The following is a 144179-nucleotide window of genomic DNA, read 5'->3' on the forward strand; positions in this document are numbered from 1 at the left end:
TGTTGCATACCTTGTTGATGTTTTAGTTAAGGATATGCTTCCTTCACCTTAATTTAACAAAACTCATGGTACTCAGGTGTGCGATACCATTTCCTAGCATACATAATACTTTCCAGGAAATGTGACTTTCAGGCATAAAAACGTTCTGACCACAAAGGTTATGCTATCCAATTATTCACTGTACTGGGAAACTACAGAGGATTCATTGGTATTACTATCAGGTTTTCAGCAAGCAATATACTGTTGTAGTACACACCACCTAATCATATTCTTTGATAGCTAATGAGGGGTGACTAGCACTTTAGAAATGCTGAAAAAGCTACTAAAATGATCTTTTATTTTGGAAATTGAGTCCTTGCACATATTGCAGTTGAAAACCTTGTGACATTCTTACAGGACTGTTACTCCAGTTATGCCAGTGACTGACTAGACTCTGCCTGTGGCTGTGATTTCACTAAATCAGGGTAACAACTCTGAGAATAAATTTGTTAGAAAACATGAATGCAAGTAGCAAAATCTAGACAAAAACTTTGGATACTGTCACCAATAAAATGTAAAAATTCTGACAAACCACTGTCCAATGGGTAACTATGACCTAAATTCCTCTAGCTGAGCACTTTCTGCCATCCAAACAAGGAAGAATTTAATCAGTATAAACCATATTCTCTCTCAAACCCATTGTCTTTCTAGCACTTCATTGTCTTATCCAGAAAGTTTTGCATCCTGCTTGAAATTACTTTAATGAATAGTGTGTGTCTGGTACCCTCAGTAAGCTGGTTCTGCTGCCATTTCCACTGCTCCTGTTTTTTCCGTCTTGTGTAACAGAACAATCACTGCTTGTTCCCAATTCTGTGCTACTTTCTCTGTTTTTCAGCCTCCTCCAAATACTTGATGCAGGTCTTTATTGCCTCTGATTCACCACCTTTTCATACCTCATGTATGACTACATAGTTTCCTCATCTTATTTCCGTATTTATTTCTTTCACCAGCCTCTCCTTACCTCCCAGTGCCATTTCTTTCTCCATGAACATTTCCAGAAACATGCACCCTACAACTGTTTAATAAGTATATTTAATAACTGTAACTATGTTTTGCCTCTACTTAAGCTTTATCTATTTTTAAGTATGCTGTCACATAGCCCTTCTACAACGTTGCTGACTGTAGTTTTCAAGTAAAATTCAGTTTCACTAATGAATAATTAGCCATAAATAATCAAGCTTTTTTGTTGCTGTTCCTGTTTGATGCTTCCATTCAATTACTTACTCCTGAATAAAAGTTTTCTCTGAAAGTTAGCCTATGTCTTAATTCCTTCAGCTGTTGTCTTCCCTTCCTCTTTTCTGTCATCATCAGTCATCTCCCAGATGTAAGACAACATTAGGGAAGAGAAAAGAAAACAAAGAGGGGTGTAGGATAGCGCAGTAAAGTGAACAGAGCACAAAAAAAAGGGAAAAGACAGACTGAAGGATACGGGGAGAAAATTGGGGAAGGGGGAGGACCACCAAAGGAAAACAGGGGTAAATCAGTGGGGAAAAAATAAGAGCTGACCATGAAAGGGGAAAAGAAGGAAAAGGAAAGAAAGACTTGGGAAAAATACCATAGCTATAGATAGCATAAAGAGTTGACAATAAGAAAGAACAGACAAATAGAAGACAAAAAACAAAAGAGATTAATCAAGACCAAAAAATAGCCCCGGAGAGATGATCTGTATCAGAAATAAGGGGTGTTTTTAACCAAAATTGGAGATGCACAGTATAATGGGGAACACTACAGACCAGAGTAGAGGGCCTAGGACAACAAACAGAAGAAATATTTTAAAATAAATGAGCACAGAGTGAATAGAGCAGTTGTGCTGCTGTACACTCTAAACAGGAAAGGGGTTGTAAGTTATGAACATTAATCTGGTGTTTCTCTACAATTTCAAAGGTAAGCAGGATGCTAAAAGACATTAGCATAACACTAAGATGTACTATGGTGCGTTTTTTCTACTATATGCTCTTTGATAACTCTATGTGCTACAGTATATTGTATAAGGATACTAAAACTAGCAGAGCTCTGCTGTCATCACACAATAGTATATGGTAACAGTAAATGTACATTTGGGTATATTGCTCCTGATTGCTTATTTCAGCCTTCTGCCAAGCTGTAGTCTGCCCCATTCCTGCTAAACATTATAAATATTTTTATGGAAATGGAATACACACTAGAAGATGTGATATTATTGTTTTATGAGGCACTGGTTAGACCTTGGTTATTATCATTATGCTCATCTTGCGTAAGGGAAAAAGATATAGTGACTTGACAGGGGGCACTTATGAAAGTCAGACGCAAAGCTAGCAATGATACCGTGAATTAATAACATCAGCTTTCCTGAAGCTGATATTAAAATTCTAATAAGCTCCAACTGTCCTGGGGCTTTAGCACAGTTTTCCTGTCACTCTATTAATCTATCAGTCCAACCAGGAAAAACAACAGTGGCCTAGCTTTTTTAGGGACAGGTGCTAGCTTCCACTTGTAGCATCCTCTTTGAAGATTGTTTTGAAAGGATAGCTAGCCCCTCTAGACACCTGGCTGTGCTCGGGAAAAGGGATGTCTAGTGCCAATCTTTTTTCTGGGTGGACATGGCACAACAGTTGGGCTTTAAGCATGGTTATGTATCTGAGCAATAGGTAACATTTGCTTGTGAGGGCAGTGCATGCCCTTACAGGCATTTCCTAGCTCCTCCTTGGCAAATGCAGCAGGCCAGATGGAACTGTTCCTTGGGCTGCCAGTTGGACCACCCTGGTTTGTACCAAACAGGATTTTAAAAAACCCAAGGGGATGGAAAAAGTCTGAAAATTAGCAACTAAAAATAAACAGGAAATGAAGGCAGAACTGTTTCACATGAAGTGCCGTAAGTACATGAAATAGAATTGTCCAGTTAAAATTATCAAAATGATGAATTTAAGTAAAAACACTGGAAACAGTGAAAATAATGCCCAGGCAGAAGGGAAAGGAAGAGTTATATTTAAACAAAAAAAACCTAAACAACCACAGCTACAACAATACTATCACTAGAACCACACATGGATATCTTTGATGTGAGGTAAAGGAATGTGTCCAGAAGTATGGGATTTTGAAGGTCTGAAACATGTTAACTTTAACAAGATTCCTGTAACCTCCTTTGGAATTCCTTATTTGTCACAGAAACTATGGTCTCTAGCCTGAATTTTTTTTTCCTTTAAGTAATAGCTTTGAGATATTAAGACTCAGGCCAAGTACATAATGGAAGTTTGTATTCTACCATTTGTAGTGCATAAGCGTGACAGAGAAGAAAGTTACTGCATAATAACAACAACAACAACAACAATACTTTACTAGTTATCCAGGATCTTAAGATTTAATGCAAATTTTTTTTCCAGATGGATATAAGATGCTGTTGGTCCGTGAGGACACATTATTTTCAATACACATTATTTAATGGAAACATAATGCCAAAGGTAAATAGCACAACCTGCAATTTGATAGTATTGTTCAAAGCTGGAAGTCAGAAGAATCTCTCAAAAAATACAGGGCACAATCCTCTATTGCCAAGATAAAACCTAGATGATCTACACATGACCTTTTCCTTCTGCACGTTCTGTTACTACAAAGAGCTCTGAAACTGCTTTCTGACCATTCAACACTCACACCAACAAAACGTAATACAGAAAATAAAGTATAAACAGACATTATTTACACAATGTATTGTGTATGCTAATGTTGAGATATTGAGTAAAATACTGCCATATGCAATTCCTTTCGGTATTTCACTCATCTGAGACCGTGAGACACTAAAGGCTATGTTTTCTAATTCTGGAGTTTTACACAAATGCGGGCACTGGAGCACTTTTGTTATCTAAACAGTTCCCTAAAAAATTTAAACATAGTGAAGCACAATCAAGCCTTATCAGATAGATTATTAAGTAGGACTTGCTAGGATACTTGAACTGCTAACCAAAACAACATCTGCAGCACATGTCTGTGCAGCAGACTGGGAGCCTTAAAAAGTCTTCCTGTTCTGCAAGGTGAATTCCACTGAGTAACACTTGGTTCTGGGGAGGAGGGGCAGGGGAGGGAAACAACAACAACAACAACAACAAAACAGAGATATTCCTTTCCTGCAGGACATATGGAATGCGAAGCATCCAGGACAGCAAACTGGAGAAGTATCAATTCAGAGTTCTTTGGATTTGGTGAACTCTCCCTACAGTTAAGGCCCGCAACACAGTAAGAATCTTAGGTATTTCCATAGCATCTCAAAGTCAGCACTTTTTTAGGCACCTGTGTCTGAAGTGGCACCATATAAACGATCTCTCAGTGATTGTGCTTGTCTACCAAAGCTTTTAAGTTTGCAGGTGAAACAGCACTAGGTTTTGGTGTTTGGGTTTTTTTGTTTTTTACGTCCCAGTGCTACAAGTATAATCTGAAAATGATACTGTATTTTTCTGGTTCACTCTGCCTTACTAGTACTAACAATATCTCTATATTTGGAGTTTAAAGTAATGAGGAGAAGACAGTAATTCAATACAAGAGAGGCTGGTTAGCAAAGAGGACATCATAAGACCATCTAAGATGGTGGGTAGAAACTGCATCCTGCTTTAGTTTGCAGGCCACCGTCCTTTCTTTTGCTACTAAAGTGCCACTACACTTTAATATTCTAAAACGATAATGCACAAGATAGAGCACAAGGCATTTGGTTGTTTTGTGGGTATGTTTTTTTGCCTTTCAAAGGCACAGAAGGGTCTTTACAGAAAGACCTCAGGGCAGATTCTTAGGTAGTAGAAATTATCATAACTGAAGTCAACAGACATATGACAGTTTCAAACAGCTGATGAGCCTCCTCTTCTCTTTTAGGAGTGGATCTTGAACGTGGCCAGAAAAGGATCACAGAAAGTCCCATCACAGAATTTCCGTGCCTCAGACATCAAGGACAAAAATCTGTCCCTGCTACAGGTTTTAGCAAATATGCTACTGGTTTTAATGAAGCTCAGCAATTTTTACTTCTTTAATTGTTAGAGCATGGACACTTCAAAAGCTTAGAATTTTTCAATTTTTCTGTAACTTAGAAATTTTCAATCTGTTAGGGAAGAAATGGGCTATGTTTTCCTTTCCCAAATTTAAAATTTACATTAAGACCTAGACAACCAATAAGTAAATGAATCAACCTATTAATTTAACATTTCCCTTTTTTTTTTTTTTAATAACATGCACTCTTTACTCATTTACTTAGAATTATTCATAGGACAAAACCAGGAAATCACCATTCTGAATATTATATATAGCTCAGAGTTCACACCAGAGTTCACCAAGTCTCAATTACTACCTACAGATATTTAATAATAGAAGGAAGTATGCGTTTTGTCCATATACAACACTACTCTAATAAATGTTCCTTCTACAATCTCTATACTTCCATAGTTTAAAATTTACTCTAATATTACTCTATAGACTACTGTAATATAAATTAGATTACAAAATCAGACGTAGATTGCCACTGTGCAGGGCAACATATAAATACACATAAAATACACGTGGAAAATCAACTCCAAAGGGGCTTAAAACAGAAGACTAGAGATAGATTAAACTAACTTAAATAATAAAGGTTCTTAAAAGAATTGTATTCAGCTTTCTATTTCATTATGTGCCTCATTCCAGTATCACTGTAGTCAGTAAATTTCCAAAAGCTAGGTGATTCAGGCACTGTTTCATCTCTGCCACCGTGTGAAAATAAAATTAATTTTGATGCACATTGTACCACAAACTCAATATAGGTCCTGCAAATAGTGTTCTGTAGCAATACCTGTATTTTTTAGTGTCAACTAAAGTTTTTTAGTGAAAACTAATTACCCATTCTCAGTATGAAACATCGATGGAGTTGGCGGTAGAATCATACTTGGGTTGCAGCACTCGTCACCATCTCAGCCAAAATTCACACAGCCAAGGGTGTTGGCTACCTGTAAAACAGTGATATCATCATTTCCAATTGTCTCCTTTCTAAAGATATGTCAACAAAATCATAGTATCAACCAATACGGCTCTTTGCAAAGCTGTATTTCCATGAGCAAAGCAAATTCAAGAAATTGCAACTCCAGAGTACTTTACATGTTTTGAAAATGTAGAACTATAACCATGAAAAAGAAGGAATTTTATCATTCACTTGAACAGGAATATTTGGGTATTCACACGCTTCTGACATGTATTGATCCAACAGAACCTCAGTTCTTTTCCATCACGTCAATAATAAATATTCCACAATGTTTATGAATATGCAGACTCATAAAGCATTAAACCTATACGACAAAGCATAAGATCTTTCCATTTTTGTTTTATGTTAAAACAATTATTCAGAGCACTTGATACCAATGAAAAATGCATGTTTATCAGATATAATACTTTAATAATGTAAACTGCAGTGCTACAGTTTTCTTCTAGTTTGTGGATTGCCATACACAATGACTATATCTTACATGCCAAATGAAGCAATGAAACATTATTCTCATTTAAACACTGTAGAAAGCTCCAGCAAAGCCTGGTTAAATAATTTGCCGAGAAGACCTTAGGTAGTTTGGGAATGCAAGGAAAATTTCCTATTATAAACAGTACTTAGACTTATGAAGTGCTTTGCATTTTCACAATACTCCTCAAACAAGCATTAAGTATTGTGCGCATTGTACAAGTAAGGTCACTGAAATGGACGTCTTTCTCTAAGAAAGATTTACAAATAAAGGTTTTCTCAAATCAGAATACTTTGCAATGGTTTCTGTTTCAGAGCTAACCAGAAATCATGGCTTCCTCGACTGTTTAAAAGTTCAGTGGTATGTGAACCAATTTTATTGTCCTATCAATGCATGACTGAAAACATCCTATATCAATAACATAACTATAAAAATACATGCAAGTATGTAAGTGAACAGATATTGTATACATAGCTAATTAACATCTTTGCACTCATAAGAAATAAAGTATCAAGGTGTTGTAATGCTGAAGTTCAGGCCCAGGCTGAAGGATGTACATAATAAGGGGACAATCAAGACGGAACTGATAAATTTATGGGAACCTGTTGAATGGGCTCTAGATCAAGCCACAACGGAGAGAATAAAGTGTATCTGAAAGAACCTTGATTTCATTATTCACTCTTCCTTCTCTATTTTATCATTAATTGTTATCCATTTTTCCCTGTTTTTCAGTGCCAGCCCCATTTGCCTTTTATTCATAAATTTTTATTTTCTTTAAATAAAAGGATCTTTACTTAGCTCTGCCCATCAAGGGGTGAATTTCTGCCTACTTTGAGAAAGGATGTAAAAAATCATAATTAACCAATTTACATGTTACATCTTTTCAGAATTCCACCTCATCCTAATGGCTGTAGGTAGGTGGATCTCAAGATACAGTGTGGAATCCTATTTGAGAAATCTCTAAATTAAGGTTCTGTAAGAAAGAAGAGAAGCACAGGACTGTTTCTGCATCAAGTTCTTCTTGTAGGAGTGTCCTATTTGTGTCCTATACGACTGCCTCCCTGTAGGAAACCAGAAAGATAAATAACTCATAATTTCTATGTTATCTGCTTGAAATTACATTTGTAACATCATAGTAAAAATGATTATTAAAACTTTTAAAAATCTCTGCCTCCTTCCCAAAAATACTGGAAACTTGAGAATTATTACCTGTCCACTCAGCTCTGTCAAAACAATTTAATTCTGCAGACTTCCAGACTAGTTCATTGATTTCTTGGTACAACAGCACTCTCAGGGAACATACAGCTGTCACTTAGAAGCGTTTCCCGAAGTTTTGTCTGTACAGATTACCTACTCCTGAGACATACAAGTGCCCTTGATGTTAAGGTTCAAACCCTTTGGAAAGCCATGCTTGGTGGAGCGATACACAAGCCTCCCAGAAGAACTGAACATTCGGTGTGAGGTTATATAGAAAAACATGGGTCCAGAGAGAACAGCCCACACAGTCCCTCTGCTCCTTCAAGCAGCCAGAGGCACAAGATTTGAATGTCCTCAGGGCCTTCCTCCATTACATATATTCAGGTAAGTTTATCATAAACAGTTCCACTGAAAGTTACGTGCTAGCATCTCAGACTTTATATTAGAAAAAAATGACTGCTGGAACAAAGTATTCCCTCGTGAACAACCGACCCTTGCGTTCCCAAAAAATGTTGAATGGCAGTAGAAACTCATTTGACTCCCACCCATATTTGACTGATTCGCTAACAAAATTCAACAACTAGTCTATGATATACACATTGCCCTGCAAACAATGTATTTCCATATTAAAAATCATTAAATATCATTATTCCAGTGGATGGGTCTGAAAAATTGATCCTGATTATCATCCTTTATGGAAGTCAACACTTAATCCATTGATCGCTATATCATATCTGGTGCCATCAGTGGAATTTTGGTTTTTTCGATCATGGGGAGGTTTACATGGCACCGGGCCTGCTGGCGGCTGATGGAGATCAGCTGTCTCCAAAGGGGAAAAGGATTCTTGCCCATGAGTTGGCGGAGCTCATCGAGAGGGCTTTAAACTGGGTTCGAAGGGGGAAGGAGATATACCCAGGCTCACTAGAGAGGAGCCCAGGGGCGGCATGGCAACACTGGGGGCGAAATCGATACCCCGGCTCAAGTGCATCTACACCAATGCACGCAGCATTCCAGGAGGAGCTGGAAGCCCTTGTGCAGCAGGATAGCTATGACATAGTCGTCATCACAGAAACATGGTGGGACGACTGTCATGACTGGAATGCTGCACTAGATGGCTATAAGCTCTTCAGAAGGGATAGGCAAGGAAGGAGATGCAGTGGGGTGGCTCTGTATGTTAAAGAGTGTTCTGACTATAGAGCTCGACAGTGGTGATGATAAGATCGAGTGCTTATGGGTAAGGATGAGGGGGAAGGCCAACAAGGCGGATGTCCTGTTGGGAGTCTGCTATAGACCACCCAACCAGGATGTAGAGATAAGATGAAGCGTTCTATAAGCGGCTGGCAGAAGTCTCACAATCACTAGCCCTTGTTCTTGTGGGAGACTTCAACTTGCCGGACATCTGCTGGAAATACAACACAGCAGAGAGGAAACAGTCTCGGAAGTTCCTAGAGTGTGTGGAGGATAACTTTCTGACGCAGCTGGTAAGTGAGCCTACCAGGGGAGGTGCCTCGCTTGACCTGCTGTTTACTAACAGAGAAGGGCTTGTGGGAGATGTCGTGGTTGGAGGCCGTCTTGGGCTTAGCGACCACGATATCACAGAGTTCTCTATTCTGGGCAATGTAAATAAAGAGGAGGGGCAGCAAAACTGTTACCATGGACTTCCGGAGGGCAGACTTTGGCCTGTTCAGGATGCTGGTTGGGAAAGTCCCTTAGGAGAAAGTCCTGAAGGGCAAAGGGGTCCAGGAAGGCTGGGCCTTCTTCAAGAAGGCAGTCTTAAGGGCGCAGGAGTGGGCTGTCCCCATGTGCTGTAAGACAAATCGGCGGGGAAGATGATCGGCCTGGCTGAACAGGGAGCTTTTGCTGGGACTCAGGGAAAAAAGGAGAGTCTACCACCTTTGGAAGAAAGGACAGGCAACTCAGGAAGAGTACAGGGATCTTGTTAGGTCATGCAGGGAGGAAATTAGAAAGGCAAAAGCCCAGCTAGAACTCAATCTGGTCACTGTTGTAAGAGATAATAAAAAAATGTTTTTACAAGTACATCAACAATAAAAAGAGAGCCATGGAGAATCTCCATCCTTTGTTGGATGCAGGGGGGAACATTGTCACCAAGGATGAGGAAAAGGCTGAGGTACTTAATGCCTTCTTTGCCTCTGTCTTTTAATAGCCAGACCAGTTATCCCCAGGGTTTTCAGCCCCCTGAGCTGGAAGACAGGGACGGAGAGCAGAATGGAGCCCACATAGTCCAGGAGGAAGCAGTTAATGACCTGCTACGACACCTGGACACTCACAAATCTATGGGGCCAGATGCAATCCACCTAAGAGTACGGAGGGAGCTTGTGGAGGAGCTTACCAAGCCACTTTCCATCATCTATCAGCAGTCCTGGTTAACAGGGGAGGTCCCTGATAACTGGAGGCTTGCCAATGTGACGCCCATCTACAAGAAGGGCCGGAAGGACGACCCGGGGAACTACAGGCCTGTCAGCCTGACCTCAGTGCCGGGAAAGATTATGGGGCGGTTCATATTGAGTGCGCTCAACAGGCATGTGCAGGCCAACCAGGGGATCAGGCCCAGCCAGCATAGGTTCATGACAGGCAGGTCCTGCTTGACCAACCTGATCTCCTTTTATGACCAGGTGACCTGCCTGGTGGATGAAGGAAAGACTGTGGACATCACCTTCCCGGACTTCAGCAAAGCCTTTGACACCGTCTCCCCCAGCATTCTCCTTAGAAAGCTGGCAGCTCATGGCTTGGATGGGCATACTCTTTGCTGGGTAAAATACTGGCTGGGTGGCCGAGCCCAGAGAGCTGTGGTGAAAGGAGTTAAGACCAGTTGGCAACCGGTCATGAGCAGTGTTCCCCAGGGCTCTGTTTTGGGGCCAGTCTTGTTCAATATCTTTATCAACGATCTGGATGAGGGGACTGAGTGTGCCCTCAGTAAGTTTGCAGATGACACCAAACTGGGCGGGAGTGTTGATCTGCTCAAGGGTAGGAAGGCCCTGCAGAGGGACCTGGACAGGCTGGACTGATGGGCCGAGGCCAACTGTATGAGGTTTAACAAGGCCAAGTGCTGGGTCCTGCACTTGGGTCACAACAACCCCATGCAATGCTACAGGCTTGGGGAAGAGTGGCTGGAAAGCTGCCTGGCCGAAAAGGACCTGGGGGTGTTGGTTGACAGCTGGCTGAACATGAGCCAGCAGTGTGCCCAGGTGGCCAAGAAGGCCGACAGCATCCTGGCTTGTATCAGGAATAGTGTGGCCAGCAGGAGCAAGGAGGTGATTGTCCCCCTGTACTCGGCACTGGTGAGGCCGCACCTGGAATACTGTGTCCAGTTTTGGGCCCCTCAATACAAGAAAGACATTGAGGTGCTGGAGCGTGTCCAGAGAAGGGCAACAAAGCTGGTGAAGGGTCTAGAGAGCAAGTCTTATGAGGAGCGGCTGAGGGAACTGTTGTTTAGTCTGGAGAAGAGGAAGCTGAGGGGAGACCTTATCACTCTCTACAACTACCCAAAAGGAGGTTGTAGTGAGGTGGGTGTTGGGCTCTTCTCACAAGTAGTTAGCGATACGACGAGAGGAAATGGGCTCAAGCTGCGCCAGGGGAGGTTTAGATTGGATATTAGGAAAAATTTCTTCACGGAAAGAGTGGTCAAGCATTGGAACAGGCTGCCCAGAGAGGTGGTGGAGTCACCATCCCTGGAAGTGTTCAAAAAACAGGTAGACATGGCACTCTGGGACATGGTTAGTAGGCATGGGGGTGTTGGGTTGATGATTGGACTGATGATCTTAGAGGTCCTTTCCAATCTTAATGATTCCTAGTTTTTACTTTCATTATAAATAATCCAGCCACCAAGCCAGGAAACATGAAATTGCTAGTCTACCCTTAATTGGTTTAGTGGTGGACTTGGTAATGTTAGGTTACTGGTTGGACTGGATGATCTTAAAGGTCTTTTCCAACCTAAACGGTTCTATGATTCTATGATTCTACATCTGAGTGGTGACCTATACCTACTAATCTTGTCCCAGACATAGAAACTAGTCTGTCACTTTGTTCCATCTCTGGAATGCCGATTCCTGTTTTAAATAATCATTTAGGCCCTAATCTAAAAAATGATATGGGGAGTAGGAAAGGTTAAATTGCTGGAATCATGACCACTCTAAATCATGTTTTTGCCAGAATCAGAACTGAACCTCTGCAGTAAGGGTTAAGTGCAGTCTGTTTACCTCATTCAAACAACATCTAGGCTGCAGTGATCATTCCTTGGGAAATTAGGGATTCCCTCACATCTGTAACAAATTACGTGGAGCAGTACAGCTCATCCTTAAAGTTCATTTGATAGTGATTGTAATACATGCCTTAAGGTTAGGATGGAGCGCCTAACTCAATCACTTGATTATACACAAAATTTCAAATGCTGTAGAAGCCAGGCTGCATATAAAAGTTCTGAGATTGAGGACAACTCACCTGGAGATCAGAGCCATTATCATTCATATCTCACCACAGGCAGACCACATTCATACAGAGAATACTACTACCTAACAGGGAAACATGCAATAGACTAGAAGAAGTTTTCTATTAGAGCTGTCCAGGAACAGATGGTTCCAGCATCTGCTATTGTATCTCCTTATCCTGGGTTATTTATTTATTTTTTAAAATATGGTTCGGCATTAAGTTCAGTCAAAGTTCATCTGGCATCCACATCAGTTTCCATCTTTATCCAAGGATCTTCTTTGTTCATACATCTTTCAGTCAAATGAAAGAAATGATTCACACATTGCCACCTGTGTGTGAACCTACCACCTACTTAGATTTATTTCTCACCAAAGTTAATGGACTCTTCAACTCAAGGTTTAGAAGAACGTACACGGTCCAATCTGCCTTTGAAGACCACATTCCTGGCAAAATAGTATCAGCCTGCAGAACCAGGGAGTCCCAAAACCTGATGGTTCGACAGTGCTCCATGTGGGTAAAGTAGCTTTATGACCACATCCTAAACTCCTAGCCAAACCGGTGTCTACATTCCATTTTAATTACAGCGAAGTTGAACACCATTTTTTAGTTAAAGGTTGACTATTGTAAATAATCTAAGATCCACATGCTTGAAATTTGCCGTGCATCATGGGAGTGTGAGGGAGGGCGAGCGGGCCAAACTCAGGCACTTCAATGATGGGTTCCCAAAGAACAGCCTCTGTAAGAATTAGCTGTTTACAAAATCACCTGCTTCTTCCAACTTTTTCTTTGCATGACTGGGACTCAGACTGTAGCTTTAATCCTCTCCAGACTGAACTCATTCGGTCAGGATTTAGGCTGCTAACACAATGCTCCCAATGCCCCTTCAGGGAAGCAAGATAGAAAAAGTTACTAAGGCTAAAACCGCGGGTCAGTGGAGGCTAAATGGACACTTCAAAAAGATGGCGCTACGTATGTATTACACTGGCACAGAGAAGACCGTCTAGAAATGCACATGAGCCTGCAGAAGCATGTGTGATGCCAGAAACGTGAGGCAGCTTTCGGCAGCATTCTGAAGTCATTTAACACCATCCAAAACGACTGATTTTGAGCATGGTGTTAGCATGTGTCCGAGAATGACTGTTAGGTACACTGGTACTTTCCTCCATATGGCAGGGCACTTGGTAGTTCTGAGAACGATGTGTTGAGGAGCATATATATTTGAAATTAACTCCCCACTTTCTGAAAGATAAATTATGCTACTAAATTAGATACATCTTTCTGAAAGCTATATTACGCATATGAATTAGACACGTGCTGTTCTAGGAAAATATATGACAACGGTTGCTGACTGCATCGTTATTTTCCACCTGCGGGAGAAAAGTTTTTTTACTCTTTGGAACGTAGCCTCGAATAGCACAGTTAAGATAGCATATATGCCCTATATGCAGCAACGCTGTACATGGTGCCTTAGCATGTATTACATGAAAGCAACTATGAAGAATTTCCAAAAGCTCCCATATCAAATATGAATTGACTCACGCTGATTTAGGTAGCAGAGTGAAATGCACATGCACTGCGTCAACACAGAGAAAATCTCTGGAATCCTATCTGACATCCCAGTCATTGAGCAGCTCAGAGCAGAGCTTCATGACCGCTTCATTTTAACATTGCCGAGCTACAATTTCTGTCCCCACACTGAGCAGGCAACAAAGACTACTAGGCACAAATATTTAGGCCCATTATTTAGTTCTGGCATGCACGATATCACTTATTCAGAAAGACCTTTATTCCTCTGATAACTATTACAAGCATTTCAGAGTTTCCTTGATGACATCTTATACAAATTGTTCCTACAGCAAGTTAAGGATACTTCAAACACTGCAGCAAGGGATAGCATACACGTGGCTGGTAAACTGCAGTAGGCAGTGGGATTACTACAGTCCCTGGTAGGAAAGATTTTCCCACAGCAGCTTCCTTTGTCTCTTTGTAACACACATAAATAGAGACCCGCTGCTGAGGTGAATTACAGCAGGTAGTGAAAGTATGCAGACCATAGGGAAGAGGGCCTCTTGAGTCTTCAGTCCCTCACAAAATGGTTTGCTTTATCTGCCTTGTAGTTAGTCCAGCCTATGTTGCAAAACTGAACACACGTAATTGAAGGTTTGTGCTAGCAGCTGACGTGATGTGCTAAAATAATCTGTAGTTCATATTCCCTGCTGGGCCAATCAAGTGGAGTTAACATCAGCCCAATACTGCTTTTGTACCCAGACGGGACTCAGGGTTTTTTGAAGTCATGTTTAGAGAGTAGATGCATTTGTTTACAGTCCCAAATGGTCCAGGTGGCTTCAGCTGATTTAGAGGATTTCTAAGAGCCATGGGGAACTCTGTGGTAAAGACATACCCTAAAAACCTGTCTGTGACTGTCTGGGCACCTATTTTCCCATAAAAAATATCCTAACAAGTCCTGTTCATTCATGTTATACCAGCTTTCACACCTCGTATTTGTGGTATGCAAAGACAAGCAACATGTTATTCTCAACCCCATGAAATGATGTGGGCTATAGTATATGGTGGCTAGAACCAACCAGAAATGTTCTGACCAAATTGAAAAAATTCTGTTACATCACAAACAGAAATATAAGTGAAAATATAATGGTTTTAAAAATTTCTGGCTAACCACAAGATGCTTTAATGAAACCATTCCAGCAGTTTTCCTTCTTCATTACCAGAGGAGCCGCTACAACGAATGGACTTGCAGAGTTCACAGCTGTGGGGAACTCCTGTCATAAAGGCTGTCCTGGAGTCAGGGTTTCCTGATATTCCAGTTCTCTGCCTTCAAGCCACAGGAACCCTAGCCCCAGTGATGCAGCAGAGAGCCAGAAAAAACTCTCAACTTCAACTTCTAATGGGACTCTCAGGACAGTCGGGCTTTCACCCAAAAAAAGCCCAGACTGCCAAACCTTGAGATTCCTGCCCAAGTCCTCATTCCAAATTTCCAGATTTCTGGGTCTCTGTCCATCTAGCTGACAGAAAACACAGAGATGGGACCTTTAAGTTTCAGGGGCCACAGCTGAGGCAGAAGCCTCAGAGCTTGGACTCTCCAGCTCAGTTTTGTTTCAAAGTAATTTAAATGAACTATCTGACTACTTTAGAAAGATTTTTCTCCTCTCCTTTCTCAATAAAGCACACAAAACTCAAAATTAAAGGCTCTTTTTCAGAATTGGAGCTAGAAATGGAACTCTAATTTTGAGCATCTACAGTGGAGAATCCATGATTGAGCGTTTCTCGCTGGTCTATGACACACAGTGACCCCAAAAAGAACACAGAATCATAGAATATCTCAAGTTGGAAGGGACCCATAAGGATCATCGAGTCCAACTCCTTGCTCCTCGCAGGACTACCTAAAACTAAGAAATGAAGAAGAATCATTGGCTTTGCAGCACATCTCACAGTTTAGGGAGACTGCTCGAAGTAACAAGTATAATGTTACAATGGACTCAGTGAAAAGTGTAATGGTGATGAGATATGGAAAGACTCCACCCTCATTTCACCTGACAAGGAAGCAGTTCTGGGGAAAAAAAAAAAAAAAAAAAGCCTTTTTTCTCTTAACAAAATAAATGGCAAGACAAAAGCATGTTTAAGAAGTTCAACAAAAATGCCAGCTAAAACAAAAGCAGAGCCGCTCTCCAAGAGCTGAAGTCCACCTGCTTCACCTAGTGAAGTGTCCCTGATAAAGAGAGGTGCTCTTCCTGTACTAGTACCTTAAATAGCACAATTTCTCAGATGCAGACCAAAGTGAGCGTTGGTTTGTCTCCTAGCCTGCTGCAGCACTGCAACTTTCTTCCTCATGGCATGCCAGGTATTTGCCACCAGTGTGGAAGGATGGAATTTAGCCCTGATATCACTGCTGAGAAGACACATCTCATACTGCATGGGCTTAGCTATAAAGGTGAGGTGACCGCATGTGAAGTTCTTCTGTGAATCGCAAGAATATGTAAAGGTGTGCCGTCAGACAACATCTGTTGGGAGTTTAGGAATAATTCGATGCTACTGTTTGTTTCCATCAAACGCGATGCCATGAGATCACTTTGCCCAGCTTCTGCTCCTATCTGCAAACTCATATGATAACTACATTTTCCAAAACTGACACTAGCTGCTACACATAACTATACATTTCCTCTTCTGTTCAAACTACCAAGGAATTCACTAACTTTAAACCTTAAAGCAGGTTTCTTGGTTCAATTCCCTTGCAAAATAGGTATGACTGTCTGAGAACAAACATAAAATAATCTGAGAACCAATAAGTTCAAGCGCATGCCACAATCAGCCTTACAGTCTTTGAAGTATTCCGTCACATTTAAGTCACACGACACAAGTACCATGATGTATCATGATATAGATAATAATATAGATAATGAAAGTAATGGCATAAATAAGCATGGTCTGCTCATCTCCTAGGCAAAACTAGAAGAAAATCTAGCTACACTCAAACACTGTAGCAGCAATAGCTTCCTTTTTTAAAACCTTCTAACCTTTTCACACGTACTTGCATTGTAACCCAAGGATTCTCATCTGCATCCTACATACACTAACCAAATTACAGAATTTATTCAGCTCACTGACAGCATTACCATGTTTAATAATTTTTAGTAATGAGCTTCATGTTACAGAATCCAGGTTGCCTTAAAAAACTCATGTGCTTATTAACCGTATTTCCTATGTATATGTTTTTACTTCGTAAGTATTTCCTTAACTTTGTTTATCAGAGGCTGGAAGTCACCTGAAGTTGACACTCTCAACTGGCATATATTAATACTGACCTTAACTTTGCGTTATTAAAAGGGTTTATAAATAAAATCCTGTATCAACCAGCTTGAAAAAAAAACTTCATTAAAGAAGCCATCATGTACTTTTAAAGTGTGGAAAGGAACATAAGATTAAATCAGGTCTTCTTGCACAAAACCCCAAGAATCAGCAATTTCTATTCAGAGGTTTTAAAGAACATTCACCCTTCTTCAAGTCTTGCTTATACATCTTTGTATCACTCTATCACTACAGAGCTTGAAGTTTTGAGCTCTTTATATTATACAAGGTCAACAGTACATTCCACAGAATTTCTGGGAAATGTCTCCATCATAGATCTGTGTAAAATTTCCATGTAGAAACTGACCTTCACAAACTGTCAGCTCTTTCTTAGTCTGGTAACTTGATCTAAATCCCATTTCAGGAAATCATTCTCTATTTAATTAATACACCTCAAACTCACCTCCTCTGAGAACTGGTACAGGTATACATAGAAACGGATATTTACGCAGGCAGGACTTGAAGGAGGAAGAAAGGTTATTTACTAATAGCTGTGTTACTTTGATCATACAGATTTATATTCCTCACTTCCTCTCTCCTTCAGCAAGACAGGAACTGTGAGGACCGGGCCACAACTGCTCGACAGAAATTTTCACTGCACATTTGTTTTTTCAAGGGGGCATCTGCCCCACGGTCACTTCTTTCCACCGAGTTCCAGTTTCGCACTCCAGTAAGACGCAGGGCAGAAGTATGCAATCTACTTTAAAGGTATGAGCACCTGCCTACACAGGGAAAGAGGCATACAGACCTGCAGCTGTGTCCTCTTGCCACTACAGTTCAGCCAGCGTAACCCTCTCTAAGGAGTCTGCTTGGGAATAAAAGCGACTTTATTCTGGCACTGTTATTCTGCTTTGTACCAGAATCACTTTTATTTCAGAATAATCTACGTAATAATCTATATATAATCCAACAGCATAGCCATTGTAGTATAACTACATTGCTACAGTTCTGCCAGTCAGGTTGCTCATGGAACAAGTTCACGTATTGCAAAGCAGTACTTTTTCCTACAACTACAAAGCAAGGTGCTGTGTCACCAGTGCTGTTGATATCCTAAGGGTGCCATCCTTACTTCACTCCTCATCATGAGTGCAGGGGCCCATGCTGTACCAGAGGCCTCCCTCATTCACACTGATGTAGCTCAAGCCTTGGTTGGGAACGTTTTCAGCCAAATGAGAGTCAGTGGCAAGACAGGTGGTGGTCATGAGTTTAGGAACCACTAGCCTTCAAGAAATGCACTTAAAGAGAGAGGAAACAGCCTTTACTCAATGATTTATCTGATGTACTATTTGCCCGTGCCAAATTTCTATTTAGTTCAGCGCGGACTGTTTAAGGATAAGAGTTCAAAAGTAAATCTGAAGAGGCTCGTTTTCTTTGGTTAAAAATAAACACGAGGAGAACAGTAACAGGCCCTAGTTGCTTTAGAAACAACGCTACTGCACATCAGGAACTCCACGCCACAGTTCTTCCCCTTTCTCCCTCCTAAGGGGGCTCTTTGGGTGCAAGCCATTTTCTCCTCTATTTCAGGGATTAGCAGCAGGTCCCTGGTAAACAGAACTCGGGGCTCTTTTGTCCAGCTGCCCTTCACCCCCAAGTCCGTGGCTGCAGCTGCACCCGCACTACAGCTGCCTCTGCGGAATTCCACTCCCCCCTCTCCCCCAGAGGGAGGAAGCCAGCAGCTCCTGCTATGCCCTAGCTCCCTCTTGACACCTGCGAGGCTCTGTGCCACCTCCTCCCCACGGACCTCGGCCTCTGTCCTGGGCCGCCGTTCTCTGGGCTTGCGTCTTTCTCCTTCGCAAATTCACTTCACCCCTGTTCACACTGGGCTGGCCTTTCCCTTTCCGTCTGGCTCCTGGTCTCCCAGGTGCCTTCTTGCCACCCAGCGCCAGCCACCGGCTTCATCCCGCTCTTCCCAGGTACAGGCCTGCTGCTCTCAGCACAGCAGGAGGACGCTCGGCCCTCTCTACACCCCGCTCCCGCCCACCACCAGCAACGCCCGCCATGTCGAGTGCGGCAGCTGCCAACGGGTCGCACCCTGAGCTCGGTTAGCACGGCCCGAGCGAAGGTGCGAGCGTCACCGCGCTGGCAGGCACCCAAGGAGTCCGGCCCGCTGCACCTTCGGTGGGGGGAACGATGCCGGAGCTGCGCTACAAAACCACCGGGAGCTGACGGCACCTCCTGCCGCTCTCCCCTCTGGCCGTCGATGCCGGCCCCGCGCGTCTGGAACCTTCCCTGGCATTTGGGGATGAGTCGGGGGGAGCAAGAGGCGGGCGCGGCCCGGGGCAGCACCCCTGCCAGGCCGGCCAAACGGTGGCTGCGCCGCGCCGAGGGGCTCCTCCGCCGGGCCCCGCGGGCCGGGCCCCTCGGCCGTCAGGGGAGCAGGACCCACCTACAGCGCTCGCCTTCCGCCGGGCACCGACGCGGCTCCACCGGTTCCCGCCGAGGCAGGGCCGGCCGGGAGAGGGAAGGCAGGCGCCCGCCCCCCTCCGCCGGCCCTCGGGGAGCACCGGCTCCCGTCTCACCGGGGACGGGACGGGGGCGGAATGGGGGTGGGGGGGGGGGGGGCGCGGCGACCCCCCGTGCCGCCGCCGGGAGAGACCGCCGCAGGGCGGGGCGCCGCGGCGTGCCCCGCGCCTCGCCGCGCTCCTGCGGCTCGCGCCGGGCGCGGCCCCGCGCCGCTCCCGCCCGGCCGCTCGCGCGCGGACCGGGCTTGGCGGGGGTTGAGGCGGAGGGGAGGCGGAGGGGGGGGGGGGGGGCGCGAGGCCGTGCGCGGCGCCGCCGCCGCTTCCCGCCGGGCCCCCGCGGCGGCGCGGGCGGCGCGCGCGGCCGGTGCCGCCGGGTGACGTGCAGGGCGCGCGGTGGCAGCACCTCCCCGCGCGCGGCTTAAAAAGAAGAAGAAAAGAGGGAGCGAAACATGAGAGCCCTGGTGAGCCGCAGCCGCCGCCGGCAGCAGCGGAGGGGGCATCGCCCGGCCCGGCCGCCGCCGCCGCCGCCGTCCCACCTCGGGGACACCCTTCCTATGGGACGACAAGTGAAGGGCTGCCGCCGCCCGCTGCCCGGCCCGCCCCGAGCCTCGGCGCCTCGGCGCGGCAGCGGCAGCTGCTAAACCTGTGCCGCTTGCACGGCTCGGCCGGCTCCGAGCATCCTCCCGCCGCGCCGGGGCTCGGGGGGCTCCTTCCCCCGCTCCTGCCTTTTCGCGCCCGCCTTTTTGGAAGCGGGGGTGACCGAAGTGCTTCTCCTCCCCCGGCTTTTTAATTGCTACCGTTATTATTCTCCTCCAGACTTTCCCCTTCTGGGGGAGGGAGGTGGTTTCCTGAAGTGCAAAGAAAAGTCAGTGGGATTCCCCTCCTTCTCCCCCCCCCCCCCCCAACCCCCCCTTTTTTGGGTGCTTTTCACACGCTCCCTCAGGCATGATGCTCAAGATGCTGCCGTTTAAGCTGCTGCTGGTGGCCGTGGTCCTGTGCTTCTTCGAGGGGGATGCCAAGTTTGGGGAGAGCGGCGCCCGGAGGAGAAGGTGCCTCAACGGGACGCCGCCGAGGCGGCTGAAGAAGCGCGACCGGCGGGTGCTGTCCCCGGAGGCGCCGGCCGGCGGGGAGGCGATGTGCCGCGGCCTCTACCCGCGCCTCTCCTGCTGCTCCCGCACGGACGCGCAGGGGCTGCTGCACGCCGAGGCGAAGGTAGGCACCACCCCGGGCTGCTCGCGGGGTTGGGGGCAGGTTTGGGGCTTTTTTTTGGGTTTGTTTTTTTTTTTTTGCGCGGAGCCCGCGCACCAGCCGCTAACCTGCCGCCTTGCCCCGCGGGGGGACGCGGCGGCGGGGGGCGATCGTTTCTGCCCGGGAGGGGAGGGCGAAGCCGGAACGGGACGCTGGTGCTGATTTATTTGCTCGGGACTCGCGGGGAGCCCGGCTGCAGACCCGCCGCCCTGGAGGGGACGGGCGCTCCGCGGGGAGAGCCTGGAAGTTACTTTTTGGGCGCAGCGGCGGAGCTTGTGGCGGTGGCTGCGGCCCCGGGGCGGCCCGCAGGTACCCCGGCTCCGGGGGAAGGTGGAGGACCTGGAGGGGCTTCGGCTGCCGTCCGGGCGCTGGCGGCGGGGGGGGGGGCGGTGCAGGCGCTCGGCGCTGGTTTCCGGCTGATTTTTGTGGGGTTGAAAAATCTTGTCCCGTTTGCTCCACGTGTTTCGTCGGGACGGGTTTTGGATAGTGGATGGTGCCGGGGTACCGGAACTCCGCGATCTGCAGCCTGCTCGGGGCCCCCGTATTAGTGGCGGTTACGTGTCCCGGCTGCGAAGGACCCCCGAAATTCCCCTCCGGGACCCTGCTCCGGCAGCGCTGGCTCACCACCGCTTACGCACAGGAGGTGCCGTGAGGCGCAGGCTTCCCTTCCCCATTACCTGGCAGCCTCTCTGCCCAATTTCAAGCTGCGGTCATGTGAAGGGAAGCACCTCCTCTGCTCACCGGTTTCTTAAAATTGTCACTTCTCTGCATCCTTTAGCAAAGTTAAATTCTGCTTATCAGCCTGGGGCTTAGCTTCCCAAAGGCGCTAGGTACCTAACCCTGCGGGACCGCCTTCGGTAAGCTGGGCTGCGATGACCAGGGTTGCAGCCAGGGGTACGCACAGGGAGGGAAGTTGCTGAATAATGTCATTAAGAATCACTGCACGTGAAATAAACAATCAGGTGTCTTTTTATTTTTTCTTCTTTTTTTTTTTTTTTTTTTTTTATCCTGGTTTAGGTTTAATTAAGAATTCCTCAGTTACAACTCTGTAGTTGTCAAGGTCTGAGAGACTCTTGGAAAACTTGTGTTTCAGTCTTGCTGGCCCAAGCATAATAAAAAAAAAAATACCCAGCCTGAATCGAATTTTTATGCTCAGTTCACGGTAGATTTCACTCCATTCTCATGTAAACAGCTTCTACGAATCAACATATGTGTCTGGGTGGTATCTCTCACTTTGTTTTGTAACAAAAAGCCATATTGCATCATTTAATTTGCTCAAGTCATGCAAATAGGAAAAAATCAATAGGACAAAAAGGGGTCGACTTATCCTCCTCCCCACTAAACTGCTGCCCACACACAGAGTCCTGTTGCTTATGGCAAAAGAATAACAACAACACCATTGTGTTTGTTAGTTGGTTCACTAATGGGTGAAACTGGAGAACATCATTCTCCTTCAGTCCCCAGCTCTGTCCAAATGTTCATGCCTTTTGAGGGAGCATTTGTCCTACCCCCTCTATTCCCAGATGAGTGAGAACTGTCTTACTGCAGGTTTTCAGCTGCAGATCTCTCTTTATTCATACCATATGCAGCAGCAGTTTGAGATTCAAGGCAGATATATTTCTTCATGTTGTCTAGAGACAGTGTCATTAAGCTCCTGTGTGATAATTGAATTAAACTATAAACTAACCACACACAGATAACCTGAAAGATCTAGCTGGGAAAAAGAAAAAGAATAAGGACTGGAAAATATGTCCTTAATTCACCCAGTTTGCAATGTCTCAGTGGCATATATGCTACCGAGATTATTCAATGCTTGGAGACCCTTGTAGTAATTGGCTGAATGCAGTAAATTGGAAGTTAAATTTTGGTTAGTTTTCAATCTCCAGGCAGTTGAAGGCTTTATTCTCTTCTTACTATTCCTTGAAAATATCTTTTAATTCCCTTTGGGTGTGGTGTGGTTTTGTTTTTTTTTTTTTTACTAATGGTACTAAAAACCTGATATAAATGTGAGGAATTGACCATATATGCCACAGTAGCTATTTCTGAGCTGTTGAACCTGGTTTTTTTAAATATAAATTACACTTTTTAAGGAATATTATTTTACAGGAGTTTTAAAATCAGACTTTTTCATCAAAGATTAACATTTATGAAACTCACAAATCTGCTTTATCATATCAATATATGTTTAGAAAAAATGTCAAAATACATATCATTTATACTTGACAGAATGAGGTGGTCATTCTATAAAGGACAGGGCAAACTATTATGGAATACATTTGAACGGAACTTTTCTAAAAGTACATTTTTTAAACTGTTATACTACAGTTCCAAACCCATCTTTTTTAAACTCCGTCATATATCTACACGATGGAGTGGCTATGACATGAACAGAAATCTGAATGCCAGCTTCTTTAAAAAAAAAACCAAACCCAAAGAATTGAGCATGCTCAGTAGACATTTTCATAAGAGCTTCTTGGTTAAGATGCAGGCTCTTTGATCATTTTTGACCAAAACTATTGATCTGTGTTTATAATGAAAACACTACCATTGCCTGCTGTTTGGGGAGCAAAAATGGAGCTACCATATTGAGCAGATACAACATTGCACTGGCTCAAGTAAGATTTTTGCATCCTGTTGTTGACATTTAACTCTTTGTCTTCTAGTTTTCTGCCATAGCCCCTTGTTCATGAAGGGCTACTACGTCCCAGTCAAACATTGTAATATCAGTTTTTCTAAAAGTTTGCTTACAGCCCGACAGGCAAAGAAGTCCTCTCTACCTTGGATGGTTTCACAGCCAAGGCTGTCAAGGAATGGGTGAAAAGTAATTGTTTTCAAGTGTGCCCTTTTACAATCATTTGTTTGCTCTGGCTCTTTCACGAACAAAGGCTATTGTTGAACACATCCAACTAAACAAATAACTCATCTTGGGGTCCCTTTAACAGCTGCCTTAGTACAATGATCTATTTACATATTACCCTAAAATTGAAACCGAACTCTTTAATGACATAATCCAGCACTATAATACAGAAGAAGCATATGTTCAACCCAACAGCTGAACAATCTCGTAAGCATATGATTTTTAGACATAAATGCTTGTATATCAAACACGGCTTAATGCAATGACTTATTTCACTGTTTGGTTTTTTTTTCCTGTTAACATCAAAATTATACTGCCTTTCTCAAACTAGATATGACAGAGTACACAAAACAGATGACAATATTCAACATAAAGAATTTTTGTCTATTGTGTCGTCTTCTGTTTCTTCTTCTTTGCACTACTCTTTTTGTTGATAAACCAATTTAGTATGCTATGCTTTCCTGCGCATTCCAGGATTTATCTTACCTTTAGCCTACCCGTTCTACTTTCATGTGGCTAGAGATTAAAGGATGATCTTACAGATGTTGTAAATTAGTCAGCAGCAGGCATAATCATTATTAGGCATGTTGCAATAAATGTTTGGAAGTTTTACATATTTTCCAGAGCACAGTTAGTTTAAACCACTGCAGTCTGATGGTTTCACATACGACTTTAAAAATTGAAGCAGGAAATCAGTTTACATTTCTTCAAAAGACCAAAGCCATTGTCAACTTTAAGGTCATTTTCAAAGTAGAAATCCAACAGAAAAAGCTTCATTCAAATAAGTGTTTCAGCTTTTGCTTAAAAGCGGTTTAATATACTCCAGGATAAATACATTATCGATTTACTGAAATTCAGAATAGAATGGTTGTCCTATCTCCCAGGCAGGACAGAGAGTTATACATCAGACCTCACACAGAGCAAATGTTACCACCCTATTTTGCTTGAGTATTCTAAAAGTTAAATAACATTGTACTTGATTTTCAGATAATTGATCGACTCTCATTCCTTAATCTTCCGATTAGCTATTATATGACCAAGATTCATTCCAGAAATGACATGAGGGGGTGAATTCCTGTGGTTAATTCCTGGATAGCAGCTGCTCAGGGGGATTAGGATCCTTTTGTCTTAACTTTGAGGACTGAAATGTTGGCAAGCATTACTTCTCCTGTATCACCAGGCAACGTCAATTATGCTTTCCACAAGAAACAGTAAATTAGCTTTGCTATCCTGTAATTTTTTTTTTTTTTCCCCTGTTCCCAATGCATTCTGGAGTTTTCCAGTAAAAGTACAGTTTTCTATCTGCATCACTGTGGAGTTAATTCAATAAACACACTGAATATTTACCTAGTAATACCTCGTGTTGTACTTCTAAACACACCATCATACTGCTACCACAAGAAAGCCTACTGCCTGAGATCAACTCCCTGATGAAAACATCGGAGACTTTTGCAAAGCAGGTGATACTACCGAAAGTAGGCAAATACTTTGAGGAGTCTGTAGTCATGGTGCACTTTCCTTTGGTGATAACACCAAAATAGGTCATTTCATCCTTACATTAGGAGAGCTCCCAGCTTCTTGGTGACATGATACTCTTCAAAAGTAACATTTATGGATAGTGCTTTCGATCATCCCCTATTGGCTTCAGACTTTGCTCTATTTGGCAGACAAGGACTTGACTGAATTATACAGGCCACTTCCCATCAGAACCACAGCAATGCAAAGTACCAAGGTCAGGATGCCATCGTCCCTAAAAGTCCAGCTAATGCAGAAGATTGCCTCAGCAGTGTGGATTACTGCAAGCATATAAAGTCTGTTCTCTACTACCTGGATTGCAAACCTAGGCAGTATTAAGTCAAGTTCAAAGTTTTAGTTGTTATGTATTTTGGTTATAGTTTATTGTAGTTATCATTATATTTTTAGTTCTCGTCTTCAAGGCATTTTTCCCCAGATCTGCCATATCAAGAACAACATCTGAAACTCAAGAAAGAAGACTAAGGTTAACAGTTCTGCTGCTATGGCCCAGATGAGCAATCTAGTGAAAAGAATCTAAACTTTTTCAGGAGGGAAGGGGCTGAGGCTGTGGAAAGAATTCCCCAAAGAATTCAGGGCCAATGCAAACCTTCTGCCATACATGCAACATGCAATTAATTGATTACTGTCATCAAGGGTTTTTTTAAAAAAAAAAAAGACAGACAAACCCTTTCCAAAAGAAGATATGAGACAATTATATTTGCAAGAAGGGTCTGAAGAGAGATAATAAACCATATGTGGCAGATGTTAGTCACATTACTTAACTGCAGGTGCTATGAAGCCGAGGATAGTCTGAGAACAGATAGTCTAAGGAACAGAACATTACATGCATTTAACGATCCTGGAAAATCTGGAGGAATTCTTTTTGAGGCCAATGGCAGCTCTGCCAGAATAAGGGTAGAAGCCAAATGGTGTTCTTCTAATCAGTGGTCCAACTTACGCCACTAAACTTTAGTACACATTTCAGATGGCCTTTTGACAATATATGTATGGTAAGACTAAACTTTCCTGGAAAGAGTTTGCCTTTGAAATTAAGGTTCCTTTAAATAGGATTTTGTGTAACTGTACAGGCCATATATTGTGTAATATTTTGAATACGTATCTGTTTAAAACAAGGGAGAGTGCATTTCTCTCAAGCATTTGAAGTTTATGTAATTATGATCTGTAAATAAAATGCCGAGTTCAGAACTGTGTTATCAAAGTACTGGATCCTAGAAGAGAGCCAACCTATGAGACAGCATACTCAAACATATCAAGAGTCTTCATGCATTGAATAACTTATTTTATCAAAAGTAATTTAGATAATTCCCTTCAATGTTATGTTGCAAGGGAATGACATTGGAAAGTCCTACAAATCAACTCAGAGGTATGAACTATAGCAAAACTGTGTCAACAGTTTCAAATGCGCTATTTACAAATTTTACAGAATACAAATATTTACCACATTAATATTTCTTAATATAAGTGTCTTACAGTCTTTGTTTATAACTGCATTAAACAAATAGCCAAAAGAACCTGTGCTTTGGTTATGCATTGGATCAGATTCAGTCCCTCCCAACTGAGAACACATTTCCCGCTACCCACCATTGGGATGAATGATCAAAAAACAATCTATGTGGTTAACAATAGCTTAACAAAGTGCACTGCATTCAAAGACAAATAAAGACGACTATGCTGTTTTCCATTATTTTTCATGATTTGATGACACTGTGCTCCTTAGCCTCCTGTGTTTACTTAAACACATCATCAATCGTGGTTTTGTGCTTCTTCAAGTACTATGCATAATATATGCTCTTTTTTCAGGACAAAGTTACAGTCTGAATAGTGAGACAAACAAGATGTTACGAACAAATTCTACTTTTTCACTTATAGAAAGAGATGTCTGAAAACATAGAGCTTTTCCCACCTCCAAGTAGCTTGCATTAGAGGGAGCAAAAAGCAGAGCAGCATCTAAAGCATGAAAAATCCAAGGCACCTGCTGAACTCCACAGCAGTCCTTTCAGTAGCTGGACTGCGGTATTGTTCAAGATACACCTATTTAACAAATACCTAGATATGGTTTTCCTGATGTGTTTTGATGGTAGAATTTTAATTTTTAATCTCTAAATACCTGAATAGGTCACCCTACAAGTTAGGTTTTTAAGTATTTCTCATAAGAGAAGTGGGTAGAAGGCCTGCCGCTGTAGCTCCTCCGTATATAAATGTTCCCTCTAATTCAGAGATTGCCTATGTGATTAAGGGATTGCGGGCATGAGTCCATAAAATAACTTGAGTCCTATTATTCTTATCTGAGAAAGAGAAGCAACCACTTAAAATCTCACTATAGTAATGACATATTGCACATTTGCAATTTTTGCACTTTGGGAACGGTGACATGAAACATGATGCATTTATACTAACTGTATTGGTTCTGCTAGCATTATTTATTACATTAGATCATGCAAACTTCTTTTGTGTAAGATGGGGAAACGGGTCGTATGTTTATTTGTCTCTGGTTTGTGGCTTGCAGATACTTTCTGTTACCAACAACACAGAATGTGCGAAGCTACTGGAGGAAATCAAATGTGCGCACTGCTCACCTCACGCTCAGAACCTATTCCACTCACCTGAGAAAGGGGAAACACCTGAAAGAGAACTAACTCTTCCCTACCTGTGCAAAGACTATTGTAAAGAACTCTATTATACTTGCAGAGGTCACATACCAGGTAAAACCTATAACAAGTATGGGGCTAAAGGATGTCTGTTTTGAAATGTTGATATTGCCTGAGCGGTTATAGATCCAGCTCTTCACTAGGTAAAATCCTCACTGATATCCAGCGGATTTTGCCCAAGCAAAGACAGGGTATCTCAGGGTCCTCACAGCGGATCTTATGTAGTGAGGTAAATATTTTGAGTGCTTTCTTGCCACCCTGCTATTAAACTCTCCATGAAACACAGGACTGTTTGTTGTCAAAGGCACCTGAAACTACTACCTTTGTTGAAATATTAGCGTGTCCATTCAAATCATGTAAACAAGCAGCTGGCCGTCCAAAAGGCTATTCTAAATGATAGATAGCTTTAAAATGCAAGAAATAAAGGATGCTGGCTGTTTGCTGTAGACTCTGAAAGCTGATGAGTAAAGTGTTTTTTCTGGTTTTGTTACCCTAGAAACTGATGCTTTTTTCCACAGGGTTTAAAGCCCATTGAAATCAAAGGGAGCTATTCGATAGACTTCTGTGATCTTTGAATCACTTCCAACATGCTGTTAACAACCAAATTCCGAACTAACCTAACACTTCCTCACTGTAGTCAGTAGAGTCAGCTGGACATAACCAAAACCAGAATTTGACCCGTGTTGTCTAAGGCAGTCACCAAATGTGTGCTATCACTTGTAATTATATCAACAAAATAACCACAAGAAGATGGTTCTTTTAGAAATACTGTCTTAATACACTATTATTCTAAATAACATCTTTGGTATTCTCAGTAGTAAATTATTTATATGTTTAAGACTGTCATTTTTAAACTATGCTTTTTTCCTTGTCCAAACACTACTTACAAATAATGCCACACAGGAGAAAATAATTAAACCGGTTAAGATTTTTTTTTTACTAGCGACACAGACTGGAAAAAAGAGTTGATAACGATATGAAGAATGAATTTGTGAATAGTCATTTTTGACATATGAGCACAACTTTGTAACATAATATAAACATATTTGAGTAAAGGGGCTAGTTTAAGTGGGTGATGTCTGGAGGAGGGCTTTTTAATTGCGTGTGTACAGTGTGTACTTGTTTTCTCTGAAATCCCAAGAGTGCAGGGATTTTTTGCAGCGTTGTTTTATTGACTTAAGCAAACATTTTGAATTGACTTACTTTTTCCCTTTTCTGTGGTTTTACATGTATCTCAACCCATTCAAATATGAAAATATTATTATTGTCTTTATAAACTAAGAGATGTTTCTAAGGCTTTCTTAAACCAGCTGTTTCTTGCTCTTTATCACATTCCCCAAAGCAAAGCAGAATAGATCACAGTTGCCAAGACTGCCTGCTGAACAGCGATAACAGATAAGATATTCTAAACGTTTGGCCCATATAAGAAGTCAGCACAAAGACTTTTTTTGACATGAGTTTGTAGCTAGCGCAAATGATTAGCATATTCTGCAGAGCAAGTTGTTTTGTGAAATTCTGTGTTTCTGAGGAAACAATTTGTTTAATTGGTAAAAGTGAAAGGGGGAAAAGGGAGAAAGAAGGAGGAGGTGGAGGGAGGGAGACAGAATGAGAAAGGGCTGAGCAGCACAGGAGCTATAGCCACAGGAACCTCACTCCTCAGATCAACATATGTGGTGACGAATGACAAATTATTTTTCTACAAAGTTTGTGTATATGTAAAACTGTTGAAGTGCACCAAGATGTCAAGTGCTTTTTGTGACCACCCAGGTTGCCTTGAAAGATAACCAGATGAAAGCATAACTTTAGCACTGGACAGAGCACTGTGCTTTGCAGGAAAAGAGCTTACATACTTTAGCGTCAGTTAAAATAGGATTTTTCCTACATCAATCAGATGCTAATAATCATTCTAAATACTTGTTCTGAAAGTGGGTTGTATTAACAAAAAGTTGTTGCATACTTACATCCACCAACAGGGTTAATTTGGTGACTTGACTGGTACATATGGTTGTTGATACCTATACTAGGATTTCCTGAAGGTATTAATTAAGATTCAGGTTCATCTTTTTGAGAAGATGGCCTACAGGATTTTCATATGGTTTAATAGTCTTATACATTCTAAAATATAAACAATTAAAATGACAACTGATTTGGCTTTTCTATTTTACTTGTGAGACCTGTACATCCATAATAATATTTATTGCAAAAGAAAGAAAAAAAATAGAAAATGTGGAAGCTATGTTTTCAGCTTAGCCTGGAGGATTAAACAAAGAGTTGGAAATTAACAGGCCCCCAAATCCAAGTTCTCTGGCAATGATTCACTGTGCATTTGTTAAAAAGTCAAATAATTACTCTTCCTCCATTAGGGAGTGCTAATTGTTTCTGAACACCAATACAAAGGAGTTTAAGGAAATTGCTGACTACAAAAATAATTTTATCCCTTCAGTCCTGCACAAATGAGAAATACTATTAGCAATTTAAGACAGTAAGCATCTTTTCTGGAACTGAAGTTTTAGTGGTACATACTAACCAAGAAGACTGAGAAATTATACATCAGTTTTTTTCACGAGTTAGCTCCAGAAATTCATTTATTGTTCTGTCTCTTTTTGCAAAGATGAAAACTCTAGCAGATCCTTCGTTAACTCTTTTGAAGACGGCAGTTTGCCCACCAGTTATGACTGTGTCAGAACTTCCATTGACTTCTTTAGGAATATCCAAAGAAAAAGTGGACCCGATTCTTTATTCAAACAGAGTAATAACAACAGCTGTTAGGATTATATGGATATGTTAACGCAGGAGGGTGTAATGTTTCACAGAGTCTATGAGATCAGAACTTCCCTGCTTCATCCCAGGTGACTGTTCTCATTATTTCTCATCTGATCTTTACTGTAAGACTCAGTTTAAGTGATTACTGATGGAGACACTGGAGTTAAGTGACTTAATGAAGTCTCTTCAATCAATATGAATTTTAAGTTTTCCAAGGTTGTAAGAGCGTCTAATACTTATTATTAATATAGCTAGTAAAGAAAAGCATGGCTGATTCTCCCTTTAGGCATGAGCAGAAACTTGATCCATGCCAGTGGAAGTGACATATTCTAAGGAACGAACCTGTGCCACAGCCTTGGCGCGTTCTGCCATCCAAAGACATTGGACAGATTTTGAACTATGTGCTCTCCATTATTGTCATTTGAAGAAATGGGTTTCAGATGATTGTGGGTGAATTCAGATCCAGGCCCAGATCTGAATCCAGGCATTACCAGAACAGGTGCTTGATTGATAGGAATTTTTTAACTCCAAGCAGGGGCACCCCAGCCCAAAATGCTGGAAATCTAAGAAATTCTGCAACCCACATAACACTTCCAGAAGTTCTAACATAGTTGACTAAGAGTCACAGTCAACATAATCAACCTGCAGAAAAATAGTAGTGGTTCATAATGTTGCTACTGCTAACAGCAGCATCAAGTGGATTAACCCTGGCACTGCCTGTGTGCAGGTACGTGCAATGTGTGAGTATGAGAAGAGAGCCGCTAGTCACTTGAAAACCAGTAGGAAATGATGTGAGCTACCACTGAACTTGCTACATTTTGAAACAATTGGTCTGGAATCACCTCTTCAACTTAGTTTTCACTGAAAGTTTAGAAGAGACAGGAGAATGTGGTGTTTGTGAACAAATTCACATCTAGCTGTCAAAAGTGCAAATCAGAAAAAAAAAAACAAAACCCCAAAACAAACCAGGAAGATGCTTCTTTTACACAATAGTGAACTGTATGCTCAAGGTCATAGCAGGAATAAAGCAGGTGAGCCTGATTTCCAGATGCTTTCTAAGCCAGTGTAGGTCTACTCAGATGAGTGGATGATATTCAATCCTGTGTGCAGTGCAAACAAGGAAGGGAGTGAATAGGAACTTGACTTGCTGTAAAGACAGGGACAAATGCTACCACAACATTTGAGTTGTACATCAAAGAGAAGAGGCAGGGGGATGGGTAAGCAGGGAATCCAGTGAAGTGAAATTTGGTGAAGGTAGGACAGGAAGGAAGACACAGTGTGAGGAATAACTGACTGCATATACGAGTGGAGAGAGGAGGTGAGGATCACCTGAGAGCAGAAGTTTTCCTTTGAAAAGGCTTAAAATCATGCAACTTATTCCCACAGTTTTTTATAAAGGCGAACATAGAAAGCCTTCACTGTAACTGTCTTAACTGAAGTGTCTATAGTTTGATTCTTGTTTGCAAGACGGAAAGTTTTAAAAGCATAGAAATGCAAGCTTGTGCAAAATCTGACATGTACAACACTTAAACAGTATGTTTAATCTTCCTTTGTGATTTCCGTTTTCTTTGTTAATACGGGCACTGCTCTGTCAACATATACACAGCTGGTAGGAAATTTGTAATGATATGCATGAGTCTTTTAAAATAAAGTGGTAAGTACAGAAATTCACACAGGACCAAATGCTGCAGTCCTTATTAGGCATAGTTCTCATAGAGGACAGTGGCAGAGATATATTTGAATAAACTCAGACTGAGCAAAATGATTTTGTTTTTTTTTCTCCAAACAATTCTAGTGCTTAGGGGCACTTGTCAGGGACCATTCTTCTGGACACTGTACAAACACTGAACAAAATGGCAAACTCTACACTAAAGACCTTACAGTCTAAGTATGATAAAGAAAACATTAAATGGCTACAAGCAGATAGGAGAGTAGAAGCAAATGTTTTTCTGTCTTTAGTGAAGCTGTTAGTATGTTGAATCTAGCATATATAACACAAGCAGATTTTTTTTTGTAAATTACCGTGCCTTTTATAGAACAAAATTCCATCCCTAATACACAGGTGAAACTGTATTTACAGAGGTTACATTCCTTCCAGTAATGCAACATTTTAGCAATTTACTGACTGATTTTCATAGTTTAATTCAAACCCCATTTTTTACGAGCATTTCTAAGGAAAATGGAACATAAGCCTTATCCTTTGTTGGAACCAGCTGATGGGTTTGCTGAATAGCAAAAGGCAACTGCAGTGCAACATGTACTTAAGTGCAAGATAAAAGATTTCATAAGGAAAAGGGATTAGTCTTGCATATAAGAAAAGGCATTACATAAGGCATTAGTCAAGTGAGTTTGCATCTGATTGTTATTTGAAATCAACATGTACCGAGTAAACAATATGATCATAATATGCTCTCGGTTTTTCTGACTGAAGATAACATTCAAGCCAAGGGTAGTTTATCTTTAGTAAATAGTAGGTGGTATACTTGGAAATTTCTAGAAATTCTTAGAAATTGTACACCTCTAACTTGGTGTTTCATTTTCTTGAATGACCCACTGTGCCTAGAGAAATAAATTATTAAAGACGAAACTGCGTATTCTTAAGTCAGATAATTCAACAGCAAGATTTTAGATTACCTTTGATTTTGGCATTATATCTACAAGCCTTGGAATAGTACTCCGTGATTATATCAGAGTTCCTCTTCAGTTGTTCCACTTGAAATTATATCTCCCATTTTCTCCAAATAACTTACTATAAATCAAAACCAGCTCCTCAGAGATTATATTTACTGAAGCTCCAAATCATGGTAATTAAACTTTTACACCACAACATACTACCATGTGTTTCCAGATATTATTTTATAGAAACCAAAGGCAGGCTTTGTCGTGTTATTTTTCCAATATTTTTAAAGGAAGATACATATGAAAAGAAGTATAGTTGGGTGGGAAAGGCTTTCCACTCCACAAAAATTCTGGGATCTAAAAAATTTTCCTATTCCACATAAGGAAGAAATTGAACTCTTTCGAAATTTTCCATGAAGAAAGCCACAGAGAGACCACCCCAGGATAGCTAATAAAGTCGTTGTTAGGACATTTACTTGGGAAATGGGAGACTTAGGGTCAAACTCTTGCCTGACAGATGAGGGGCATTGACCTGAATATTCCTCTTCCTAATGAAACACCCCAATTACAAAACATTGGAGTATAGTGATACGAGGTTTGCTGTCTGTTGCTTTCTTTTTCATTTAGACCAGAGGTTTGAGTTTGGACCAGAAACATCATGTTAACTAAAATTTTGTCAAAACTGATAATGTTTCTGAAACAGTTTTGCTTTTAAGAAATTGGCATTTTCCAATGCAACACAGCTGTCCCTGATCAGCTCTTATTGTACATTGTAAGCCAGAGGTTTTATGGCCAAGATCTATGGATTACTGCATTATTCACAAGTGGTAAAGCCGTGCATAAATTAGGCCTCTAATTCCAATTAAGTGCAAATTCTGTGTATCCTATGAGTTATGTCCTGCACCATAGTACATCCTAACACTGTATGCCAATAATGCAAAGAGGAATGAAGGTAACTGAAGTTATATTACCTTAACGACTTTTTAGTAAAACAGTGCATGTATAAGTAGCCAAATTCTACCTTTTTAGATTTAATACTAATGATTAAAAACTGGATAGAAATGCCTGGAAATAGGTTTGTGGACAGAAGTAGGTATTTTTGCTGTCATTAAACATAGTGTAATATCAGTAGCGGCAGGGTTTTTCCTCAAAGGCTCTCATTTTACCAACTTCTTGTTTCCCTGGGTCTTCGAACTCCTTCCCATTTTAACCTAAAACCTAAAGACCACCTTTCATCCAATCCAGCTTAAAGCCAGCTCCAATGCAGCATGAGACATATCCCCCTTTTCAGGGGATGGGGGCTGAGGAAGTGGACCTCGCGATGGGACACTGTGTTCACCCACTCTGATGCTGGGAGTCAGCCAGAGGCCAGCTGCATGTCAGCACAGGGCAGTTTTCAGCAGTACTTCTCGCTTTCTGAGGCAACTAATTATTCACCTCTCCGACTGATGTCCTTTGCTGCCAGCATTCCACAAAGTCTGCACGTCTTTTACCAACGTCTTTACTGAAATTTCTCCTACAACAAGCCACTTAAAAAAAAAAAAAAAAAAGCTAAATGAAAGCTGCTCAACCTATTTTACAGCAGATACTACACTTGATTAATAGGGTTAAAATCAGGGAAAACTGTATCACAGCCTCACCTCTGAACTTTGTCTCTTAATTTTTCAATGAGTGAACTGTAGTGTCACTTTGAATGAACTGGTATTTTTATTTAAGCACACTGAAAATAAGGTTTAATACAAATACAACTGAATAAACTATAAAAGGTAATACTCAGTTTGTATTTATTCAGAGCGGGCCTTTTTTTTGCAGATAGCACTTTGTTTAAAATTACTTTTTTTTCCACTCAATATACAATCTATTTAAAGATTAGTTTGACAGCACAAAACTGCAGACATGACAACACACTAAATATTTGTATGCTCTTTTGCATTTTTAAGGTTTTCTCCAAACTACAGCTGATGAGTTTTGCTTTTACTATGCAAGAAAAGATGGTGGTGTATGCTTTCCAGATTTTCCAAGAAAACAAGTGCGAGGGCCAGCTTCTAACTCCCTGGACCACATGGAAGAATATGACAAAGAGGAAGAGATCAGCAGGTTCATAACGATAAATGCTGTTTAATCTGAAAAAAAACCCCTAGCAAAGCCTGTGGTTTTCACAGTGAAACAGCTCAGTGTGTGCTTATGCTCAGCAGCTGTGTTTTCCAGATGTTACTTTCTTTTGCTGCTGCTAGTGTACGTCAAAAGAGAAAGTTACATTAGCTTCAATATTTCAGTACCATTTGATATTTGCGTTGCTGAAAAGGTGTCAGAATCCTGGTTTGATCCACCCTGTGGATCTTGGTTATGGTCCAACCTGTGGATCATAGTTCTAGGAAGTCATTTCTATCTGAATTAAATATTATTAAACAACTACAATAAGTTTATTAGTAAAGTATTTATTTCAATTTATTTCATTCATGTATTTTTCTTCGTGAAAATAATTAGATTAGATTGTCCCATCATAAGTCATTATTTTTAAACAGGGTTTAGAAGCCAAATTTTGTCAAATTGCTGGAATTTACTGCGTTTATTGTATGGTAGAAATTCTGTATCTATAAATTGTTCTCTTTTGTTCTCATTTGTTCTCTTTTGTTCTCAATTGTTCTCATTTTTTTCTCTCCTATTCCTCTACATTTCAGATCTAAGATTAATTAATTTTCTCTTTCTTGTATATAAACCAAATTTTTATCAAGTGAAGTTCAAATTGATTTTCAGTATTATCTGCTTGCATACATTCAAGGAAATAATTTATTCTGGATTGTATAACTGTGGTTTTAATATCACTGCAGAACAATCATTTTATCTTTTAGGGACATTGTTGTGTCATGGTTACAAGAAAGAAGAAATTTCTCACTATTTTTTAAAATTTTTTTAGGAAACACAAGCACAACTGCTTCTGTATTCAGGAGGTTGTGAGTGGACTAAGGCAGCCTGTTGGAGCAGTACATTGTGGGGATGGATCCCATCGCCTCTTTATTCTTGAGAAAGAAGGATATGTGAAGATTTTCAGTCCTGAAGGAGACATACTCAAGGAACCTTTTTTGGATATACACAAGCTTGTTCAAAGTGGAATAAAGGTTGGATTTTATACTTATCTCTACCTGTTTATATTTTAGCCTGTATATGGGGAAAAAGGGAAGAAATGTTCTTCAGAAATTATTTTAATTTAAATAATAAAAAAGAAGAGTAATGACAACAGACACGACAGTTCTGTCTGGCAAAGCAGTGAAAACTTTGTTGTTTCGGTAGGGAAAACATAGCATCTCATAACTTTCATCACACTTTTCTCTTTCCCTTCATTTTTTCATCGCTTTAAATTCAGAAGAAACTATCCAACACCAGCACCCCACAGCATTATCTTTGTATTTTCATTCTTTGGGCTCATTTCCATCCCACTGAATTCAGCCGAGTTTTGCGCTGTGATTCCAGTGGGAGCAAGTTTGGCTCAGGGCCTCCCCTGACCTGCGGGTGCTCAGCGATGCCCCGGGAGCCAGACACAGGAGGGGGCCTGGGAGTGCTCGGGGGTCCCCGGGAGAGGGGCAGCGGTGCTCGCTTCCTCTTGGCTCAACCTCAAATGTGGCACACGCTGCCCTTGGTGGGAGGCTGCTTTAAAACAGCGTGTATTTGAGATGCATGTAAAAAGTGACTGCCTCTCTAGATTCAGACGCGCGGGCAGGTTGGTGCAACAGCTTTCATCGTGTTTAATGGGAAGACTTTCGTGGTCAGGGGAGTGAATGGTGAATGGGTGCCAATGGGAATACAGTGGAGGGGAGAAGTAAGAAATTACATGTAGGTATGGCATAAGTACTAATGGAGAACTCCTAAGTCTATTGGGGGATATTTTTACTTTGGAAATGTCATTAGTGTTGTTCCATGTTGATTTCTTGTCAAATTTTAGAGTGGTAAGGCAAAAATCCAGATAAATAAAGCAAATTTAAGTTGTAATCAGCTTTTGCCTAGAACGGTCAGGACTATATATTATAAAGCCTTCATGGATGAAAGATATATTGACATACTCTTGACAGAGTAATCTTTAAGAATAATTGTGACAAACTATATCGATTTAAAATGCATAGCATATGCTAACTAATCATTTTGTGTTTCAGCTATAAGGGCAATAAGCCAATTAAGATAGTCTTTTCTGAGAGGAATTCTCAGAGGTTTTTGGTTTGTGTTGAAAAAGAGAGAGAAATGAAATATATTACACTTTTTTCAGGAAAAGAACCAATTTATATGATTCTGTGATTTCCTGAACACTTCCCTTTCTGCCTCTGCAGGTAACCATTATGTTCAAGTTACCAAAACAGAAGGGACTTATCAGGGGTATTTTTGAACATCAGTCTAAGGCTGTTTCATATTTCTTAACTGAAAATTCTGATAGTTTGCACTTGTGAAAAGCTGACACTGAAACTTTCCACAGAACTGCTATGGGTCCCAAACAAACCTTCCTCGAGGAAACTTTTACAGCTGAAACGTGGAGGCAAGCCTAAATAGAAAACTGATTTTCCATGCTTCTGAATAGTTAATAGCGTACTTGATAAGACTCTCAACAGCTACCCTCAGATTCAGATTCAACTTTTAGTTCTGTTTTAAATCAGTGACCTAATCTTTTTAGTCTTTACTACCCTAACCATCACATAATATTCTAAACTGGATCTGTTTCAACTACAACATTTTGTGTAAATAATTTGATGTTCTGTAAGCTAGAAAGTCTTAATTCAATTCCCTGGGATAACAGTCCAGTGACTGAGGATAATTGTATTGCAGTGTTTAATGCAGGCTGGCAAGAACAGAGGCTTTATGTACTTCACAGGTAAGGAGAAAGGGAATGTGCCTAGAAGCAATACTCCAGCTCTTAAATAGAAAGGGGAAAGAATTTGAGAAATGAGTACATTACATAAAATAATAAATAAATAGAATAAAACAAAACCCACATAATCCAAATGGTAGTTTTAAAACAGGGGTTCTTAAACATTTTTATGTTTATTCCCTGCAGTCTGATTCCTGTAATCATTGTCCATGGTCCTTTACCTATACCTACAAGGATGCAAGATCACTGTGACAACAGTAGCAATTATTCCATCAAAATAGACTGCTTGAAGGGTACTTGATTTTACTTACCTGTTATACACTTTAAAACTAGAAGTCAGTAATGGAGAATACTGTGTGGCTAGACAATTTTCCAGCAGGCAGTGTAGAGAGTGTGCAGCCAGCAATTAAAAAACCCCCACTACCTAAAACACTGCATCCACACGCAAAGTTCGAGAATCGCTGAATGTGTTCTCTGTGCTTACTCAAGAAATACTCGTAGTGTCAGGTAGATGAATTTGTATGTATACATTTTGCTCAATGCGCCTGATTCTTCTCATATAGTGGTATAAATGAAAAAGTAAAATGAAATCAATGAAGTTTTAGTTGTCACTGATCAAACTTAGGCCCATATGTTCCAGTGAAGTGTTTTGCCAAGGTAACACGCTGCCTTTTTTGGGTCCTCTGTTCATTTATGCAGATTCATAGATGTTGACCCAAATATGCAGTCAACTCCTGTATAACATCATCCATATAATGTTATTCTTGAATTAACATAGAGACTCTTCATTGAAGTAAACAAAAACTGTTCACCTCTTTTCCAACCTTGGAGCAATGGTAGCAAGAAAAGGCAAGCAATTCTTTTTCCCTAAAAATAAGTGTAAAAATTTCCTCTCTTATACCCAAGTGTCTGAAAATAGCAGTTTCTGTTAACTTTTTGTCTGTATCTGAAATATGAACAAATACTTAACTCTGGTGACAATACTAAAAATATTTTTTCAAACTTTTATAGATATGTTGTATCTAGTAAATAATAATAATAACAACAACAATAATGCAGCTGTGGTTGAATGAAAGGTAATTTAAATCGATGCCTCTGAAAAGCATTTTTGGACAGCTATCCCAATAAGATATTTTTCTTGTTGATAGATGGAGTAAATTAGTGGTGGTTGATTTTCTCTTCTTTTTCTAATGTAAAGAGGAAATTCAGGAGTGATAAAACTGTTATATTGTCACAAAGCAGCAAATCTGTTGCATGATGTTTTTCCAAAGAATATACTTAAAACTATCTTGAGGCTGATATAACCAAGAAACAGAAATCACATCTTTTCTCCATAAAAATAGTCCTGGACTTCAGTTCTGATCTCACTAACATAATTTCGCTCATCACAGCACTGGCAGTCAGATAAGGAGAAAAACAATATACAAAAACAGAGGAAGAGAGGTGACTGCATTGTATAGCAATCAGCCATGATACCCTCCAAAAAAGATGCTGGTTTGTTCCTTTAATGGAACTAATGGTCTCTGTGTTGATAGAATTCATTTGGAGCCCCTAACGTTGCTGTGAGTGAGCTTGTACGGCTTCTTCTCTGGTCCTGCTAACCTAAGCACAGAAATAGGATTATTTGGAGTTGCTTTGTGTCAGTCGCTCCTATGAAGGTCTGTGGATATAAATGGAAATTAAGTAAGAAAAGTGGTACAACCTGATGCCTATGTTTTATGGGTCCATTGGCTTTTAATGTTCATTGAAGCTATTGAGGTCTCTGCTTGAAAATTGTTGCTGCAGTAAAATCTACTGACAGTTATGTGATTTAATTTTAAGGAGTTCAAATGAAAGAGAAGAAGTGATAATTTTATGTGCTGCCAGTATCTCAGAAGGAATTAGCACAAGCATGTAGAAGTATTTCATAACGGAGAGATGCCATGAATGGGTGATGGTAGCTTGTGCTTCCTGGGGGGCCTACTCAAGAGAAAATTAGATGCAGCATTCCTGAAGATTTTAAAAAAAAATTCTCTGCACATCTCCCAATTTCTAATCCTCTTTGACAGCACAGTTAGCAGGAATGGTTTTTTGCTCTTCTATTTTTCAACTTAGTTGTTGGAAGCCATGAATGGATCTTAATGTAGAAGTTGCTAATTCAACATCTGTGGCCCTCTCCAATGTATTTTATGTCACACTGGCTACATAAGTATTGTTGTATGTGTGTATGGATTGGGCACTTGGACAAGTCCTTCCTGTCACCCTTAGCCTTTTCATCCCTATCTCAAGAATGTGGTGAAAAGAAGGAAGCTGTGCACCTCAGTTTTACCCCAAAGTTGAGTAAGGACATGAGTGAGACATGCACCTGTAACTCAAAGCTAGGACATGCACCTGGGCTCAACTATTTAGGAAAATATAGCCCAGTGTAGTGGAGAAAATGTGCCCATTAATATTACAAACTACCCCGAGTATGTGACATGTATGTAGAAGAAAAGAATAAGCATTTACCAGAAAAAAAACCCTGAAAGTCTGCTTCCCTTTTCTGGTGATTTACTGCTCCATTATGTTGTGGTGAAGAGAGTTGTTAGTTACAGAGCAACATTTTACAGTTGTTACTTCAAAGTTATGTAGCAAAGACAATTTTTTAATGAAAATATTAGTACCTGTTTCTTCTGTTGGACTGATTTTCACTACCATTATTTTCTTTTTGTTTAAAACTATTGCCAAGTGGAAGAGACGTGGAAAGTTTGAATGAGAAGCTATTGAACTAATAATGGTAATACTTTGATTTCACTGGCTTTTAAGGACACCTTAATCAATTATCAAGAAAAAATAGTCCTGATGTATCTGAATCTATTGTCAAAAAGTTAGGCAAAATAATTAAATGTTTTAAAAGTATTGGGCAAATATGATTTTATCCCATAATGCACTCAGCAGAAAAAAAGAGTATCAAAACATTATAAATACTTGAATTTAATGATTTCTTCAGATGTAGCAGTGCTGAATATGTTCTTATTACAAGATCTTGTACTCAAGATTGGATCTGACTTGTAGAAAAATGCTGAATGCTCTAGCAGTTCTCCAAATTTCCTTACTCCTGTGGCTGTATTTTATATTATTAATTGTATTATTTCCTAAGATTTGGAAACCTTTAGATTAGTAGGAGCCACCATAAAATGTAGCACAATCTATTACATCAATTTTCACTCACTCTCTTGTCTCCTGAGCCCAAAAACATGTATTGGTCTAAAATACATTGTTCAGAAGGGAAAGCATCAAAGTATGATTTGGCAACAACAAAAAAGGAAGAGCCTACCACTTCTCTTGGGAGTTAAATGCTATAATGACCTTTCAAAATACTTTCTGAAAAGCTAAGTAGCTCTAGGGCTGCAACTCTTAGTCCTTAAATAATTTTTGCAGTCCTTCCCTACAATCATTCAACTTCCCAACATCCTTTTAAAATGAAGGACCTCAGAACTGTACAAAGTAGCCAAGTTTACATCTTACTACTGCCAATGGTAAAATCAAGTCCCTGTAGTTACATGGTAGTTTTCTACTCATAAATCCACTGACTGAATTATTCTTTATGTATGGAATTGCAGTTGGGCTTCATGTTCGGTTGCTTGTCATCTCTGATCCTTAACTTATTTTCAGTTTATTGCTACTTTTTTGATTGTGACCGAGCTCTGGTGTAGCTCTGGTGCGTATCTGCTGACGACAGGGTCATAAATTGTGCAGCCAGCAAGAATGGCTGCATTCTGTTGCACTTTGCCTCACACAGTGCCTAGAGTAGAAACCCCTACAAAACAGGTATCCTTAAAACTGCCGTTATGGAATTACCACTTGTACTTGTGTAGAGATCTTTTGGTTTTCCTTTTTATTTTTGAGCTAGTAATAAAATATTCTTAGTACATCTCATGAGAATACTGTGATAAAGGCCAAAGCCTCTGAGGAAGGAAAGGCCAGGGCAGGGGAGGGAAGGGAAAAGGGACAGAAAATATCAATGAAACAGTATTGGAGATCACTGTTCAGAATATATGAGTTAGACTCCTTGACCTCTGTCACCTTCTTCTCTACTCTAAGAATATGGTTTTCCTTGTCCGAAACACTTACTTTTTAACAGAAACTTCTCCTAAATCCTTAAGCCATAATCACCTTTTTATTTCATCTTACTTTCAAACTAATCAGTAAGACTAGTTTATATGGGTTTTTTAATTCCCAAAGTTTTTTAAATGCAATATTCCTATATAATTCCTTGTAAATATTTTAACAGCTGATTCTATTTGCAATGAAAAAAATAGAGAAATATCTGACAATAATTACTTTAAGTGTATGCTCAGCAAATTTCCAAGTAATAGGCTTAAGAAGAGTTAGAAGTTAGATATATTCCTTACTGTATGTTGGTTAGTTTTTCTGTCAGAGCACAAGTACTTTCAGTCCTGCAAAGTCTTATTCATGAGTGATCCAGTGATTCAGGTAGGAATCTTCTGTGATGCCATGAAGAGTGCTGTGGAACATAGCCATTCATGTATTCAGTATAGGACTATGAAAGTAGACTGTCAGGTATTAAATATGCTAACTATGCTGCTACGAGCCAATTATTCCAGAGCTTCTCAGGGTCAAATGAGCACCTTGTCACCATAGACAGCTTTCTGCAAGAATGCAGGATTAGTAGTGAAACTTCTACTATGCCTTCATAACATTTAATCACATGAATATGTATTACTCAGATCATTCAATATAAAATACAAATACAAAAATCAAAAAAATACCACTACCTCCAGCACTGACACAGCATGTTTCAAGGAGCTTATAATAGGTTGTGCAGCCTTTGCAGTGAGGAGTGCCGCTACAGAAAACAATAAGCCACTGATAAAATCTATTTAAAACTTAGTGTGTGAATAGAACCAGATTGTTTGTGTATTTGCTGAATTGTATGCTCAGTTCTATCATTGATAAAAGTTCTCACATATTCCTCTTGACAGGGGATATGTACATTTGTTTTGCATCATGTTTGATGTACAGGCCTAAGTTAACACATACGCGGTCCATCAATACCCACAGGATTTATGTTACTGACAAAAGGCCCACAATTCACATGGTTCATGCTAATCCTTCCATCCAAGTCCAGTAATTTCAATCAATTTATTTTCCTCTGAATTCTTATGTGGATGAGGGTGAAATCAAATGAACCTTTCTTGAAATTCTTCTTTGCCTTGACATCACAGAGCCAGCTGGGCTCTCCTCCACTAAGCACTAGTTTATACTCTTGGCAAAGGTTATCTTCTGCTCTCTGCTCCCTAGAAAGCCAAACTTACAGTGGCTACTAAATTTGTGACTGATTACTCCCAAACAGGGGATTATTTTGATGCATGGAGACAAAAGAAAGCAGTGGAAGGATGTACTTCTCTGCAGGCTTTAGGACTGGAAGGAGAATTGGGAGAGCGTATCTAAATTTCTTCCTTCTTCAACCTAATGGGCCTGCAACTCTTTAGAGTTACTCAGAAACATTGTCTGTGAAAACTCTGGAAAGTGAACTGTCTTTGTTCTACCAGACCAAGCTCTCATCTGTCTATGAAGAACAGGGGTAGTCCTCTAAAATGTTAGATACTAGATAAAATAACAATGTTAGAGTATATAATATGACACATATCCTATTATGAACAGTGTCAGATTTCATTTTCATTTCATTCTACAATTAATTCCACTAATGCTGAGCACAAATTCTGTTTGCTGTCTTGCTCCTGTACTTCTAACTAAGACAAATTAAATGGTAAGTCCATTTAAGATATGTGCGTAGGCCCAGGCAGACTGGCAAGGGAAATAAAATTATTAGCATAAAACAGTGGTATGTTTGGGGGTATTCTTTGACGTCCTGGAACTCCTCTTTTAGAACATGAATGGGGAGATTCTAGGATGTCTTTGGTGAGAACCTGAAATGCTATGTTGTCTCTGTTGTTGCAAAAATGACAAAGCAACCAATATACACCTCAACTTTCCACTGGAGACTGCAGAGACAGAAGTGATGAAGACTGTTCTTCAGTACAGGCCTCACATGTGAAGTCATATGGGGTCACAGGACACAGGGGTTTCTCACTCATTCAGCTGGTCAGAAGAGCTGCAGTCAGACTTGCAGCACAACAGACGTCATTTCCGAGGCCACACCTCACCTGTGACCTGCCCACTAGGAATCACAATTAATTGGTTTTAAATGTCTTGATGTAATTGGGGCAGAAAACTAGGACAGAAATAATGGTTAAGGTCTGCAAATGGCCAACATGTGAAAGAACAGGACGTTTTGAAGATAAACCAAGTAGAATGTCCTTGTTTATAATGACCTTAAATATTAATGAAATAGACACAGTGCACACAGCACAACAGCCTGCATGAGAATTCAGCCTTCCTCATGAAAAGGAAGATTTTTTTCTTTATTAGTGATAAGTTCTTTACGATTTTTGAGAGGGTGATAATACTTTTGTGAGGACTTAATATACTTCAACTGTAGTCAGAAACTGTAAGATACAATCAGTGTTTTAACCGAAGCCTATATAATGTCAGTGAAATGTGCCTGGATTTCCCATTAACCATTTGCAGATTTTGGTTCTAATCCTAATAGGGGCACAACAGTCCTTTGAAAGAGGCCGTATCTTATCACCATATAGCTCTGTTGCTTGCACAGAAAATATTGATTCTTACAATTCTGAAAAGCATGTGCCAAAAGCTCTAGAGACCTCTGGTTTTGTGTGAGAGACTGCACTAGATAACCATACCCAAGCTAGCAATTGTGGAACAGTGCGGTGACTCTCAGGTTGTAAGCTGACCAGATGAAGAATTGCCAGTTTATTCTAAGGAAATTTGAATCAACAAAACATAATCGTTTCTGTTGATTTTGGGTAGCGTGTCTTAGATTTGAGGAGCTGAGAGGGGAAAGAAGATAATACTTTATCATTTTACATGCACATGTGTAGACTTTAATGTTCTGTGTTTCCTTGAGAGGAATCCCATGGTGCCAATTAACCTCACTTATTCCAAAACAATTCTCTGTTTGGAAAGAATAATTTTCATTGTGGGTGTTCCATGAAATTGTATGCCTCATACCCTGTTATTACTGAGATGTGTGCAGTGCAATTGAGAATGCCAGTTTCTTTTCCATGCACTGTATAGATTATAGCTGTATCCCACACACAGTGCTAGATAATCCCTACTTTAATTTTGTTATGTGTACAAATCCTTTTTGAACATTTAGCGGTTTTAAAAATGTAAAAATCCATCATCTTCTGAAACTGCATTTGTTAAAACCAAAAGCTGAATTTAGAAGTGATCAAAACCAATGAATAACATGGTAATTATCTAATTAAAAGGAAATTATTGCGTTTGCTGAAATATAACAGGCAAATCATGATATCCAACACAAAACAGCAGAGAAGGAATAAAGTTACGCAGAAAATTCCATGGTTTTTAGCCAACACAGTTTCAACCACATGTTTTTCTTTAATGGGAGGAGGTTTAACAGTCCACTAAGGCTCCAAGATTCATCATCCCTTTAAGCTCTTGGACACCCCAAAATCTGTAATGAGGTCCTGGAATACTTCAGGAAACCGATGAAGTACTGGACCTCTCAAGAACAGTACTGTTTCCTTGAGACTTCTGTGTACTGCCCTGTCCATCACAGCTATATGATTCCCCCTGGTGTTACATCCCTTGTGCTATGCCATACAGAAAATGGGTCATATCTTTGTCTTGAGAGAGATTAAAAATTGAATAACGTATATACTTTCATAGTTAATATAGTCCAACTGCTATTTCTGTATATACTTCCCCTAGATGCCACAGAACCAATTTCCTCTACATCCTCTTACACACATTTTCTCCCAAGCTCTTAAGTTCTATTCCTTAGACAGGATCAGCAAGTTGGATTGAGGGAGGAACACTTCCTCCAACGGAGCACTGGTATATTATCATGTTTTCCACCCATTTTATCCCCTGTGCAGTTAAAATTGGACAAATGATCTGTCCCTAATTTAATGGTTTATATATAATTTTAGTTTTAAAAAACAGTCAGAACTAATTTTTCCCATTACCCAAAAAAAAACCCCTCCAAAAGATGAAACCACTTAGTAGCTGACACTTATTTTTGTTCGCTGTCAGTGTCTGCCTGCATTCTCATATTGCCGGAATTTTTAAAGAAATTATTCCATAAATCTCAATAAAGTAATATTCTCTCTTAGATTTAATTTGGAAAATGGAATATACAATCTGTGGGAGAGAGGTCTGCAAAATACTTTCAACCATTTGTTTTTAATTTACAGCAGATACTTTTTAAAACCTTGATCTATCTTCACTGGCACTGAATCGCAATCCCTACAGCTGAATTGCAACAACTGTAATTTATGTAATAATCATTATTTTTATGCTAACTGAATGCCTTGAAAAGAAATAAAGGAAGGAGTAAATCATCAAAAACTTTTATATTTTTGATATTCCTAAAAATTCTGTGAATCTCTATCAGCTAGATTCTCAATCACTGTAACAGCGCAGAGACAACATACCAGACGTGCCAGTAGATGAATGGACCTGAGTCACACTGTAGTGTGAAGAAGAGAATTGTTTTATATCAAACTACATAAGAAAAGTACTTACCTGAAGTATCTTATAATATTTTGGAACTGTGATCGGTTTTCATGAGGAACCACATTAGAAGGAAGTTAGCTCCTCTCAGGACATCATTTCAAGCTCTTCCTTAAAGAAAACACTTACCTTTCCATTACAAACTGAATGCTTAATTGTGACTAATGAATGTAAAATAATATTGTACACCTCATAGGAGCCTAGGTGAAGATGTGACTAAGCACTATTGACTCTCCTTATCAAGTATCAGACAATGTTTAGGTATGTTAATGCATGCACTAACCTTGAACACTTTAAAGGTCTAGTCAAATAAATAGAGTTTCAGATTAGAAGAAAGGCAATGCAAAATGTTGGCAGCTTCCATTACTGATATTTTCCTCCCCCATAATTGCCTTACAGGATGACACGACAATATTATCAGGACACTATCGCTACAGTGACTTTTTGAGGGAAACAGCAAGAAGTCAGTGGTCTCATCTAACAAGCACGTGTGTGCGTGTGTAAATAAGTCAGTAAGATCAAATAAAACTTAACAAGCCACCTATGAGATTACTCAGATTTGCCCCTACAGCTACTTACAGATCACAGCCCTCCTAAATACAGTGAAGTTCCAAATGTCATGTCAAATGTTTGAAGCAACAGACAAATGCAAAAGTAGAGAACATTAGAGAACTGCCTAATGGAAACTAGCCTCTGTCAGGTCTTACGCCCCCTGCTAGGTTGCCCCTCACTGGGACAAATCAAAACTATTTCACAGACAGTATTCATGTTTCTCCAAAGGTCTGTGGGGCTGGGAAGGCCACAGATAAAATTGGATCAAACCCTTTATTTACAAATGCTTGGTAAAAAAATGTGTAATCGATTACTTAATTTAAAAGTCATTTCAGTTCTTAAGCAGAAGCATTTAAAACTGTGGTTTTGCTGTAGTTTAATGAGTCAGTAGTTTGCAACTTGCAAAATTTTGCACTTCTTGTAGAGGTACATTCTCCTTACAAATTATATGGACCTTTTAATAATTTGGCTTTTCAAATAGTATTTTAAATATGTATGTGGCACAAATAAAAGAATGAAAAGGAACATAGTTCAATACAATTCATATAATCTTCTATTTTGTATAAAATTTATATACATTTTATCAATGTGTATAAAATTTATTATATTTGACTAGCTGCATAAATATTTCAACTTCCAGGAGTAAGTATTCTAAGGAAAAAACAGTGGCAAATGACTAAGGGAAATGAACTTAATTAGCTACTTACTAACTAGTAACTTCTGAAATCACTTTATATGAATGGTCAAAAAAACACCCCAGACAAAATGCGTGAAAGAAACTACTACTCTACTCTCAATCTGAGCACTGCTAAAATTGTCTTTTAATAAGGCCTGAGAATTCCTACCTTTGGTCAATAAAACAAAAACGTACCTTCAACAACCAGTGAATAATTTAGAAGGTGAAGTGAAACTTTATGAACTAGAATCCTTAGTACTGAATTTGATTTCTTTGATTTTCTTAAGTGCTGCAATTCATCCAAGTACCAATTACAGATGTTTTCATTGAAAATGAAGAGAATATCTTATTCATGTGTTCAATGTACTAGATATGCAGTGAAGGAGAGGTTTTGGGAAAAAACCAGCTTCAAAAATGAAGCACTGAATTTCAAAACAGACTCTGCAATGTGCCAATTTGGTTAGCAAATGTGTATTACGACTTAGCAGTAACCAGTGATACAACAGAAAGTGCAAAGGGTATTGCTTGTATTGCAGTGTCACTCTGTCTGGAGTATTTAGAGAAGCTCCTGAAGCTGGACTGCATAAAACTTCCACTTCTTCCATTATGTTTCCTTGTTTTCTGTGTTAATTCTGCCCACTTGCAAAAAGGTAGAATAGTGTTTTCTTAATGCTGTCCTCAACTACACAATTCTTCATTTGATCAAAAACTAGTGGAATTAGGATTTGTGTTTAACTGATTAAAGGTCTGAGTCCATGCTACTCAGTGTTTCAGTTCTAGCTGTTTGAAACTTTATCGTCTTAATTTTGAGACTGAACATACACTGTGTTGTTCTAATTGCACTGGCTTTTTGAAAAGAACTTTGTACTGGATTCAGCCAAGTTAAAGGGTTTCCAAGATCATGGTCTTGGCTCAGGATAAATGGAGCCAATGAGCTAAACAAATTCCTGCTTTCTTGGTTCTTATAGTACAAGAAAAATGGAAAGAGCAGGATACTTTTACTGCTTTATACAAGTGAAACAATCCTGGAAACTGCAAAAATATAAGTTACCTGTCAGCAAGACACACTATTTCAGATATTATTTTCAGCTTGCTTTCAAAATGTGAGCCACAAATTACAGCATTAATGAAGCAAATGTTTCTCATTTGGCAAATTTAAGAAAAAGTTAGATTTAAGAGTAATCACTTTGGAATTTAAAATAATAAAGAAATTTAGTCTAGGACAGACAAATATTAGTGTTCCTATAACGTAATAGTAATAGCTGTCTTGCACTGTGCGGAACGAGGATACACATATCTATATTTGTTTCAACTTCTGTTACTGAGAATGCTTTTCTAATGAGCTAGATTTTAAAATCAGGATTGAAATAAATGAGTAATGGAAAAAAAAATAAAAGGGACTTCTAATCAGGAAAACAGTGTACATTCTTTCAAAGTCATGTTTATAAGTTCAGAGAAGCAGTGGATCTAGTTCAAAGACAAACCATATTTCAATCTGCTTTTCAAAACTACCATATAGGTCATTACTGAAGTTTGTTTTCAGCTGAATCTCAGCCTAACGACAACTGATTACTTGAGATACATTACTGTACATCACAATGTGCTTTCACTTGTAAGGTGTCACGATTTCTATTTACTACGGGTCACAAAATCATTAATATACAGTCTGGGTTTCAGGGGGTTTTTTACAATGTAAGGAACCAACTGCTGTTTCAGTGGGCTTAGGCTCTCAAGCCATGGGAGAACCAGTAATTTTGCTGATTTTAATTTGCTGATTTTAAGTAACCGTAGCATATTTAACCTGCAAGAATTCATGCTGCATGACCATGAATTTCAACACATGCAGAGTTAGATGTGTAACTGACCTCCCAAACATACGGTTTGATTCATGCACAGAGAAGGAATATTTGAATTTAGAAAACTCCATGTGGTTTCACTGACAATTAAGCCCTTTAGACTTTAGGCACTCTTAAAAGGGCATTGAATAAACAAGTATTTCCTGGTGACTTTTTCATGTATATCACAGGCACATATTTTTAAGCCCTCTCACTATAACACTGGAATAGTGTGTAGACACCAAAGACAATCATTTGTTACGAGAATTCTGGAATACTGAAAGGGCAAATCTAGTCTTGATGCAGGTCCTGAGTGAAACATGAGAGTTGATTCAGGAAGTTAACATGGTTGAGCCACTAAATAAAAGTGACCATAATATAATTAAGTTCAACATCCTCCCATGGGATCCTACCATGAGGTAGTAATATTACAGTACTTTTCAAAAAAGGAAGATTTTTATATGGAGGAAGTTAGAAATAGCCTGAAGGGGAAAGTTAGGAAATTAAAATCCGTAGAAGCAGCATGGAGGTTCTTTAAAAGTACCTTATTAGACTCAGAGAAACTATGTATATACTGGAACAATTAGGAATCAAGAAGGTGAGAAATATAGCAAGGTATGAGGGAATGTTCAGGCCCCCAAAAAATAATAATCCTATAATAAAATGGAAATCCAACTCAAGTGACACTAATAGAGCAGCATATAAATTCAGAGCACCAGAATAAGGGTTATATCCTGCCATTGTTTCCCTGGCAAAGTAAGTAGGAGTTTCCCATAAACATTTCTGGTAGAACAACATTCTGAGGTTTGAGAGGAAATTTAAAGAACAAATAGGGAAAAATACAGAGAAACTTTTAATACATTGTGATAAAAGAGGAACTTCCTCAAGCTAGGTGATGGTCTTTGGCAGAGGCCGGTTAGCTAGACCAACAGAGTACAACAGCAAAAGACACAGCTTGATTTCTTTGCATAAGAGAGACTGGGAAAGACACACCCTATAGTTGGTATGTAGCATTTTGTGTTTCTCCACCTGTACGCTGAGAAAAAAAAAGAGAGGGAGAAGAGAAATGGAAAGCACCAGCATGAATTGCCCTAAAAATAAGTGCTCTAAAGGAACTGAAAATTGGAGTAGTTGAGATAATGAAGCTGTACTATTTATTTTTACAAAATTTAACTGTTATCTGTGAGTCTGGCTATAAAAGGGCTCTGAAGGTCATCCTGCTAATTACAGAGAAGTGAGAACCTAGAAAAATCCTGCGTGAGAAAAATGAAGATAATTGTAAAATTAGGTCAAAAAAGCATCTTGTGTATGTGTTAATTTGCTGCCACAAGCAGAATTCTGTCAAAGAATTAGTGAGATAATGAAAAAAAATAGTTTACATTTCTAGAAGTTTTTATACAGTGTCTCTGAAGAAAGTAGTATGAGAGATTGCTAGCCATATAATTAAAGAAAAAAACTGCTGTGGTTCAGACTGCACTCAGGGAAGAACTGCTCTATACCAGTCCCTCTGGACATACCTCCAGTATACTGCTAAATTAGGAGGTGAAAAACAAATGGAAGAAATAACCAGTATCTTGAAAAGAAGTTTAAAATGTGTAATCTAATATTGCTTCTAGAAAATCAGCTGTTACTTTGAAGAGTTCATGATAACTAAGTGGCAAAATTTGCTGGTGATAGAAGATTAGAATACATTGGTAGGAAGTCTAGAGGAATTTTCTAAATCTAGGTAACGAAATGGCACACAATTCAATATAACGTACCTCAGAAAGAATCTTTAAACACACAAAGAGCTCTCACCTTATTCTATTCTGTCCTGAAAAATATTTAAGAAGCATCACTACGAGTAGCTATCCAACTATAAAAAAGCAGGTATTAAGCAGTATCTAAAAGGGCTTGAAGTACTTTGGTGAATGAACACTGTCACTATATAACCCAGCAGCATCCTCAGGAGTTCAGCAAGACACAATTGGAGTAAATAGTGTTGAAAAGGGTTTTTGTTTGGTGGCACCTGAAAAAATATATTTAATTTAAAAAAAAAAGATCTAGCGGAAGTAGGTGAAGTAATACATTTCAGAGAAGGCAATAGTGCCTCTTCATTCTCTTTTTTCTTTGACGATTAAGTTTAACAAATTGAGTTGTCACACACAAAAGGAATGACATTTGAGCAACATAATCACTTGTCTGTTACATGCTGCTGCTTTGATAGTTTTGATTCAACACCAATTAATGAAGGATTCGCTTGTAGCTTTCCTACTACTATAATTTATTATCCAATTGTTTACAAAATTACAGCAGCCATGTAGCTTTCCTGACAGGGAATTGTGCCATATGTCAATAAAACTGGGGGCAGGTAGGTCCTAGCACTGCTGGTGGTGTAGTTTATTACAACTCTTACCTTTAATCTTTGCTTCAGATTCTTTTCCAGAAATATCCTAGTGTTAATTTTGTTTCTTTCTTTTCCGTGTGGAGCAGAACCAAGACATCTCACAATCATCTTTTATGTGAAACTCTGAATACGCTGCAAAACTAGGTGACTTGGGAACTCATTTAGGCTATCAGACTCACACGTAAAGTCTGCTTTATATCAGGGCTGGATGCAACAGTAAGCATTTCCAAGGCTATGGACAGTGACTAAGGGTTGTCAAGAAATACTTCCAGGGACAGTTATAAAATTGTAAAATATTGGACACAATATACAATAAGACAGATGAAATTCAGAGAAGCAGCTCCAAAGGCACATATAAAGTCAATGGTACTTGCTCATAAAGCCACCTGCTGTGCTACTGTGTGTAATTAAATATTGTTTGGTAAAAGAGACTCATTGCTCTATACAAAGGATCAGGGAAGTTATTCAGGATATGCAAGTTACAGATTGTAGTCCCTGCCATGAATGAAGTGCAGAATTCCTCTTCCTATTTTAAGGAAACTGTTGTTTGGAAACCTTCTCAGGTGAAGACTAGAAATTCTAGTAAAAACAGAAAAAGAAAATGAGAGAAAGTCCGTAACAACATAACCAATAGCTTGATAGGTTAGACCTTTACATGGGATGTGTGAACTGATTTTTTTACTGATTAGGATTTACCAACAATAACTGCCACAGAACTATTTTGCCCAAAATCCTAGACTAGCATTAGTGGTGTCATTCTCTGTATTCGTTGCCACACTTAACTGCCCCACTTGCTGAACAAGCTCCCGAAGCCGTCTCTTCTCCAGGCTGAACAAGCCCCACTCTCTGAGCCTCTCCACACAGGGAAAGTGCTCCAGTGTTCTAGATGCAGCCTCGTGAGTGCGGAGCAAAGGGCGGATGATCCCTTGCTCTGCTGGCTGTGCTCTTCTTGTGGTGGCCCGGGATGCTGTTGGTCTTCTCCGCTGCCAGGGCACACTGCTGGCTCCTGTGCAGTTTGCTGTCTGCTGAGACCCCAGAGCCCCTTTCAGCAGAGCTGTCCCCAGCCAGTCGGTCCCCTGCCTGTATTGTGGCAAATCTAATAGGATCTGAAAAAGTCTGCAGTAATCTGTATCTGCAGTTCCAATTCATTCCTTCTGAACGTGGCTATATCCTGCCAGAGGTAGTTCTTCCTCAACTCAATGAAGATCAAGTTTTCTCATTAAAACCTTAATCTAGAGATAGCCTCCCCTGAGATATCTTTCTTACTCTTCTGCCCCTCTTGTTAAACCCATCCAGTTGCTTTAACCGCTGTAAGGTATAGAGCTTTGTATCAGGCTGGCTCCTCTCTCTCCTAAGAATTTTTTAAATTTCTCAGAAAACAATATTCAAATGAGATTTGCAAGTGTATAGACGAGCACAGCACTTCAGAAATAACAGATGCTGTCACGCTGTTGACCTAATGGCTACCAACCGTACATGTGCGTAGAAGGGTGTGAGAGAAGCCTCACCGCTAACAGCATTTCCACTGAAGAGCGTCTTTTAAGGGGTTGATTTTCAGAACTCTTAATCACTGCTGTAACCAGATACTTAGACTTGAATATTTATTATATACATAAGGCATTAAATACTTATCGTGATTTATAGCTTGGGTTAGGATGTTATTTTTAAATAAGCCATATAAAGTACCTTCAATCCTGTCCATTCAGACACTCATGAGGCAGACTCCAAAATCATGAAATTGGCTTAAAAGCCATGTGCTTAAAAAATCCATTTGGAAACAGGGGGAGTGGAAATTCACTGCCTCCTTACTTTTTAGCTTGATTTGTGTTCTCAAGCTTCTTCCTGCAATCATGAAGTCTAAAGGTTTCCAATTAAAAAGCTGAAAACTTACTGCAACGTTTTATTCTACTAATTCCAGCTTTCAATACACCTCTTATACTTTGCAAGGCTTGTAATGTAATTGCAAGCATTGGCTACACTACATACCAAGATGTGTACACGCACCTATGTAGCTGAAAATTCCACAACATAATGAACTATTAGTTGTAATTAACACGAGACTGGATTGCTGAGGTTCTGTGGCATGCCTTCAAATGTTTGAGTCCACATTCATTCCATACAATTAGCTCTGACGAAGTTCCTAAGTCCTTCATGTAGTGAGACTGTGGGAAGAGCCCATACGAGCAGAGAATAGGGGAACCTGCTGGTTTTCTGGAGAATATCCGATTTGCTTTAATCTTCATATGAGAAAGGACAATTTTCATGTTACATATATTACTTTTCATATGTCCCTGGGAGATTTTCCTCTATCAGCTCCAAGAACAACTGCAAGGAAACATTTGTGACTTTATGAATTTGTAGAGGAAGTGAACTTACCACTGTTTAAATATGTTTAAGCAGTTATATTTGTATTCTTCAGATACAACAAATTGTGTATAGCCTGCCACTTTTTTCAGTAGTTATTGTTCTTTTTCTCCTAAGGGAATATGGTTTTTGTAGCTCAGTGAGGCTCTGCTAATTATTACATACCTCGTATTTCTAAAGAAGAAATTATGTTTATGTTAGCTATTTTTCTTTCAGGAAATGTTCCATTCAGTATTTAAGCGTAGATTGTAAATGGGTGAATTCCTTATTCCTTTTTTTTTGGGAGGGAGGGTAATAGAAAATTTTGGCATTTATCAAGGAATAATGAATCAGTGTATCACAACATTCAGACAACGCTAGTCATTTTTTCTACTTTGAATTTGAACAACTGCCACATTTAGTTAATATCCATTCAAATGCAGAACTCACCATGTGTAAATAATGACACCATTTAAAACAGGTGCCCAAGTTTTCTAACAACAACAAAAAAAATCAGAAATATTGAATGATACTTACTTAAATTTCAAGTTTATATTAAGTAATGCAATGTATTATCTGAAAAAGTTATCAGGGGTCTTAGGATTAAATTGGTCCAAATCATCTGTGTACTGCATATCTTGGAAAGATGACTAGAAATGAAAGATATAATTCCAGTTGATAATTTCATTAAAAATGAACTCAATTGGTATGTATTTATCTAGATCAAAAGTATGTTAAGGACAAAGATGCTGATGAGCCAGTCATACTGTGGAGCAGATCAGCATAGACAGTTTGGGGAAGGCAACGGGATCATGTCTCACCACCATCTCCCCGGCTCCTTTGCTCCTTTCTGGGAGTGGAGAGATGGCTCAGACACCATTGGCCTACATCTGAGAAAGGACACAGTGGACAAGAGACAGAAAAAGCAAGACTGTGTATTCCACAAGTGGAACAAGACTCGTTTCATGTGAAACACATCATATCATATTAGCATATGCTATTGCATAGAATTGCGACAGTATTTGTGGTACTGACATATCTCCTGTCACAAATAGAAAGCAATAATGAAATGAAATTATTACCATTTTAAAAATTGTAGAAAACTTTAGAATGAAAAGAAAAAGGAAGATGAAAGGCAGTAGCTGGCCATTCTGTATGCATAAATTATCACCTAATAGACAGTATTCTAATTAATGTAAATATAAGACTAAGATTTTCAAATGTGAGTTAGTGCTTGTGGTCAACCTGAGACTGGTTTTGAGGAACTACTGATCGCTCTTTCTGTGATTCCTACACACTTTTTAGCTGTTTTAAGTTAAACCTTAAAAACAAGGAATCACTTTTAGAAATGTCCTTTAATGCTTAACATCTCAAAGCACAAGCAACAAAACATGAGTCCACGGCTATTCTGAAACTTTTAAAGTTTGAGTGATTCTAAGAAGCCTTTGCAGGTTCAACTATGATCAATGGGCATATATCACATGGAAGGGAATATTGTTTCCTGACTAAAACAATTATGATGATGCTTATTTCTTTTAAAGACAGCATCACTGAAAAGCATGGTTCCTTTTTTCATGTGAGCACTCAGACTCAGGACTGAAAGTTTGGTTCTTACAGTTGATTAAATTTTTTACAAATTGCTACTGCTGTACTTCTATCATTCCTGGCCTGTTTGGAGCTTTGTTTCGTTTTGTTTTGTTTCAAACAAGTTACAAAGGTGGCTTAACTTCAGAGAGATTTTCTTAATGGAATCCATTCCACCCAGAAGGTGTTCTCTCTAACAAATGGGAAACATCACTAAATTTAACCCAAAGTCTGAGCAGTGGAAAGCTACATAGATGATGTCAGACATTACAAATATTATTTGTACTTGCTAGTTTACTTCAAGGGAAATTATGAGAATGACATCATAATGATGACTGACTAATTTTTATTAGTGTTTTCTCTCTGAAACTCTAGACTTAAAGTTATAAAGAAAAACAGCTTTTAAAATGCCATACCTGTTATTCTTTTCCAACACTTTGTGATTTTCTTATTTGTAAAAGATATTAATATTTAAAAATACCATAGATACTATCAGCTTTTATTCTAGCCATTTGACATGTCAAATATTTTTTGTCCAAAAGAAAAAAAATACCCTATTATTTAATGCTCATAAAAGATAGGAAGTGATCACATCTTCTTTTAAATTAATTGCTGCTTGGGTTGGCCTATGAACCTATAAACTCTGCTGGAACAGTTGTAGCCAAATTTCTTTACAACAGTTTCTTACTATGGAAATGGATTATGCTGATGAAGGGGTGATGACCAGCTTAGGAATAGCGATATGTTTCTTCAGGCAGCAAAGGCAAATCACAAGGTGCCACAACTTTAGAAACATCCAAAATCCGCAGAACCAGTATAACTCTGTTTTACAGAAAAAAATGCAGTAATCCAGGGTTGCACAAGTACTTTTTGCAAAGGTCTATTGGGTAATTTTGCTGAGGTCCTCTTATCGAGAAGTACTGTATCAGCTCCAGCTCTGAAGGGCCACTGAGGTATTATATGTTATCTTCAGAGCTGGAGATAGCAGTAGCCCAGGAGACCAATAGAACAGTATCTCCCACAGCAAGGCAAGAAATATTTTTCAAGCCCAGACAAAGGGCATCCCTGCAGGAATACCGTGGGAGTCATCAAGGGACTAAATACGGTGATTCAAGTCAGTAGAGACTCCGTAACTAAAACCTGGTGGGTGGCACAGTGACCCACAGGCTGTCTCTTGTGGAGAATTCCCCTCCCTATTTTTAGGAACTTACCACCACCAGACTGCATTCTTAGGTTCTTTACTGAGGACAAGATTAGGCCACAATACCAGGTAGAGACAAATCTCCATGACCATATTAGTATCTTTCTCCAAATGCTATTGTCCCATTCAGCACCGTGTTTATATTTGACCTCAAAGGCAATGGAATTATCAAAGTGTTTATGGTTGAGCATGTTCATAGGTTTTTCATGTACTAGGACTTCTGTTTATCTATCGAGACTTGTTTTCATGAGAAATGAGTATTTATGGTGTCAAAGTGCTTGCACACATTAGGGTAGTTAAATACTATGCCCTAATGGAGCCTTCGTATCCATGCATTATTTTAATATGCAAAAATCAGGGATGAATTTAGCATCCATAATCCCTGCCAGACCTGCATATATGGCTCTGACTCCTGGTGTAAAATGATGCATTTGCGGTCTCAACTCCCACGTAAATGTGCATAAGTATACGGGTTACGTGTGCAAAGGCAAGGTTGAAAATGTGACTCCTATGGCTGAGTTCAAACCCTACTGGTAAAGCAGCTCTAGTGATTTGAGAAATTACCCCCTCTCGGTCTTCTTTGTCCTTCTCTTGCCTCAGTTAAGGCTGAGTAACTCTGTAACTGCTCCCACTTCATTTCAGCACAAAGCACATAAAGTTCAGCAAATAACTAAGGGGTGGTACCTTCATATAGAGCTAACAAATTTTTACTTCCAGAGAATCCAACAACATCTTGGGTAAACAATATGTATTTGAGGTCAAAGATATTTCGAAACAAGAGGTCTAGATAGTATCGATGGCATCATTCATCTCAACACTGAAAGAATGTTAGTTCTGAGACTGATTTGCAGAGCTCTTTTAAAGGGAGTTACACCACCATGTAATGGGCCTATGCGACAAAGAATGCTCCCCTAATCAACCCCATTTGCAAATGATTTTCAGGATAAAAATGAACAAATGGTCTGTAATAGATAATAAACAGCTAATCATTACGTCACACATACCACATCAATTAATACAGATACATTTATTAAACCTCTTTTATAGATGACATATTAGAGCATTCTATTTTATCAAGGATTCAAAGGGATTAGACTTTAATTTGTTATTTTAGTATACTATACCTTTAAATTGTTGACATATAAGTTGTATAAATAGAAACACTATAAATCTCTTAAAAAATGTACCATAAATTTTTTATGTATGACCTTTAAGTAACAGCAGTCTGTTGCATAACTCTGCAGGGGAAGTCACATGGTGGAAACCTCATATTTCCTTAAATTTATGGTTGTTTCTTGGTGGTCTAAAAGACTTTTTTTTTTTTTTTTAAGTTCCCTTTCAAAGTCGTAATCTTAGTAAATTGTTTAATGTTTGGTCTAATGCAGGTCAATGTAAGTTCTTATTTAGATTTATAATAGGAAATATATAACGTCAGATACCAATGAAGCCTGGCTAATAAAGTCAAGGATACCAGTGTTATGTTTCATTATAATGATGTGAAGATAATGCCTTTAGCTGCATAACCACTACATTAGCTACAGACCATTAAAAAATCTTTATGAAATCTCAGGGTCAGATTCATTAGGAGAAGTCTCCATTTTTCCTATTAATTTTTTCCCCCTCATTCAGAAGCATTTTTGATTGATATATTCCCTCATCACCATTGTATCAAATCTCACTTACTGACACCAAAAGTCATGTAAACTCTGAAGTGGAGAGAATCAGCTGCCTCATGGTATCCTGTTTTGCACTAGAAAAAGAATCAGTGGAGTTTGGACACGTGCCTAAATACTTGCTGAATTTGGGCCTTATGAAACAAAATTTTATATCAAGGTAATTATCATTGCCATTACTTAGAGAAAGTGTTACTCTTTCCTACTCCAAAGGAGTTTGGTTTATACTCAGAACAGTGTTATCAGCATCAACAGAAAAGGTCTGCTTCAAGTTAAAACATGCAAGTGAATACAAGTTGCGTGAACAAGAAGAAATTATTAGTGGTTTTCCACCTCCACCGAAATCCTCAGGATCCAAAACAGGAATTTACAACGCTTGGCAGAATAAAAATTAAACCCCACTCAGAAATGTCAATATTTAAAATACGTAGTACAACCATAATTTAATGAGTTCTTTAAAAACACAGGCACATACATTAAATGCACATTTTTCAAACCCTTTTTCCCCAACATTGGAATTGAATATTGTAGGCATAACAATATTAACTTATTCTATACTATAAAATAAATTATTTTAGGTAGTTCAACAGCATTTATTTAAGCCTTAAGATATGCAAATCAAACGTGTGCACTGTTTATATCCACTCACGTTCTGCTTTTGGGACTACAAAAAAGAATTAAATTTGATGAGAACTTAAACTACAGGGACAAGGAAATCTATGTTCACCTAAATGCCGGATGCATGTGTATGTTTATATGTGTAGGTAGTGAGTACATGCATAACACATAAACATAAACAGCTTGGAAAATTCAAGCCTTGCACAGTCATAAATTCTCACCTGAAAGGCAGATGTGCATGTTCCACAGTGGATGCAAATGAAAGCAATGCTTTGTGTACAGCCTAGCAAAGGATGAACTAATATAACACAATTCCATAATGAAGCTGAAAGAGGTATTAATAATTCGTTTTCAGAGAACAAGGAATGGATTTACCATCAGGTCATATATTCAGAGTCTATTAGCTAGCAAGCGCAGAACTCAACTCTCATGATCTGCTCAAACTTGCGGTTGCAGCGGACTCTGTAATGGGCTGCTGTTCGTACCTCTAGCCTGCCTGGTTCTTCAGATAGCCCGTGCCAACCTGAATGTAATCCATCGATCAAAGAGATGCGATGGTGTGCCATTAGTGTATTAATAACATTTGATTCAATAGACTTTCATCATCCTGTCCAAAGATCTCAGGTGCTATGCCTGTTCAATGTGTACTAAAAAAGAATGGAAAAAAAAAGAATCAAAATGGCCACTTTAATTTTCCATCTTTTTTTGTATTGTGCCTTCCGGGTAAGCACTAAAACAACTAATACATGTTAAATAAATGTCTTCAGCAGTGTTTAGCAGTGATAAGAATAATCCTGTTCAGGTATGTCAAAAATCTGCTGAAAAACAAATGAAGACGAAGATACAATAACAGTCAGTTTACTGTCATCGTATGAGCATTGCTCAGTTAAGGAACAGGTAATTTGTATAATCAGTGTCTTTGAACCTGGAACAGGGTTAATCCAGGATCTTGACAGACATGAAAGACTAGCAAACCTTTTATCTTCTCAATAATTTTCTTTAAAAAGAGCATTTCGAGCCTGAACTTAGAGAAAGGATGGATGATAGTACTAAAGGCTAGTCTGGAGAAGTCAAATGTGCACCAAAAAGAGAGCCTGGAACTTTTTCCTGTCCATGCAAGGCATTCATTAGCCTCACAAATAACAGAAAAATCAGCACTGCTGGGGCTTTCACAAGTAGATGAGGGTGTCAAGGGAGAGGCAAAAATCCATCCCGCAGGCAGCGAGTCTCAGGAACCTCAGAATGCTGGCAATGGCTTCGTTAGAAACCAGAGAGCCTTCCTATGCCAAGAACAGACACTAAAATCTCAGACAGTTAATGCAAGAACAGGATAGAGAGGAGTGAGAATATTCTGAGATTTTGAAAACATACTCTTACCAAGTGTGGACTGAAAGGTTCTCAGGAAGGGCCAAATGAAATATTCCATTTCAGTGTTGACATTCTTTTAACTAAAACTAATTTCTAAACTGAAAACAACTCACTGAAATAATCCAAATTCCCAATTTTACAAATATTAGAACTGGATGTTTCAACAATTTCAAAACGATTTTACTTTTTTCCCCAAAATACAACATGTGTCACAAGCAAACCTTGTGGCATGTGGCAGTGCAGTGGCTTAAACAAATCAGCATTTTCAAATACTATCTTTACTCAGAAAGCTCCTGGCTATTTATACTGAAGACATTTTTCATAGTAATTTACTGGTTGTCTTAGGACAAATGAATTCTGAAGTTCTAAGTCTGCATCAGCTATTGACGCACACAAACATATTCCTCTAATTATTCCATGTGCATGCAATGCCTCACCCCATTTCATTTTTATAAGTGTGCATGCTTAACGCATTCCTTCTTTGCAATGTCCAAAACTATCTTTGCATTCTCAACAAGAAACATATTTCTCATTCACACATCTTGGGCCAAACCCAGATGGTATTAGTTTCCTACAAGGGTATTTCCTGTATGTCTGAATTGTCAACACGGCTGTGGATTGCCATCATTCTCCTCTTATATACAGATTCTAGTCATGAAGAGCAAACCGTATATCCTCCACCACCCTGGTTTTTCCACTTGGCACATTTCATAAAAATATTCATGTCTCTCTTCAAATTATTAGTATTTTTTCGCTATTTTAGTTGAGAGGTAAAGACGAGATCAAGCACAAAAATGCTTGATTAGTTTAGCTTTCTCTGGTGTTTGCAAAATGTCTGTGGAAAAATCTGAATTTCTCTGGATTTATTTAATCCTTATTTTCAGGTAGCTGGCAAATTACATGTATTTTTAAGACTTACTGAAAGAGCTCAGATTATTTGATTGCTCGAGTCAGTATTTGAAATCCAAGCTGTTGCTTAACTGCAGCAGTGCAGATAAGTTGCACGCTACCCTTTCTGCCCTCGGGCTGCACAGCTCCTGAGGCACCGTGAGGCTGAACGGATTGGCAAAGTACCAGTGAGAAAAACACTTGGTTTCACGCTAGTATCAGAGAATTCAAACACTTTTTTCTTCCCAGCTCCCATTCAGTGCTTTTTCAGAAATGTGAGTGTGCTGGTGCTTAAATATATTTCTGACCCAGGTACAAAACATGATGCACATGCATGGTTTTTGTTGAAAAAAATGCAATAATACCATTTTCTGTTTTTTCTAGCTGCCTTTGTATCACGACTCCAACAAGTGCAGTCCTTATATTTCGAACAGTTTCATTTTGGATAACAAATACACTTCCAATGCTCATGCTCACATGTGGAAGCTTAAAACTCAGTAGCAGATGCTGGACATCTAAAAATGCATCTGTTTGCATTTGTGCCAATAAGACAAGACTGTGTACTGTTTGGAACAATTGAATGGACAAAGAATATAGGTATAAACAATTTTAAAATTGGAGTACATAGACATAACATAGTTGTTTACCCTTCATCCAGTAGATCTGTTGTATGTCTACTCATAAAATGTTGAACAATACTTACAGAGCTTCTAAGAATACAAACTCTGGTTTTGCCTATTACATTTAGCATAATCATCTATGGAGAAAACCAGCAACATATGCAACCAGCATTTGCTTTGAAGATATGACACATCATTATCAAAACTATGCTGAATGCTGATGCTAAATATAGGCTGAAATATGCCTCTCCATTCATCCAGATTTCAGAGTGCGAAAGTTCTTCAGATATTAGGGAACAGAATAGCATTTGCTTTATCTCTAGAATTTGCACACACATTCTTTGGCAACTGAAAAATGGTGACGTGTTCCCGTCTTTTGGTACCTGCAGGCAAGCCTCACACTCTACATAGTGGCTCTGCCTTCAGGAGAGAATCCCAGACAAGACGATAGGTGGAATATAAGCATCAACTACAGTTAACCTTTCATACGCTTCCTCTCTCGGTCCTGTGTTTTTATGTCACCTGAACTTCTGTCCTTCAAATTGTCTCCTACTCCCCTATGAAAAAACATTCAGATAATATGATTTTCCAGTTTCTTAAAATAAGAGAAGGCAATTCGAAATATCTTGCAGAAAACACTTTACAACCTTTGCTAAGTACCTTCAGAGCCTTAATGACTAAAGCTAGAAATCTGCTGAAAAAATAAGCTTCAGTGAAGAAGAGTACCTTTATATTTTACAGTGAAGATTAGTATCGTTTTGATAAGCCACTGAACTCACTCTTCTCTTAAAACAGTGACAGAGCCAGGCTCATAAGGCCCACAGTTTAATCTAGGTTATGTTGCAAACATGAATGATTATCACGGTAATGCTTGGGGCAAAAACACAAACGGTGTGGACTGAATGAAGCGCCTCTAGTCTTCTATAACCCTCTGGCAAAAGGTATCCTGTTTAAGGTGTGCTTTTTTTTTTTTTTTTTTTTTTTTTGGTAAGGTGCAGACTGCTAGCAACTTACTTCTAGCATTTGCTGAGCAATTTTTAGTATCCATTAGCATACAGACAACAGCAAAGACATGGGGACCAATCTAAGTGGAAATTACCTTTTTTCCTTCAAGCTGAGTGTGGTTTGCTGCTCTCTCCCCCCACCCCACAATATCTAAATACATCACTCATGTGAATGTAACATTCCCCTTGCAACCAGAAAAAGCAAATATCTGGTTTAATAGACAACTGCTGAGAGCCAAAGGAGAAAGGCAGAATTGTGGGTAAGACGGAGTAATGTCATCAGGGCATCTTTCCATTTGCATCTCTCTTTTTTGAAACTAGTTATTTTTTAATGCCCACAATTAGACAGATCAACATTTCTGGTTTTAATTTAATGCAGAGAGTATGATAATTACTGTTATTCTGTTCTGAATTATATCCCTAAATTTCCATATAAAGTGGTCACGGTAAAACAGCATGAATTTGTTTTCAATTATCGGAGTATAGAATTTGTTGTAGGTTGGTTCATTTTACATAAGCACTGTCAAATTTGCTATGTGTCACCATACATCCTCTTTTTTTTTTCCCTCTCTCAGCACAAAAAAAAGTCTTACAGCTCATTTTAAAGTGCTGTAGACTCTTTTTGTGGACATTTATGAAAGGTCTTAATTTAGCAGCCCAGGGAGATCTTTGCACCATGGTAAGTTTTTTATTTTTCCATAGCATATTTTTATCTTTAGCAATGACAAAAGCAGCAGTGATTGGCTGAAATGTCATGCCATATAAAAGCAATTATATATTGAATTATAAACTCTTTTAACAACTCTCTGCCATTAGATCTGTATTTTAACCAAAAAGAAATATTTTATGAAACATGCTACTGAAAAATAAAGATAAGTTTTATATACCTAGTCAAGGAATGAGACCGTGAGAAAACCAGAGTAGCTGTCTGAGAAGACCACGGTCAAATTAGAGCATTGGTAGAACAGTAAATCACTAATAGGATTAATTTGTATTGTTTGTGTGTTTACAGAAAAATAATGTTAGATAGCATTAAAATAGGGTCTAAGTTAAAAACAATCATTCTTGACTGGAACAGGTAAAGTCACGGTTTTGGTGAATGCAAAAGGGATTATTAGTCTCCTGTCATCATGTCATGTATTTGTGAATGTTAATGTAATGTAGTCTTATTCTCTTTGGGGTGTCATCTGAGTCAATTTTGTCAGACTGCCCATTCAAAGAGAGTTGTAGAATTTGCCTTTATCACAGAAATGGCACGGAAAGGTGGGTAAAGCTTAAAAGCAACAGAAAGAAGTAGAAAAAATACAAAGCTCATCAAGTCTATTCTCCCTATTAGTGAAGGACTTTCATGGTCAGTAAATTTCTTAGCACTTACTGCATTCTCGTTCACTTGAAGGAAGCTTTCTCGCTTTCCTAGAAGGCTAATTCCACAACACAATAGACCTCAAACCAATGCAGCTGAAAAGCTGTCAGGAGAAGACAGTCTATAGTGGAAGAACGCTGAAGAGGGAAAGTATAGGAGAGCAGATACGCCAAATAAATAAATAAAGACAGACCAGAAAGTGGAGGCGTGCCAGGGAAATAAGAAGGAGCATGCTTATTTTTTACCTTCCCTTAGTGGCCTCTGCTGGTGAAGCACTCACTGAATTGCTGGTGGAATGTAAAGCTTCCTTGAAAATAAACCCAGCTGGGGACAGAGGTGGAATCACCACCTGTGTTCCCAGAGGATGAATGCTGCTTACAGCTCAAGAGGCCTCTGTGGTGCAGGAAAGTGTGTAATTCACACCTTCGTGAGCCAGCTTTACTGAATGCAATAATCATCTGGTCTTTATTTGAATCTCCCTCTTCCGGGACTGATTTCCACTGTCTTCTGTTATTCCAATTCTCCTAAAGTAGTGCAGTACATAAAGTTTCTCAGTCCAGATGCAGACCTCACATGGGCTCATGGCCACCTCCTTGCAAGCACACTCACAGTCGTATGTCACTCTGCCCAAAACCTCTCAATTATTGGCTGGCTCTTGGCAGTCTCAAAGCTTTTAGCTGCTTCTAACCAATAATTGGGAGAGTTGTCAAAGCAGGATTCATGTCTTACTAGAAGAGTGTGAAGGAGGCAAGCTGTGGGTTTGTGTTGGGTTGGTATCTGCATTTATAAGTTTCATATACTTTCTTTAGGAGGACGGGAAGAAAGAATTGTATTATCAGGGGACGAGGATTGTCATTTGGATTAAACTAAAGACTTGCCCAGCAGAACAGCAAAATCTGGAGTTGAGGAACTAAAAAAATAAGTACAGAGGACTAGGACTAGAAGTGAAAGGTCCTGCATTTAGTATCTTCAAAGGACTGTGAAGGTAAGGAAAAGAAAAAATGATCGAGGCCATGTCAAAATTTTGTCTTTGCTGCAACAGAAGTAAGAAGAAAAAAAGAATTAGGTTTTGAGTTCCAGTGTTATCTTTAGATCTCAAACCATTTTTTTTTATTTCTGTTCAAGTTATCGCCACTCCAGAGTTCTTTTGCTGGAAAACTATTCTGCATAATAAATATGTGTGTGTAATTCCTGTGAATAGATGCTCTGACTTTTCACCAAGTGCATTCAAAAGCCCCATTCAAAATCCATGCAGATCTGGTCTTATGAATCACCTTCTTACTGCCTTTTGATAGGTCTGACTTTTGGACCCACTGGGCACTAAAGGGGTGGGATGTCATTACTTTAGTGTGAGTTCAGTTGTCCTGTAAAAAAATGAGCATTTAAATACCACTGCGAACATCAGAGCAGACAACTTTGTCGTGGGTTTGGCCATCAATGATTTTCAGCCAAATCCTGCCCTGCACCTAACTGAACAAAAACCGCCTCTAACTTCAGTCAGATTTGTGCTTAAATTCCAAGTAAGAGTATGGCCCTCTAAGTATGTTTCCTGTACAAATGTCATTGTAAAGCATTCCTGTATCTGAAGTTATTTTTAAGTGAAGTATTAAAATAGTGCATTTGTTAAAATCAGTAAAAAATTATTGAAAATGTTTTAAAAAGTCCTTGCATAACTGCAAAGCCCTTTATAAATGAGAAAAAAAAATGAAGTTTTGTGGCACAACAGCAAAAAGGAAATGCTTTGGAGACAGGGTCTAGTATGCATACTGTACTGAGCCATGACATCAGTGTAATTATTTTTCCCTAAGGTAAATGTCTTATGTTACAAATTCTTCCCTTGCTAGAGGCCTCAGGCCCCACAGATGTTCAGATAGTAAAGCACTTGAGTTCTCGACACCCAAGGGGTCTATAGGAGCTCTATTCCTATACCATACCTACAGCCCAATCAATTTCTGGTTTTCTCATTCTGTATTTGTTGTCCCCTTTCACCTGTCAGAGGCACTTTCCCCTTGTGTTTCTCAAAATAGTCAATGCAGCTTTGAAAGGCAAGGTGTGCCCTTGCAGCACACCTTTGCTGGTTTCTGCTCCTGCTGTAGTCAAGGTTGTATCCTGTACTGGGGCCAAATTTCCAAAACATGTCGATTAAGCGAACACTTCCTGCTGATAAAAATACCTGACATTGATCCTCAGCCCTACAGTAAGATCTGGTAAAGGAAGGTTCAAATAAGCAGAGATTCTTTTGGGATCTCCTGATTAGAAATCCCTTTCTGAAGAGTTCATATGGTACTGCCTGATAAGAGAGTTTAGATGTTCCGTGTCCCCTTCCCCCATGGTTTTTACACACAAAACTCCTTAAGATCAAACACATGTTAATGCAGATTAGTTATGGTATTTATTACGTAGGAAATAAACTAAATTAAGGGTGATCATACTACCTCAACAAGTTACGCAGCATTTGCTCTATAATAATAGATGAAAATGAATGATATAAAGACAATACATTTGAATTAATATTTTAAGTCACAAATGGCCATTGAATATACATATTTTAAGCGCAACCCCTTTTAAGAAAAGGTTGCTACTCATTTCCAACATGAGAATGGGATTGTCCAGATAAAAAAGCTGTTACGTATAAATCCCACTATTTTATATGAGTGACCTGTGAAATCAATTTTAAAGGAAAACTTGGAATCTGCTACCTATATTGTTTACTATTAAGCCACACAGAGTAATGGAAATAAATGGTCACGTCTGGTTTTGCTTACTAAAATTAATTACTATTAAGGTTACATAAATAAGGGTCATGCTTACAATACGATCTGATTTAAATGAAATAATTAACAATACTAGTTAAGGCATTCCCACATATTTCTCCATATTTACTATAGGAAATAACACATATATTGATGTAATGAAATGGCAGCATGTCTTAAAAATAACTGCAGCATATGTTTCTGTATTATAGGAAAAGTAGAATACCTTAATAAAATAATAATATCTCTGTATATGGTATATCAGAGATATACCAGAGTGAATTTGGACAAACAGAAATTGAAAGTAGAGCCCACTTCTAAGGAGTGCTTACATGAAGATAGCACCTTTCTATAAAAATCCAGTATTCATGTACAACAATTACTCCTCTCAGTCAAAATACAAAGTGGATCGTGTTGTGTGGTTGTTTTAGATTTTTACAAGTGTAAATATACTACAACAGAAGTTACAATGCAAAAAGAAATATTAAAAATATACTTCAGTTCAGAAGTCTGAAGAAACTTAAAAAGAAAAGGACGTCAAGAAGTTATTAAACTGCCAACAGAAAGATATATATTTGACACATGGTATCTACAAGACAAGACTATAAAGCCTGGGATGCTGGTTTCACAGTAGACATCTAAAGTCCATTGATAAAAAATAAAAGTGAGGATTATTCTACAGGGAAAATCTGAAATTTTGAAATTTGGTACATAATTATTCCATTTGACAGTACCAAAATGACTGCTCGTAAGGGATTTTGATGGATATCTCTCAATTTACCCCACAACATAAGAGACATAACACTACAGAAAACCATATACTTTCTGGCAACATAGAGATAATTTCAAAAGCTATGGAAGTTGTGGCAGTGATTTAATTGGAAACAACAGGTTTGCTAGTTAGCGATAAAGCTGAAAGTACACATGAACAATTGTTTTCCAAAACCAGAGAAAGTAAGTATGGAAAAACTCAGCTGGATTTCTAGTTGACCATAAGCCAACTAATGGCTTGATGTGGCACTGATTTCAGTATCTCAGAGGGATATTTCCAAAGTTTTTATTAAATGCAAAAGTAAATAGACTTTTTAGAACATAGTGTGTCTGGCTCACTTTGAACAACAGAAAGTGACGCGACTTTTCAGGAAGCAATAGATACATTCTACAAAGAAAGAAAGTAATATATTGCAGTCTAGTAGAATCATGCAAGACAGCAATTAGTGGAAATACTGGCCTGATCCTATGAATACAACTTGCCATATTTACTACCTTGCAGGTCCCATGTTTCATTCATTTATCAAATTCTTGCTTCATGGGTAGTTCTTTAAAAGCTCTTAATTTAATTTTCACCTGTTTATGCTTTCAACAACTTCACTTTCACACTGAGACTGCTCCCATGACATCAAGTGCTAAATAAAGTCTTCAACTTAGTAACAGAAAGATCTTTTCTTACTTTCAATAATTCACCTTGAATGGCAGGACTAGTGTGACTCATTGACATTCCTGGGCCCTTAAATGAGTTGAACTCATCTCTCAGGAGAAGAAATAGGACTGTCTTTGTCTGGGCACAACAGATAGAATCATTCATCAGGAATCTTTGAAATATGCCTTACTGTTCCCAAAGCAACTGATTTGCCTCCCTTTGCTTCAGACTTTATCAGAGCAACTTGGTCAAAACGCTTAGAAACTCATACAGTAGTATCTACAATCAGTTCAGACTCAGCTGCAGAATTATTTTTGGCTCATAAAGGAGAAGGATCTAGATTACCAGTCCCTTCATCCATGATGACTGCAACTGATTTGGCAGCTCTAACTAGACTTTCAAGACTAACCCCTCTGATAACCCCCTGAAACTAAATTTTTCTAGAAAACAAACTAGCAAATTTCGACTGCCTCTAAATTAGCAGGATCCAGATTTCACTGTACAAATCTCTTTGTATGGAAATCTCTTGACCTATTTACATGTCCATTTCTGACTCAGGTTTCTCTTTGGTGGTTGTGATTAAAAAGGAAGTATGGCAATCATGTTGAATTAAAATAAATTAAAGCTGTGCACTTTCCCAATTAGGCCTTTTGTGGGATGTCTTTCAACAGGAAGACAGGCCCATCCATCACTCTGAATTGCAAATACATTTTAAAAGCTTCGTTCTCTCTTCTAATTTAAAATTTCATAATTAGTTATCATGGGTGTGGTTAGAGTTGCAAAATGTTGTCTCCTTATGGGTGCAGAGCTGGAGCACTTGAATCTACACCAGAGTCACTAGTTTTGAGAGGCTGGCAAACCCTGAGTTGAAGTCCAAACCAACTATCAGCTTGTGAATAATCACATATATGAATTGCATTTGAATTGTTAATTATGTACTCTGTTTATTTCTATGCCTCAGCTTTTCTACCCTGTATTACCTCAAGAGCAACAAATTAATCTAAGTTTTATTCTTCATTTATACAAATACAATTATAGGCATAGTAATATTACACACATTTTCAGAAGCCAAAGAGAAAATTGCCTTCTATTTAAGTAGACAGGGTATTTGCATTGTCACAGTACATTACATGGATCTGATGCTTAACATGTAACTGTACGAATCGTTGTGGCAAACATAATAACAAAAGAAAGTTGTTTGGAGATTTTTCTATTTTTATTTTAAAAAAAACCAAAAACCTTTCCATTGAAGGACCACATGTAAAACTATGGTTTCTCTGCACAGAGACCAAGGCTGCTTATTACCTACAGTATATTAGCTATGATGAACAGACCACCATAGTTGTGACAACTGATGTTGCTGCCTCCAGGGTAAAACAAAGGTTTACATATTACACAAGCAATTTAACTGTTTTCTAAACATATTGCCAAGACAGTGGGAGTTGGCAGCCCGCACTGTGTTTTAGGTTTTGGATACTTGGATTAGAAGTGACTGCTGATTATAGACCTTTTTATTTGTCTTCTACGAATTACAAGCAACCTAGTAACCCAGCAAAGAATCCTTCACAGCACTTAAACTTGTCTTCATGGCTTCCCGAAGATTACATACACAAATCACTCCACAAAAGTGGCGTAAGAGACTTGTGCATAGATAACTACATAAGACAATTGTCTTGTTCTAACTCTTAAAGAGTTCCCCAAAGTGAAATGTTTTATAATCCTTTTTGTGCAGTAGTCAGGAAAGAAATAAAAGAGTTTGGGCAAAGATTATCCACAAGAAAGAAACTTTTTTTTTTTGGGTTCCAGCTGAAACACAATAAAGAACATAATTAACTTCACAATTCTTTGTGTTTTTCATTTGACTGCAGGGAGGAGATGAAAGAGGACTGTTAAGCCTTGCATTCCATCCCAATTACAAGAAAAATGGAAAGCTGTATGTGTCTTATACCACCAACCAAGAACGGTGGGCTATTGGACCTCATGACCACATCCTTAGGGTCGTAGAATACACAGTATCCAGGTATCAGTAGAAGTCTAAAATTCACAAATTCTGTATTTGTCAGCAACCTTTTCATTTTAGTATTTCCCATTTCTAAAACTAACTCTCAGATTTACAATGTGTATACTTGGGCACTTGCAGAAAAACTATTGCTGATTTTATTTCAAACAGTAGTTTTGGAACGCCAGTAAGTACACTGGTTTATTCTTTTTAAGACTTTTTTCAGTTATTCTGTCATTTTTTAATTATAATTATTTCCTACTTATTGTGTATAGGCAGCAAAATATTTTTTGTGAATGCTGGAAAATTGAAATTTCTCAGAAATAATTGTTTGACATTCTTCCACCAAGTTACAACATCCACATCTTAAAGTATAATTTGAATGACTCAAGTTTATTTTTAGAAAGAAGAACAATGATAGTGAACTGTGAAAACTGTGTTCATATTTTTATATCGCAGGAAAAATCCACACCAAGTTGATATGAGAACAGCAAGAGTGTTTTTAGAAGTAGCAGAACTACATCGAAAACACCTAGGAGGACAGCTTTTGTTTGGCCCAGATGGTTTCCTGTACATTTTTCTTGGAGATGGCATGATCACTCTAGATGATATGGAGGAGATGGATGGTTTAAGGTACAAAAACTACCAATGGATAGACTTCTATTATTGTCTTCTAGTTTTGCACAGTATTTGCGGTCAGAATCAAAAGTGATCATCAGTTGTTGGGACAAATCTTACTCCCCCTTCCTTTACTACATAATCCCACTATTTTCAGTGCCTGGGTTCAGCAAACTGCTGATTTTCAGAACAGTCTTACTGCTTAAACACATCTTCTTCTAGTTGTGTGCTATCAAGCCATTTAAATATTGGAGCCCTCACCAGTAGATGCAATTGTATTTAAGCACAGGTTAGACTTCTTTTTTCCAAACCATTATTCTATGAACATGACAATTTCATTGAGCAACCATTCTACAGAAGTGTCTACAAACACATACCAGAGTCAATAACAACACGTTATCACTTGGGAAAATATCTAGAGAACATGTGAAGCAACCCTACTTTGGTTCTACCTATACAACTTTCCCAACCTGCTTTTTCCCTTGTTTCATTATGCTCCATTAGAGTTGCAATATTTGCCTTAATATAGAGGAAGTGTGGACTGAGCCTTTACGGACCTAAAATGAGTTCCTATGCTCAAAGGCCTCTTAGGCTCAGCAGAACAGTAGGTGCTCCTGCCCTTTGCAGTGAGGATATACTTAAAACCAAGACCAGAGAGCAATTCTAATATTTGATTTTCAATCAATGTAAAACAAGGGGAGACTGAAACAGATTCATGATGAAGAAAGACAGAAAGGAATCAATTTAAATATCACATCTACTCATGTTTGTAAAAAGAGTTTTGATGCTCTTCTACATTCTTGTCCTCCTCCCTTCCTCCATCACAATCATGAATGTAAGGCAAAACATTTTACTCTGTCCTGTTTCATGTAACAAGAAAGTTCTGATTCTTTACCAAAAATACCAACATCTCCATTCAACCAATACAATTACTTTTTTTAAAAATTAATGTATAATTAATCTTTGGATTGTACTGTGACTAGAAATCATTGAATTCAAGAGGACAATTCAAAGTCTTAGCAAAAGGCATTATGTAACTATATAGTGATTATATCCATAGTTACTCCAGAGGAGATGCAGTATAAAAGAGTTAATAGCCTTACGTTTTAAGTCATAAAACAATGTCGATGTATGGGAAGTTGCCCTTATTATCAAGTTGCTTCCCAACAGCATGGTCAGAGGCATTCTAGTATGCACATAACAAAGCAACACATTGGCCAGACTGGATCTTTGATAGGTTCTGCTACTATTCTTTGGACCTGCATGTACCATAAAACCAATCTAGATGTGATTATTCAGTAATGTGGGTGGTTTATTTTGCTAGTTCACTGTTGTATTCTGCGGATTGAATCTACCAGTAAAATACTTTTAAAAAACCAATTATCCTCCAACTTTCTCAGTGATTTTACAGGTTCTGTATTGCGCCTCGACGTAAATACTGACCTGTGCAATGTCCCTTATTCCATACCACGGAGCAACCCACATTTTAATAGCACAAACCAACCTCCTGAGATTTTTGCACACGGACTCCACAATCCAGGCCGGTAAGTTACAATTAAACTGAGTTATTCTGGAGCAGATACTGTTTTCAACCAGAAATCTTTTATACGGTTGGGTAACAAAATTTTAACAATAAAGGCGCTCATGAACTTTTTAAAACTTCCTCTCCTCCACCTCCACACATATGTCACAGTTAGAAACAAACGGACATTGGCAAAGGGGAAGGAGAAGAGAATGCACAACTATTACAAGTCAAGACCGAAATGACAGAAACAAAGTACAAGATTTTTTGTTTTAATGAATAATAAAATTATTACCTTTATGAAAGAAGAGAACTTAAAGCAGAGAGTTGGTAAAGTAGAGCTGAGATGGGAATCTGAGAAATTAGAGCAGTAGAATCTTGACTGAGAAAAAAAGGCACGTGGAAAACAAATGAGAACATCTGGTGATATCTAAACAATAACAAGGAGGAGAACAACGCTTTAACTAAACAACACATAATTCAGCAAATTAGGTGGGTGGTAGTACTGAACTGACATTTAAAGTCATGGCTTGAAAAAATTCAGAAAGTCAAGTTGTTCAGATAAGGAGTTGATTCTTGGACTTTTTAACAGTCCAAAATTCCTATACCATATAAGTCAACTCACTTAGGTTGGTTAAAGCACTATTCATTTCAGGTGCTATTGAGCAGAGCACATTTTATCGTAGGAAAAAAAAGTTTTACCTCACATTATATAAAAAATGGTGCAGGGATGGGAAAGTTATATTATCTCTTGTATACAAATCTGACGCACTTCTCAGATATTGTGGCTCAGCATAAAATAGGTCCCTCAAATGAGTAGGCACCACAAAGGAACAATAATCCTTCAAAATGCGATGCTTCATGCTATTGATAGAGAATTATACATTATGAGCTCATCTATCTCATGGATTTTCTTATATATTTTGTTCTACAGATGTGCTGTGGACCGCCACCCAACAGATGTAAACATCAATTTAACTATACTTTGCTCAGATTCAAATGGAAAGAACAGATCTTCAGCAAGAATCTTACAAATAATAAAGGGTAAAGATTATGGTAAGTTCCAGCCAGGATAAAGCTACTGGGAACAGTCGGTTTCTGTACCCATGGAATAATAAAAAGAAAGCAGAAAAAAAATAGATAAAGGCCTGTATAGCCATGATAGGTAACCTACAAAAGATAGAACTTATGAAAAGTATGGTACAAACAGATAAAAGATGCAAGACAAAACAAAATGTAAATGACTCAACTTTGTTCTTGTTGGTGTAGAATATCTTGTAAATAAGAATTAAGAAATATGCCAGTTGCTAGTCTGTCAAAGATCTCACTGTTGCTGCATATGATGGCTCATAAAGAAAAGATTTTGGAATATCAGGAAGTGATGAAAATATATTCTTAGCAGTTCACAAATAACCTTTTAAGATACAGAATGGAAACCTCATGTAATGTGCCTCCTATAATGGAAAAAGTGAGATAGACAACAACAGACCAAACCAAACAGGGAAATGACTGAGCTCTGTTTAAACATTACTAAAAATGAAAAACTTAGAAAAATGTGCTATCCTACTACTTCATAATAAATGACTAGTTTAGATTAGATTGCAAAAAGATAAACGTACTCAATGAGGGACTTAAAATTGTGAAGTGTTTCATGTGGTCTCTGAATCAGTATGATTGTCGGTCATAATTTTAGTTTAATGTTTAACTCTGATAGTCACTAAGACCGCTTACAAGTTCAGGCAAGGCGGGTGACAGTTGCTCTGAGCTATCATCTACCTTCGTTGACCATTTAGCAGCTTGTAAATTCATGGTGGTAAAAGGTGATAAATGCCAAAGGTGTGTAAAGGCATCAAGAACTGGTCTGTCTCCTGGAATGCAGCATTTTCTGATTTTATTCACATCCCTAGTTCTCCCACCTGTACTTTACTTAAAAGCAAAGCAGCTGTGCTGGCTAGTACGGTGGTACACAATGGTGTAATACAATTGTTCTACTTCAGTTACTGCATGTATTTTCTGTGTTCATTTTATAAAAGCCAAGCCAAAGAATAATATTCGGTAAACCACTGCTCCAATGGAATTTTGACTGCATCTTTATTGCAGAGTAAACTAAGCAATATTGTGTCTATCCAGAACAGCTTGCCAGTATGAATACTAGGCTGTGGGTCAGCTGCTTCAATAAAAAGAGCTGATCATCCTTTTCTCCCACATAAAATTTCAGCTTTTACTCTTGTCGAATAATCTGGGAAATTCATTTATCAAAGACTTGCAGATAGCCCTCCAACTACAAAAAAAGTTCCTATAAAACAAAAAGGTCTATGGGCTGTGGCTTTAATTTAAAATGATGCAGTTAGCATGTCAAGTTGAGCCTACTTTTACCCTAAGCAGTGTTTGATTGCATGAATAGGAACATCTACACTGAAACTTTCTTGAAGACATTACTTGATATGACTAAACTCGGCAGTTTTGTAAAAAAGGAAGAAAGTATGTGTGGGAACTGCAACTACAACAGCAGCATAAAATAAATTACCACAAGAAGCTACGGCCAGCAATACTAGTGTTTTATGGGACGTAACACACATACTGTGTTTAAAACTGTGATTTTGAAAGAGTTTCTCAAACCATGGAATAGCTTTGAAAACAAGTTCTGCAGAAAATCACTGGAATTTCTGCTTTTAGACACTGGAAGGACTTTACAGTGAAGGGGGGTTAATTGTATTCCTGAAGTTCAAGAGATCCATTCCGCAGAGTGTATTGACACTTAAAAGTCAATAGCAGTAATCACATCAACTTCAATGAAAGTCCGACCTCATCCCTATGTAGTTTTATTCTCCCAGCCTGTGCACATGGAGGAAAGCAATTCTAGCCTCTCCTATCCAAATCCCTAACCGATTGTTTCACAAACAGCCTTTGTTGTAATTTTCTGATTTTTTTAATGTTTCATTTCCAGCAACGAATCTTGAATTTTGAGGAATGTTTAAATGGAATTAACCGCTTTTCTTCAAGTAATAACATTTTCATAACTGTGAATCAAAATATGAAACTGCATATGATCTAATGCTATGGTAGTTCCTTTTTAGAAAGTGAGCCTTCACTTTTAGAATTCAAACCATTCAGCAGTGGATCCTTGGTTGGTGGATTTGTCTATCGAGGCTGCCAGTCTGAAAGACTCTATGGAAGTTATGTATTTGGAGACCGCAATGGGTAGGTTTCTTATAACTCACTCCTAAACAAAAATGCATATTAAGGTATATTTAGTTATTGAGCTTCCTGTATAAAGGAACACCAACAGTCTTGTATATTGTGTCACTTTGCCAGTTTAGCGGTGTGACAATGCAGAATAAATTCTAGATTTGGAAATAAAATAGCACAGCATTCTAATGAACGGTGACATATGTAACATATCTGATCCTTGGAAAAAAGTACAGACAAAGACACTCACATCACAGCACTTTCAGTTCTACAAACACTTATATGCATCATTTACATTATGATGGGAATAAATGTTAATTGTGGAACTGTTTCCCAAACAGGTCTAACTGCTGAGACATTGAAATCTTTGGGGGTTTTATGGAAACATCACTGATAGAGCAAAATGAATGTTTTTTTAATGAACGGGCATAGTTTTCCCATGCCAAATAGCTCAGTATTCACAAATGGCTATATAGTATAGCTTGAACCCAATTTTGCAATGTTTGAATAACAGGAAGGGAAATGCTGTGCTTTTTGTGCTATCTGTGCTATCTGAAAAATAGCAGGCAGGAAATCATAAGATGATGAACTGCACAAATATATCTATGGAGCTACTTGCAGAAAGTGTTTACTTATTTATCTGGACAATGAAAACTCTCTATTCAAAATGTAATATAACAATTTGCTTTATGTGTTTTTGAATATAGAAATTTTTTAACACTGCAACAGAATCCTGCAACCAAACAGTGGCAAGAGAAACCCCTCTGTCTTGGCAACTCTGGTTCATGTAGAGGTTTCTTTTCAGGCCCTGTCTTGGGATTTGGTGAAGACGAATTAGGTAAATAGAAAAAAAAAAATGTTATTAAATCATAAGCCTTATCGGGAATGCCTGCTGAACTATTCAAAATTATAGTAAATGTTTAAAAAGAAGAAATCTAAAGGCTATCTTTCCTTTGCCAAAGCTGCCTACGCTGCTCTCAGCTATACTGTAGCAGCTTTGTAAGAAGAACTGAGAAGAGAATGGGTTGTTGGAGGGGGCAAAGGGCCTTACTGTCGCTCACATTCTGTGAACTGTGTCACTCACTATGACACGATGTGTCATATACTTGCTTTTATTCCTAATATTACAGACTTAGGGCAAAGATATTTCATGAGGAGACTGATCCCCCTCTTCTCCTTTCCTCTCCAATTTTATTTTCTTTAACCAATTCTATACAATATGAAACAAAAAATGTTCATGATAAAGTATCTTTCACATTTTAGCATCAATTCGGGGAAAATGCTTATTTAAATTTTCAAATAGCAATGATTCTGTTGTCTATTTCAGTGATGAGTGTTTCTTCTGAAGTTCTTTTAATCTCATCTTGCAAATACAGCTAGATCACAAAAGTCATGTATTTGACATCTGAGGAGAGGAAAATTAATTTATTGCATTGGTTTCTTTAACAGGTGAGGTTTACATATTATCAAGCAGTAAAAGTATGACACAGCCTCACAGCGGAAAACTCTACAAGATCATTGACCCAAAAAGGTGAGCGTCGCATTTCTCACTAAGATCAGTTTTTCCTTCAACAGGTTAAAAAATAACAGGTAAATGTAGTTCTTTCCATGTAGCTGAATTAATGCAATACCAGCATTCAATCAGAAGGGAGATTCTCAGTGCAGGGGACTTCCTAAAAGCAAATGTTCCATCAGCAGCAAGCAGAATAGCTTCACTAAAAGTAATCACTGTCTCATAGGAAGTGAACATCAGAACAACAGAGGTGTATCCAATACTAACTTCTGGCAATTTTCGCTCTTCGACATTATGCTAAATGCTGCCCACTTTCCCACCTAGATTCACATTCTTCGCATGCTTTCACAGAAGCGTAGACATATTTAATGTGGAACCTTGTGGACCAGTACAGGTAAAAGATGCCTCTGGTAGTGCTGAAGCCAAATGACTTGTAGGTACCACAGAGGTTACGCAGCATCAGTGGAAGGCAGATGCTGGAATTCTCCCCAGCGCTACTGCTTCCTTACCTGCCACTGCACTGGGACAGTGCATGACGGGAGCTGGCTCAAAAGGTTAGCATTGGCTGACAATACCTACTGAATACTGAAAAGCTACTACAGAAAATAATTTGACAGTACTAGCTAGCAGACAAGCCATCCCCAGTCAGTTCCAGTCTCACTTCCTCAATTTGAGTTTTGCCATAATCTCTGCAGGACAAGTTCAGTCTTTCCCAAACATCTCTTCTGTTGTATAGCAGATAGATACCACCAACAGAGAAGAATACAGACGACTGAATCCTCAGTGGGTATGAATTGTCACTGCTTACTGGTTTTCAACACCTTTCCATACCCCTGCATTTACCTGTCTCCCTGGGGAGGTTTGGAGCACCAAGGAAGGAAACCTTCTGTCCTTGGACTGCGTGCCAAAAAATACACTAAATTCTTTAACAGTTCTGAAAGCACTGTTTCCAAAAGGCTTATAAATCCTACTTAAATGATTTATAAGACACAGAATTAATATGATTGGTTTAATTATTTAGACTAATTTACCACTTGTAAAATGAGGATAAATGAAAATTATTAAACTGCAGTTTCTTGGGATCTGATCACTTTTGGGTTCTTTGCAGAGCAGCTAGAGCTATGAGCATATTAGGGAATCTGGAAAGACTGCAAAAAGCCAGTCCCCAGTGTGACCCAGGGGCCCCAGCAACAATAAGAGAAGCTGACTAGCAGATACTCACTTTAGCTGGAGAAATACCATTTTCTTCATGACGGATCTTGCTGCTCTATCAGACCAAGTCTGCGGCATGTAAAGGTACCACATCCACCCTGCAAAAGCATTAGCAATTAACACAAAATAAAACAGCCAACAGAAACGAAGATTGTCATATTAATTACTTTGACTCCCTCATACCCTGCAAAAGCAACTGCCTATTTGTTCAGCACCTATTCAGCATGTTTCCCCATTAGCATCACATACAGTTAGGCTTGCATTTTTGGTTTTGCTGTTGACTGTTTAAGAGATGAATTTATTTTCTTCTCAGAATTTAAATGCTAAAAATTGTTTTTGGGACAACAAGTTAATTCAACAATAAAATCATTAAATTGGATGCACACTGTACTGTAAGTTACAGTAGAGTTTCAGTGTTTTATAATTATACTATCCCAAACCTATAGCAAATAATTTGGAAGCAGATGTTACTGCAGGTTAGTGCAGTCTGTCAGTCAAGGTTATTATGTATGTTTTATTTATGCTTTCTGGTATTAAAAACATTTTTTTAGAACAAAACTTGCCATTCTTACTGGGATTGTTTAGTCTGTTGGTGCATGGTTTTAAGTGAATTTTACACCCTAAATCCACTATTAGTATCTAATTACATGGGGCTGCCTTGTTTGACCTCGGCTTTTTGTTCTTGTTACCTCTTCCAGTAGGGTGGTCTTCAGCTGACATACCTGAAAGGCCAGACCTCCCATTGCTGCACTCATGGTTGGCTGTTTTCATGTATGGAAAAGGGTCAAGACTGTGTTTGGTTACTGGTGAAAGTAACCAGAAAACTATAAAATACTTTTGCAAATTGGCACACAGTTGAAATTAAACAGACTGTGGCAAGGGGATATAGTTTTTGGTAACACTTTTTAGAAACGTGGGATAATTTTCATTCAGGCAAAGTTTTGAGTTTTGTTGTTTTTCAATCTCACACCATTGCAGCCTTTTAAGTGTAAGATAATGAGTTACTTCCACAAAAGAGCACTGCAGCTCTGTTTACCATTTCCTGTTAATTTCACATTACACATGTAAACAATTTAAAAATTCCATGGCTTTGGCAAATGTTCATGTAAAGCGTTATTAACAAAATATTAATTATTCACACGCTAATATTTTTTTTGCATGCTAATATTCTGTTGCTCCTTTTAATGTTTTCCCCATGGTATGTGCCATATGAATACATCAAATGTAGGTGTAAACCCTAGCACAGTAAGCTTTCCAGAACACAAAATAAAGGTGCTACAGGTGGGCTATGAGCAGCAGGTAAAAATAAAGTCATCAAAGTATTGATTTGTCATGTCTTAGAAATTCATTACTTACTAACAAACCCCTGTGAGGGGTGGCCCCTGGAAGACTCATCAATTTGCAGAGAGCGCCTTCCATGCATGGGGCCATGTAAAAGAACAAAATTATCATCCCTTGTGGTAGCCCCTTGCTGGAAATTAATAACTTCATGCAAAAAACCGAACTTCTTCTGCTAGTGGTCATTCATAAGCTGCTGCAAGCTTATGAAATTATTCTTTTGTTCTAAGTAATGAATGTTACATGAAGATGCAGGATTTGGTTTCTTTTGATCTTTGTAGAAAACTACTGCATAATCAAAGTTGTTCTCAAACATAACCGTGACCCTGATTTCCTTCTCTCAAATATAGCTTAAGAAAGAAACCTACTTCTTGGATATTGCTAGCAGTAGGAAAAAATTCAAAAGAAGTGGGCAGGTTAAAACATTAGAAGACCAGAGGATGAGGGTAATCCAGAGAACCCTTTGCATTAGTCTTCAATAATCAGCAATGGGAAAGTCCTATCCTCAAACAGTCCTTCACATGTAATAAAAATGAGGTGTTAAACTGAGGTGGTGTGTGACAAATTGAAACATATGATCAACACAGAGGTTCTGAATCCCTCCATCATCAAGGCAGTTTGAACCATAGAATTCAAGGTACCACAAGAAACTTCTGTTTGGTTCCTCCAGATACTAAATAACTGTCAATAACTAAATAGCCTCACATCAAAAGCACAGAATGAAATAATCCTTCTCTTTGTAACAAGGTTGTTATAAAGACACATTAGTACCTGGGAGGTCTTAGACAATGAAGTGATAAATCAAAACCAGAAAAGTTAAAAATGAATGTAAAAATGGAGTGTGTGAGGTGCTGCAAAATACACATATAATACCTATTACCAAAATCCAGAAGAGTGAGGAGTATAGGTAATAGCATAGTTAGCTTTGAGATTGGAGGAGTTGTGGGAAAGCCTAAGAATTACAAGCACATAAAACCAGCATTAGGTAAATTAGTTAAAATAGCCGACAAAAGAATTTCTTAAAGTTAAAACTGTGTCTCTGAAAAATATAGCCATTCTTTGATGGTTATAAAAAAATGTTATCACAAGTAAACTACTTTCCAGAGTTAGGAACTAATGAGAAAATATAGGGAGAGAGACTTACATACTTCTCAACTAAAAGGTAGGGTTAGTCAGATGTCCTGAAGACCAGTACAAATACTAGCATTTTATAGATTGTCTTTCTGACCAAAAAAGAAAAACTTTGTTTTCTATTTTGCTACTTTCTGTTTTGTAATTTTTCTGTCTCTCTTTCTGTTTCTACAAATACATACTAATATCAATCACAAAAATGCATGCACGCATGAATGCATAGGAAAAATAACTAGGTAAACAGTGATACAGAAAATGTGTATAGGTCCAAATATTCCAGTTAGTCAATACAGAGAAAAAAGGAGACAAACCCATTAGAAAAGAAAAGGTAATAATTTTCTAGGATGATGAGAGGAGAAAATCAGCTGTAGGCAATATTAAAAATGCAAATTTAAATAAGAAATATCTGTTGATAGGTTCATATCAGCTGTAATTTAAACATTATTACCAGCTGTTCTTTGAGAGCCACAGACAGGGACAGAAGTATGAAAGTAAACTTTGGAAGGTGGCAAAACAGCCATAATGTGGCTTCATAAGTCTTCTTTTAGAATATTTCCATTATGATCACTTTTATCTCTAAACAAATTATAGATAAAATGAAAAAGCTTCAGAGAAGAGTACTCAGACTGATGGACAATGCAAAAGATTTCCATTTAAAAGATGAGACTAAACTCAGAAAAGTTTATAGGGCAGTCACGCATTGCTGTATCCCCTGTGAAGTTTTAAGTGTTTGCCACTGTCGATGCCGTGATTCCAAGGGGATGAATAATCCTTTTGACCAGGACGGCTCACTGGAGCCAGCAGGTGATTTTTATGAAAGAGGGCAGAGCTTAAGTAAGCGTCCTTGCACACGTAAGAAGATTTCCTCTTCCTCTCCTTATAACACCTTATAGATCTGGATTTCAATATGTTTTGTATCAACAGCCAGAATAGCTGCTTTCTGTTGGATTGAAACTTGAACTTGATTCAAACCATCTCACTCCTCTTTCATGCCCCTCCAAAGTACGTAATTCCACTTATCATCCTTTCCATCATCACCTTCTGGGATTTCCGCTGTCGGAGAGTATTTCCAAACAGACTGATTTCAAACACTAAGGGACAATATCTAGGTCATACCTCATTTTGACATTGTTCGGGTTCTTTACAAAAACATGGGTGATTTCATTTTTTAGTATGAGTGTTTGATGGTATGATAGAAGAATAGCATTTATGAAAGTGTAGCCCTCTTGAAGACTTTAATTACTATGGGAATGGAAACTCGGAAACATACGGCATTAGGCTGATCTGCATCTAGATCCTCAGTTCTGATGGGTTATAGATATACTCTGAAGCTACTACTGGAAACTCTCTGTAGAATGAGCCAATTTTGTTGGTGAATGCTCTCACCAACCCAGGTGGGCCATATGATTTCTTTCTGTTCAGAAAGTTACTATCCCTTAAGTCATTTGAGGGAATGGAAAGCCAGAATTAATGTCTAATTATGTTTAGTTTAGCCAGAGCGTGCAAAATTCTTATCTCATTTACCAACCCACATGCAGTTATTATTCCCATAAGAGACACTAAAGAGAAATTAGAGCTTTTTGCGAATACCAGTCTAGAGAGTTTCACTTTACAGAAGTACTTCACAAAAACTCCTTTGTAACCACGATGGAAAAACCTGAGGATTTTTTTCAATCACATCACAGCTCACTGACTGTAAAAGTTTTTGTTTTGGTTTGGGACTTTTTTTCCCCTTTTTTTAGTCTTTCTAGCCTTGGCTATTAAGGAGTTCTCACTTTTTATCACTTTATAAGGAAAAACCAGCTCCGTTTATCTTTTGCTTATTTTCTGGAGCCTGCAGGAAGCCTCTGCCATCCTAAAGAAAGTCATACATAATAGAGCAGCTTTAGCCCAGTAAGCCAGTCTTTCCCAATTCATCAGTCAAAGTGTTATGCAAGTGGCCCCCTAAATTGATAAATTCCCACAGTGCCTGTTGACCCAGCTGCCAAGTGCTCATGCAGCAGGTGTTGTTTTCATGACCACCCTGACAGTAATACAAACTGTTTAGCAGTTGCATTGACCTCTTAGCTATTAACATTGATACAGGCTTCACTAGGGACTAGTTTTCAAACATGACAGAATTTCTTAAGACTAGAGGTCATGAACAAGTATACCATATAAGAATAAATTTGATATGCTGCTGAGTTTAAATCTTAAAAGCCGTGAGTTTTTTCCACATTATTCCCATGTAGTAAATCTGGAGACAAGTAACGAGCTTTTGGCATCTCTCCCAGGACTAAAGGTATACTTTTTAATTTTAGAAGCTGTACCTGAAGAGATGCTGTATTTATTCTATGACAAGTAGCAAATTTAGTCTATGACAAGTAGTGAAACAAAATTACTTTTCCTTGTCATTTTCCCTTATAAAGGAAAGAAAATGAACAACTAATGCACAAATTTTGGTGATATACTTAAGCATCATTCTAATACCTAATATCTTGTGTGCAGTTAATTGAAGCATAACATTCTTTCTATATATTATGTACCACAATCAGGATTTCTACAGCCACGTCTCTTGTTCAAATGTGAACATCCAGGAATTTTGTCTGGGTTTTTTCTCACTTCAGTGGGAAAGTAGAGATTTTTGATACTGTGTCAAAGGCATGATGGCAGAATTGTTTTCTGTTCAGTACCTTTGTATTACTGCTGAATTTGACCCTCCATTTGCATTGATTTATGTAGGTCTCAGTTACAGGCTAGCACATACAGCAACTAAATCCCTCTGCGTTTAGTGGAACTGTGAAGAGATGCACTAAAGAAAGCACAAAATCCCAAGCAGTTCCAGGATGAGTTTTAATCTATTAAAGCATGTTAGACTTTTATATGCCTCTAAAATAACAGTAGAGGACACTTTCTTATACTAGCTACGGTAATGCAGCAAAAATTATTTTACACACCGTGCAGTCAAGAATTCCCAGCTCACTGCATATGTCAGTGAAGGGACCCAGCGAGGCCCCCAGCCCCCAGTACCGCTTTTCCTCCATGTTCCATACATTTCGAGTTGTCACACAGTTTCATGAAAGCATGTTTTAACAAGCAAGATATACTGTACTGTACTGTATATATGAACAGCTCTTTAAGATAACTAGAATTGTACAGACCATATAAATAGTCATTATCAGCTACATTTTTGGCTGCCTTTCTGTGGACCAAATAGTGCTTACTGTAAGAGTAATCAAGCTGTACCCTTTAGAGTTTTATGGATTGAAGGAGACAAGGAAAAAAATCCCTCCAGCCCACAGTGTGGCTTCATCTATTCCCCTCCATTTTCCACGTCAAGAGACACAGCGAAGCACTAGTTATATAAACAAAATCATAGGCTTGTCTAAGTGCTGGAAAGATCAAGTCCCAACAGTCAGTTTGAAGACTTATGTTATCTTTGTGAGATTCAGTTCAACTTACGCTGAGCCTGAAAATCTCCACCCCTTTAAAGCCTTAAGAATGCAAAATGTAAGTGTTGTGGGGCAGAGACTCTCCCTTGATAACCTGTTGGTACCGTAACGGCATTCAAATCCTGAGAAAGAAGTGTGGCTTTTCCCGTAGTCCAGCTAAGGAAAACCAGTAATTCTTCTCACACACACGAGGATTCTGCTGCAGCTGCATTTGTATTCCTCTTCTCCTAAGGCACTCTGCCAACCAGAATTTTTTCCATCTTTGTTTCTACTCCACCCCACCATTAATAAATATTATCCGAGGCTGATGAGTGCAAGTTATTGATTGATGGTAGAATAAAAGGCAAGGTTATATTCACAAGTACCAAGAGCACTAGAAAACTTTAAATCATAAAAGTGACCAGCCATGCTTTGCTGGATACAAAAAAAGTATGACATCTGCCTCCCTAATTAAACACAAATGAAAAAAGAACCATATATTCCAGGACTATCATAGATAAATACTTTACATCTATTAATAAAATAAATCATTATCTTCACAAGTAAAAGATCTCTGTGACTTCTGAGGTCGTTCTTTGCTAAAGATATGCCACTGGAGCTCTTTTGCAAGAGATGCTCCAGGAGCCTGAGGTTATGCTTCCTGCTAAATGCAGTACTGTACTTGTGTTTGAACAAGAAAAGGAGAAGACTCCCATTTATAGTAACTTGAAAGAAATGGGCTTTAACAGAGACAGATGAAGAAAGAATGTTGTCTCCTATGCAGTTGGCTATAAAGAAATCAACTAAAATGTAGATTTTTTTAGGTAGGAATTAGAACACAGATCTTTTTACTTTAAATCTGAACAAGTCTCCACTGAAAATCACATCATCTTGTAGAACCGTTTCCAAAACAGCATTGCCTGTGAATCTTGCATATAACTTTTAAGCATAGGAACTTTCTTAACCAGCTCACATATAATGCACTCATTACTACAGAACTAGAATTCCTTATGGGCCAAAAAAATAATGCATTATATTTAAAAGACAGCTGTGGAAATACGTAAACACAAAACCTGAAAGGATTTCAGATATGCTGCAAGAAAGGTATCAAAACATGTTTCAAAGCCCTTCAATAATACAGGACCTTAAGTCTGATTCTCAGAAGTGCTTTTGAAGTCAGAACTTGGTGCTACACTAAAGATGCATCTACACATTCTTCCTGTCCTTAACATCTTTGGGGAACCAGTTCTTCTGTATGGATGTTTAAATAATTATGGTAGCAATTAAGACTGAGCAGAGAAAGTGCTACGGTGAAACAAACCAGTGAGCCTGTACTCTATTACCCTGTTTCAAAGAAAAATGCAAGAAACCCTGTAATGTACGATTAACAAGCTGCATGCCAAAATTGGCGGGGGGGGGGGAACGTAAGCCCAGTCAGCTAGTGAGGGACTTCTATACTTCTATTACATTAGGTATGAGTGCTTATTTTTCTTAAAAATTATTTTTACCCTATCTAATACTACTTTGAATGGCCCCATTGTGCATAGAAATATCTTCTAAAAATCCTACTAGAACATGGGTTTCATTGATATCTTAGAAGCCATGAGTTCAGCTAGTTAATTTTACTTTCTTTAGCTTAATTTTTTTCCCTCAATATTTCTTCTGATGCTGAAATGGGAGATAAACAAGAATACTCAATTTTCCTCCTCTTTTTCTGCCACTGTTTTCCACACCTCCATCATACCCCTTCTTTCTCAGACTCCAAAGACTATCCTTTTCTCCACACGGGAGTATTGATCTAGGATTTTAATATTTGACAGGGTAATCAGTGCACAAGTTGCTCTTCCAGCTATTTGCGTATAATTGGGATTTTAATACTGATGTCAGTATAATGAACAATGTTATTTTCTATTCTATTCTACCTATCTCATACAATTTTGTTTTGGTTTGTCTGGATTCTAGCTGGACACTTAGCCAAGGTTTCTCTGAGCTCTCCACAAAACTATCAGAACCTTTGTCCTGTAAATTTCAAGCTTTGGAAAGTATGGCAGTAGTTCAGATTATTTCCTTGAGAATGAATAATTTTGTGTTTGTCACTAATTAACTTAATTTGCCATTATGCTCCCATTCAATTACTTGTTTATATCTCTTGGGAGATTCTGAGATTCTTTTCTCAACCTATTTCTGTGCAATCAAACCCACAGCAGAGACAAAACACGGTACCTGTACTGGGAACCTGTAGCCTTGTGATGATCCTATCAGTCTGTAGCTACTGAACTCAGACAGCAAATAAAATAAGTGGTCAGCATGATGACATAAAGCTAAATTAAAAAAACCCCAATAATCATCTAAAAAAGCGTTGGAAGTTGTATTGACAGTTAGAGCACGCTTAAGTTAAAACACTTAAGTGTTTTACATGCTTAACACTACAGAAGAAATACTACAGTTCCTTCTTTGTTAAGGAAGATAATGCCGTGCTTTTGTAAATAAAAAAGGCTGCTGGACATCCAAAATGCTTTGTAGAGACTGACAGAAAAAATGCATTACATGAGACTTGACCCCAAGAAGCCCAACAAAAAACCAGTATCAGAAATATTTTAAGTCAGCTGAACTAGAACTTCCTTCATGCGTACATTTCACAGAATCACCCACAGAAAGGTTGAGGCTGGAAGGGACCTCTGGAAGGCACCTGGTCCAACCCCCCTGCTCAAGCAGGGCCACCTACAGCCAGTTGCCCAGGACTGTGTCCAGACGGCTGTTGAATATCCCCAAGATGGAGATTCCACATCCTCTCTGGACGACCTGTGTCAGTGCTTGGTCACCCGCACAGTGAAAAAGTCTTTCCTGATGTTCAGATGCTTAAATAAGCATCTGGAATGCATAATCCAAATATGATTTCATAAAAATATGGAAATAAAAAATCCGCAACGCCAAACTGAATTTGTAGACAGAGGTAATACTTTCACAAAATTATTATGCATGTCATAACGTGTGACATAAAACTTGCTGTTTAGATTACTCTTCCCAGCATACAATCGGAAATATAAATCAGCCAGAAAAGCAAAAAGACGCCATCAGATTCTGGACTGAATTATATGACTATTTGCACTCTCTGAAGAAAAGCCACACAATCAGTAGAATTTAGCACATCTAATAATGATATTGTCTAGAGATATATGCTGCCTGCAATAAGCTCTTCAGCAAGCTGGTTTTGCCAGGTTCAAACTTCAAGAATTCTGAAGGACTACTATTTAATCTTGTAGAAGATCTCTGAAGGCAGTTATATGAAAGAATAGCAAACCACACTATATTCTTCTGTAATGTAACGTATCTTCTCTACGTTTACTGGTGGTTTTGAGAAAAAAAGCAATCCCCTTAGAACACAGACTTCTCCCACTGATAATACCTTAAAAGAGAATCAGGCCTTTAATAAAAAAACCAAAGTTCTTCTCCTTGACCCTGACTCTCTGCCTGGTTCGTATATTTTTTTTCAGGCCTTTAGTCCCTGAAGAATGCAAAAGAACAGCTCAGTCTGCACAGATACTGACATCTGAATGCTCAAGGCATTGTCGGAATGGGCACTGCACTCCCACAGGAAAATGCTGCTGTAATCAAGGCTGGGAAGGAGAGTTCTGCAGAACTGGTTTGTATATAGATTCATAGCAACTGGTGAAAAAAGCAGTGACGTGTCATAATTTGCTTTGAATTATTTGCTGAGAGAAATTTTCAATATATGCCGTTGACCATCAGTTGTAAAGCAACATTAAAGAAATACTGATCTCATGAATTGTAGGGGAATTGTAGGGGAATAAGTCTTTAGATGAGTGCAACAGCTGAAACAGCTAATGCAATGTGAACCATTACAGAATGCAATTAATAGCATAAATATGACAGACAACAGTATTCTTAATTTTTTCACCCAGATTGTAAAATGAAAGGAAATGCAATCAATACATGTTCCATGTCTGGACATTCAGCTTCCACCTGCAGTATTACCATTGTCAGTGTCAAATAGGAGTACCTTGTCAGGAAAAATGATAAATCAGACCTGCAGGTCACCATTGCATATTTTGCACTTTGCTAATTTAATGCAAATACTTTAGTTCTGGTACATTCTTACTTTTGAACCTATGAAATAAAATGGGTCCAGTTTGTTAAAGAGAATCCTATGTACAACTTATCACAAAGCAGCCAATAATCAGAAAGTTATTGTCATCTGTTATTAATCACAGTGCTTTTATTAAGTCCTATCTTGTTGCTGTAGCATATCTTTTAAAAGTCACTTGAAAAAGTGATTGTGCTCAAACTAGATATTGGGTATGCCACCAAAGGGGTGAGATGAATGAACCTGGAGTGCCACAGCTGTGCTATCACTGTCTCACAGAGGCTGTGGTTATGTCTGAGCTGTATAACTCTGGCCTGTGCAGATCTTGCAGAGCAAGCCTGTGTACCAGGAGGTGTTATCAGTGCATCAGGACAGTCTTCTGACTGAGCTTATTTGCTCAGCGAGTTTGACCAGATGCCTATACAACGAGATAAGGTTAACGTAATAGCAAGAGAACTCCAAAGAGGAAAAGAATCACAGAGTAAGACAAAGCAAGGATCACACGATGGACCAAGGATGATTCAGGTTGGAAGGGCACTCAGGAGGGCCCTGCTGAAGCAGGGTCAGCTACGAGGTCCTTACAGCCTGGAGTGTAATTTTCACGGGGTTTTAGTGATGAGCAGGAGTGACTTTGTTTGGAACGAAATGAAACGAATGAAATCACTAATGATATATCTTACTGGCAAGATTCATGAGCTGACCATCATACAGCCATGCAACAAAAGCAGGTTGGAGAAATGGATGAGGTAATCTGGCCAAATAGCCCAACTTCAATTGTCCTCACTTGTCAGTCAGAGATTTCCCGCATTTAGAGAATAAGGCCCGTTCTGCAGCCCTTGGCCAAGTGGAACTTAAAGTAAAAAAGGTCTCCAGTGTGAACATAAATCGGTCTTGAATAATCTGTTTCATTTAAAAAATTACATCTTTATGATAGATAATTTGATAGATGCAATGTACAACAAAGCTACAGAAAATACGTAGACTAAGGATCTTTCTTCCCCGGATCCCATGCAGCACTTAACAGAGATGTTCTAGGTTGGACCTCAAGCTACTATTATAATTTAAATAAGAAAAATTACCTTACGAGACATCAGGTTCCTCCTAGGGTAATTAAGAAACTGATGAATAAAATCAAGAAACCTGTTTTTATGTAGTGTATTATAAATCTCTGTAATTCACTATTAAAGCTTTATTGTAATAGATAACATTAAACAGCAAAATGTCTGCAAAAATAAAGAGACATTGTATTTATCATAGTGCTGTGACTCTACCCCAGAAGAAAATACTTCCACAACTGAAGTTATTGATTATTAGTTTTGCTAACGCTGGCTACAATTTAAACCAGCACTTATATTTGAAAAATTTAAGCAAGCTGATTAACCTAGAACTCTATAGGTAAATCATCAGGCATCTGCTAAAGAGAGAGGGAAAAACTTTGAAACTTAACTAACTGATAAAAGCGGTCGAAAAAATACTCTGGTTCTTTTTTTTTTCTAAAGGGAATTCAATTTTGTTCCAAGCATAAGTGATTCAAGAGCCAAAGGAGTGCATCTCTGTGGTCAATTGTAGCCTGCTCTGCTACGGAAAGCGTGTTGTGCAGAACTCTGCATGTACAAAGGAGTCTACCTGAGGTTCAGTGCTTGCTAGCTTAGAGATGGCCAGGTGCTAAAATGTCTCACCAACTTCAGGACTTTTTTGGGTTGCCAGCATAAGAAATGGGATGAGGTAGACCACCACTGTTTAAAGATCTAGATGTGCTGCATGTCTCGTTTTCAAATGATAAGACATTTAGAGCCTAAAGTCTTTTGAGATGGGTCTTCTATGCACTCCAGAATCAAGCATGAATATGGGAATTGGACATTTTCAAAAATCTGCTATTTGAGTTTCACAGTCTGTCCTGGGTGATGTCTGCTCAGACATACAAAATTACTTCCTCCCCATAATATTCTAAAACTTTAAAAAATACGGTTTCAAAACTACTAATATTTCATCCTTTCTATTTTGTTTTTGTGTGCTTTATAAGTTTAGAAGAGCTTTTAATGAATGCATACTGTATCTTTTCAGTTTGTGATGTTCTAAACAAATTGGAAAAATCACTGTTTTTTTCCCCACAGCAAAATGTGACCCAGCCTGTCGACATGGAGGTGTCTGTGTAAGGCCTAATAAATGCTTATGTAAAAAAGGCTATCTCGGCCCCCAGTGTGAACAAGTGGATAGAAACATCCGAAGAGTGACAAGGGCAGGTATTCTTGATCAGATCCTAGACATGACATCCTATTTGCTGGATCTAACCAGCTATATTGTATAGTTTCTGGGACTATTTGGAAACTACACTTTCAACGGGCATTTGTTTTGAATCCTGTCATTTTTAAAAGACTGTTATCCTGCAACAAATACCGGTGATTTGATTTACTTTATTAATTTAAGTATAATATCCACAAATGTGCAGATAAATTCTTTGTATGTGTGTAAATATTTCTGTGCGTCTCCACAGACGTACCAATATCCAATACGTGCACACATACACATGCACACACTACCACAAATACAGTTTTACAGCTAGTGGAATTTTTTTTTATATTTATTCCTTCATGAGAAATAGTTTACAAAGTAATTCCACTGTAAACCACATTTTCGTCAAAGGACTTTCGTGATGTCTTAATGGATTCTTTGACACCCCAGAAATCTCGTGTCTGTACCTTTCCGATTATAGCAATAAGAGAGCAGTTTTCAAACATCGCTGTATAAACTGCTGGACTTAATAAAATCCAGTTGTAACAGTTTCTAAGGTGAACTGAACTACATCATGAGACAATATTTCAGAACTCCTTAATGCATTCCTATCTAGGCAATTAATTGTAAGACTGTAACCTTCACCTTCATCAATGTAACTCTATTACAGAATGTTACGCATTTCTTTATCTAGCATAGATGCAAAAATCTGGTTATCGCAGCTTAATATCAAGATTGTTTCAAGTGTTTAATAATTAAATTATATTCGCATATTTCAAAACCAGTCATCCTAGAAGGTCTGCTTTTTATCATATATTTTATTTAACGATGGGCACTGGGTTCATGTTACATATTTATATTATTTTATTTTATTTTATTTTTATAATATAGACATCACCTAGATGAGACAGCTTTACCATGTCCTGTAAAATACTAAAGTTACATTTTTCACCAACTTAATTGGAAAGACGGGGAAAGAGAGAGCAAACACACTCTTTAATGTGTTGTGGATCTAATCTAGAAATGTACCCTTGTGTCAACTTGTATTCATTTACGACGGATGAAAAAAACAACCACCAATCAATCCTAATAAAATTCCAGCATATGTTAAAAGTGTTCATAAAGTGATTTTCACTGTAACAGGACGGGCCAGATTATACACGAGTAGACTGCTGCCGATTTCACACTGAACGGAACATCCCTGGATGAGAGCTCACATGAGCACGTGTTGGCTGTGTAAGATGTCACTTGTACAAAACGTATAATGATCCTCGCCAAATGCGGTTCTAAATGTAAATGTTCCTTGAAGAGCTAACATAAAATTGAGCCTTTGTAAATGTATCAATAAATATGGTGTACATGCGATAGTCAGGTTTTCTAAAGTATTAATAGTCTAATTAGATGTCTCTTCAGAACCCGTGCCCTCTTATCTCCAGCTCTAGGGCATTATTAGCAGTTTCTTCGCTCACTACTTACCACCATCAGATTTCCTTTGCACTACCTGGTTTTTATAAAATCTTGCCTATGAAAAGAAAGCAGAGTAGCCACAGTGTGCACATCCTATGGTTCTTATAAGCAGCTGCTCATGCGTCAACGATTTACAATGCTTTAGGCAATAAGAGCTAGAAGACTTTAGCCATATTACTCTCCAGTAGCAAAATTACCTCTCTAGGGCAGTGACATGCAACGAATTTTCCTTTATAGAAAGTTGTCAGTCTTTTAGTAAGCATTAAATCTGAAAGTACAGCATGACTGATACTTGCATTTCTCTGTCTTGCGCATTCCAGCTCAGAGGAACAGAAAATTACATTTGCCTTCCATATATGTTTGCCTGGGTTTCAAGTGACCTCATGCCAAATGGAAATTGGTTGAGAAATCTTGGTTAAGTGCTCAGCGAACAATGGTCTGCATTAAAAAGTGCATGCATAATTTTGCACAATGTAGATTCAACTGACAGTCCATTGAAAGACGTCTCGGGATTAAATGAGCATGAAGACCAAATTGCCCTCTCACCCCAGAAAAGGGTGGTCCCTTATAGTCACACGAACACTTCATTGGCTAAGCAGTGTGACCAATCTTAAAATGAACCCTGCGGTAGCATCTGTAGGTTAATAGCAGCTCTTTGTCTCCGCTGCTTTCGGCCTTTAGTCTTTTCCCTGAATTCCATCACAAAAAGTTTTACAATTAAAAACTGTCCTGACAACCATTTTTGTAAATTGACCTTAGCATCTAATCTTTCCTTATTCAACGTGGGTGACAAAAATGTGAACTTCTCATGAATGAGCCAGCTGTCTAAATCTGTCAAATAGCGCAGTTTTATTACACTCTTCATAATCGGCAAAGCAAGAAAGTCGCTGAAGTATTTTAGCGACATTTAAATATCTGACAGATATAACATCTTTAACGCTTTCTTTAATGAAATAGATTTAAAAATAAACCCAACTTTAACTCCACTGTGATGCATTATTTTCAACAACCAGCTGGGGAGATGTGATAGTTCTTTTCTCACTGCTTAGTTCCTGGAGACAAAAAAATACCATGGATGGTACCTAAATTGAAGATCCCCAGTAATATATATGCCATGGTCATGTAGAGAAGGGATAACAATGATCTTAGAGTTTTGATCTTAATAAGAAAGACAATCTAGCTTACTAGTGAAATCAAAAAATAAAACTCCAGTAAAAGCTAAGAATTAAATCCAGGCCTCATTCAAATCAATGGCAAAAAACTCACATCGGCTGTGCTGCATCCAGCAAATCGCTTTCAAAATTTAAGCAAAATACTTCAGTTTATTTTATTTAAAAAAAAAAAATTCTGTTTGAGTCATTCCATCAAAACTTCAAAACTAAGAAATAATCTTAGTGAAGATTAGAGGGAGAGGGGAGATAAGTTTGTGTAAAGCTTCATTTTTAAATGATCTTTCATATCATGTGAAAGCAAGCATCTGCATTAAGCCCACATGGGTACATAGGAAGTCCCAGTGGAAAAGAAGTATTCTCAAAAAAAGACACAAAAAATCCTAGCTGCTTATTTATCAAAAGAAATTACACTATTAAAAAGAGTGAGTAAACCCCAGGCCTAGCCACCCAAGATGCTAATATAAAAAGGGCAACTGCAGTAATTGCCCTGAGAATTGGCATACAAAAAAAAAAAAAAAAAAAAAAGTCTGTAGAAAGCCTGTTGCCAGTTAGGTCATTCTGCAGCCATTCTCACACAACCTCCGAGAGTGTCCCAGAATAAAACTGAGCTTATAAATGAAACTAGATAAATGAGGCAATTAGATAAGGGCCTCCAGAAGGGATTTTATGTATGTGTTCAAGTTGTCTCTGTCTCTGTCTCTCCCTCCCCTAATCTTTTATTCCATTCATTTCTTCCTTTATTCGGAGATACTGCCTCTCTGTTCCCAACACATTGTACATTTCAAGCATTCTTTGAGGCTTTCTACTGTTAAAAGAGAACAAACATACCTGTTGCAAGAAACGTAACTCTATTCCTGATGTCTGCTAATTTTCAACCCTCGTTTTATTGTTTTGGCACAGAAAACCTTCATCTTTCTCTTTTTAAATGCCACTGATCAGAAAGAAGACATATTATTGGAATGTAAGGAGAAACGTCTTTACTCCATAGATAAGTAGGGAGACAAAAAGATGTTATGCAAAATCAGCTCCAAATTGTTTCACTCCGTTTCAGAAAAACAGTAAACTCATTTTTTCTATTGCATTCAGTAAGGAATATTGACTCAAACCCTCCCCCTCAAGGAAATAAATTTCTTCCGTTAACCGTCAGGGACACAGATGCAAACCCTTTGTACCTTTACATTCTCACAGGTTATTCTGTGTCATGCAAACAAAGTGTAAGTTCAGTATAAATAAGAGTATAAATTCTATACTGCCAGCATGACACCTCTGTTTATCTCCTTCTTTCATTCATTTCTCCACATTTTGGCTTTGCAGCTCTTTCCTTTCTAGAACCACAGCAAACATCAATAATCCCTGGTTGCTGCAGGTGATGCTTATTATTTTTGAAACTGCCTAATAGACTTGTGCATCAAAGAGGCTTCCCAGCAGGCTGAGGTTTTTATCTTTTGATCGTTCCACAGAACTTTGTTATTTTATAGTCACTTCTAATACTGTATCTCAGCTGGACATTTACAGCTCAGGAGTACCAGCCTCAAGCAGCTCAGCCTCAGGCTGTGAAGCTCAGCCACAGATAGACTGAGGCTGGAGGAAAGGAGAAAGCACTTGGCCACTATACAGTCACTATGCTTATCAGAAAGTTACCAATTTCAATCCAATAATCAGATGCCTCAAGTAAAAAGCAGAACAATATTCCTGGGATAATGAAATGTTGCTTTTCAGTATACACCTTCACTAATTTGGGGTTAGAAACGAGGACCTTCTCATGAACAAATATGCAAAATGCAGATTCTGAAAACACTTACAAACAAGTAATTTTTCACAGGTGTAAAGTCCCATTGAGGTGAAAATAAATATTTGTACATGTAATTCTACTTGCATCCATGAAATAGGCATTTATAAGATTGGGTCTACATGGAAAAAACAACTCCAAAAACATCCTGCTCTGGTTATTTTTCCTTAATATGTAAATCCTTTAAAAGACATTAATGCATTTTAATTTACTACCCTTTAGTTTAACTGTGTATCCGTTTAATTAGGAATGATACGATTTTGATCTTCTGTCCAACTTAAAAGGTGACCTTTGTCTCAGAACAAACAGAAGGGAGTCATGAAGTAAATAAAAACTAATTTTTCCCATTTTGCAATGTTAAAACTGGACCAATATTTTGTCTTTTTAAAAAAAAATTAACTAAGAATCTCACCAAAAAGGCAACCATCCCTTTAAATTTATTCCAATCCAAATTTGCAGAAAATATGTACTAAATAATCTGGGTTCTGGCTACAAAAAACTGATAAATATTTCCATAAGTAGTTTCAGGGCAAAATGTTGTAGAAACGTGGAAAAAAGTTAAGACCATTCTGCTAAAATGTTTGTTGTTTTCAACAAGAGATGTAATCCAGTGAAGTAAGACACGTGTACTTTTTAGGATACAGGTGTGAAACAGCGGAAGCCACCTGAAAGCTTAGTACAGGATTACTTTAATCTTTGAGGGCCTGACTCGAAGTCCATTGATGTCAACTGAAAATCTCCTATTGACTTCATTAGTTATCGGATTAAGTCCTTAAAAGATAGCCACTTAGCTGGCAGAAGATCTTAACTTCAGACATCAGTGCACACATGCCCTCTCCGTGTCTGCATCTGCAGTCATTAGACACACCAAGGCTTTCTGGAATAAGATTGCAGATCCAGCCCTCCAGAAATCCCTACGGAGCATATCCTACTTAAAGCCGTACGGAGCGTATCCAATCCTCTTGGGCTTCCTTATAGGTATTGCCAACAGTTACACAAGGGTTCTATTAAATCTGCCAGACTTCTTGATACTTCTTTAAAAATGTTGAGCAATTCGCTCACATTTTTTCTCTTCGCACATATATATGCTTATTTCAAATATGCAAGCATATGCCACTGAGCAGGAAAGCAATTAAAATACCAAGTCAGCAGCCCCATTTTATGAAACAGCCGTAGTAAGACAGGGCGCAAAGTTGCCCCCACAGATGCTCACAAACATTCACGGAAGAGTTCCCTCAACTGTTTTGAGTCCAGAATTAACAAAGGCAGAACTCAGCAGTGTTAGGCACATTTTCAAACCTTTCTTTCCGTATTCAATAAGGACAGTATAATATTTCAGTCAAGACTATATCCTGGTCCAAAAATGTCATTGTCACCCTTACGAATAAGACTAAGTAAGACTGAAAGCGATGAGACTTCTCCGTCCAAAAATGTCATTGTCACCCTTACGAATAAGACTAAGTAAGACTGAAAGCGATGAGACTTCTCCGTCCAAAAATGTCATTGTCACCCTTACGAATAAGACTAGTAAGACTGAAAGCGATGAGACTTCTCCGTACTGAAATGGCAGGCGTAAGTGATTCCAGGGTGGGACGTGAGCAGGCATTCCATAGCCGCTTGCCTTTGTACTCACTGATTTCAGTTATGACCCTGCACACAGAATTTATCGTGCTATAAAAGGCACAGCATCCAACCAATCTCAGCACAGCAATTAATTCTGCGTGGATTTACACTGGGCAGACTGACTAATCAGACAGTATTACTAATATCTTATCTGGGAAAAGAGAAACATTACTGTTTGATAGCACTACACAAGTGGTTCAACTGACACATCAACCTTTCTCCTTCAGGTCACTCGTGAGTTACTAACAATTACTAATTTGGTCTATATATTAGCAAAAGGTTATCGTGTTGTCCCATAACCCAAAGAAAACGCCCATAGGCTTCCACAGGGAACCTTTCTTCACGTTACGCTGTACGGTTTGATTTGAAAGCCAAGTAACACACCTGCTTACCAGAGTTCTCAGTACTGAAAATAGATCATTCTAGTGATCATTTCATGCTCTAGGAATTCACAAAAAAAATAATATTCTGTGTTATATACATTTAACGTGTGTCTTTACCTATTGTCTACTGTACATACACTGGCTTCAACAATCAAAAATGCCAGAAATTATTGCTAAGAATACACACAAACTGCAAGCTGATCAATTGGGTCCCATGTATCACATGGTTACGTTCCTTTTACGGTCTATGTGATTTTCCCATTTATTTTCATTTTGCAATGAAAACAGAGGTGAAAAAATATTTAAATGAAAAATTGCTTAAATTCCCAGGAAATTTCAAGAAAGAAGGTGCCAGCTAAACCATATGAATATACGCAGTGGCTGTGTTCACAATATTCTTGGGTGGAAAGAAGGCAGAGAGACATGGCTGTTTTGGAGGTTTGGTGGGTTTATTTTTTTTTTATGTAGGATGCATTTCGCTGTAGGACAAAAAGGTGGCTTGCATCACAAGGCAGTAACAAACGAATCCCATTTTCTGGATGTTCCTAGGAGGAGCTGCTAAAAGGAAAATGCTCTAGGCAGAGTCAAAACTGGTGTGCAGAATGAACTTCATTCATATCAAGATACACTGAGACCAGAAACCATCTGGTATTAAGTCACCAGATGTATCTTGTAGTGATCTCCATTAATACCAGAAGCAGTAACCCTACCCTCTGAATTATCCAGAAATGCTATTAGCTGTCCCCCACAAAATATACTGCAGAATTAAAACTTCAATTCCCTTTTGAGAACAATTAGATTGTAATGGGAGCCAAGCAGAAAAGGAAAAGGAAATAACAAAATTCTGTCGCTGAGAACATTACTGTTGTGATACTCCTCTGTTCAATTAGTTTTATTTTATAGTAGCTGTCAGGTAATGTATGTACATTTGAAATGTGGGAAAATAGCTTAGAAAATAGCATTCAAACTATGTTTAAGTATCTTCTATAAACTGTATTATACTACTAAGCATATACAGGCACCAATCTAGCAGAGCACTGGAGCACACAAGTAATTTTAAGCATGAGTCTCACTGAAGTCATGTGCTTAATGTTATTAATATAATTAAGTGCTTTCTTGGTTTGAGACCTTACAAGTCTTTGCAAGTCTACCTACGTAGACTACATACACTATATGTGTATTTCGTTTTAGGGAGACAGCATGGCTGAAGTTCACAACAGGATAATCAGTTACTGTCTGTCACAAATTCTGTATAACCTGAAATAATCGCATCTTTGTGCCTCCACTTTCCATCTGAAAATTAGTGAAATCAATGCTTGTAAAGCGCTTTGAGCTCTTCAAATGAAAAGTGCTATAGAAAGTACAAATTATTATTATATTATTGAACACCATGTATGTATACACACTATTATGTAATATATAATATATGTATAATGCATATAAATTCTAACAAATGTATTTGTGTAATATCTGAGAAATGGAACAGTTGTATCTGGAAGTGATAAATGCATAGAGTTGGATTTATTGTTCATCTGTGGATTTAATGATTTTTTTTTTAGACAAGAGGATGTTTAAGTGTATAATTGCTTTTCTTAATTTAATATATTTATGTAAAATGCATGCCTGAAGTTCTGGATAGATAGTTATGCTGTGTCCCTTAAGCTAATAAAATATATTAAACTTTATCTTACTATATAAGGTACACCTGTTGCTTTAAATTTTTTTTTTGTTTTAATATTTTTGTTATGACTAAATGCATAATTTAAAATTCATGAAATTTTAATCGGCTCTTTGATCTTTGCAGTAAAAGCAAAATGCCAGCATTTTATATATTCTTTGAAATGTACACTAGTTTTATTTATATAAATTCTAAGATGCTTTCATAAAATGTGACTGAACACTGCTATTATTTTTGGAATGGGAAGTTTGGAATGGGGTTTCCAGTTTGCTTCGGATAAATGAGAGTGAAAATTAAGACCTCCATTTTGGAAAGATAGCTGTTTCGCTGCATGCAATACGTGAATGCACATACAGCTTGAACAAGGGGATTTCATGTACAGGCTTTTCAAGTATAGCTATCTCGGAGAATTAGTTCAGTAATGATGGGAGAAGCATGGGGAGTCATTTCTTTGTTTTCTTTATTTAGTATCTTCAGAGAAGTATGTCATCAAATCATCGTATGTTAAATTCAGAGGTACCATTTCCAGTGATTTAAATAAGGGCCATAAAAAATGGATGCAGCGTGGAATTCTTTCCATTTCTCCCCATCTTAAGTAACAGGTTCTGTTCCACTGAAATCAACACCTAAGCAATATATGTAGGAGCAGGGCCAACTCAATATATCAACTCACTATATTTTTTGATACAAAAGAACATTGAATCACGACACTTAAATGCAAACTACACTTGCAGCTTACATCTGTGAGAGTAAAAACCAGTTTGGACAGGGAGCCCTGAAGAGCCAAGGGCTTCTTCACACACTAAGTTTACCTTAGTGGTTTTGAAATACTGTTGAATTAGTCTTACACGTTTAACTTACCTAAAGCGTTTAGCCCATCCTGCATTTATTTTTTAGACTAAAGAATGAAGCCTTACTGACACTATGATATTGATGCTATCTCTACATTTCAGATCTAAGCCAAAATAATCTTGACATTTTCATGAAATTGTTTTTCCATTTTTCAGCTAGTTATACCATTAGTGATATGGGCTGGTGGCCAGCCAGAGAACTAGGATCCAAGGAAAATCTGAACTTCACCCAAATTTGCGGATATTTGAAAACTATATTTTACTTTAGCTTTTCAATGAATAAATATAGTAGCTGCAGCAATGTTCTTTTAAATACATTTTCTTAAAATTTTTCTTTGTTTGAAGAAGGGCTCAGAACAAGAAAACAGCTGAAAGATAGCAAATAAAAAAGAATTAAGAAATCAATGAGGATTGTTTTGATTTTTTAGTGGGACCTATATATTCATGTAGAAAGTAAAAGAATTCTGTGAGGTATAGTACATAATTACAATAAATACAGTGCAGCATGTAGTTCTGGTGACATCATGAGTCATTGAGTTTGTTCTTGTAATTTATTAAGACATTATGAAAACCCACTGACATATTTATAAGCCTTGGAATTAACAGCTACCTTTCATTTCTTTTACAACACATAAGACATGAATTTTACTTAAAGAATTATATACACTCAGCTGTGTACAGCAAGACTGTAATTCTATCTAGAGCTTCTGATGGCATCCCAAACCCAAGGGGCCAAATTCTGCTCTGCCTTTAGATGAATCAAAGGAGGTACCTTTGGTCTCTTGAACAAGGCTTTTGCGGTTTGTCAAAGTCATCAGAACTTTCGAAAGGAATTCAAAGCCTAAATGCACAATTCTGAAGCATTTCATTTCAGTAATATAGCTACTAATAGTATCTTTGCTTCAGTAGTTAATCACTATTCCCAAAATATATACTTTCGAATTAGCTTCTGTCCTTTTATGGTCTTCTCTTTACTTCCACATACAGCTCTGTTCTTTAAGTCTTTTGTCCTTTGTTTTCTTACAGAGATGCTGCTTCTCCCTTCTATTGCACTAAATTTACTACATATTTACAAGTTTTTAACAAGATTGACTATGGCACAAGTGCTTTTTTTTTTCTATTTTATTTTAACAAAAACACTAAGTAAGGGATCAGCCCCTGGTTTAACTCTAAATTAAAAATGCACCACAAGTAAGTAGGGTAGAATCTTTAAAATGCCAAAGAATCATTTCGGTCTGTGTGGTTGCATTTATTTATTTTGGGGGAAGGGTTGGTTTGAGTCATATTTGATGACATGTCTACGGATGACATACATCTCTGGCAGAATTGGGCAAAGTGGGACATAGCTTTGGTTTTGAAAAACCTCACTGAACAGTGGCTTTCTTGTTTGCTTGGTTTGGGGTGGTTTCTGGGGTTTTTTTAAGGTTTTTTTTTTTTTTTTTGAGTTTTTTTGTCTTTCAAAGCTAGGACTACTCCTGGATTTTGTCTGAATTCCAAAATTTTGGGCTAAAACAGTTGAATGAATGGCTCTTATACTGGTTCAACATTCAATATTTAAAATTTATCATTTATTACTTAGGCTATTGCCAATATCACAGCCTTCTTCAATCGTATCTTAAATTAGTACAAATACACTGATATCAGTGTTTTCAGGAGGTGAATCAGGTGATGTTGAGTAGCTGCTTTTCCTTCTCACTCACTCATTTTATAACACTTTAAATACATTACACTCAGAAGTGTTTTATCATATTGTTCCACAATGAAACCAGTGTCATCATACTAGCAGAGTTTGCTCCAGTTAGACACACAGTTCTACATGTTTCACCTTTCACTATGTACATTTGATTACTCAGAGATGGATTGACTGAGGGAGGGAACGTAGGAGTTTTATGCCAGTTCTCCATTAGATCAAGTTCTCTCTTCAATATTAGAAAATTGAAATTCAGTGATATATATGCAAGCTATTTCCACTTCAGGGAAGGGGAACATACACATGAATCAAAGGGCTGCGTTTGGTTCAGGAGATTTACAAGGGAGAGATCCAAACTCTACAAACTCTCATGCAGTGGAATTAGTGCTTTCCTGGTCAGATGAATAGAACAGGTGCAGATACAGCTTTCAGGTCTTTAAACTACACCAGCCCAAATAAATTACATGCTATGGAGCATGTTTAGCAATTTCAAGCAAACATTAGAAATGCAATGCCCATGGTGCAGATAAAGTGCTTATGAAAAAGGTGGACGCAACATCTGTACTGGCACGGAATGCCTGTTCTAAACTAATAGCTGCAAAATGCCTCCTATAAAGCATAAGACTGTTAGTACAGCTGCAGCTTTTAATAGCTATTGAATTTCTTGATCAGGGAGGCAGATCCAGAGCAAGGGAAATGGACAAGTGAAACTATAAACTGCTATTTTACACCTATGAATGTAATATCAAATAAATGTGGTTGAACCCACTTTTATTTTTTTAAGAAATTCATCCCTAGAGAGCCTCGTGCTAGATCTTACCTAGCAAGCCATCAGAAGGCACTTATGTCAGCCTAACCCTGAGGTTTCCAAGATGTGTAACTGTACAGTCTACATATACCTGTTGCTTATTATAACTGTAACAGAAATCTGCAGCTACGCACACATGCATAATACCTCATGCATCATTTGTGCACTTATTCAAAGCTATTTGGTTCTAGATCAATGCAAACAAGGAATGAAAAGGTACACAATAGACAGTTTTTAAGATGGTTATGCAGGGGAAAAATTATAGTGAAGTGACTGAGTTGCACAGAGACTTGAATATAGGCAATATGATGCAACCAGTAAACTCATTACCATGTTAACTTATTAAAATTATTCCAAAGAATACAGCTGTCTGACATTTTCTGGGTTTTCTTTATTTAAATACCTTAGCAGTAAGATGAATTTGTGTCTAAGAGGCTCCCGGTGAATTACTAGAATCATATTTACTTTGCATTTATAATTACAACTTTTTGTTTATGACGGACCTTCTATGGAATTATCAGATCTTCAGTATGCAGATAAACTGTCATTTTAATATTTTCTAAACTTATTAGTGTCTTGCAAATTCTTCACTTCTTTTATTAGCCTGGAAATAAAATACATCACATAATACTCAGGTAGCAGTGACTGCTGAGACTGCAGATAGACCTGGTATGGAATTCACCTGAAATTACCCCAGATGGAACACTCTTAATATCTTGCTTTTAGTGTCTGTCATACACAGATTGGACTGGATTTTTTTTGGTTTTTTAGGACCACTTTTTCTTCCAAGAAGATAGCAGGTTTCAAACTACGTGCTGTTGATGTACACCCAAAATGTGTCCCAGGCACATAAAACCCTTCTGAGTCCCAAGCAACAATCCTGTCTACCCTATTTCCAGTGCTACTTAAATTTCCTGGCACCTGAACTCACTACGTACCTTTTAATCTGGCTAGAAATTTTTCTGGCTGGCATACATCCTTAGAAGTACCCGAACAATATGGAGATAGATATTTATCTCCTTCTAAAAGCAATCCAGGATAAGACATACAACTGCCAAAGCTTGCTTGAAACCTTGGAGAATCCTGAAAAGTTAGTCATAGTCAGCACCTCAATTAACTTCATGGGTGGTGGTGCCAGTTTAATGATAAGAACACTACTACAATTCAGAAAGAGGTGGATCTAACTCTTCTGGTTACTTCCCAAGAAATTGCTTTGACTGCAGTCCTTCTGCTTGAATCCAAGCTACAATGAAGCCAGAAATGATAAAAATCAGTGGGTCAAAAGAAGAGAGAGAAGAATGGAGTCAGAACCTTCTGGCCTAGAAAGCTTAATTTGAAAGTGGAAAGGGCCACTAAATTAGTTCTGCTTAACAATTTAGTTATACACACTCCAGGAAGCAGGACCCAGTGCCTCAGTTCTTCCTCCTTCCAGGTGAGTCAAACTCCCTTTTCTGCCTCTATGCTCTGCTTTTCCGACTGGTCCGTTTTCAACAGGCAGCACTGAGAATGGTGCACTTCTTCACTTGCCCCTCTCTGTGGCAAAGCATCCCTGAAATCTCCAAGTTTTGTAAAAGAATCTAGGGACAAGACCCAAAGTCTTTGTTTATATGGGATAATCAGGGATTTTTTAATTATTACTATTCTACAAATGATAAAAGCCCCAGTTCGTATCGTGGGCATGGATTTACAAGGAAGAGAAGACTAAACAGAAAAAGCAAAAAGCCATCACATGAACTGCTAAGAAAAGAGCACCAACATGAAAATTACCACCCGAGAGCCAGAAATTATTTGTTTTTCAAAATCCACCTGCCAAAAAAGATCACAGAGTAAATACAGATCTGTTGATGTCCATAGGAGCTCTGCCTGTGATTTCAGTGGTGCCAGCATACCAACCCACAGCGAGATTAAAATCTGATGAAGTTTAACAGAGTCTTTAGGAAGGCAAGTTCAGACGGCAGTGGGCTTCAGTGGAGCGTGTGGCTATCGTTGTGGGTTTCAAGCTTCAGCTCCCTGACAAATGAATACCCCTGCAAAAAGCTCAAAATGAAAGATTTGTCAGATTATGGCACTGAGACATTAAAAAACCACAAGATTAAATGAATCCTTTCATGCACCTTTTGAACAGGTAACAGAAAGTGCTGAAGTGTTTTCTATCTTATAAAAGGAAATGAAAAGTGAAGACGTCTTTGCTGAGGTTTTTAGTGACTACTGAGTTGGGCAGAGATCTGGGAGATAGCTTTAAGTCAGCTTGAGTATGAGCAGCAGTCTCATAGTGGCATCAGGAAGTCTAGGGAAGCAAAGAAACATCTCAGGTAAGCCTGTGAAGCTCTGCATGACTATTTTTAACTGCAACCAGTCTCCTGAAGTGCTTATGGACACCTCATTCAGAAATTTATGCTATGTGCTGCAGTCGCTATTAACTGCAGTACAGACACGGCCAAAGACTCATCTTTAGCATCATGACCAACTTAACGCAAAACCTTCCGCAGATCAGAAAATGATCTCTCAAATTGACAGGGATTAATTCACAATTAATGTTAACCCTTTCATAAAGAGTAAACCCATGCAAATCACATTCCTTCCTCTACCTGTTTTGAAAGCTACCTGCTCAGAAAGAGCTTTCTATCAATTATCTGTAATGGGATATTAGCACATTTTCCCCAGTAAGTTTCTCCTCAGAAATTGGTAATGCTGATAAACTTCACACAACAACTACAAAAGACAAAAGATTTTAAACAAATGAATATTCACTGGATTGCAAACATTCAGATTAACACAATCAGGGTAGTAATTAGCGCTCCTATAAAATGACAGTGCAATAAATGATAATGCTTTAAGTAAATAAACTGGATTTTGCCTATGTAAAATATTTCACTGATTTCAATTAAACATAAAATTCTCCTGCATTTTCTGCCTTAACTATCTTATGTTTTCTACTATTATAAAACAACTGCTACCTTGCATTTCAACTGCACAGACAGGTTAGCTATTATTACTTACCTCCTGCTTTTTAATGTGGTCATAAAAGCATGAGGTTTGGCCTTCTTTCTGTTGATTCATGGTGACCAAATATTTCAAATATTATTTTGGTTACAGCGCAATTTTGCACACACAGCATGTAAACTGCTTAGCACAAAAGAGAAAAGGGATCTGCAGGCCCATTTCCTGCCACTAACAAGTGAAAGGAAACACAAAGTTTAATCCAAAAAATCAAAGAATTAACTGAACTGTATCAGATGTGCACACTCATGTACACGAGTGTAATGAACTCTTACAATTTTGCATGGATAGAAATTGTACTTATTTGTAATTGAGAAAAATCCTTCAGCATCAGCTATATATGTATAAAACATACATTTAGTAAAACACAGTAAAGCAATGCCTCACTTGAATACAGATGGATCAACATATTAAGTCTAAGAATGTATCTGCAGAGGGTAGTCATTTCTATCTAAAATTCTTCAAATCAACAGGGATGGAAACATCTGGGAGGTGCTATCCAAATTGAAAAATTACATGACACATTGCAGAAGGTGTCACCTACAATATCCGATTCTTAAGATCGAGTCGCTATTACACCACAGATATGAAATGAACGAACGCATCCCAGGGGTTTTTTGCATCATAAAAAAAATTAAGGCTCAAACTAATCTTTTCAGTTTGCTGCCATCAAGGAATGGCCATAAGAATTTCCAAGCAATACGCAGGGGAATATTGTAATAATGGGAATGGAATAAAGCTCTGAGAAAAGGAATTATAACCTGATTTTAAAAATCATTTGCACAGAAAATTCATGTCTGAACAACCTTGAAAGTCTGGGGTTTATTTCCTGATCCCGCAAATTGCCTACTTGCCAGCTTTAGAAGTATAAGCAGTTGGAATGAACACATAGCATCTGCTTATGGATTTAAGTTTCACATACATATCATTTTCAGAATCATATCTTGACAATAAAGAGCTTCTTTTCACTCATGATTTCCTAGTGTGATATGATAATCTCTGCAATGTTCAAGATACAAGATGTAACTTTAAAAGTTACACAGCACAAAATGTGTTTACATTTTTTTAGACATACTGGTAACTTACAGTAATTTTTTTCTTCCTCTCTCTTGATTAGTACATATCCAAATGCCTCAGCAGCCCAGACATGAATGTGAATAGATAAGCGAAAATCTGAGAATTTCAGGAGTGGTGAAGTACATGCTTTCACCTCTCCCCCTTTTAAAAGTGTCAAATGCTTGCTGACATGCTTAGGTCCATGGAAATGGAACATATTTTCTCATTACGTTAATTAATGGGTCTGCTTGGGTGGTATAACTCAGTATAAATTTCCTTTAGTATTCTGTCATACCTAAAAAGGATCTTATTTTTGTGATGCCTTTAAATTTTTATGACTTCTACTCTGTTTAGTCTGTGTGTAATCCTTCTTTTGAAACCTAATGTCCTAGAAAATCTGCAGGTTTTTCTCAAAACTGGCACAGTCTCTAGCTTATAGTCATTTCTTTTTCTTGCCTTCTTAGAACTCCATGCGAGTCCTCAAGGTGTAGTTCACAGCTCAGGGAATTTATGATTGCATCGTCAATGTAAACTAAAGCACTGCGATATATTAAAACTGACAAGATGCTGTTCATTAATCTCTGAAAGACAGCCAGGTATGATGTAATGAAGAGAGGCTTCCAACTCAGAGAAGCCTAACACAGCTCCTAGCTCAGCTTGATGGTGGCTTCCTTTACCTCATCTGGGAGAAGGGCTGCCTGGGTGGGGACGCTCACTGGAAGCGTAATTTCAGAAAAATGAGGTTTGGGGAAAATGAGACAGGGCAATCCCTTGCCGTGCCAATGTTTCTCAAACAGCTCAGCTTCTGCTTTCCTTTCATTTCCAGGTTAGAACACTAACTTGGTCATACTGTAGTGAACCACAACTTCCCAAGGAAATAGTTTGATGGGCTGGAGGTACATTTTTATGTATGAGAAAGAGGAGCATTTTAAGTACTGGAGTCTCAACTAGTGGAGAGAGCAACAGCAGGCTCAGAACACAGAACAGCAAGTGCTGCAATTTACACATGCATTATAATTTGATCAAAACAAGGCTTTAATTTGGTTGTGACAGTTTTAGTCCTTTTTTTTTTTAAAAAAAAATGAATAGTTGTACTGTTTCAACAGAAACAAGGGCAAAATCAGAAGAGACCAAATATAAGGAAAAGCTCAACATTTCCACATTATTAATTCAAACCTCAAAATAATTTGATAAATGTTATTGCCTAATTTTACTTCATTAACAGTTTATGTGGAATACGTATTGAATAAAAATAAGACTTTGAAACTCATCCCTGCCACAGTAACAGAAGAAACTTTGTGAACAAAACTCATATTCCTGAGTTGAAAAAGAAAGAGACGTATTTCTAAATATGGAAATAAAATGTGAAAATAAGTTTTTATACACTCCATGATTTAGCATTTTGTGTCCACACAACATTGAGGTCCACATCCTAAAACCAGTTATGGCCATTAAATAGCTTTGCTTTCTGCAAATCATAACCAAGCCAGCTATCGCAGCAGCACAAAACTGATTGATTTTTACAGATTACTTGATTTGATCAATTTTATCCAGCTACAGACGATAGCTTTCGAGTACAATGAACATAGTTCCTACACTACATCCAACCTGGGAACAAAAGACAGCTCTTCTTAGAAAAAAAGTGTTTGGGTAACCTTTGTGTTACCTTCCGAAATTTCTAGGAAAGAATGCAGAGCAAGACCATCCTTTGCATTTTCTTCTGACCATGGAGAAGTTACAAGGGAAAGGCTCCTTTTTTTAACTTCTCTTCCTACTTTTTGTTATTGTTGTTGTTGTTATATTAAAATCTCTCCTGTCTATTCCAGAGAAGAGTACTGCTAGCTCCTCAGCCAGGGACAAAGTGAAAAAGACAGGATAGAATAGCAAAAAGACTGTGGAACTGGAAGCAGAGAGAGTGATGCGAAAAGATAGGGAGTCTGAAAAATGTCCAAGAAAAGTGAAATGGAATGAAGGATTATAAAGAAGGAAGGACTGATAGGATAACGAGACCTGAAGAGAAAGTTAGGGATATGAACAATAATAGTCTTCCTTATATTTCATTGCTGTCAATTATTTGTGAATATGATAAATGTGAATACTTTTTAATACCTATCTCTAGCCAGGCATCTTGCAGACTTTTTTTTTTTGCTGATATCACTACTGGACATGGCATTGGGTAGTACCAGTAGCAGAAGAGCAGTGAGGATCATTGGCAGTGGCAGTTTCCACCCGCGTGTCAAACTATGTACTACTCGAAGCCACTTTGTACACTACAGTGTTGTAGTAGCAGCAATTGTGAGTCCCTTATCTAGTTTGCACAGAGCTATCCTGGCCCTTAGATAAGCCTATCTATTCCCTCTTATCAGAATCCAAATCTTAGTAAAATATAACTCTTCTATGTCAATTATTAGAATGTATGCCTTCCTCTCTCAACTGTTTCTATCCTACCATGCATCATTGAACACTATCTTTAAAAGAGCAATTACGTAAGTAAATAGATATTAATACACTGGAATTAGTCTGCAGAAGAATATTATACCTAAAATTTTAAATGTCTAATGGATTTACTATATCTATGCTCAGGATTTTTAACTATTTTTTGCAAATGTTCTGGCATTTGACTTGCAGAAGTGATTTAGAGAAAGAAAGTTAAGTGGATACTGATGAACATTCCCAGAAACTGAATCGTGTATTTAACAAATCAGATTCTCAGAATTGTATTCATCCATTAGATCAGAAATTTCTCTTATTGACTATGTTATCTAGCAGAACTAAATCTGAATATCATATCAAACAGGTACTGCACTGATTTGTCGATTATCTTTAATTTAACTATATAGCTCTTATTTAACTTCCTTAAATATATAAAAAAATATTAAATTACTGACTTCAACCACTCAGCTTGAGAACATCTTAAATCTTGAGAATTACTTTGAACTCATTCACAAATAGACAAAAAGGTGATATGTATCAAATAAAATATCCTCCAGTAAGAAATCACTCAGCAATGGTCAAGGTACTGTTGCAACTTCCTGAGTTAACATTACGTTCTTGTCCTAAGTTAACATTACATCCATTCTGGACCAATTCCTGCCTTGTAAGATAATATGGCACAAGAGTTCTTGCTTTTGCTGGGGTGTATCACTCGGGTGCAGTTATCCCACAATACTTTATGCAGAGCCATCTCAGTCTTTCACCAGAGTGGTTTCTATTACAGAAAGGGCATTTGGCAAGGAAAGAAATATTTCTTGTTAGCTATTTGAGAAAGCAATAATTGTGTAACAAAAGTACTCCAAAACTGTGTTCACCATATTTTGACATAGCATTTTTTTTCAGCATTAGCCAGATTTATCATACTTCAAGGCTAAGGTTGAAATTTAAATTCTCTTGATGCCTAGCCAACAATCTTCATTGAACTACTGAACCTTGTAGGCCTTTGTCTAGACTAATGCTACATTCATTAAAAAACTCATTAGACCAAAGCATGATGATAAATGTGCGGTCAATGATTTCAGGTAAAGGTGGATCCAAAACCATTAGTGAATTAGTTAATTAATCCCAGGCACCATAGAAACTTGGATCCAGCATGAAAATAACTGGTAGAACAAATCTTTAGATACAGATATGTACTTATACTCTCCATCAGGAAAACAGTAAACTGAAAATTTTGTCCATGAGAATGGAAATTACAGAAACTGGCTGTAGCCTTAGTTGCAATTATCAGGAACCACTTATTCCATTTCATTAGGTTTTATTTGATAGACTTAGCTTAAAAAAAAAAAAAATCTACATATGAGTCTGCTATCCTTCAACTATTGACCTGATTTCCAATAAAATGATAACAGAAGCCTATAAAGTTCATGTTAATTGCATACAAGGGTTTTTTTTAATTGCTCATAGATGTTCATATCTATTAGAAGGGATTTAGTACGATTCCATTTACTTTAAGTCACCATTATCAAAAGATACTGCAGGAATTTGAAAACTTAGATATTACTATTTAAAATCTTTTTATATTTTTAAAACATTAAGATTTATTTGGTTGAGACAGTAATCCAATATCAAATTGCACACCTAAGAAATAATGCAAGAGTTATTCTGAGCCAAGTTTTACACTCAGAAGTTCACTGATTCATGGTAAATGAAATCTACCTCTTGTACTCTTGCATTATGCACTTATTTCCACAGTCTTTATGCCTCCCCTGCAGCAAAATGATGTTCTGATGATTGTGTATTTAACAACAACATCTAAAAATAAAGCATTAGGGAATAACTCAGAATACAACAGATTACTGTAACAATTTATGCTAGTAGTCAGGAAAGGAATTCACTCTTGATGGTCTTGGAGACTGTCAGAAATACCCTTCATCTCAAAAATGTGACTGCTGCCCCAGATCCCAGATGGAAAAAGACAAAATCGTTATGAATTCCAGGTCTCTTGCAACCATGAGTGACAGAGGTCTGTCAAAATCTTTTCAAGACTACAGTGTTTTCAGTATCATTGGCCAACAAACCCAAATCTCAGCCACAGGTGGAAATTAAGATTTAACTAATTACCTCTCAATAGCTACTGCAGCTATTGTACAGATGCTTTATGCAGATAAATTAATAGCAAGTCAACACTGCCTCCTGCACATAAAACCTACTGTTAATACCAGAAATAAACAATATTCCTCAAGAAGATGGCCATTAAGACTAGCTTGTCTCTCTTCTATTTCTCCTTTGCACTTGACTACCAAAAAAGTTCTGGGCCAATTTTTATGTTCTAAAATTAAATATTCACACTCAGAATTTGTACCTCTATATCACCTTCCATCCAAAGTTTCAGATAACTTTGAAAGGGCTAATTAATTCTCTAAATATATTATAAATATTAGTCACATCTTAAAGAAAAGGAACCAAAAATTTGAACCTGATTTCCCATGCTGACTATTCTAACCTCTGAAAACACACCACTTCTGTTACTGGAAGAATATGAATATAGATACTGAATAACAACCTCTAAGTTTGAAAAATAAAATGGTCCTTGATAGATCTGGAAAAAACATGATTGCCATTATCCAGTAACTTTTTCTTTGTCTATGTTATCTTAATCATTATTAAGATGATTGTATTAAGCTCCTGTATGAGCTTCCACCACTCACTGACAGATTTTGTGCAACAGCCCCTCTGTATCTGAAAAGAATCCGTTTTCTCTGCAGAAGCCTGTCCCACTCCACTCTGAAGGTTCCCCAGAGCACAGCTGCATGATTTATGGAAAAAGGTCTGAGATATTTACTCATTTGTGCTTGCACTCCTCACTACTCTTCACAATAAGTTTAATATGAAACCTCAGGTGAACCAGAAGGCTCTTCTAAACATCTGTGGAAGTTTGTCATACCTATGCCCACAAACTATTTGCCTGTTGAGATATCCAAAAGCTGTCATGGTCTTAAAAAAGCTAGCTTCTACTGAAACAGAATACTTCTCTAAACAGAGTGGGAGGTTAACCAATTTCATTCTATCTGCTTCTATTCTTTGATTTTTATCTCTTAATATTAATATTCTTAAGACCACCCATCAGCTAACCTGTTTAACAAACCTTACTCCCCAATTATCTGATCAACAATTGCAGTGAGGTATAACTTCCTAAAAAGATGCATGCATTTAAAGGTAATTATTTAATTACATTCTTATATCTTGGATCATTATATTTGACTTTTTTATATACATACTCAAAACAATATAGTGGATATAAGTTCATGTTTAAGATGGTGTGACACTTTAGCACTGAGACTTGGTTCAACAAGATATTTCTTGTATCTATTCAGATTAATTTGCAAATAGTAATCCTCAAATTTCTTACCTTTAGAACTAATTAAAAAAATCATCCTCTCTAAAATTTGAAAACTTAACTTGATGTGGTTAAAAAAATAATTCCTATAGAATGTACAAGATTTACTGAATTATCTAAAGCTAAAGAAGTGCGAGAGGACTATTTGTGGCAGACGTAGTAGTGTTAGGTTAATAGCTGAACTCTATGATCTTAAGGATCTTTTCCAACCTAAGTGATTCTATGATTCTGTTTTTACAAATTCTGAGGGAAAAAAACCCAAAGAACAAAGCGTTGTATCTCTTTATCCTACATGGCATATGCTATTTGTTTCAAACAAGTTCCAAATGAAGGAAGGATAAAATGGAGCATTGCTAAAGTTCTATGGAGCCTCAGAAAACTGTAAAGAAAAGAGGGGTCACATCAAAGGTCAGATATGAAAATAGTTGACATTTCAATTTGGATAGCGTACTACAGTCTAAAGCACATGAACACATTCTGAATGTATTAGTGCTCTGAAAACGTAGCCTCCATTGCACGGAAGGAAATACAGAATTAATAATGTCAGCTCCCAGGGCAAAATTTATGACTTGTAAAAGCATACAACGCATGCTATACATTGATTAAAGAAAAAAAAAATTTCCATACAATTTTATTGATGCATTGACAACACCATGTCACCAAGTCTCCTAAAACGTGCCACCTAGTGGAGCATATGAATAAATTCTACAATATAGAAGCAGCCAGCTCTGTACCGGCACGGGCTTTGCCGTCTAATGAAGCCTTCTGCTAACCTTCCAGCTCTCATCTGGAGGAACAGCTTTGCATTTACCATTTCTCACACTGCAGATCACCCACTGTCCTTAGCCCACCCTGCAAACTTTGCTCTGCTTAGAATTAGAATTTAACCGAAAGGCTTCTAAAACACCTAGTACTTGTTACTAAAAACATGTACCCTAAACCAAGACCAAAATTAGTTGAATACAGAAAATGCGTAAACAGGTAAAATGAAATGCAGCACTTTCTCCACTGTCTAGCTAAGGATGGAATCTGCATGAGATGTTATTCCAGTACAGATATTCTTGATTTTTTTTTTCCCCTAACCAGAAGTATACAATTGAGAAGACGAGCAAAGAGCTACCCACTGCTGAACAACAAGAGACACACACACCTAACTCATACATCTTGGGAAACAGCTGGGAAAATTAATCTGAAGAGTGAAGAAGAGAGATGAGACCAAATAACATCCAATTTCAGCTATCTAGAAAAGAGTAACTTCTGAGTCTAAAGACCACTTTAACATGTAATTTTCCAGAGGATGACTTTATTTTTCAAAAAAACCATCATTTCAGATAGCAGTACTAGCTAATTGCTCCTATAAATTTACATCACAAACCCATTCACCTTCACATTTCATCAAAAACTATTTGATTTTTTTTCCTTGGATCTGAATACCAGAATATATGGATTCTTTCAATCTTACATTATAATTTCAGAGTGTAGTTTTTTTTCTAAAGTGTAACTGTATTAAGCTATAGGAATAGTGCAGCATAGAAGGCACTATAGGAACAAACAAAAATTACATGACTTCAAAGATATGCAAGTTATGAGTTGTATACAATTTTCCGTTAAAAGTATGAAGTTCTCATTGGTCAATCTCTTAGGAGCATTCATATAAGACATGTTCACAGATCCTAAAAGACTCTGAAAGTTGTCACGTGCCCTTACCTGTTTTCTAACTGCAACAGAACTTGAGGGTGCTAAAAATAACTGATGGCAAGGTGTAATTTCACCATACGCTTTTCTTTCACATAAAATCTTCTGAGTTTAAGTATCTTTATTTTGTGTAGTGGAAGGTACAGTACACAATAAACCTAAGAAATTTCAATAGAAGCAGAAAAAAAGTCCAGAAAAATATAAAATACAGTTACATATTGAGATTCTCTGACAGCTGTACCACTGTGCATTTTTAACAAGACAAGACCCATATAGACCTTAGAATAATCACTTATAGACCATTTTCTCCCTCTTCTTCAAAATTAGTTCTAAGTAAAAGTAACAGTGAAGATGCAAAGGAACATAACCTACCCTCCACAAAGCACTGCATGAAACCATTTGGGACTCTAGTCTGACACATTACTGTTACAACTGTGTCTTTTCAGAAGATGTGTAAGTATGCATATATGTGAGCGCGTGCATGTGCATTCTCACGTGCATCTATACATTTACGTTAAGTATAGACATTTGCTTTACCAGTCAGAGATTTATGGTAGTGCACAGGTTTTTAACACAGATCCAAGACAGGCCCTGTCAGTGCTCTGTTAAACTCTCCTTGTTTATGCTTCGAGGAGCAGCAGTTTGTCCAGAGAAAACAGAGTAGGTTTGATGATAACAGGGAAAACCAGGCATCTGAGAAAACATCCGTGTGTTAGGATCACATGGATGGATATTAAGCATCTGCTGAGGAAAATTAACATAAGTTAGATTTTTGTCATCATGCTGTCTATACTGTGGTAGAGACCAAACACTCCATTTAATTCGCAGCTGCATTATTCCAAACAAACAGAGAAAAAAAAAAAAAAAAAAGTCTTGCCATGCAGCCAGATAGTCTAAAAGACTCCATTGGGTGAAAAGCCAGAGAATGCTTTCATGCGCTGAAGTAAAAAGAAAACCCCTGCAAAAGAAGGTTGGTTTTGTTTGGTGACACACACACACACCCCGCCCAAGATACAGCATGTTCTGGGGGACAAAAATAGCCTATCTTTGTCATTTCTTGTAAAAACTAAATTCAGGTGGTTGGTTTTTTCTCCTGTCTTCAAAAACCTAAGCACTTTTGTTGCCAGGACCCTAACTTGTAGATTGAAAAGGTAAAATGTTTTCACCTTAGGCAGATGCTAATATGAATAAGATATTCTATAATATCATGGTAGCTGCAAGATTACCCAGCTGGTCTCATGAAAATTAATTTCCTTTGCTTCCAGGTCGTCAAATGGTGGTTTCCTCCTCTTATAAGAACATCCAGGGTTTTAATAAGCATACGCAGATCCACAGTATTTTGGAACATCATGCATCTCAATTTTTTCCCACGAGAAGTGACACATTCCTCAAGTTTGCGAGAGCGGGAAAAAGCTTCTAATCCAAAATGAAGAGCCAATTTTAATGAGGAAGAATCACCAAATTAATCATCACATCTCTAATGGTTTCCCCATACACATTTGCCCTGAGTTGTCCAGCACTGTCGGTCCCCACAGTCAGCATGTGCTTTGAGAGACACATGCATGTACATTGCAGTAACCGTGGACCAGAGCATCCATCAGTGATTAAAGAGGGATGAGCAGAGCAACTGGTAACAGTTAAAGCAAGTGTTCACGGACCACTTTGAATGGGTTGCTCTGCATTCTTTTGCAGTGAACAGGGAAAGCAGTGATTGGCTCCATATGACTGGCGAAGGTGACGATAACATGACTTATGAGCAACCTGCCAAAAGAAGTATTTATCTAGCAATATATTACGGGTACACAACCAAAGATGCTCCTCTAGAGGCACATCACACGGTAGTTAAACACATAGTTTAGTAAGGTGATTATAAAATTACCTCAATACTCATGTAAGGAAAGAACTTTTACAGCCACAAGGCAATCGCAGATAGCAGAACTATGAAGAAAGTAGTGGAGTTTACTCACTTCCCACCTTTGAAAACAAATCTCTATTAATCTCAGACCTTGCAACCAGCGCAACATTCCCAACTAATTATGCAGGTATCATACTTAGAGAAAGTGATAGAACTTTCCAAGTCAAAGGGAACTATCATGTTCATGTCCTGCTGCATGCCACATAACCACAAAGCTCTCCTCTTGGCTACTTCTGATCTTTCCCAATCTATTGTAGTCTGGATTCTCTCTTACTAGTTGCACTTTTGGTTGTTTCCTCTTTCAAGTTAGCTTCCAGATGTTGCTGCTTACCCATTTTTTCCCTGCCACACTGCACCCTTTGCCTGAACTTCTACACCATTCCCTTCTGTGTTTCCCCCCACTATTCAACTCACAATCTAAGTCAAGATTTTGAAACCTGTTGTAAATTACATTAATTGGCAGTTCTTTCCTGCAGCTGTGTGCATTTCTTAAGACCACATACTTAAAGGGCTTGGGGGGGAGGTGTCTTTTTTACCTTCTTTGGACAAATTTTATGCTGAACTAAATTGCATCTGGTTCCAGCACCAGCTGAAGAGTCATGCTGGTACCTTTCAGGGGTCTTAGCAGGGTCAGGGTTATAATTACCTTGTACAGTATTCAAGTAGAAGACAGATCCACTGGAAACTTAAAAGGAAAACTGGTTTATGCATAACATGCTTGAATAATTCATGCTATCATGGGTAGCTCACCAATTCTTTCCTACTTGCTAAATGCAAAAATACATTCACGAATAGAGCTTTAAAAAACGCGAGTCATGAGCTTGTCTGGAAAAAAAAGTGAGGCTGCATAAGCATGGGCAAAGAGTTTTATTAGCCCTGCAGGAAAGTTTCTTTTTTTATTTAGAATCAACTCAACCTACATAGTTTAGAAAATAATTATTTAGAAAATAATTTAGGTTAAAATTACAGTATTAATTTCCACAGTTCCCTTTTTAATATGGCCTCATAAATTAAAAACAAAACCCTGAAAATATTCAAAGAAAATATGATTAAAGCCTAGAAGTCAGACCACAGCATTGTAGCGGGCCAAAATAAAATCCTAAATCTGTCCAGTATCTTTGAGTTCTAACAAAATCACTCAAGAAAAGATACTCTGTTTCTTTACATTTGCCCTCCAAAATCAGTAAGAAAGTAACTAGGAAGAAAAAATTAGAGGATAACACCTTTCAGCTTAGGTATTAGAGTGACATTTTCCATTTAAAACTAGAAAAATGCTCTGCTGGAAAATCATAAAGTACCATCAAAAGATTTTCATTTATACATATACCTGAACCAGAAAGCTCAAAACCACTGTGGCAGAATGTCTGTAACTAGTAATGTTGACTGTAGAAGGCACATTTACTCTACCTCCAATTCATTTTCCCCAGTAAAGTTGACCAGTCTAAAATCTAGATTGCAAGCCCAAGAGACATCTATAGTCATGCAGGAAAACTAGAGTTGCCCCCACCTGCTCTTTATGTCCCACATATTTTCCAAGAATGTCTTCCCAGAGTAAAAATGGTTGCAGCCTATATCCCCAGAACTGAAATAGCCGAAGACAAAGAAGCAAAATATACAGAGAAGCTAATGGTCATACAGATAGAAGCAGAGAATAAACCCAGTGACAGACATATCTGAGGTCCCAGTCCCAACGTAGCCTACTGTATTCGATCATCAGTGAAGCAAAGGAAGCCTTGCTCGTTGCAAGATCTGTGCCCCCCGTCCCTGCTTCCCTTCCCCTCCCCTGTGTAGTACTCTGGGTCTCTCCCATACCCTTTCTCCTCTTTCATTCATCACTTTCCCTCTTCCGATCTCTTCCCTGAACTTCTTATACTCCTAAACATTTCAGAACATTTTTCATAGCATTTTTAAAATTTTCACTCCTATCCTTGTCACCCACGTAACTGGAGATACATCACACCTCCCATGCCAACTTCCATTAATAGCTGGTTGAATAGCAGTACGTGCTACGGCTGGCTTGGGGGCATGGATGTGCTGCCTGGCCAGTCAGTAGATGTTTGCTGACTGATCAACCGCTGGAACAAATACTACAAATGACTGTTGAGCTCAAACAGATGCTCTTCCTTCAATGAGAGCACTAATGGAGGTCTCCATCCAGTTAGCAATTTCCACAAGGACTGTAGGAACATGGTATCCTTCAAAATCTGTCCTTCTGCCAAACTGATTTTAAATTAGTTCGTGTTTTTAAGAAATATCACACTTGTTAAATTGTGGAAATAGTGAAAAATGTAGTATGTACAAATGGTTGTCTCCATGCATAGAAAAGTACATTTCGTATACACTCTGGCTGCATTTCACATTCTGTTGGTCTTTACTATACATTTGAAGGTAAACAGGCTGACAAGTAGTTCTCTTTTCATGTCCAGTAGAAGAATGATGCCACTCACTCCAATTCTTACAGCTCTTTGAGCTGTGAGACTCTATTGACAACCTTTTCATAACTTTTAAATGACAGTATACTAACCAATTTATAGTTGAATACTCAAATGCATCCAAAATAAAAATAAGTTAATCTCAATTGTTTTCATCTGTTCTAACAACAGATTTTATTCACATTTCCTCCAAGAATACATATTATAAAATTAGGCCAACCGATACACTATCAAAATGAGTACATATGTCATTGATTTAAATTTTCCTACACGATTTTGCTTTCACTTGCTGTGTTACCAGGTTTCTAAAACAAAGTTCATGAAAACAAGGAGCTTTGACAGGGTCTTCAGTTTAAACTGATGAATGCTTGAATGCAAGGAAGCTCTACTGTTTAACACCAGCAGATCTAAGAGATGTTGTGCAAAAAATACTGTGCTTTAAAGAGTAATGTTGTCACAATTAATTTAACACGTAATAATACAGAAATGACATTCATTTTTTAGGATTACATACAAAACCCTGACAAGCATGACTTTTTGAGGCTTGTCATTGCCCCATCGTGGCTTTACAGTGACTCACCTGCCTGCTAGCCAATCTATAATAAATTAGAGAGCTTTGGTTGCATCCAGTGTTCAAAAACACTTCGGTTCAGTTATCATTAAATCAACTAATAAAAAGGATAAATATTTTTATTTTTTAAAAGAACTTGCCTTATTGATTAGACTGTGTGGTTTAAATCAGCTTTGGAATTTGGACAAACAAATAAGAAGCATTTTACATAGCCAGCTGCACATCAAAAGTAATTTTGCAACACAAAAATTTTCTGGCCAGACCTGCCTTTTAGACAGTTATAGATCCCAGTGGAGGCATGGGAAGACCAGAGTTCAAATTCAGTTTACTATGGCAGTTCTCCCAGCTCTGAATCTTAGCCATGTGACTGGCAATGCTTACTGTCACCACAGGGGAGTCTTAAAAGGGAAAAGTGGTAGCTCCGACATTCAAAGAAAAAGCAAATACTACCATACATAACTCATGTAAGAGCAGAATGTTTCTGAGTAGAATTTCAAGCTATTTCTTAGCATTATGCAGGTATGTCATCATTGCTTGAGAATGATAACAGACATAGAATAAATATTATTAGACAGGAAAGTGCATTTGTCAGCTTATCTGCCTCACTGAGCATCTCTTACCTCTTGCTGTGTACTGACAGCATCGAGGACCTGAAATCCCTGCATATATATGCCTTTTGAGGGTTTCTGTTTCAGAATTGCTCTAGTTTAAGGTTGTGGATGGAACACCAGTAGAGTCTGGAGTGTATTAGGTGCACTCCTGGAGCACAAGTTTCGCTTGAAAGGAATCCAGTTTTTGTCCTCTGGGACTTCACTGTGATACAAACCAAAAATGCAGCAGTAAGGTTTGTTTCAAAAGTATACTCATGATCTGAATTGTAATATACATGTACCTGAGGTTGAAAAGCATGAAAAAGTGTTTGAGGGTAAACAAACCAGCACCTATAACGATAATTCTCAAATCATAGACATATATCATCACAGCAACGTATCCGTGCAATGGGTTGAACACTTCTGTGGCTATCTTAATGCCAATACAATATCTGGCATTTGCTTGAATAAGTGGCATTTTAAATTTTTTTTGGTGAACTTTTCAAGTCCTTTTTTCCCCAAATTCAGCATTATTCAACTAGTTTTACCAATTGCTGTTTGTATTTTTTTACATTAATTATAATTTAGGGAGACTTCTTTCTTCTGTTAGCTTCTTTCCATGTATTTTATACTGTATTCAGCATCATGAACTTAAACATACAGACTACATGTTTATATCAATATAACTTGAATATTGTTAACTGATCTGGAGTCAAACAAGAAAACGAAGCCCTGGCATTGCAACCTACTATTGGTCAGATTTACCCCTATAACACATTTCTTATATACCAGAAAGCAACTGTAACACAGAGGTTTGCTATAGAGAATTTTAAAGGACCAGGCAAAGGCATAGCACCTCTCCATGGCTGAGGAGTGACAATAAATCTAAATTCAGGATACTGCCATTATACTGTGCTGGCTGTTTGTGAGATCAGCCAGTCTATACTAAATAAAGCAAGAGTGCCTAAATCTGGCCAGTGCACAATAAAAGCCAAGATGAGTATAAATGCTATTGTCATAGAAGCTTGTGGAGAAATCAAAATACAGCGTAATAGTGCAAATGCGGTAGCGTGATTTATGAGGAAAAACTGTGCAATTCCCTAGTTGATTTCTATTTAAATTTTTGAGGGAGCTAAGGATACAGCTTTCTATGCCAAAACCACACCAAATATAAGCAGATTGACAAGATACTTATTTTGTAGCAGTTTTTGGGAGCAGTCACCAGTACTGACACAGTACTGACCCAAACAACCTCTATTTAGATTCCTCAGTTTTACTCATTCATACAACTGGAAGTAATGACCTCTTCTCAGCTTCAGCATAATGGTGGTTAAGCATTTAATCCAAACCTCTGGCAAGCTAGTAAGCATAGCTAATCACACATTGGAGGAACTGATGCATTCACAGGCTAACCCTGCAATAAGAAACATCATATACTACCTCTTCTGTCACTTTTGAAGCTCTACAGTAACTCATAAATGCAAAATCATAAACTATAATAGAGGATTACTGTTAATAAACAAGACGGACACTTTCCATCCAACAAATTATTGAGATTTCGTACAGGTCTTTTCATAGTCGAATTTATCTAGATACTTTAAGAACAAATGGAAATAATGTTGTCATATGGCAGCCAATTTGTGCAGCATACAAATGGACTTGGAAAACTCTCCCTGCAACAATCTTCAGCTTTGCAATTTTTTAATAATTCAACATCCTTCTCAACAACAATGCAAACGCTATTGACACGTCTCCTTGTGATAAAGTATCTCCAACTCTGTATTGTAGAATCAGTGACAGCTATTACAATATGGCTTTGGTATTCAAAGGTGTTTTCACTATCAAGAGAAAAAAAGCGTTAAGCTGAACAGAATATTTCAAGAGTTTCAGAGGATACAGGAATTCTTCATCTGTAGGTCACTCTTCACCTCCAGCCAGGCCATCACCAGCTGGTGTGACAGTGACTTCTGTAGAACGGATTGGTGTTTTAACAGTAACTGGCAGATAATTGACCATATCAATAAAATTATTGCTATAGTTGCCAGCATTTCTGAAAAAGCCAGTCAAGAGTTCAAAGGCTGCATGGGTATAAAAAACCCCCAGAGATTATATTTCTTCAAATGACTTTTATAATATATTTTAAATCTACACTGCTGACGGCACTACAGTTTAAGAACATTTAAACTTGTTTCAACAAGCTAACTCCAGGACAAGAAACAATTCTGCTGAGGTATCAGTGAGCATGGTATTTGGTTAATTATCCTGCCAAAAAGCAGAGCGATTAACCTAGCTAAGTGCCAAATATGGGGAACATTGTACAAACACTGCTACGTGTATTGAACCTGTTCTGTACAATCACCAGATTACAGGGCTGTCGGTCTGCTACATGCAGAGCCTAAATTCAGATACAAAATGATGGAAAAGCTGGTCTACACAAGATACGTGCACAGAATAAAATCATGGATTTTGGCAGGACATAATTGTAATTGCTGAGTCAAAACTGTAGTCATATTTCTTAAAACAATTTAAGAGACATACTTCTGACACATAACTTACACATAAAATTGTAATTAGGCTATTGCTCCCTATGCACTACTGTCACTTATTTTTAAAACCACTGCAAAATTTATTTTCAAAGAGAAAAGCAGTGGGCCATTTTTACCCCTCAGATCGACAAAGTTCACAAATCCTGAAGTTCTGAAAAAATATTACAGACATTTCAAATGGTTTCTTTGCATGTTTTTAATCTAAATGAAATTCTCATCATTCCCAAATTACAAAAGTTAGAAGGCAGTAGGTTCATAAGCAAGGCTACTTCAAGTGCTTCACAGCTCTAGCTATTTGGGTTCCAAGCAGTACAAATTTTTTATCTGCAGCAAGATTATATTTCAGTGATACCGCTTGGCAACTGCACTAGGACAAGCTATAAAGATGAGAAGGTATGTCACAAGATCATAGTCCTCAGAAAGAATAGGACTGTTACTCTACCACAGGTAGTCACCTACCAATCTGATGGCAAAATAAAGCACTTCCATTATTTTTATCAAATAAAAAATGTCCCATTAAGGAAAATGCAACTGATTTTTTTTTTTTCTCATTTCTTGTTAAGGTATTTTCTATAAAGAAAACATTACTGATAGAAAAAACAAATTTTTCATTCAGAAGACATAAAAAGAAGAGTAGGTCATTCTCCACATATTTTAAATTCTATTTTCAGTGGGCAAAATATAGCTTACATATAACATACTTAATATTTTTTCAGATTAGGAAAATCCCTACTTGGAATCAGCTCTCCATAGTTCAATGGCAACAGTCAAACTGAGCCTCCATGTGACCAAAGAGGCTCACCAAAGTATTCATAAAGGAAGGAAAGACAAACTTGTTAAAAAATTGACAAAGTTAAAAGGAGGAGAGCATATTTTGGTTCATTCCCCTGGTTGCACCACAGCCAGAGGGACTGCTGTCCTCATGGGGAGAGTGAAGACATCAGTTTTATAAAAGCCCAGAGGGCTAGAAGTGGCTAACAACCAAAAGTGATGGCTTCAAGCCATCAGTACATTTCCTTCATTTACAAAAAGAACTTCAATATGTGCTCGAAATGCTTTGTTTTAATTTGTTAGCTGTTCTGCAAAGATCTCCTGATAATACAGAATGTTTCCACAATAAATGCTGGCCAGAACAAGTTTACTCTAGAGTTTTACTCTATCATTGAGCGTTTACAAAATAAAATAAATTTAAATAAGTAAGGTTGGCCAAATTCAAACCACAAATCAGAAAACCACCAAGTAGGACCATCCTCCCTGCCAAAGCTTAATGTGACCTTATGGGAGAGCTGTAAGAGGTTAGAGTTGGTTTTTATGCAGCTTCATGTAATATTTGGCAAACCGAAGGGGCTGGGCCAGGACTCCTGATCCTTAAACAAACATTTGATGTAATTTTTTTTCACTTTTTCATCATAATAATACTCTGCATTCTGCCCTCCTATGACCTCAGCCCCTTTTCCCCAGGGTGGGTCGGATTTAGAACCTCCTCCTTCACTTACGAGTGCCATTTGAATCAGCCCCTTCCAGATGTGTTTCACCTCCACCCACAACAGGCCCTGCAGGTCCAGCAAAGTGCAGAGAGGGAAAGGACCGCGGGGAGAAGGAGCTGTGCCCTGGCAGCACATCAGTTGGCTTGCAACTTCTCCCCGAGTTTATTATTCATAGCACTGGTGGGAGGGCAGGGGGCAGGGTGACTCACACAACATCTTGTCTAAATTGAAAACCAATACCGATCCACACCCCCGCCAACGGAGAAGCAGAGCTGCGGTGGGTCACTGTGGTCAGTTTTGCTTCCAGTGGATGGCTGGGCCCCAGGGACTTGCTGCTCCAGGCTAAGCAGGTCACTCACTATCATTAAAACGAGAGAGAATGGCAAGTTTATCTTTTCCTCCAACCCCTTCAAAGCAGTGATCTTGGCTGGCTGTTCTCTCTGAAGGAAGCTGAAAGTAGTGAGAGTCAATGTGAAGTCTCTCGAATTTCCTTTCATTTGTATGAAACTTATAGAGAACTGCGTAACAAACCCCAGCATCCCAATTTAGTGCTACTCTAATAATACATAAAATTAAAAAAACACCCTGTGAGCATTGATCCAACTAGGAAAAGGAATGTTATTTAGCCTGAACTCCACAATATTTAAAATGCAAGTGAACAAAAAAATTACGGTCCTAACTACAGATTGAAAGAGTAATGTAGTAAGCCAGAAATAAAGTGGTACTTTCTTTCCAGTACTGCTATAGAAAAAACCAATAGTTTAACTATTGAATTTAATAGTACAGCATTTGCCTAACGAAGTAAGAGTTAACACACTGTTCCAATCATATTTTAAATTAATAACTCCAGTGCTTTTGCCACCATCAGAGAACTTCACTACCTCGAGACACACGTGTATCTTCAACAGTCATTACATGATTTTTTTTAACTTGTCCCACCATCCTGGCTTTCTCTCACTGTTTAACAATTCTGCTCTGTATGATCTTGTCTTCAGTTTGCCCCCCAGTGTAACTGTTGATGACCAAATACCTAATCCTGTTGTCAGCACACCCTACCCTGAAGAGGGGTAAGGGCAAAGTAAAGAGCTACACAACCCCAGCACCTGAAATAGGTGCTCCCAGCTGGATGGGGAACTGGGATGGGGATCCATCAGCACTAGTCCAGGGCTGCCAGGGAACCTGCTTAGTTGAGGAGTGATAGGAAGTTCTCGGGATGCTCGGAGTTGTTTCAGTCCCCTGGAGAGAAGCAAAGGGAATGAGGACAATCGGGAATGGTCCTGCCTATATGCTGCTGCAACTTCTACCTCCCAAGAGCTCCTTCCTGCCTGGGATCCAGGGAGGAGATGCTCCACGTTTCCTGCTCAAGAGTGCCACAGTGGCCCCAAGTGGTAAACAAGGAAAACTTCAAGCAGAAACCTGCAAGTCTTCCTGTGGCAGAGCCAAATCCTAAATTAAAGGAATGTGTGACAAAGCTGCCAAAAGTGTGACACTTGGCAGCTCTCCCAGCTGCCTTCTACTGCTTCCCTTCCAGCCCCCAAAGTATCTCGGATGTGAGTAAGGGGTACTCTTAAGTAGCTGCTGGCCCTTTCCCACTGCAACCGCTTGGAAGAGGACTCTTGGCTTTTTCAGGCGTCACTGGATTAGGGTAGAGAATGTGGCTCCTGGGCCCTCTGCCCGATTCCTATTCAGATGGTGGAAAGCAGCATAGGAGATGGCTGGCTCTTTCTGAATTGAGGAAAGCTTCTAACAAAATTAGGCTCCTTTCTTCACAAAGCTACACAGAAGAAAATAAAGCATCAGCCAAAAATCTCTGCCCTTGGTTTCTCCCAATCCTTATGACAATTGGAGTTAACTCCCACTGCACTATATACCAGCTAAGGACAGGGATATCTCACTCCCTTCACATCTGTTTCACAAACCAGCATCCACCCCGAGGTACTGCCTGTGCCTTCACAACCTTCTTTCAGTACCTTCAATCCCAGCACCTTGGAAGTGAGATATGTACGTAGGCTTTAGCTGTTTTCCCTGTAGGTAGCACACTCGCTCTTCACCCAAGTCACAAAAGCCATAATTAGAGAAAAATCTCTCCCACCTCACCCTTGGTTATAAACTGTTTCCATCTGGCTAAAATTAAGTTAAAATTCTTTCTTCTCGGCTTAGATTGATATTTCTAATATTTCATTTCCAGAGGGGGGAAAAACCAGCAAATTACCAAAGTGTTTCATATTATGTTACACTCTCCATTGAACCGAACATCTCACTGACTCCTTTCCACGTAAGGACAACTGTGTTTTATCCACTAACGTTAAAAAAGTGTTAAGTATATGCCATCTTTTACCCCCAAAGTAGAGCACTGAACAAATATGCAGGTATTCGATCAACACAGCTAGCTACAAACCAATGGAAAATGACTTTTTTTGCACACAAAAGATACCACACAGAGGAGGAGAATAAAAATGGAAATATATCATACCTAAGCTATCAAAAGGACAATTTAATTATTCAAAAGATAATTTTAGTTGGCACAGACACATACACACAATATTTATAAAATGTTTGAAATGTGTGGGCAATGCTTTCATATCTTACTAATACCATGAGGGGGCACAGGCATGCAATTATTGATCCCGAGGGGAAAAAAAGCACTGTATTATTTCACGTTAACTCTTGCAGTTCTTCAGAACATCCCATCCTGCTACTGTGGAATTTGAGATATCTGACATGTGAAATAGCACACCATAACAAACGGTAGCTCTTTATTTTGTAATTTTCTGCAGACCAGAAGATACAGCTTGGTCTAGGGATTTAGGTTCTTATCCCTACTGAGTCATTGGCTAATTGTGTGAAATCAGCAAAGTCTATTAATCCCTATAGTAATCCCTACTAGTAAAAAACTACTTTTTGTGACCACTGATTGGAATGTAAGATATCATTATTGCTGAGGTGACCTGAGGAATTTACAAATAAGTTTAAAATTGACAGAGCTATGTTAGGGAAACAACTTTCATATTTCTAAACAATAGACAGGTAGACAGATATTTATATGGAGGATATAGATTAGATATGTTGAGACCCAAATCCATTCTGTGAGTAGCCTATTATTACAAAGACCAGTCAGAAAGCTGTAGACCAAAGTAAGACCATTTGTTTTACAGGAGAGATGTCTGACAATTGGGCACTTCACAGATATAATTTAAATGTGTTTCAGTATGGAATTTTTAATTGCATCTTATCAATGTATTTTTAACAGAAGTCATCTTAACAGGAAAATGTACAGGGTCTAGTTTACTATGGAAGACGACAGTCATTTATCTGCTGGAAAGTCCATTGAAGAGTACCTAGGGAAAAAACACACTTTTCTTTTCTAGAATTTTGGGTCTCCATTTGGGTCTGAATGCCAGAAACCAAAGGTTTCTCTTCCTACCTGTCATCTCTAAAGAAGTAATCATACAAATTTTACAGAATTTTCATATTCCCCACAGTTCTGTAAATGCAGCCACTTTCCATCTTCCCAAATCCAGAGACTTCACGCAAAAGTTAAGGCTGCTGTTTTCCAACAGACTATCTCCCACTTAGCGACACCAGTTCCTTTGGAGCATAACGCTGCTGAAATACTCAAGCTCTATTTGCCTGCTTCTGCATCTCAGGAGCTATTCCTTTTTGAGAGGGATTTAAAAATGGAAAATTGGCCTTCTCAATCAAGATCTGACCATTGGCCCTCCATACAGTGTTCAGAGCCTAGCAGAAAGCTGCCTCACTGGAACTAGGAAGTGGAAACTGGAAATAGGGAATCACTTTCTTTATGCATATATTTCTTCCCTTAGTATTCTTCAAAATACTTAGCTAAAAATTATCATCTGCTTATAAATTAAGTACACTTTTTAAGCGTAGGGTTGGGTTTTTTTCTTTCAGAAATGGAATTTACTCCCTTTTATAAAAATTTATAAAATTTTTCAGGGAATGGGATACTGAGGAGTAATGCTCTAATATAAAGTGAAGACTACACTGGCCTGTAGTCAAGGTCTCTCATGAATTGGTGTTTAATTTTCAGTGGTCTCCAATGTAAACTTTATCATACGGGCAAAAAGCAGCATATCGGCATACAGTACAGATGCTTCCCATGAATTCAGTTTGTTTCAGAACTTTGAAAAACACCATAGCTGAGATTGCTACTTATACCACAAATCACCTAGGCACAGCAACCCCAAAGGAGTATGAAAGCACTGTTTATCGTTACAGCAACAGCCTGCTATTGTATCACAGCACATGAAAGATAGGGACAGAGAACAGTAATTTTTTACAAGTGTACAGAACATTCAAATCTGCTTAAAAACAGGGATTTTGTAGAACAGTATCAGAGAATTAAAACTGCTATTCTACACGTCCCAAACAAAAGTAGCTCAGCGACAGAGTGGTACCATAATTGCATTGGGGGCCCTGTCAGAAAATTATTGAATAGCTGAAGCATTAGGTATTTTAAAATTTATTATATTTTGTGACCAAACTGGCAACTGCAGAGGGGTTGGGACTATATTACAGTGTAATAAAAACCTCATAAAACATTTAAACAAACTCACACATCTGCAGAGAGATGGGAGGTATTATGTAATGTAAGTCATTGCTAAAGTCACCTCTCACCCTACTAGCTGCTGCAGGAGCAATGTTCAATATAAAGTGCCTCTGGGGTTTCTCACTCTCTGTCTCACTGACCCCCCAGCCCCAATACACACACACTCTCGTGCATGGATGTTATTTACAAAAGTGACACCCTGGGTTTGGGGGTGGTTTGGTGCTTTTTTCCAAAAAAAAAAAGGTCAAAAATAAAAAATTAACCAACCTGGAGTGATTTTAGTTTCAAACAAGTGTAGAGGCAAAGGAGATCCAAATCTTATTTTATCTTGCTCCCAATAGTAAGCTAGTCTTGGATGCAGGTCTTCCCTTTAACTCGTATCTAACAACCTCCACAGGATTTCACTGGATTTAATAAAGAATATTCCATGGACAAATTCTTGACCTACATCCTAGGCTGGCATTCCTGTTGTGTTTGTTCTTAGAAAATTTAACAACAGCTCTAGAGCATTCCTTTTGCAGTTTGCCAGAAAGCTTATGTCTCAATTATATGCAAATGTAGATGATAATGTGTGAGGTAGGATCCACAATTTCACTCAAGGGACTACCTCAAAACCAGTCCAACAATCAACAATCCTCTGTCCAAACCACAAAAGACAATGAGAGATGAGTGCTTGGAATGTTTTAAAAAATTATGGCCGCCAAATTGTTTGAAGGCAGTCAGGAATGTATACTGAGGACTCATTAGAGTTCCTCCCTGGCTGCTCTCTTCACTGCAGCATAGTCAGATCAGCTCCCAGAAGGCCCTTGATGAAATATTAAGTTACTGAGCTGCAAAAACCAAATATCTTCAAAGTTTCATTTCTTTCATTCTTGATTTCATACTGACCTACTCCGAGACATGACACAACATGGGATAGGGAACACTCTGCAATGCAAAACAGCATAACCACCACCTTTCCTACTATTGAAAATACAGTTATTTTTGCCAGCTGGAAGCTGAGCAGAAGCTTTTTTAAAACTCTGAGATCCTTTGTAGCCTGGTGGTTTATGTGAACAGATATTATCTAAGAATACTGAAAGCTTCCATGCACTTTGTTGTTAATTCACTGATTTTTTTCTCCAGCTTTTATCTTCTAACTTAAAAATCACATTTTCACTTATAAAGGTGCAGACCAACAGCACCAATAGCCCAAACTCTGTAAGCAGTAAAGCCACTCTGTAAGTGGCATTATATGTTTATTCCTCCTCTCCTAGCAACATCTTGTTAGTAAGAGTATTGTAGCACAGGATAAAGAGAAGGGGATAAATGCCTGAAAAATTCTACATGTAATGGTGATTTCTAGGCTGCTAACTTGTTCCTGAAGAACAATTCAACCACAACAATCTCTTCCCAACTTTGAAAACATTTTTCAGAGCTATTATGAGATAAAACAAGCCATGTATTAAAAAAGCTGCTAAAGACATCTAAACTCTAAACAACTTACCTATGTCTCTCCCACCTACCAGATCAATTTGAATAATGTATGAAAAGATAAATTTACACAGTATCTCTTGTTTACCAATCTACTGTAAAACCATTTTGTGATCATGGATTGAAGGAGTTCTGAACTTTTTAATGATATTTTGAAAGATATCTTGATAAAGGAGTTCCAGCTTTATCAGCTTATCTAATGAAACCAGATTAGCTCTTCTTTCAGACTCTTCCTCTTAAATTCCCAATAGTTTGTTCTTTCCAAAGTCAACTGAGCTCTGTGCTTCACTGAACAGCTCTCCATTACAGCATAGAGTGTAATGGACACACCTGGGTGCAACAGTGTTTGAGTATGAGGGCCATTCACATCATCTACTTTTGGGAGTTCTGCCTGAAGAATTTTCAATGCCTGTAATTGGTAAAGCTCAATTTCTCCTTCAGTGGTTTTGAAAGACTAATGTACACTTCAAAATTACGGTGTAAGGCCCCATAAAATAAGCTCCTGGTCTTACAATTTTGGGAACTAGCCTCGCTGGACTCTGTAGGGAATGTGTTATCTCTGCTCAATCCTTTAGGCAGATCATTGCCAGTATGGTTCCCACAAAAATTTAAAATAGTTCTGGACCAGTCATAGCTTCACCAGTTTATAAAGGCATTCAAGGAACCAGTGTGCTGGTTTGGGAGTACAAAAGCTTACCAGTACCGTTACCATCAAGCCTTCTTTCCTAATCACCTCTTGGTATGGCTGCTAAGAGAGTGATTTATGTCAGTATCTTAGGATTGTCTCTCAGCAGTCCAGCAGTTCCAAATTAAGCTTCTGTCCAAGATGAAGGCTACATATACAAAACCATAGCTTTAAATTACCTTTGTTGATGTTAAGAGATCTGAAATGCCAGTGATGAATTAGATACTTCCTAAGGTCCCTATCATTTTTCTGTACTGAATATTTTAAATACATCATTGTTAGTCTTCTAATGTACAGCACAAAACAAGTCATATAGGTATATATACACGCACATATATATATAGCCCAGTACCCTACCTGAAAGCAGTCATGGTGAACGTTTATGGAAAAAAAAAATACAAGAAACAGGCAAGCATAAGTGATACTTCTCAGACACGCTCTCCCATGTCTAGTCATGTGTGACGTGGAGAGTTTCTGGGCTATTCATGTCATCCTCCTTCCCTTTCTAAAGGACCATTAAAACCAATTTGCAGCTCGTATACTACTTACAACCTATAGAACAACTTACAGTGATCTATTTCCTGACTGGAAATAGGAGGTTTACAGTTCATTATCATATATATAAAATCAAGGTCAACAGATAAATCAACACAAAAATTCCCCCTGAATTCAATGGACATCATGAATGTCCTGTATGTGGTAATATGGTCCTGTAAAGGAGAGAGCTTTTAATTAAATACAAACTAATTGAGAGGTATAGTTCAAAACTTTTAACTCACAGCAACTTAATTTAAAACCTGATGTCAGCTGAGAAATCTTGTGTTAGCTTTAGTGTGAGATGGATCAGGCTCTAAAGATTTAGGTAGCTGATGCACAACACAACTATTACATCTCAATTAATTCTATAGTAATGTATGTTCAAGTTACCTCAAAGAATTGCTAACATTCCTAATAAACAGCAATCACAATGTTTTCTTATCTGTGGATAAACTGGTGTTTTTTTATTTCATTAAAATGCAGTTAAAGTAATTAGTCACTGTATTCCACTTTCTGTTGGAAAGGCCACTTTTTAAAACTTTCAGTGCAAACTCAGTAAGTTCTTCATATGCCATGTAAGTAAAATGGCATCTTTGGTAAAGCCTCCGATTGAACTGTAACTTCAAAATGTTTGCAGAAGTTTTTCTACCTGCTGTCAAGTACCCATGTATAGGCATATGATGCAAATGCCCATTCATTAGAAAGATGCATCGAATGCCATCAAAAAGAAACCTTTCTTCAGCCCTAACTTAACATTTTCTCAAGAGTGCAAAAGTACAAATAATTTGATGTTCAAGTATGTTCTAAAATATGATTAACATATATTTATCAACAAAAGCATGTGTTCGTTTTTTCTAAGAGTATCAATGAGTTGCATATTAAAGCAATGCATACTCCAATGTTTCATAGTAGGCACAGTACACATTGTCACCATTTGTGTATTGAAAAATGTATAAATAGGATTTGTAAAGCTAGAGTTAATCATGAAACACCATCAGAGTTGCCAGGAAAAGAATCTGAAAACTAATGTGACATCAAAAATAAAACCAAATACATAAATATTAAAGGAAAATATATTTTGCCTTAAGGGGTTTAATCTCCCTTAAGTGAGAGATTTTGCACCCTATTAAAATTGCAGAACTCCTAACTTCTGCACACAGACTATGCGTAGGCTTCTTTCAAACTAAATAACATAAGCTACGCATAGAAAATTGGTCAGCAATATTTTTTATTGTGAATTCCAGAGCAAAGAGAGACTATGCACAAATGTCAGTGTCTTACTATTGAAGTAAATGCCATTTACAAAACTGTATTTTACTAATTGTAGAAAACACACAATGTAATTTAAAAGACATTTTACAGTATTCTTAGAGGAAATAAATCACTGTTCTCAGTAACCAGTCCTGTTCCACTGATGTGCAGTGAGCAGCACAACAATGTGTGACTTGTACCTGATCTCCTGGGCTGCTGCAGATTATAGTAATTCTGTTGTAGTCAATGAAGCCAGTTCAATCGATATAATTATACTAGTGTAAACTTGGTACCAACTGTGAGAAGATTAGTCTAGCTTATTACTCCTTCAAGTAGGTATAAATTGATATTACCTAAATTAGTATATATAATATTAATATACTTCTATAGGAATATATAAGATAGAAATGAGGACTGGAGCTGATGACTTAAAAGGTGTCTTCAATCCTGTATCTCTATCATGACCCCAAAAAATCCTTTCTATGACTATGATCGTCAAATGAAATTCTAAATTAATATTTAATGATGTTGATTTGTTTGTGAGTTAGCAAAAATAACAAACAATAGGAACAAAATTAATTATGAATTCTAATTTTGGTTCCATCTGCTCAGTTGAGAACCAGACAATTGGAAGGATTCCACAAAAATGTCTTTAAAATTATATTAAAATGGAGAATGCTGTTCCTCCACAGAGCATGAAAGGAGGGTAAGTACCCCATAGAATAACGTATTAGTCTATTAAATTAAAGCTTGAAAAAATGCTGTAGAATGTTAGATATTTCTATTAAAGTTTGTTGGGTTTTTTTAAATATCTTTCTGTCTTATTGCTAAACAGTAGAAACATTAGAAATTCTAGACTTAATGGCAGTATGTCAGCTTATATTAGTTGAGGACATGCCCTTTTGGGAGAAAATGAGTTCTGCTAGCATCACCAGCTCAGTCTTGCAGTTTCAATGACTGTTCTTACTACAGTTAATCCAGATCCCAAATTCTGAACTGTTAGAGAACAGCACTTCACACAGCTGAAGAAAGGAGGCAAATTAGTTTTAACTAGAAAGTATTCAATCTCACTCCACCTACCACCAGTAACTGGAGCTCTTTTTCAGCACCTGGTGACTGTTGTGCTTGTGTGCCACACCAGCTCTCTTTTCACTAGCAACAAGTCTTAGCAGAATTTGTGAAAAAGTGATGCAGGGGCCACTCTGGTACACACATAGCAGAACATCTGTCTAGCTTTTATACCTGCATAAAGTATGCCACAGTAGTGTCCAGCAGGTTATCAGCAGGCCTAATGTCTGCTGAGTATCTAAGGAAATTAACATTTAAAAATTCTCCAGCTATTAATAATATTGCTCCTCTATAAGATGGGAGCCTGATGAGAACTTTGGAACAATTGTGTTGAAGGTGGGAACGAAGAAAGTCTATAACTGCAGAAGCTCACCCAAATATCAATTATACCTAAAACTTTATTGATATTAAATAAACTCGTGAATGAAGAAAATGTAAGTCCATGTTCTGAATTCTTCATTCATATCAATTAGACTAAGTAGTATTGACACACCAAATTCTGTATGAGTGATGCAGCTAAATCCCCACTGATTCAAGCATATAATCTCAGTCAGCTGGGTCTTCTGCAGCAAGAAAGTGGTTTCTTTTAATTATTGAGGGACATTCTATTTGTACATAAAAGAGCCAGGACAGATAAGTTCATAAGTTCAAGCTTATTTAGCGCTTATGGTCCAAGAAAAAAAAAAAAACCCTATCTGCACCAAAAACTCATATAGCCAGGGACTTAAAAGACTCTTACTTGGTACTTAAATGGCTAACTGTATTCCCACAGCCCTTTAGAAGCATGAGAAATCCAGGAAAAGAGGGTGGAGTAAGCTAAAATGAAGTTGTTAGTTGCTCAACAACAGTTTATGCCAATTTGAAAGAAAAAAATAGAATTATTTCCAAAAAAAGGGAGTATAAGTGAAAGTCACAATCTGTGCTTAATCCATTTGTGTGGGATTTTACGTTGAGGAATGTATTGTTTACCCTTCAGGAGAAGCAGCCATCATTACAGTAATCTCAGAAATTTATGAACTCTATTAAAACACATTTTAATAGCATGGCCCATAAATTACCACTCATTCACAGCACAGTTTTGTACAGAGTCACATTACGACAGGGTTTTCCTGCTTTCCTTTTAACTATCGTGCTCCTACAAATAGGTCTGTTGAGACCATCCCCAATATCCATCCTTGAGAAGGATCTTCTGGGCTTAGTCTTCTGCTCATTTATAGATGAGGTCTCACCTGCCACTTAACATCAACTTTTCTCAGGGCTCTAAACCAAAGAAGGGTCAAGAAAATTCAAATTGTTCTCCCTTTCCCAGCTAACCAGAGCTTGCAAGATGACATTGAGCCTGAGTCGCAATAAACATAAAGATGCAGAACTTTTGCAGAGAAACAGAGCTGTATCACAGAAGGTAATCACCGAAACAGCTCCCAAAACTTTGTTGTTTTGCCAGTGAAAACCACAGTCCCAAGCTGGCTTTCTCAGCTCCCTTGGCAATGTTTGGTGAGAGACAGGCACTTGAGAAAAGAGTCCTCAAAGGGAGCAAATTGAGCTTGGAGCTGCGTAAGACTTGTCTAGAGCAAACGCCTTGGAGAGGGATTTGCTTTTCTCCTGGAACTAGAGGATGTTTACACAACACTAACAGAAATCCAGCCAGCAAATCTACACCACCAGTATCTGCATTGTGGTTGCCAGTACTGATAGCTTCAGGATTGGTGTGCAGACAGAGCCAGCCCAGAGTCTGAGACGGTGGCGTAGATACACTCCTAAACACCTAACTCTGGGCTACAGGAAGGAGCGCTCCTTGAGAAGGACCCTGCCCTGGGGTTTGACTGGACAGGGGAATTCCCTCTGCTTTCACCCTCACCCACCACCAGTGCGCAAGGCCAGCGTTCACTAACCTTTCTGATCCATAGCGATGTGAATGCACACCTATCACTTGCATGGCAGGTCACAGAAGATGCAAGGATGAGGAAAGCGAAGGAAGGAAAATAGTTTATTCATTTTTCATGTTAAACTGACCCACTTGAAGCAATCATTCATTGGGCCAGCGCAGGGGAAGAGAACACAGTTTTTCCCCATTCCTAGAGACATGCCCAAACAACCAGACTAGAGTATTTTCCTCTGTTTTTTCATAAATACACACCTGTGACTCATAATAATTGCTAATTAAAATCAGATGTGGGTGATTCCATAGATATCCAGAGGAAATAAACCAGTGAAAATACAGGTCCTATGGTTTTTTGATACAGCCAGATAACAGAGTGGGTGTTCTGGAGATCAAAAAAGCATATTAGGAAACAGAGGTTGGCTCTTAGATAGCATTTAAGCCTCTAAATTGACTTTGTGATCTAGGCCAGAGCTTTCACATAGATACAGGAATAATTTAAGTTCCTGGGACTTCACAGGGCTCAGATGAGCCCAGTGAAAAATCGTTGCAGGTTTTCTAGTACATGTATCTCTTGGAATTTTACTCACCTAAACTACATTCTAAAAGATGGAGAAATTGATCCACTGTTTTTATACCTACTTTATATAGCATTTATACCAAGTTCTAAATTACCACAGAAGAAGAGATAGCTTTAACTAAAGTACCTGAAGGGCCATCAGAAATCTAGCAAAACAGAACATTTTTCTAGCATTCTTAGGTTCACCTCCCATGCACAATAACCACACAGAGACAAGATCCTCTGATCAACCGAACAAAATTGATTTGCCATTAATAGAAACTCTGTGTTTTCCTATCTTCTGAAGCCAGAAGAGCACTGTCTCCTCTCCTCAAGAAAGGCTGTCGTAAACTACACTGGTAATAGCACGCCCTTTAGGGTATCTTACATTAAATATGTTAATATTACTTTTCATATTACTTTTATAATTAATTACATTCTTGCATTGCAGAAATTATTTTATATTTCTCTTGGCTTCTTATTTCCCACATGTCACTTTCTGTAAGTGATATATGGCTTCATATGTGCTATGCACATTCAACTAATGGAACAACAGGTGACTCTTTTTCTATCATTAGATTAAAATTCATTAGGCATTTCATGTCAGAAACAGAGTTGATATGGTGCAATTTACCTGCACCAATCCCTTGTCTTACTCTGAGTTTCTCATCGTAGTCCCTTCCTCACCTTATGTCAGGATCAGGGAGATAGCAGGTATAAGAGAAGGCAGACTATGTTAGCTTTCTGCCACATGGGGAATATTTTTCCCATGAAAACTCCTACTCCTAAATGTTCTTGTAAGCCTCCTCACCAGAATGGAAAACATAGTCTTTGGGTTTGGTACACTTTTGACAAGATTGTCCATAAATGTCAAAGCTAAGCACCTGTAATGTTCTGCACATTTTATACTCTATGAACGTTTTGATTTTAGAAAATCTGATGCCATTCTATGACCTGTTCTCCTTATTTCCAGAGCAATAAAAAGAACTTTCAGCTTAATAGCCATCTCTGCCACATGGATTAAGTCTTGAGCAAAGGCCAGAAATGAGGTCTCTGATATGTCAATACAATATATTAAATACAGATTAATGAGATATAACTTAAAGACTAAGGTCAATAATTGATGCATTTGCAACAGTCCTTTAAGATGGATCTGACAAATATTGTATGCATTATTTAATGTTAATTTTAGTTGTACTGCTGACTTCTGTGAGACTGATTCTGCTAAACATGTATGAGTAACAAAAAATGCAAACTGTCATTATTTAGATTAGTATGCCAAGACTAAGCAACTTTAAGCATAAGCCGAAGCATTCAGTATCACAACGCCTTCTATAAGGTCCATGCAAAGTTCTTTGGAAGAATTAGACACAAAATAATCACACAAATCCTGAAGCTGTAATTTGTAGTTAGAAGTGAAGTTCTACAGAAAAAGGAGCCTGCTTGACTTCCCCTCCCTATAACAAAAAGAGGAAATGGTAAGTGTGTGTTTAGGGGAGACTGAAAAACAAAAGTCTGATGAGTTTCTTTAACAGTCACAAATGTACTTCAACAACTATTTTACTTTCTATTATTTTATATCACAATAAAAATAATCTGAATAATGTTATGTTTGGAGACTTAATGAATAAATCACTGTAGAAAATGCAGTTCATCAAACATAATTTTCCTTACACACATCTCATATCTTCCTGTGTATCAGCCATCACATCCCTTTACTATTATTTACACAGAATTCTTTGAGAATGATACAACACAACAATATCATGTTGTCTTATCCACTCAGAGTTATTAAAAATGTGTACATTACAGCAGTTTTAAAAAAAACCAAGTTTTGGTCCTAACCTTTTGAGTGGAAGTGTCCTCAAGCACACTATCACTGACAAAAAACCCTGATTTTGAAAGATATTTTTTCAGCATTAGAGAAGTGTAGCCTAACAGTGCCTTTACTGTAGTCTTGCATGAAAGTAATCACTTTTCTGTACTTTTCCTATGACAAATTTATTTTTCCTATATGCTTTTACTGGCTGGTGAAGTTGGCATGGCTTGACTGACAATGAGCCAGAAAGATGTGAGTGTAGGGAAAACTCAGTGCTCTCAGCTGTTGGCTCAGTGGAGGGTAAGAGCATAGCAAAAGTGATGCATTCAAGCACAGCCCTGTGAGTTAGTATTACCTGCCTGCCAGCTTGTGAACACTACTGGCGGTGCCTGTAAATGCAGATTATTCAATCCCTTGTAAACTAAGAGAAGGTGTTGGAAACTAACTGCATAGAAAAATGTAACAAAATGTTGTAAGTATTCATCAACTATAGAAGCAAGCGAGCGCTGTTATTTGATCTCAGGATTTTAAGAGGTGAAGTCAGTTGATTTGCAAACTAAAATGCATCCTGAATCATACTTGAAACAAAAACTTTTGTTAAGGATGTTAACAACACATTTAATGTTTTACTGTGTATTGTTACCAGAATAGAATTATAGCCCTATTAGGACACCAGTCTCACCTATTCTTACCATTTGGGACACCATCTTTGAATCATGATGCTATAGTTGAGTCTTATGGAGAGCATCTTAATAATTCCATCTACCTGCTCTGAAGGTGATATAATGCCAAAGGAAACACCAAAGTTGGTGGTATTGAATAATAAATTCATATGACAACGATTCATCCTTTAGGACTCCTCCAGAGTCCCAGTTCACTATTTGCTGGGCATTAGTGATTTGAAGGTATCACTACGTATATTTTTGAGTTTTAAGATGACATTCAAAGAAATATTGTGAATTTTCATTCGTGCATATGAAGCAGAAATCATAAAATATTTCTCTACTAAATTGGCTCCTCTGCTTTCTAAACAAATCATAGTTATGCACTTGCCTTCAGAAAAGTAACTCAGAAAAACCTCAGGAGTACTGAAAACACACATTAAAGAATTATTCTCATACTTTGTAAAAAAAGGTGCAGGGGGAGGTAGAAATCCCATTGTCAGGTGAAAGAAAAAGTAGCTTTGAATGAAGTTGAATAAGAATACACCCGTGGGTTTTATGATTTAAGAAAGCCCAGCAGACATGATAATGACACAGGGCCACATTATAGGAGATAGCACAAACATACAAGCAATATAAGCTAATTATCCAGTCCAACAAATGCCCAGAAAGTTCAAGTCTCTTTCCTTTTACTTCAGTGGATCTCAGTAAGCTATAAAATCCAGGAGAAAAAGGAAAAAAAACATACTGTAACCAGAAGAAGATACAATTCAAGAAGAATTTATCTCAGTAAATGCTAAAGTAGACATGGACAGAAGAATACATACACTAAGATCAAAAGCATTTTCTTTCTGGAATCAGGATGACAGAAACCAAGATGAATATGGCACTATCTCACTAGCCTAGGTTTAGTTGTAAGCAGCGCTGGCCAAAAACTGCATTTAATACAGTATATTTAAGATCCAGTAATGTATGTGGTTGAAAAGGAATAGCAGGAAGGAATATAAAGGGATCTTCTGCAAATACAGTCAAGTAGATACCAAAGCTAGAAGTGGAAAAGCTTTAGAAACTATACTGCTTGTGATATTTTTGAGAAGTGGTAAATGACAAGTAAGTTCTGTGGCAAGGAGTTTATTTTAATGGAACAGCAGTAAAAGAAATGACACAGTGGAAGCATTTTGTGTGGTCCTGTTCATATTTTCACTGGATGGACAGAGTGCAGATTCCACCATAAGCTTTTATTAACAGCCAAATCCGACAAAATGTGATTTTAAGCTAAAATATATACATATATAAATTGTTTATTATTTAAATTTCAAAACAAGCATAGCATTCAGACTAAGAACTAAGCTCTTGCCAATTTTATAGAACATAACACTACGAAGCTTATATATCAGTCTAAACATTTTCTCAGTGTACTGTGATGAGAAAACAGTTAGGGTCTTCCCCCTCGCCCCCCTTTCTTAACCATATTTCTCCCTCAAAAGTTTGCTTTTGGGGGTTAGAGAAATGCACTGCTTAATACTCAAATCACAATGTTTCTACTCTCAGTTGGCTTCACATTCCAAGCAAATTTTGCCAACAACCAAATGTTCAAGAACTTAAACTGCTGAAGAATGTACGACTGGCAGCAAATAAAACCACAAGGTCCATTTAGTTCAACAACCTGTCCCTGATAAGGGCCTCTGGGAAGTATCCACCAGGTTCTTAGATATCTTCAAGCACTTCCTAGTGCTTTGGAGGGTGCTCTGAGCAGCATCCCCTCCACTTCATTGTTTTCCCATCTTTGATACTTTGAACCTAACACCCCTTCCTTTTATCACATTTGCTGTCCCCTGTAGTCACTTCATTTCTACAAGCTTTTGTTTCCCTTATCCCTTCCTCCTTTTCTAAGCAAAAGTTCTTTGGTCTTGTTAGGGCTTGACACCATCCTGTTCCTAAAAAGGAACTGGTATAGACCAATGCCAGCAAGCAAATGCCTAGGGAAGAGTGTAATAGAACAAGCATGTAATAGTATTTCACCCAGTACTACAGAAACCTCCAACAATTTATGGCCTATGTCTTTTGTATTTCATAATCTTCAATGGATTTTTCTCCCATGAATTTGTTCAGTCACATTTAGAAACCATGCAAGCTTTAAATGTCTACCACCTGCTGCAGTCAGGAGCTACACAGCTTAAATACAGCTTTGAGAACAATATTCTTATTTATTTTGAACTTATCTGCTGACATAACTTGATATCCTCTCATTCTTGTACTGAAAAAGACATTGCGTGGGGGGCGGGGCAGGGAATACAATCAATCCCTACTCACTTCATGGTATTTATTATTTTAATCAGTTAATTTGACAGTGCTCAGTTTTTAGCAGACTGCTTTTTAACAGGTGTGTGAATCAAGGAATTACATTCAATGGAGAGATTGTCTTGAGGTAGCACTCCTCTATCCCAACTCACTCATCCAGATGGTAATAGGACCTAACATGAAATAAATGGGGAAAGACTTTCTATACCTTAATTATCTTCCAGGGTGAACTGACACCTTTTCAGGGTTTTTCTGCCTGCTTTCATTTTGGTTTGAGAGCTTCAGGACCACTGGAGCACAGAAAGGGTCCACAAGATCAGATTTATCTGTCAAGTACTTCCTTGCCTTCAGCAGAGCTTTTGGGTTTAGGAGGTTCAGAGTTTAGAAACTCCTGATAGCCCTAAGGAACAGTATTAAATCTTGTATTTGAAGACCAGATAGATAAAGTACATGAGGTTTGTACTTTGAGACAATAAAGACGGTTGGAACATCTATCTAGCAAAGGAACCTTGCTTGACAGGAGATACTGGCTTTTTAACAGTCTTGAATAGATTGAGCAGGTCACAGCCATACACCAGGAATCAAGAACCATCAATGAGCTCAAAAAGGCCTGCAGTAATGAAGGTAAGCCTGGGTTGAAACCCAGTGAAAGAGCTGGGCAGGGGGGGAGGGTGAGAAGGACGAAAGAAAAGTTTAATAATGACAGTTTGAAAAACAAGAGTGTGAGTAAGTCTGGCTCACACAAGTAGTTAAGGAGAACTGGGCATGAGGAGTGTACTTTGCTTCTTTTACTACCATACGGACTGCACGCTAGGGAAGCAGGTTCACAGCATGGTGCTACAGACAGTGGTAGGTTAAAACTGTCTAAGAGAGCTAGCTCTGTGACAGCGCTACTCTAGCACAAATCCCTAGTGTAAGCTATAAACAAGCATAAAAGAACTGAGGTATTTCCAATACAAAGCCCCCTGACAAACTATACTTACATAGAAAGCTAATTCAACTAGTCTGGGGAAGCAAATAAATTATTTTAAAAACTCTCTGACTCTATAAATCCCAAATAGCTTTTCTACTGTACTGAAGCTTAGCTAGTTACTACAGAAAATGAATTTTAAACCAAATGGAAAGGTCAACACAAAATGACAAAGCGTATTGCCCAGAAGACAATATTCGGTGAAACGTGAAACATTAGCCAGGGTTAATTCCCTCACAAATCTCTTCTGACTTTCTCAAAACTTAGCCAAATTGCAACTCTTTCAGCTGAAATTTCCCATACAGCTGTCTGCCTCAGGCTGAATTTATTTTGGAAAACTCCAGCCAAAACTATTCAGCCATTTCAGAGAAACACATTCACAATCTTTTATTTGGAAACTTTTAGCACTCTAATGCTTTACAGTAGAGTTTCTGAAATTAGATGGGAAAGGAGAGAGAACAGAAGATGTACCTAGACCTGAGGTGCTGGAGCGTGTTCAGAGAAGGGCAATGAAGCTGGTGAAGGGTCTGGAGCACAGGCCTTATGAGGAGCAGCTGAGGGAACTGGGGTTGTTTAGCTTAGAGAAGAGGAGGCTGAGGGGAGACCTTATCGCTCTCTACAACTGCCTGAAAGGAGGTTGTAGTGAGGTGGGTGTTGGTCTCTTCTCCCACATAGTTAGCAACAGGACAAGAGGAAATGGGCTCAAGCTGCGCCAGGGGAGGTTTAGATTGGAAACTAGGAAAAATTTCTTCACAGAAAGGGTAGTCAAGCATTGGAACAGGCTGCCCAGAGAGGTGGTGGAGTCACCATCCCTGGAAGAGTTCAAAAAATGGGTAGACATGGCACTCTGGGACATGGTTTAGTGGGCATGGTGGTGTTGGGTTGATGGTTGGACTGATGATCTTAGAGGTCCTTTCCAATCTTAATGATTCCTAGTTTTTACTTTCATTATAAATGATCGAGCCACCAAGCCAGGAGGCATGGGGTTGCTACTCTACCCTTAATTGGGACTAGCTGGGAAAGGAAGGAAAATCTTCAGGACTGGGCAGGGGGGCAGGAAATGGGAAGATTAGGGGATTTGGGGGGGGAAACTGAGGAAACAAGGGTGAGAAAAATTATGACTAAACAGGATACAAAATGCTGAAACTGTGAATCTGGGAAAGGGACAGAGACAGATAAGAGCTCTGGGGAAGGAGAATGGGAGCAAGGGGATAACTAAAGGCTAGGGTCGGAAAGCAGACTTGGAGATGAGTCCGGGCCCAGTTTGAAGACTGGGGAGGAAACATGCACTGCAAATGGGTAAAGCGGGGTCCAGAGGTGACAACTTCTAGAGCAAGAAATTTAGGGCTGCCACCAGAAGCCAGAGAAATGGCCTAACTGAATGCAAGCTTGTGTCCCCAATATAAGTGAATCACATTGGTTTTAATTCAAAGTTTGTTTCTTGTTTTAAACAGGCCAACTCTTTAGTGGAATAGAAGTAGTAATGCAAGCAAACCTCTGCCTTCAGCAACATCTGAGAACACTAAGCACTTTAGAAAATCTGAACCAGGGGTTTCAGAGTAAATCCTCCAAGAAACAGACAACTAGTGATCACCTATGAAAATAGTCAAGTGACTTTGCTAGAATCATTGTGTGAGAAGCTAAAGATGTATTCCAACTTTCCAGAACAGCAATCTGTCTTAACCAAAAAACCATGTCCTCCCTTTCTGCAAGACTTCACCTCATTCACTCTATACTTTTCAAATTTCCAGATGAGCCAGAGGTAACAGACTCCTTTCACTATGCTATTTTGATTCATTCCTAAAACAAGGTGGGGAAAAGAGAATACATAATTCTATAAAGAATGCATCATAATTTATGGGAACAAGAGGATTGCACAAGCAATGTAGATAATCCTAATTTTCAACAACATAGATAAACCTAATTGTCATTGCAACCTTTGCAAGATACTTGTATCAATCTTTTTTTCATTTAACATGCAAGACCTGATTCTCCTCACTGACACTGTTCCGCTGGGTTAATGAGGTTGCCCTTGCTTTATGTTAACATGAAAGCACAATCAATTCTTCTATCTGGAAGAAGTGAAAACTACAGTATCTGGAGGAAAGCAGTCTAAACAGATATTTGATGGGAATAATATACTCAGAAAACAGTATTTCTGAGAGATCCCAAGGATGACACAAACATTTTGTTGGTTAATACCAAAGACAAATCATGTGCTGGTTTTTCAGATAGACCCAGATAAACTATCTCCTTTTAGAAGTACCACTACTTGATAACAAGCCTTCATAAAATCTGGGGAAAAAAAAAGAAAAAAATCAGACAGGAAAGAATGAAAAGCAAATTGCTACTGGAGGTAGAAAAGGGAGGTTAGGGAAGAAGACAAAAAACTAATAGAAAAAAATGATTTTTTGATTACCTACATCACTGGTTTATTGTGGGGTTTTAAAAAAAGCCACACTGAATAGAAGTATGAAAATATAGTAGGATTAGGTATGTAGGATACAGCAAGATGTGTTACATGTGCTTCTGCTGAGGTTTACTGTCTACATACTAGGCTGATGCAGAATAACTTGAGACTTAGTTGAGAAGCAACACAAAGACTTTCTCCTGGTTTTTCAGTATGTTGAAAGATAGAAAAAAAAACATAATGAAAGTATACATAACTCATATTGAAAGATCAGCCAGCTCTGCT

The 144179-nt window shown here is 38.2% G+C and overlaps 1 protein-coding gene across 1 annotated transcript; it reads left to right on the forward strand.

Moving 5' to 3' along the window:
* The first annotated feature begins 20386 nt into the window (after nucleotides 1-20386).
* On the forward strand, nucleotides 20387-91200 carry HHIP (hedgehog interacting protein). Its single transcript, XM_075709508.1, has 13 exons — nucleotides 20387-20653; nucleotides 27589-27784; nucleotides 35053-35209; nucleotides 36030-36231; nucleotides 70724-70875; nucleotides 71314-71487; nucleotides 72873-73016; nucleotides 73929-74050; nucleotides 76072-76195; nucleotides 76891-77021; nucleotides 77633-77714; nucleotides 88282-88430; nucleotides 91007-91200. Exons 1-13 carry the CDS (start codon nucleotides 20387-20389, stop codon nucleotides 91198-91200), a joined length of 2094 nt encoding a protein of 697 aa, XP_075565623.1.
* Nucleotides 91201-144179: the final 52979 nt, after the last annotated feature.

Source organism: Pelecanus crispus, chromosome 4 (assembly GCF_030463565.1).
Source record: "Pelecanus crispus isolate bPelCri1 chromosome 4, bPelCri1.pri, whole genome shotgun sequence".
Lineage (NCBI taxonomy): Eukaryota > Metazoa > Chordata > Aves > Pelecaniformes > Pelecanidae > Pelecanus > Pelecanus crispus.

Coding starts and splice junctions, on each gene's coding strand:
- HHIP (XM_075709508.1), top strand. CDS start 20,387: ATGATGCTCAAGATGCTGCCGTTTAAGCTGCTGCTGGTGGCCGTGGTC. Junction 36,232..70,723: donor TTGTTCAAAGTGGAATAAAG/GTTGGATTTTAT, acceptor ATTTGACTGCAG/GGAGGAGATGAAAGAGGACT. Junction 76,196..76,890: donor GTATTTGGAGACCGCAATGG/GTAGGTTTCTTA, acceptor TTTTGAATATAG/AAATTTTTTAACACTGCAAC.